The sequence below is a fragment of the Lampetra fluviatilis genome, chromosome 5, assembly GCF_964198595.1.
Source record: "Lampetra fluviatilis chromosome 5, kcLamFluv1.1, whole genome shotgun sequence".
NCBI classification, from domain to species: domain Eukaryota; kingdom Metazoa; phylum Chordata; class Hyperoartia; order Petromyzontiformes; family Petromyzontidae; genus Lampetra; species Lampetra fluviatilis.
Window position 1 is genome coordinate 8,545,354 of NC_136279.1, and position 128,907 is coordinate 8,674,260.

General features: G+C 50.0%; 2 protein-coding genes and 1 non-coding gene across 3 annotated transcripts; all 3 read left to right on the top strand.

Moving 5' to 3' along the window:
* Positions 1–14,932: 14,932 nt before the first annotated feature.
* On the top strand, positions 14,933–80,760 carry PINX1 (PIN2 (TERF1) interacting telomerase inhibitor 1). Its single transcript, XM_078856658.1, has 7 exons — positions 14,933–15,098; positions 17,661–17,770; positions 19,279–19,371; positions 20,141–20,213; positions 22,029–22,121; positions 28,288–28,397; positions 78,646–80,760. The coding sequence occupies exons 1-7, from the start codon at positions 15,080–15,082 to the stop codon at positions 79,198–79,200; spliced, it is 1,053 nt and encodes a 350-aa protein (XP_078712784.1). The 5' UTR covers positions 14,933–15,079; the 3' UTR covers positions 79,201–80,760.
* Positions 80,761–90,975: 10,215 nt separating this feature from the next.
* Positions 90,976–94,688, top strand: LOC144932209 (transcription factor Sox-18-like). The gene is made up of 2 exons (XM_078856158.1): positions 90,976–91,568; positions 93,604–94,688. The coding sequence occupies exons 1-2, from the start codon at positions 91,205–91,207 to the stop codon at positions 94,686–94,688; spliced, it is 1,449 nt and encodes a 482-aa protein (XP_078712284.1). The 5' UTR covers positions 90,976–91,204.
* A 24,252-nt stretch (positions 94,689–118,940) lies between these two features.
* On the top strand, positions 118,941–119,023 carry TRNAL-CAG (transfer RNA leucine (anticodon CAG)). Its single transcript has one exon. It is a non-coding gene; the product is annotated as a tRNA-Leu (tRNA).
* Positions 119,024–128,907: the final 9,884 nt, after the last annotated feature.

Here is a 128,907-nt window from a genome sequence, read left to right on the forward strand (position 1 = left end):
AACGGCGTCTTCCGTGTGTCCTGCCTCAGGCTTGGACTGGCTCGACCTTTGATGTCACCGTGGCACCTCCGTTTCCTAAATACCCACGCGGGTGAGGAGACACTTTCAAAAAGTGGCCCAGTTTCAACTCCGCCTCTGTGTGTCTCTCTCTCTCTCGTCGCACGGACACAAACCACACGCAACCACCCCCAGTCAGTCTCCGGACACTTTAAACAACCGGCCAATTCCAAGTCTGTCTCTCTCTCGTCGCAAAGACACAGAAGACACGCAGCCACCCCCAGTCAGTCTCCAGACACTTTAAACAACCGGCCAATTCCAAGTCTGTGTCTCTCGTCTCACGGACACAGACCACACGCAACCACCCCCAGTCAGTCTCTCTGCAGACACTTTCAACAACACACCAATTCCAAGTCTCTGTGTCTATCTCGTCTCACGGACACAGAACACACGGCACCACCCCCAGTCAGTCTCTCTCCAGCCGCCCTAAAAGTGGTCACCAGCGCCGGCGAGTCGGATTACAGCTCAAAACGAGAGCGACTTCCCAAGACGGGAAAGCTTCTCTCTCTCTCTCTTCCCTCTCTCCCTGTCTCTCTCCCTGTCTCTGTTCTCTCCCCGGCACGCTCGCTCGCTCTCTCTCTCTCCCGGTCTATGCTTGGCGTGCTTTTATTGATGGATTCGATATCGTGTGCCGATCCACCCTCGGCTGGTTTAAACCAGCCGAGGGTGGAGCGAGTACACGGGGGGCAGCCTGCGTGTGTATGTGTCTGTCTGTGCGTGTACAGTATGTGTGTGTTTACAATCGACACGTATGCAGACACACACACACAAGGACAAAGATCCACTCATCAGAGCCTTTGGCAGGCTGTTGGGGAGCGAGCGCTGTTTGGGTCGCTACGTGACGAGTGGCGTGTCTAGTGGCAGCACCACGCCCGGCCGCCTTTGTCTCCCTAGTGCGGATGTGTTATTGTTAAAACACGCAGCACCAGGGGGACCCATTGCAGTCTCGGAGGGTTACCCAGGAACCGGTCTCTGATGTTTTCCATGAGCGGGAATCGAACTTAGGTGTGGCCGGGTTCGTCGCGCAGCGCACCGCTTACGACTCACTGCACCAGCGCGTTTGCACACAGACACAATCACACACAGACACACTCACACACTCAGACACACTCACACACAGACATACTCACAGACACACACACACAGACACACTCACAGACACACACATACACACTCACACAGACACACTCACAGACACACACACAGACACACTCACACAGACACACTCACACACAGACACACTCACACACAGACACACTCACACACAGACACACAGACACACACACAGACACACTCACACACAGACACACTCACACACACAGACACAGACACACTCACACACAGACACACACAGACACACGGACACACTCACACACAGACACACTCACACACAGACACACTCACACACAGACACACGGACACACACACAGACACACTCACACACTCACACACAGACACACATACACACGGACACACTCACACACACAGACACACTCACACACAGACACACGGACACACTCACACACACAGACACACTCACACACGGACACACTCACACACACAGACACACAGACACACTCACACACAGACACACGCAGACACACGGACACACACAGACACACGGACACACTCACACACAGACACACTCACACACAGACACACACACACCTAGACACACTCACACACACAGACACACTCACACAGACACACAGACACACTCACACACAGACACACTCACACACAGACACACTCACACACACAGACACACTCACACACAGACACACACAGACACACGGACACACTCACACACACAGACACACTCACACACGGACACACTCACACACACAGACACACAGACATACTCACACACAGACACACACACACACAGACACACACAGACACACGGACACACTCACACACACAGACACACTCACACACAGATACACACACACACACGGACACACACACAGACACACTCACACACAGACACACACTCACACACACAGACACACTCACACACTCACACACAGACACACATACACACGGACACACTCACACACACAGACACACTCACACACAGACACACGGACACACTCACACACACAGACACACTCACACACAGACACACACACATACACACTCACACACAGACACGCCTCACACACACAGACACACAGACACGCCTCACACACACAGACACACTCACGCACAGACACACCGACACACAGACACGCCTCACACACAGACACGCCTCACACACAGACAAACACACACGCACAGATACACACACACAGACACACTCACGCACAGACACACACGCGCTGGCTTGCACGGTAACAGCAGCTGCGGTGAGGCAAAGGTCGCGTGTCTTGGACGAGGTGCCCCTCGACTCTTCCCCAGAAGAGGAGCCCCTCGACTCTTCCCCCTCGACTCTTCCCCTATAAGAGGTGCCCCTCGACTCTTCCCCTACAAGAGGTGCCTCTCGATTCTTCCCCTATAAGAGGAGCCCCTCGACTCTTCCCCTACAAGAGGTGCCCCTCGACTCTTCCCCTATAAGAAGTGTCTCTCGACTCTTCCCCTACAAGAGGTGCCTCTCGACTCTTCCCCTAGAAGAGGTGCCTCTCGACTCTTCCCCTACAAGAGGTGCCCCTCGACTCTTCCCCTACAAGAGGTGCCCCTCGACTCTTCCCCTACAAGAGGTGCCCCTCGACTCTTCCCCTAGAAGAGGTGCCTCTCGACTCTTCCCCTACAAGAGGTGCCCCTCGACTCTTCCCCTACAAGAGGTGCCCCTCGACTCTTCCCCTACAAGAGGTGCCTCTCGACTCTTCCCCTGTAAGAGGTGCCTCTCGATTATTCCCCTATAAGAGGAGCCCCTCGACTCTTCCCCTACAAGAGGTGCCCCTCGACTCTTCCCCTACAAGAGGTGCCCCTCGACTCTTCCCCTACAAGAGGTGCCCCTCGACTCTTCCCCTACAAGAAGAGCCTCTCGGCTCTTCCCCTACAAGAGGTGCCTCTCGATTCTTCCCCTATAAGAGGAGCCCCTCGACTCTTCCCCTACAAGAGGTGCCCCTCGACTCTTCCCCTACAAGAGGTGCCCCTCGACTCTTCCCCTACAAGAGGTGCCTCTCGACTCTTCCCCTATAAGAGGTGCCCCTCGACTCTTCCCCTACAAGAGGTGCCCCTCGACTCTTCCCCTACAAGAGGTGCCCCTCGACTCTTCCCCTACAAGAGGTGCCCCTCGACTCTTTCCCTATAAGAGGTGCCTCTCGACTCTTCCTCTAGAAGAGGTGCCCCTCGACTCTTCCCTTAGAAGAGGAGCCCCTCGACTCTTCCCCTACAAGAGGTGCCCCTCGACTCTTTCCCTATAACAGGTGCCTCTCGACTCTTCCTCTAGAAGAGGTGCCCCTCGACTCTTCCCTTAGAAGAGGAGCCCCTCGACTCTTCCCCTACAAGAGGTGCCCCTCGACTCTTTCCCTAGAAGAGGTGCCCCTCGACTCTTCCCTTAGAAGAGGAGCCCCTCGACTCTTCCCCTACAAGAGGTGCCCCTCGACTCTTCCCCTATAAGAGGTGCCTCTCGACTCTTCCTCTAGAAGAGGTGCCCCTCGACTCTTCCCTTAGAAGAGGAGCCCCTCGACTCTTCCCCTACAAGAGGAGCCCCTCGACTCTTCCCTTGACGCGGCACTCAACGAGAGCGTCCCTCCGGCCTCTGTTGTGGTCGGCGTGGCCCGAGTGCTCGTGGTCACACTGGGACACGCACGGACCGCATCGTGCCAACACTGCCGCGACTGCTTGCTGCTGCACGTGTTGCGAACGCGGTAGAATTTGGGCGTAGCGTAGAGGAGTAGCAGCTGCAGCAGAAGCAGATTTTTGGGACGAACGCTATGATAGCAACGACGTCTGGCTGTCATTTGCGCGTGTACTGTGTGTGTCTGTGTGTGTGTGTCTGTGTGTGTGGGGAGCGGTAGTGTAGCGGTTAGCGCGCTGCGCTATGAACCCGGCGACCCGGGTTCGGTTCCCGCTCACGGCCAACATCAGTGACGATTATCTGAACCGGTCCCGGGCATCCACTAGGTCAACTCAGCCTCAAATGAGTACCTGGTGCGGTGTGTAAACATTGCCACTAGGGAGACAAAGGCGGTCGGGCGTGGTGCTGGCCACCCACCCCCTCGTGTACCGTTCCGGCCTTCATAGGTGCTCGCTAACAGCACTTGCCCCTACAGTCTGATAAGGCTATATGGGGGATCTTTGTCTTTATCTTTGGCTTTGTGTGTGCTGGGCGTGGTGTCGACCACCCGCCCAGTCGTGTGCCGTGCCGGCCTTCAAAGATGCTGCTCGCGAACAGCACTTGACCCCAGCGTTCTGTTAAAGGCTACGCGGGGGATCTTTGTATCTATTTCATGCGCCAGTGTATCTGACTGGGTATATGGATGCGTATGCTTTGTGTGTGTGTGGCGGATTGTATCTGCCTGTGTATATGTGTCGAACTGGGTGTAAGTGTGTCTGCCTGAAAATATGTATGTTTGAGTGTATGTACAGCATGTTGAACTTTTTTCGCACCGTACGTAGCCAACCGTGCTAATCAGAGGTGCGGGGGGGGGCTTGTGGGGACCGATCGTGTAGCGGTTATTGCCCTACCAAGGCCGTAGCTATGGAGTCAACATTGGGGGGGGGGGGGGGCAAATCTTCCTAAAATATAAAAAAAATTCACTGCGCTACGAACCCAGCTACCCGAGTTCTTATATATTTAATCTATGTTATTTATTTAACTTATACACTTTATATATTTTATTAATATTTAGTAAATGTGTCTCACCTTTCCTATACTTTGCACAGCTATCGTTTTTTTTATTGTTTGCTGTTGTAACTTTCTGACCCGCTCCCTCTGGCCATCCGTTAAAAACAAGCTTCATAGCTCATCGGATTTCTCCAGGATAAATAAAGAATCTGATTCCCGCTCTGACTCATAATATAATTTTTATATATTTAATGGGCCGTACCACCGAAACAAATGGGTTTACTCAGTGTTCTGTTTCGCACAACTGTTGCGGAAAGGTGTTCATCACTGAGTAAAGACAATTCTGAAAATCCCTTTGTTACAGATGTCATTGGGCGACCCAGGTCACTCATGCAAATGGAACTACATGAACTCCTCTACTTACGAGCATTCGACTTACAAAAATTCAGAGATACAAACAAACCTGCCCATATGTCATGTAGCTGTTGCACGAAGACCTAGTGGCGTCTACATCTGCAGAACATGAAGAACCAGTGGCATCTACATCTGCAGAGCGTGAAGAATCAGTGGCATCTACATCTGCAAAATGTGAAGAACCAGTGGCATCTACATTTGCAGAACGTGAAGAACCAGTGGCATCTACATCTGCAGAGCATGAAGAACCAGTGGCATCTACATCTGCAGAGCGTGAAGAACCAGTGGCATCTACATTTGCAGAACGTGAAGAACCAGTGGCATCTACATCTGCAGAGCATGAAGAACCAGTGGCATCTACATCTGCAGAGCGTGAAGAACCAGTGGCATCTACATCTGCAGAATGTGAAGAACCAGTGGCATCTGCAGAACGTGAAGAACCAGTGGCATCTACATCTGCAGAGCGTGAAGAACCAGTGGCATCTACATCTGCAGAATGTGAAGAACCAGTGGCATCTGCAGAACGTGAAGAACCAGTGGAATCTACATCTGCAGAACATGAAGAACCAGAGGCATCTACATCTGCAGAACATGAAGAACCAGTGGCATCTACATCTGCAGAACATGAAGAACCAGTGGCATCTACATCTGCAGAACATGAAGAACCAGTGGCATCTACATCTACAGAGCATGAAGAACCAGTGGCATCTACATCTACAGAACACGAAGAACCAGTGGCATCTACATCTGCAGAGCATGAAGAACCAGTGGTATCTACATCTGCAGAACACGAAGAACCAGTGGCATCTACATCTGCAGAACGTGAAGAACCAGTGGCATCTACATCTGCAGAGCGTGAAGAACCAGTTGCATCTACATCTGCAGAATGTAAAGAACCAGTGGCATCTACATCTGCAGAACGTGAAGAACCAGTGGCATTTACATCTGCAGAGCATGAAGAACCAGTGGCATCTACATCTGCAGAACATGAAGAACCAGTGGCATCTACATCTACAGAACACGAAGAACCAGTGGCATCTACATCTGCAGAACATGAAGAACCAGTGGCATCTACATCTGCAGAACATGAAGAACCAGTGGCATCTACATCTGCAGAGCATGAAGAACCAGTGGCATCTACATCTACAGAACACGAAGAACCAGTGGCATCTACATCTGCAGAACATGAAGAACCAGTGGCATCTACATATGCAGAACATGAAGAACCAGTGGCATCTACATTTGCAGAACGTGAAGAACCAGTGGCATCTACATCTGCAGAGCATGAAGAACCAGTGGCATCTACATCTGCAGAGCGTGAAGAACCAGTGGCATCTACATCTGCAGAATGTGAAGAACCAGTGGCATCTGCAGAACGTGAAGAACCAGTGGCATCTACATCTGCAGAGCATGAAGAACCAGTGGCGTCTACATCTGCAGAACATGAAGAACCAGAGGCATCTACATCTGCAGAACATGAAGAACCAGTGGCATCTACATCTGCAGAACATGAAGAACCAGTGGCATCTACATCTACAGAACACGAAGAACCAGTGGCATCTACATCTGCAGAGCATGAAGAACCAGTGGCATCTACATCTGCAGAACACGAAGAACCAGTGGCATCTACATCTGCAGAACGTGAAGAACCAGTGGCATCTACATCTGCAGAGCGTGAAGAACCAGTTGCATCTACATCTGCGGAATGTAAAGAACCAGTGGCATCTACATCTGCAGAACGTGAAGAACCAGTGGCATTTACATCTGCAGAGCATGAAGAACCAGTGGCATCTACATCTACAGAACACGAAGAACCAGTGGCATCTACATCTGCAGAACATGAAGAACCAGTGGCATCTACATCTGCAGAACATGAAGAACCAGTGGCATCTACATCTGCAGAACATGAAGAACCAGTGGCATCTACATCTGCAGAACATGAAGAACCAGTGGCATCTACATCTGCAGAGCATGAAGAACCAGTGGCATCTACAGAACACGAAGAACCAGTGGCATCTACATCTGCAGAGCATGAAGAACCAGTGGCATCTACATATGCAGAACATGAAGAACCAGTGGCATCTACATATGCAGAACATGAAGAACCAGTGGCATCTACAGGAAATTGTGCAACTTGTGAAGCCATTCCCCGTGTTTAGTGTACATGCCGTACAACATGTTTGAAATCGACAAAAGTCAATTGGACTTACGAACAAATCGACTTACGAACATACTCCTGGAACCTAACTCGTTCGTAAATAGAGGAGCCCCTGTATCCGTGTCTCTTGAGTTATCACCTTGGAAGGGTTACGTGGTGGTGATATTTTTGGAGTGGGTGGGGCTTTCTAATGGGCGTGGCTGCCAATAGCCAATCGCATCCAAGTGGGCGAGGCCGTAGTGTGATCACACAATAAAACGGCCTTCCGACATCTTGGTTCTTTAGGTAAAGTCACGAAGAATGGAAATAATAAAATAAAACATAATAAAATAATTCTCACGACGTTTCGGCCACAACGCAAGCAGCCGTCCTCAGGTGAAGACCAGGTCTGTCGGGGAGACAGCGTCTGAATGAAACGGCACCATGCTTGGAGCGTATATTTAAGCTGGGTTGGAAGGGGGGGAAGGGCGCCTTGACAAAAGCATTTGCATATCAAGATGAATTTAGCATATTTATGGGAAATGCAGGTATGTGATTAGTACTACTTATGCCCGTGCATTATGCAGGACCAGCAGCATCAAAGGGAGGGGATAGGGGTATCATTAATAAAGGGAAGGAGTGTTAATAGTATGTAGCTGCAGTAACTTAAACCACCACGTAAACAACTAAAGTATAAACTACATAGTATCATCAGTATACTAAATATACTCTACAATAAGCTGAGTTACTAACAGTAAGTAATACATTACAGTTCTACGTCGCAAAAAATATAATATGCTTCCATCTAAACTTTATTCTCTTCCGACAGTGAATCATTTCATCAGCATTGATTCAGTGCAAATAAACTCTGGACCGGCTTTGACACCGAGTGTCTCATCAGTAGAGTCAGGCTTGCTTGAATCAATGCTGTTGAACTGCCAGATGTTAAAGGCGAGGGCCCTCTTGAAGATATGGGGTCAAAGTTCGACGCAAAATGGTCTAATACACAACATAATAATCAACGTCGTTTTGGAGCATATAAATAACAATAGATATGCAGACACTATGTCTTATGTCGCTCGACTGAGCTGGGAACGCCTGGGAATTCACCAGGAAGAGCTAGAGTATGTGTATAGTAGTGTATAGTGTAGTGTATAGTGTAGTAGTGTTTAGTAATGTAGTGCTAGAGTCTGTCGCCAGGGAAAGGGAGGTCCGGACCGCCCTACTCAACACGCTGTCACCGCGACCCCCACCAGGACAAGCGGACTGGGAAACGAACGAACGCACAATATGTCAACTTCATATATATTTTTACTGTACATATAAAATATTGAAGTATTTTCGCAACCCATCGGCCCCACGCTCTTCTGGGAGCTAATGATTATTTTGAGTTGTGCGATATAATAATTAATTCTGTGGCTTCTTGCTTGGCTCCGCACCATTCATTCCAACACTGTTTGACGGAGTTAAAGCCGATGCAATTCATTACAAAAAAGGTGATTAGCATACGTTTTAACATCTAAATTCATGTACACCGTTTTTGAATCAACTTTTTGTCAAACGAATCGCCCGATTTTCAGATAAATGTGTGATATTTATGCATATTTATGATTGGGGGAGCTGTGGTGCAATGGTTAGCACACCTGTTTTTTTTCATGTAAGTTCGACTCTCATCCACGATTGACCACCAGCGGCGAGTGACAGCTGAACCAGTTTTGGGTGCCTGCCCTTGCCCTACCGGCAATAAAAAAATAACTTAGTGAAGTATGGTCAAAACAATCCCCATGACCGACACAACAGACAACAACAGTCATTTGAGATGCGCCCAAAAATATAACAGTAATAACACACATCTTAACCACGTCACCCCAGAATGTGCCTGATTTCGTCAGATCCCGAACGCTAAGGTGGCTTATGCCTGTATAAACCATCCACGAATCAGCGCTGACAGGAATATTAAATATCGTCAAACAAACCCCTCGACCCGCACAACATGGAGAGGCCCTCATTCATCCAACAGTGGCTGCACAAAGCGATCAAAAGTGAAGTAATGGATTATTTTACATGTGATACCGCATTATAATTGATAGTTGCTGGCAAAGAGTGGATGGTTTTTGTAAGTTTTCATGTATTTTTGTGTGTGTTAATTGCGTTCGAAGGAACCTCGTTACGTAATATTGCATAATATTGGATATAAATGCGTGTAGTACTCAAGTCCATACCGCGGGAAGCCAGGTCTGTCAGCAGGGCAGGAACATCTTTCATGAGGGCACTGCTGGTATGGGGCATTCATATCTTCTTATTGATCACACACAAGCACAAATAACAAAAATTCCACTCAGCCGATTACAATTAAAGGTGGCAAACGCTGTTAGCAAGCACTTATTAAGGCTCTGCAATGGCACACGAGGGGGTAGTGTGGCCAGCTAAGGTGCCCGGCCACCTTTGTCTCCCCAGTGCTGAAGATCACACACTCTGCCGGGTTGTATTTTTAATATTGTATTGCAGCATACACATTTTAGGCTGAGTCCACTTACAGAGGAGGTCCAGGTCAGGTGCATATGAACATGCCACTCGTGTTTGTCCGCGGTTGAGAATCGATCGAATACACAGCTTGCAGGGATTTTAGCGTAGTGCACCAACCACTTTGAAATGAGTATGCTTGTGGCTTTGGAATTTGCAGCTTTCTATTGCAACACTCTAGCTCTCGGTATCATGACGCCCCCAGGTAATTTTGCATTGTCTTCCGTGTGTCTCCACTCTGTGTTAAAGGTGGACATTGGAACGAACCAACCAGACACTCATACACTATCCCTCCCACCGAGCATAAGTTTAACCCTTGACTGCACTTCTGACACTTTGCCAAGGGCACCCTCCTCATTTGTTGTTTGTATTTTATGTTTTGGTGTTCACGTCGCTCAACGTGGCTTGATGTTGAAACCTACAAATGACAAAACAGCACTACTAGTCCGAGAATCGATATGAAATGTCATTTTTTTTGTAATCTCGTAAAAGCCACTTCAAGAACACAAAATGTTGCAAAAGGATCTACACAGCCCTTTTAAACATCTAATACAGGATGAGGACCTCCTTGCAGAGGTGGGACAAAGTCATTGTTATGCAAGTCCAAGTCGAGTCGCAAGTCATCAAATTCATGACTCGAGTCTGACTCGAGTCCAAGTCACATGACTCGAGTCCACATCTCATAGGTGGGACAAAGTCATTGTTATGCAAGTCCAAGTCGAGTCGCAAGTCATCAAATTCATGACTCGAGTCTGACTCGAGTCCAAGTCACATGACTCGAGTCCACACCTCTGCCTCCTTGTGCTGTGCGGGTCAACGGGGTTGTGTGACCATACTTCACAATACTGATCAGTTGCGGGTCGGTGTAGACCTATACAGACTTAAACCTGCTTAGCTTCCAATATATCACGAGTTCGGGTACATTCTGGGTGATTTAATCAATGACTTGCATGCTAGAACGATTATTAACCTTCATTTAAACCGTGTGAAAGTGAATTTATACTCAGTCTCTTTGTCAAAGGAGACCTGGGCGGAAGGCCAATTTTTGTTATGTTTTTGGTGTGTACAGGGCTGCAAAGAAACTTGCTGCCAAATGCAAAAAGCAGCGTTCTGAGGCGTAGAGACAGAGAGACTGGCAAAGACCGGGGAAAACTGCCTGGGGCCAGTGGGAGGAGCATGGGGTGGGGGGGAGACGGGCGGGCTTGTCACCTTGAATATATTCAGCAGCATCATTGTCACTATCAGCATTATGACTAACACCATCATTGCCATTGTCGTCGTTTTTTGTCTTTTGTTTAACACAATTACCGTCATTGTCATCCTTGTCACCGTAATCATCACTCTGGTCATTGTCGCTGTCATGGTGTTTGTATGCCATCTTGATCGTCATCATTATCGTCATCAGCAGCAGTATTATGTTATCTTAAGCATTATTATTAATACTATGTATCTTAAACCATTATTATGACCATTGTTACCATCACCATTATCACTATCTCCATCATTATCACACGTCATAGAGTATTTATTATTTCCATAATAATTGTAATTATCGTCATAATAAAATGTCATAATCTTTATCATTGTCATCGCTATAATTGCCATTCACCCTCATAATTGTATTCGACATCATAACCATCAGCACAGTCACCATAATTTTATAAATTGTTACCGTCATCGTTAAGTATACCCCATCATAATCGTCATCACCATCTCCTTCAGGACCATCATCGTTATCATGATTACTGTATCATCACGATCGTCAGTTCACTATCATCATCAATCCCATACTGGCAGATGTATTTGGGCTGAATATGTTTTTACTCATGACACAGTCAATCTTAAATCAACGTTTCATACATTTTTACCTCCTGGAGAGAATGAATAACGATATGATCTGCTGTTGTCCATCATGCATTCTGCTACAGCTCTCACCCGATTTATCTGAGGAAATGCTGCAATCCCCATCTCTTAATTGTCAATGGTATTAAATATTTGGCCAGCAATGTTTGGCTCAACTAAAACAATTTAAATGGGGGCTGAGTCAGTAGGAAGGGGCAGGAGGGGTCGGCAACCTTTCAAATAAGAAGACGTTTTTTTTGTCTTTGACCAAAATAGTTCGAGAGCCGCATCACACGCAGAGAGAGAGAGCCACTTGGATACAAACACGGCAGGTATACAGCAGATGACGAAAACATTCTGACTTAAACACAATAGGTGATGGAATAAACTTTTTCTTTTTTTCGATTTAAAGCTTTCGTCACTGCAGGGATTCATCTTCTTGGTTCTTTCGGTAAAGTCACGTAGAAGGGAAATAATAGCCCTGTTCTTCACCTGAGGAATAAACTTTGTCTGTTTAGTTGTTGTCCCCCTTCGTTACGCTTTATCAATATAGTTGGACTGTGCATCTTGTTGTCACCAAGACATTCAAGTGACCCATTGTCATATTTAATACATTGCTTATGACCTTTACGTTAAGTTACGTTTAAGATTTGAGGTTTTTTTTCTTTCTTCAAGCCGAAGAGCCACCACATGCGGCTCTGGAGCCGCAGGTTTGCCTTCCCCTGGGCTATGGGGTGATGTTACAGTGCACAGGGCACGCTCTCATATCTCATGCCGCAATGTTCCAGTGTAAAGATGCGTGATTAAACGAAAATCGCAGTATGTTCCTGCTCAAGTGAGCATCAAGGCAGCGCGCAACCCCTGGCCACGTACAGCACTGGTGACACGATTCTCTCTCCACTGGGTCTTCATTAGATAATGTACAAATGCAAGATTACAAGATTACAATCATTTGAAATTACTTGATTGCCTTGAAACGCCACCTGAATGGAAAGGTAACCAAATGTGTTATTTTTACGAGCACCAATTCTGCTCCATCTCAGAACCATTGCACTTTGTCCAGAACTACTCTAAGCAGAATCACAATTGAAAATGTTTCCTCATAAACGTATATTGGCATCTGGCTGGATTGCCATCTCAACTTCAAACCTCGGGGAATTCATTATATTATTGACATTGATTCACGTCTGTGCAACATTTTCGATTGCTCATGTGACAGTTGTCACTGCTTTGATTTCTATTTGATTCCATTGCTGAACTTTATTGTAATTTTTAGTTTTTTGCACTCTGGTGACACAGGTCACTCTTGCAAATGAGATGATCTGGTCTGTCTAGTTATCGTCCTGTTAAACAGATGCACTTGCAACTTGAGAGGTGTAAATTCCACGTCCCTATGTCGGGGGACAGGTTTCTCTAATGGAAAGCCATCGATTATTTTATGAAAACTCATCTTATCGATTCCGGAGGGAGTGATCGGCTGTGTCAACCATGCCAGACGGTGTGGCATGGTGACCAAGGTTAAAGTGCTTGTCTGCTGTTGATGTGGTTTCTATCCACAAGGGGGCAGCATCGCTCTGTTAGGCCGAGGTGAAACGCTTTAAATTCCCAGCACCTTGACACATCCAAGTAGTCTTAGTTAATAACTGAAATAGAGACATCCATGAGCTTCTCAAAATTCAAAGTGCTGTACATGTGCCAATGTCTGGAGCAAATGCACACTTCATATTTTGGGTGAAATTAATTCAGCCCAGGACTCTCCTGCCTCAATTGACTTTTATTAGAATAATTATCGTCTGCTTGTCTTGCTCTGGGCAAGCCACAGCCGCAGCAGCAGCAGCAGTGTGGAGCTGGTAAGGCCCTGAGACCAACATGAAGTCCAGCCAGGGGGCACTGTTCGACGTCGTGTGCGATTGACAAGACTCATCACTATTAATCCCGCGATGACAGTCCAAACACCGTTCAGCAAAGATAACACACTCCTCTGACATGAAGAAGGGCCATCACCCGAAACGTCGCCAATTGTTTCCTCTTAAGGCCACACCGGTATCGACGGAGGTGTCGAGTCAGTGTGTGTTAGGGGCCGTCCATAAATGACGTCACGCACCTAGGGGGGGGTCAGATATTTGTGACGATGTGTGACGAGGGGGGGGGGGTTGAGAAATGTGACGTCACTTTTATTAATTTAGATTTTTTACCTACGTGACTTTACCGAAAAAACCTAAGAGTATGAATCCTTGCAGTCACGAAAGCTTCAAATCTAGAATTTAAATATAGAGTTGTTATAACACTAATTGGTATAACACTCCTACAACATCAGAATGCAGCGCCACATTAAATACGCACTACAATGACAATAGTTTAAAGCGATTTGAAGCATGTTTTATTTTCAAAATGAAAATATTGTTTTTGGGGGGGGGGGCAGAGCTTTGTGACGTCATATTTGAAGGGGGGTCTGACTTTTAGTGACGCCGTGTGACGAGGGGGGGGGGTCAAAAATCGTCCAAAATCGCGTGACGTCATTTATGGACGGCCCCTGTTGGTCGCGAAAGCCTCCGTGTTAACCTATTGATGCTTGTTGCACCACATGCCCACGCCACCCCCCCCTCCCCGCATCGCACAACACAGACGATTGCTTGTGTTGCGATCGAAACGTCGTGATCTATTATTTTCTATTTAGGGGCCGTCCATAAATGACGTCACGCGATTTCGGACGATTTTTGACCCCCCCCCCCCTCGTCACACGGCGTCACTAAAAGTCAGACCCCCCTTCAAATATGACGTCACAAAGCTCTGCCCCCCCCCCCCCCAAAAAAAACATGCTTCAAATCTCTTTAAACTATTGTCATTGTAGTGCGTATTTAATGTGCCGCTGCACTCTCATGTTGTAGGAGAAAACATTTATTAAAAAGTCTATTTAATTAAGTAGAACGTGTTTATATTAATTTAAAGTTACGCATTTTGATGTGACGTCACATTTCTCAATCCCCCCTCCTCGTCACAAATGTCTGACCCCCCCCCCTAGGTGCGTGACGTCATTTATGGACGGCCCCATAGATTTACATGACTTGACCGAAAGACCCAAGGAGTTAGGCGACCATCGTCGACTCCGCGACGCAACCACGCGGTTTGCCAACAGGGCCGCCCGTCGTTGCCGTGACGACGCAACGCGCTTCCGGTTTACACGGGAAGTGACGTCACGTCGCCCCACCCCCTTCCACCCATTGCCCCGCCTTAGTCCGCCGGCTGCTCTGTGACCAACACGCCGCTTGCCTTCGCCTTCGCCCGGATTCGAACTCGGCGCTTCGTGGTGCCGCCCGTTGGATTCCGGCAGCTGCGGGAGAAAGCCGCCGCCGCGGGTGACGAAGGCAAAGATGTCAATGCTCGCCGAGCGTAAGTTGTGGGGTGGGTGGTGGGCGTTTGTCGTGGTGGCAAGCGAGGAGTGCAACGTGCTGCACGTGCTCGCGGCCCTCCTCCCCCCCCCCCCCCAAAAAGAAGGCCTCGGCTGGGCCCTCGTTGCTGGAGGCCACAGACGGTGGGGTCAGATCGGTGGTTGTTGACGCGTTGGTGGAGGTGGGGGGGGGCGAGAGACTTGAGACAACTTTCCTGTTGCTTGAACTGCCGCACCGGAAGATCGGACCGGCGACCTCTGGGTTACAAGTGCAGTGTGATAACCGTGAAAACTAAACTTTTATTTATGTTACCAGGTAAGGCCCACTGAGTTATACAGCTCTTTGTCAGAAGCGACGTGGCCACAAATAATAGTTCAACTTAGTGGCTAAGGGACCGTCCATAAATTGCGTCACGCACCTAGGGGGGGGGGGGGTCAGACATGTGTGACGAGGGGGGGGGTGAGAAATGTGACGTCTCATCAAAATGAGCAACTTTAACTAAATATAGACAACACGTTCTACTTAATGAAACAGACTTTTTAATAAATGTTTTCTTCTACAACATCAGAGTGCAGCGCCACATTAAATACGCACTACAATGACAATAGTTTAAAGCGATTTCAAGCACGTGTTACTTTCAAAATGGAAATATGGTTTTGTGGGGGGGGCAGAGCTTTGTGACGTCATATTTGAGGGGGGGTCTGACTTTTTGTGACGCCGTGTGATGAGGGGGGGGGGTCAAAAATCGTCCAAAATCGCGTGACGTCATTTATGGACGGCCCATTATGTGGAAATGTATAGCAGCCAAATACTCTAAACGCATGCTTATTAAGTGTGGAGGGAAAAACTGGAGGACCCGGAGAAGAATCCACACTGCCACGAAGAGCGACACTGCAAACTCCAACTATACAGCTGACGTCAGGGTCGGGATCGAACCCATGACTTGTATACCAGGCGAAATAGCTAATATCTCGCCACCGCGGCACCGTTACAGCAAGGGGGCATCGGTCATATGGTGGAAGTACTTTCCAGGCAATGGGAAGGTGGAATGTTTTACCTCTGGCTCCGGGATGCAGAGAAATAGATAAAGCTGATGCCTCCTCGTCTCGCTTCTGAGCGGTGCCCTTTAACGCTGAAGCCGAAGAATGATAAGGGTTCATCTTCTTGGTTCTTTCGGTAAAAGTCACGTAGAAGGGAAATAATATTATTATGTTTTATTTGTATTATTTTATTATTTCCCTTCTACGTGACTTTACCGAAAGAACCAAGAAGATGAATCCCAGCAGTCACGAAAGCTTTAAATCGAAAAATGATAAGGGTGCCAAGTGTGTCGGTTGTTAACGATGAACCCCAAGAGTTCTTAGTGTTTGTGACCACGAGTCGTGCGTCAACATTCAACAACAACCGTAGTCCTAAAGAGTCCTAAGGGTGTCTTAGTCTGGCCCAATGTATCTCGAACATTAACACTGTACTATTAACATTCCTAAGGGTGCCTTTGGCTGTGAACTTTTGGCATTAACATTGAACCCAATAACATAACGGTGCCTTAATCTGTCACTTAGCCTCGGGCATTAAAACTGATCCCAAAAGATAACCTAGAAATTATCTCTTAATCTCTAGCAATTAACCCCAAGGATCCTAAAGGTGTCCAGCTATATTTGCGATTTCGAGCATGCACATTGAACACGGATTCTAAATGTACCCTTGTCTTGGACTCTGGTATTTAACATTTAATCCTGAGAATCGTATCGCAAGCACACCGAGTTTGCGCTCTCGGAGTTATGTAACGTGATGAAGTTTCCATTTGGAACCCGCAGCAGTGCACTACCCCGTGTCGGACAACTTCTCAAAAAGATGTCAAAGCCTGAACTCTGAAATCCCTTCAAGTGACCACTGGTCCACTCTGTAAAGGGCAGCAGGTATCCACCTACCCAGCTCGAGAGAGTAATGCTGGTCGCATGCAAGTAAAACCAATATTTGTAATTCTCAGACCTGAAATGTAGCCAAATTTAACTGCAGACCTTAATTTAATGGCATGTTTTTTTGTATGCAGACATTGGTAACCTAGCTTGCACCAGCAACTTCATGCTACACTTGAGAATCTGGTTAATAACGGGCCGTTGTTTGGATTGAACCCCAGGATCTCAGTGCTACCAACTCAGCACGCTGACCTCTGAACCAGCTGGCCCCCTCCAGTGGCACACATTTAAATGCCCTGTTCATTTTTGGGTTTTACTCCTTCATGCTGTAAATAAAAAAAACGGGGGGGGGGGGGGGGTGTTCCATTGCTGTGCGAGAGTTCCGAATGGATTCTTTGTCTCGTGACATGATGCCTGTAGCTAAAACCGGAATAAATCGATTCTTGAATTAAATGAGCAGCCTGAATTGCAACAAATCTAATCGCTAGGTCCGGGTGAGGGTGTGACATGTAACGCCATGCCTACTGGTCTGTGCTTACCCACTATGGAATTGTTATTTCCCCACCTTACTCATGCATTGACCTAGAGCAGAGTCATTGACGTTTGTAATTGTTGTTGTCGTCCTTGTCATTGTACCTGTGCAGCACGCAGGAAGCAGAAGTGGTCGGTGGACCCCAGGAACACCGCGTGGGTCAATGACAACAGCAAATTCGGGAAGAAGATGCTGGAGAAGATGGGATGGAGTTCAGGCAAGGCAAGTGGGGTTTTGTGGGCTGGAAGGGGCATGGAGGCTCAGGGGTACCTTGGTGGTGAGATGAATACTACCTCTCCTGGTATACAGCGGGTCGTCGGTCCGATCTCGACGTCGACACCTGTATACAGGTAGTCCCCGACTTACGATGGTCCGACTTACGATATTTCGATTTTACGATGGCGATAGCGATATGACAAAATTGTAAAATATTTTACATTTCGCGCGGCAGGCAAACGCAGCAGCGTACGAGGCACGATACTGTATGTTGGGACGCTGCCGGGATGTACTGTACGCATATAGTTTATACAGTACGGGACTGTAATTTGCTCTGTTTTGCTAAATTATCACCATTCTTTAAGACTCCTGGGTAGGCTAGGCCATTTTCGACTCACGATATTTTCGACTTACGATGGGGTCATCGTAAAGCATCTCCATCGTAAGTCTGTGACTACCTGTATTTGGAGTTTGCATGATCTCCCAGTGGTCATGTGGATTTTTCTCCGGGCCCTCCCGATTTTTCTCTCCACATTTAGAAACATGCGTTTAGAATATTTGGCTGCTATAAATTTCCGCATGATGAGCTATAATTTGTAGTCGGGTCACTTCTGAAAAATAGCTGTATAGCACAATAGGCCATATCTGGTAAATAAAAAAATCGTTAGGGGCAAAGTTTCCCAACCATCGGCGATTGTTACATGTAGAGTCTGGACTCACCGGTTATTCATGTAATCAGTTAATCCACCTTTTATCGGTTCGATTACTGGACTAATCGGAGGACACGGCAGTCGGAAATAAAAAGTCTCGCGTCTGTTCCTGTGTGTGCCGCTAATCGGGAGGTTAGGCTTGATGAAGCCTTTGTTATCATTATTCTTATAGGGGCCCGACTTATTGACCACGAAAAAAGTAGTGGATTAAAAAAATATAGCCAAAAAATAAACTCTATTTCAGCATATTCTTAGGTTTTTTCGGTAAAGTCACGTAGGTAAAAACATTAAAAAGTAAAATAAAATAAAAATCACGACGTTTCGGAGGCAACACAAGCTTCCGTCTTCAGGTGGTACCGTCACAGCCACGACAGCTGTATCAAGTAAATGAGAGATTGCAGGAGCTACCACTCCGTTTATATAATGGTTGGAGTGTTAGCTCCTGCAATCTCTCATTTACTTGATACAGCTGTCGTGGCTGTGACGGTACCACCTGAAGACAGAAGCTTGTGTTGCCTCCGAAACGTCGTGATTTTTATTTTATTTTATTTTACTTTTTAATGTTTTTACCTACGTGATTTTACCGAAAAAACCTAAGAATATGAATCATTGCAGTCACGAAAGCTTCAAATCTAGAATCTATTTCAGCAATTGTCCCAGCTACAGTTACTTACGAACTTCCTCCAGTGCGTTGTGGTTGTGCGCTTTTGCCTAAATGTCAGCAGATGGCGCTGATGTCACTTGGTAGTGGAAGACCAGTTGCTCAGTGTTGTGTCTCTCTGTCTCTCATTGATGTTCATAAAGGGCCTTGGGGCAAATGAGCAAGGTTCCACCAACCACATCAAAGTGAACGTGAAGAACAACAACCTAGGGGTGGGAGCCGCCGTTAACCAAGAGGTGGGTGGGAACACAAGAGGTAACCACACAACTCGGTAGTACTAGTGCCATGTCATCACCAGCCATGATCCATCCACTGCTAGATGAAGGCCTCCGCAAGGTGTTGCCATCTCAAACGTTCTCGTGATACAGCAATCCATCTAGCCGCTTGTAAGACGTCCACTCGGGCATGTTCCCTCCTTTGTTTGTCACTCCGTCGTTCGTCTTGACCCCCGCCATCATCCCTTGCAATGACATCTCTTGGCCAACCCCAATTTTCTTAACAGTCACTGCGATGCCTCTAACTTGCGTATATTATAATGCACTAGTTCCTCTTCCTGTCTCGGTGTAATTCCTATTTTTGTTTGCTCATTAGCATGGTCATCAATTGCATAATCATTGTGATCATCACTGTCATCACCGTCATTTTTAACATCATGATTATATTGTCATTACTAATCGGCGACGTCATCAACATCGCTTTGAAAGTCATTGGTACAGTCACTGTCATCATCATATTCATCATCAGGGTCACCAACATGAACATTGCCATCACAGTCGTATTGTCCTCTCCAGCCTGGATCATGATCATCATCATCCATGATCAGTCCGATGCTGAATGAAGGCCTCCCCAAGCCATCATCTCTCATGGCCCTGTGATATCACAATCTAGTGCCTACACACAAGCTGATTTCATCACTCTATCTCTGTAGTGGACGTACTTGGGCTACCACATCCAACTGTCTATGCGGTTAAAAGGGAGGTGGTGTTTGTGTCCATGCTTTTGCAGGACAAGTGGATCGCGCACCAGGACGACTTCAATCAGCTTCTGGCCGATCTCAATGACCAGCACGGGCAGCAAGGTAAAGTTGCATCACCAAGTCACCCGCTCCACCCCTAACACTCACTTCCTGGGGGAAGTGCTGTCACTATGAGAAATGAAAGGCCTCCAGAATCGGAATGATGGGCGAGCAGTTTGTGGGTGAAGCACATTTGCTAAATAGTTACTAACCCTAACTAACCATTGAGCCAAACATTCACTCCCGCGAAAGAAGTTCAACATTCATACAATTAGCCCTAGTCCTGACAAACTAGCCACCCAAACACTTGTACTAGCTTTACTCCCTAGTCTTAATCAATTAACCAACCGGCCATTACTACTCGCCCTGCTAATTCTAACTAACTCGCCAAACAGCCACTACTACTAGCCATCCCAATGTTCCTATCCTTACCCCTAAGCTGCCACAAATATTATATATTTACCCATAACTAGCCACAATACGACCTCTGTAGTATTTTATCAAGCTCCCTTTTCACTTTCGTGTTCGCTTTTCAGCTTTGGTGTCCAATACGTCTTGTGATGTCGTGCTGCCTCCTATAGCATTGACCTGGCAGATTTGTAGGTGATGGAGATGTTGGAACTCTTTCGCAAAAGGAGCACTTGTCAAAGATCCAAATTTGAACCATCATGACTTAAAGCTTTCGTGACTGCAGGAATTCATATTCTTGGGTCTTGCGGTAAAGTCACATACAATAGGTTCAAAGAAAAGAACAAAAAAATACAAAAAAGACAACCGCTTGTGTTGCGATTGAAACGTCGAAGTTTTTTGCTATTTTTGGTTATTTTCCTTGAACCTAACTACGTGACTTTAACGAAAGACCCAAGAATATTTGACCCATCATACTATACATCATACTATATGATTTTATAATAAGTTTTGCTGCCTGGCTGGCGTGCGGGCAAGATGGTGATGTCACCGTGCACATCTGCGTGATAACGTCACCCATATCTCGCAGTGTTAAGCCGTTCGTGTTGTCCCGCTGACGTCCGCCGCTCCCCCACCCACCATCCACCCCTGATGTATATCCCGAGCAAATGCGTGGACAGTGCTAGTTATCCTTTAAACAAATGTAAAGGCAGCTGGGCAGTTCAGGTGCTAATACTGTGTCAGAGGCACTGAGCAAGCAGCTTTGAAATCCTGGTTTCGAATCCGTGTATCAGCCATCCGTGATTCAACCACGTTCTCAAGTGTAGTTCGTTAATGTTGGCTGTGGCTGGGAATCAAACTCTTGATCGGTTGGATCTGTAGCGCAGGACACTAACCACTGCCCTGCCGCTCAACCTGTCAGGTCCCAAAGTGGAGAGATTTCCTTTCGGAACGATTGAAGCGAGCTGTGCATCACCTCCTGTCAGGGAGCAGCTTCAGACTATGACATTGGATATCTACTTCTGAGGTTACGTCACCAGCCTCTTGTCCACACAAGGTGGTGCACTCTGTTACCGCACATGCCCTGCAAAAGAAGCGCTCGCCCCCACGTCAATCACGCAGAGCTTTTCTGCGAGACGCGGATCGTACGCGCTGCGAGCAAGCCCACTTATTGAGTAAGCGGACTTAGTTTTGTCACGAAAACAATTACGCAACCTTTATTATTATTTTTCTTAGCACGTTATATTTTTGTTTTGCTCAAATTAACCAGCTTGTGAAGCCACGTTTGGGCACAGCCATTAACGGGCATTTTTTTTCCTCCACCGTCCATTGTATGCGGTGCCCCCACAAACCGCGCGGCACGGCCACCGATTGTTGCGGGACCGAGCTAGCCTTCGCCCGGCTGCACAATGGCCCATTGTGTCGCAGCCATTAAATTGAGCCACGTCTCGGGGACGTGTTTCATTTCAGAGGCCACGGAACAAGTGCAGAAAGCCGCCTTCAGCCTGGAGGAGAAGTCAAAGCGATCCCGAAAGCGCGTGCATTACGTGAAGTTTGCGAAAGGTGGGTTTGTCTCTCGCTCGCTGTCTCACTCGCTCGCTGTCGGCACACCTGTGGCGGAGATGTATTCAATAGAGGATTTGCTTTTTTTTTTGCGTGTTGCCCGTTGACTTCCTGTTGTGCTGACTGTGTCCATGAAGGAGACTTTGCAGTGGGCTTAGCTTCGATTTCCACTTCAGCGAGGCAGGCGTGGTCCCTGGGGGGGTGGGCAGGGGGCGTCGAGGATTCTTGCCTGAACCGCCGAATGCACGCGCGTACAACACGCACGCACAACACGTACGCATATGTACAAGTATACATTCTGACACATACGTTCGTGCGCGGACGAGTACATTCACGTCTACGTTCATACGCGTATACATTCATTCGCAAATATATTATTACACGTATGTATTCATACATTTTAAAGGTACGTAAGCCTACTCCTGCTTTGTCCCATACGAAGCCAAACATTCACTTGTTAAATTTGTCAACATCCCAGTCTTGAAACTCAGAGCCTTTCATCAATGAACACAGGATATTATCACGATTTAAAAGTGTAAGGGTAATAAATTAATAAAGGCGTTTAATGCATGTGACCACCGAGTGACAGGAAGATGAAATCGCGACAATTTCCAAGTATACAACTTATTAATATGTTATCGCTAACAAATATGAACTACTTTAGGGTATAAAAGGAGTGAAGGGGTGGTCAGGGCAGGGGAACACGGCAGAGAAGAGAGCGACACTGCGGCACAGCCAGGGATGAAGCAACCGGGCCAAGCACCACCACCAACAACAATTACGACAACAACCACAACAATTATTACAACAACAACCACAACGAGTCCGGGAATGCACCGTGTGCAGCTGAAAACATGACTGCAGTGAAATACGCCTGCTGTTAGTGTGCTAATGACAGCTGCATAATAGCACGATTCTAGTTTTTGTTCAATTAACATTTGTTACGAATGAAGCTAATTATGTCAGTGTTTGGAAGTCACGCTCCTTAAATAATAATTTTCCAAACATTGCAATGTAAGTCCCTCCTGAAAGATAATCTTGGGACTCTGAAAATAAGGCTTTCATGGATAGATAAATAAATGGTTGTTCGTTATTTTGTATAGTTGTGTAAATATATAATAAATATTTCAAACCTATAACATGCCGTAGAGTTTTGATCGAGGGAAAATGACTCATAGGCGTGTGGAACCACAGACAAGCAGGAAGGCAGCCACGCGATGAGCCGGCGCCAACAATCGCCCAAACTCTGCGGTCCTCTATATATTAAGATGTGATCAGCCAATGAATGTTTACATGTGGGAGGAGACCGGAGCAATTGGTATTTGTCATAATTTGCAATGTCTTGTATATATCATTATCATGCTTGGGTGGGAGTGTGACACATTGATAACACTTGTGCCTCTCACAGCCGGCAACTCGGTCGCCTTTCTATGTGGAGGTTGTGTGTCCTCCTTCTGTTCTGCATGGCTTTCCTCGGGGTTCTCCAGTTTCCTCCCATTGCTTAACAAATATAAAACCGTCCAATGTAATTGGTATTGACAAAAACATCCAATGCTAATTTCACTGCACATTACTCAATTGAGATTGCACATAGTAACATCCCCCACTACTGCTGGCAGGGCTCTCCTGAAACAGTCTTGAGACTCGACGAGGCTTTTCCTTGGTTAACGAGCATAATAATGTATGAGGTTGACAATATATGAAGAGACAATCTTCTGCCCCACGACAATTTGTAAACATGTAACGCCTTGACATTTTTAAGTCCGCGAATATGCAATGGATTTGTATTCTGTGCCGTAATCTTTCCAACTACAATGTGGGTGGAGGGGCAGGGAGGGGGCAATTCGCCACCATGGACAGAATTAAATTTGGCTGAATAAGCTCTTATCAGCCCTGCGCCCACCACTGCCGCCAAACGCCCTGGCTTGTCTCTCCCATCACCCTCCCCCTCCAGAATCGCTGAAGTCATCCTATGTAAAGGATCGTTTCCTTGACCTGTCATGGCTTTTGTAAATCCACATTGGAGTTTCCCACTCCAAAGCGCTATAAAAAGGGCCGGGCGTCAGCCTCTTGGCAGCGGTGGCGGCGGCCCGCTTCACAAATGGCGGGGGGGGGGGCGTGGAGGTTTGGGACAAGAGAAACGATCGTTCGCCTGCCTTGGCTGGTGATGATGGAATATGTATATTTGTGGTGTGTGAGGTGGTTACCGGTAGTGCAACGGTTAGCTCGCCACGCCACGAACACGCGGACCGGAGTTCCATTGCCGTTCAAGGCCAATACCAGTGACGATTAGCTAAAATGGGCCTGGGCCTCACCTAGGTCTAGGTCGACTCGGCCTCAACTGAATACTTTGTGTGGTGTCTAAACATTTCCACTAGGGATACAAAGGCGGCCGGGTGTGGTGCTAGCCACCCCACCCCCCTCATGTGCCGGGCCGGCCTTCATTGGTGCTTGCGAACGGCACTTGCCCCAACAGCTTGTGAAGGCTATATGGGGGATCTTTGTCTTTTGTGAGGTGCTTACTAACAGCAGTTGCGTAAAAAGTCTGTTAAGGATAGCAGGGTAGCTTTGTGTTGTGTATGTGGCGTCTATGGGCAAAGTGCTGGTGTAGAGATTAGCGCACTGCTACAAACACGAGTTCGATTCCCAGCCATGTCTGACGTTAATAGTAATAATGCGAACCCATACTGGGCCTCTCGTCAGCCAAGACAGCCTTAAATTAATTTCCTGGTTTCGATTTGTAACATCAGCACTGGCCAGGCATGGTGCTGTTGCCACAGGAACCTCCCTTTCGCCGTGTCAACCTTAATAGGCGCTCGCTGACCGCACTTGCATCAACTGTCTGTTAAAGGCTTTATGTTAAAGGCTTTATGTGGTGAGGGAGGCAGGTGGCAGGAGCCAGGAAAGAGCCGCAGTGGTCTTGGATCGGGGCAGAGGTCTGATTGTAGTATCGCTACGATCAGGGTGGCCTGGGCTGGGCAGGCATGTGGTCGTGTAGTACATTTACAAACTCGCCTATAAAAGCATGCGCAGTGACTTGAGAAAGTGAACCGCGTGGCGCTCCCTCCCTCCGGTACTCGCCCCACCGCTCCTCTCTCCCCCACCACCTCCGCTCCAACCGCTCCCAGTCGCTGAGCGCTGACAATGGGAGTGGCGCCGAAAGTTACTAATTCTGGGAAGCGGCAGAGACGGCGGTGGGTGTGTTGTGCTTGGCGGCGCTTGCCTCGGGTAGCTCTCCTCCCCTCGTCCCCCCCCCTCCCTCCCACGGGGCCACTGGCGCGACACTCAACTCCCAGCGGGGGGGGACCGCTATACAGAAACAATTAATTAACAAATTACGAGCGTGTGCCATGGCTGTCACCGAATCGTCCCGTGGGTCTTTTTTTTTGCTGAAGTGACCTTTATGATTTTAAAACCAGTTAAGAGTCCACTGAGCGGTATGGATTAATGCAGTGAATGGCTCGTTTAGCAAATTAGAGGCCTCATTTACTGAAAAGTCAGTGAGGCTTGGGGAGTACAAATTTATAGAAGGGAGGTTGGTGCTCAGTACTAACGAGTGTCAGCCAATTTGTACTTAATTTTTATTTCGTGACTAGCTTAGATTCCCTATGCTTTGCACTCCTGTGAGGTTTTGCGTTGTCTGTTGTTTTAACTTTCTGACCCACCCCTACTGGACTTGTGAAAAAGAGCCTCAAAGCTCACCAGATTTTTCCGGTCTAAATAAATATTCTGATTCGGACTAATGAGTGGCAGCGAAAGGAGGAGGGTACATTCCCGAGGAGCGGACGTACACCGTGGAGATGGAGCGTTGAAATCTGTTCTTGTAGGAGCTACATGGTTATTGCAACGCTTGAGTGAAAGGCTCGTCGACAACTCGGGGAGGGAGGCCTAAATCCAGCAGCGCATTAGCGGTGGCACTTCCCGTGGTGCAGTTTTGTGGCGACATTGTTTTGCCTGTTAATGTAAATGGATGACTTTGAATGCATGGTTTGTTTGATGCACAAAACTGCTCACATGTCAATTCAAAATGTGTTCATTCACCAACCTTTTCCAAATGGCCTCGTTTTCTCAGGGCCCCACAGTGTAAAGTGCAGTCTCCAGCGATGAGACGAAAGTCAATCTCGCCACTGCCACGAACCTACATCATCCACCAACCCTTGCCTCCAAAGCAATGGAACACCAACTTTCTGTTTAACATTGTTGCCGTAGTGTAAAAACTATTTTTTGTTTATTGTTAATTCTAAATAATATTTGACTAACTGTACCAGACTCTAACCATTTTATGTAAACATATATTCCAGCCATCGTGAGTCCACCAATGGGTAAAGGCCTTCCCAGACTATGGGGGGTGGGGGTTTGACTTGTCTTTATCATGCTAGCCAGTGCAGGTTGGTTGAAGATGTAGATTGCAGGGACGGTTCTCATATTATTCACCACTGATGTTGGTTAGCCATGAATAGGAGTCGAACTCGGTTCACTGGGTCGTAGTGGAGTGAGAAAATGCCTGTTCCACCGCCTCCACCCTCCTCGCCCTTTTTACCACCTGTAAAATTACCTTCAGATCTCACAACCAGTCGGCTCTGGCTTGCAGCGTGGCTGATAAGACACTTCAAAGTTTGAATATCAAACTAAGGGCAATTCCCTTCACCCCCCTCTCTGGCACCGCCTCCTGTGATGTCCCATTACACCCATTAAAACCCGAGGCTCTTGTTTGCAGAGCCGAGGCTATGGTTGGTTGCTGATTAAACCAAAAGCTAGTTCAGTGTTTTAATTAATCCAGAGCTAATTCAAACAGACCCTATAATTTGGTGTCCTGTGTGTGCACAGTATACACCCTTTGAAAGGCTTAGCACTTTAGGATAAGTTATATTCTAAAAGAAACATTACCATTACGTAATGTTTGTATTTTGTGATGGCCAATGTGATTTGAGCCAGATTCAAATCTTGCCAAAATGGCCGAAAACGAAATCACCAGGAGAGAGACGCACTGGCTGATCGATCTTCTGCAGGGTTGGTGATGAAGACATTGCCACGTTATGGTGCTTGCAATGGTAAAGGCGTAGCTTTCCCACCAGTTTCAATGAGTCGGGTACTTTATTCACTGCCAGGTGAGAGCCATTTTGACGCGGTGGTGCGGTGGTTATTCGCGCGCTGCATTACAAACCCGGTGACCGGCCTGGTGAAGTATGGTCAAACACTCTCAATCACTCGAAACGGTGCGAGGGAGGTCTTTGTCCAGCAGTGGATTGTTAGAGGGCTGTAAAAAGAAAACCAAGAGAGCCCTTTAATAAAAGTGTTTTTTTTTGTACAAGAGAAACATTTCAATATATTAAATACTTATTTTGTATCCAGGAAAAACATCACTCAATCTTTAGACCCACATGTATACCCAGATGTCGGTTATTGTGCCACCACCAGTGAGGCTAGCTTTGTGTTATATTGAGACGTAGCTGCATTGTAATGTGTTATAATACGACAGTATATTGCAACAAGGTTTGTTAAACTAGGCTTGTTTGTGCATTGCCGGTAGTCACGTGAAATAAACGCATAGATAAATGTCTCGAGCAACATGTGTAAAATGTTCATCTTAACTGAGACTCGACAGGAGCTGCCACAGTGGTGTCACGGTCAGCACACTGGACTTCTCCTGGTGTGGCAGTAGAAACGATGGTGACATTTCTTAAATCCTTCCCAGTGCCACTGTCCACCCAGCAGTATAAGCGGGTCCACCACAGTTAGCCGGTTGGTAGGTTGCGTGTGGTGCGGAAAAGTGTGGGAGTACATCTTTCAAGATGTCTGGACAGCGTGGAAGAATAGGCCAACTACTTCCTGGAGGGACCTCCCTAGAGCTCCCTCTAGTGAAGGCCCTTCTGCCGAAAGCGGCGCTAGTAAGATATTGCAGGGCTACACCTTTACCTTATAATATTTACCCACAATAGGGTCATTGACAGAAAAACAAGTTCACAACCCCATTACTTACATCTCCTGGCCACTTCGTTGCGCACAAGTTCGGGTTATGGGAGTTTCCCAAATCTCTACGTGATCCACCAACCCTCCCTTCTGCAGTGCTGTATCATGGGCGTTTGCCACCACCGCGACACCCGCATGACTCGGCATTCACCTCCCTTTCCCCCACCACCCCCCACGCCCCCATTCATTTTGCCAGGCAAGGACCTGTCCACGCGCAGCGCTGACGACCTGGCATGCGTCTTCGGAAAGCGAGCGAAGAAATCCCACGGGGAGACAGAGCGGGACGCCCCGGCCTCCGTGCAGGAGGTGAGGCTAACCCCACGTTAACCCTTCTCCTCCTCCTTCCGCTGTTGCTGGTGGAGGAGGAGGTGGCAGGAGGAGCAACTGGCAGCGATTTTCATTCCGTTTCCACTCTGTAGCGGGTTGCCTGTGCTATTTAGCGCGGCGGACGTCGACTGAATGAATGTTTGAGTGGATAAATGATTAAATGAGTCCTGCGGTTGCAGCGCTTGAGCTGGCGCGGCCAATCTATGTCTCTGTCGGTCTTACTCTGTATGTTCCTCGTCACGGTACATGGGCGGGTGGGCAGTCGCGTACGTGAATTTGTTGTGCGCTCTGCGTGAGCCGTGGATTTTAAGCTGTGGCTTGAGAGGGGAACTCTCGGTCGCCACTACCTCCCCCAGTGTTAGAACGGAATGGTGCACGCTGGTCAAGCCCCGGGGAGCCCTGACAGGCATGCGCGTGTACGTGCGCGTCTCCTTTAGCGAAACATGACCGATGGAGTGATGTGATTGTCGCGGTTTAATTGGACGAGCGCGGCGGTGGCCCCAGGAGACTGGGAGAGGGTTAAACCGCGATGGGTGACGGCACATGTCGTTTGCAAGGAAAATCCGATTAATTTGCATAATTGTGCCGAGCATTCCTACACACGGCCCTCGTTAACGTCGGCGGATTGGGGCCACGTTCCCGGGGATTAAAACGCGCGGCGGTCACGTTGCTCGTATTCGTAACTAATGACATCGCCTGGCGACCTTGTGGTTCGTTGGCCCGTGCGTGTGTGTGTGTGAGGTCAGAAAGGTCCGTGTCAGGTTGCTACGGAGGCGGCTGAACAGCTCAGGAGTGTCGGAGACACTGAGCCAGTAATCATCACTTGAGGTCCTTGGTTCAAGCCTTAGGTCTGCGTGTCCCTCTTGCTCTCTCATCGTCATCACCAACATCAGGCATTATCTATCCATTGTTGGACGGAGTCCTCCCCAAGCTGTTGCGCCAGCTCTCACGGTCTCGCCATGCAGCAATCCCTTCACTTCCTGCACACGAGCTAATTCCGTCGCCCCTTCTTTGCGGCGGTGACCATCCTCTCAGGGGTGTTTCCTACTTTGGCTTGAACTTTGGTCGTGAGTCCTTCAGAACCACATGTCCTGCCAGTGCTTTCAGGGACATCATAATGGCCATGTCGGAGGCACTGAACTGGCAACGCTGTGAGGCCTGGGTTTGAATCCAACTTCCCACCTCGTGTGATAAAACCGGGTTCTCAAGTGTAGCGTGTATATGGTCTCGGCCCAATCACAAATGACTGGGAAAAAGAAAGTCATTTTATAAAAAAAATTCATGGATTAATTCCTGCCTTACCTTGATGGATTATTCTATTTTTGTTTGTATGGCATGGTGGAAAACAATGAACTACGAGTTAAAATATAATGTAGTAGTTCTCTTTAGTGTTTGGGTAGAAATGGCCTTAGTCAAGGACAGATCTTCATCACTCAACAACTTATCGGGGTACCATATAAAAGGCTTGCCTTTCTGAAACCAACTCCTAACCTTGCGAGCATCCTTGTCTAAACTCGTAAGCGTACCCAAACTGGCGCATCGTGGTGGAAATGTCCTGGTGCAAGAATTTATTTTGGCACCCTCTGTCTTCATAGTCGGCATCTAGGCCTCTCTCCCTGCTATGGGCCCTCGTGTAGTTGCACCTCCTGCTTACTCAGTAGTTACGCCACTGCTTCAACTGAAACTCATAATCGCTAACCGTAAACCCTAACCATTAACCAGGTACACTCCCTCCTAACCCTCAACCCCAATCCCGGGGTTGATGGTTTCTTTGTACGTTGGAACCATCAATCAATCGATCTTTATTTTACGTTGCAATATGACCCTCGATAAAGTGCGCATTGGTGCACGTTGCCGCAGACCGGGAGCGGTGCAGAGGCAACGTTGTGCGAGAGCGGTGCCGTCCCGCCTTTCGGGTCGGGTTTATTTTTTTTTGCCGTCACTCGTCCAAACCTCCCTGCCGCCTGCCCACCCCCAGCCGCTGCCAAGGCCCCCACCCCCCAAGCTTTCCTCGGTGACTTCCTATGGCAGAATGACAGGGCATCGTGACTGGGCCTGGCCCACCCAACTCGTGCTGGGCCACGACCCGGGGGCTTTGCTTCTGCGTGCCTTAAGCAGCGTGCTTGTTTGCATTTTCGGGCAGACTGTGCACGTTTCATTCCCGTTTGCCAAGTTGGAGCGAGCGATGGGCGAAGTTAAAATCTGATCTGCAGTCGACGTGGCACGTAGTTATACATTGTGCATACATTATTCATAATCGTCATTCTACATCATCCTACAAGCTCATCATTGATCTATATCCATTGTCATTTTCCGTGCCCGTCCATTCATTATCATCATCCATAATCATCAATAATCTGTCATTATCGGTTATCAATCGCTCATGAATTATCATTCATGCGTCGATCCTTCGTTGATACAAGCATTGAATCACGCGCATGAGAATCAATTATTCATGATGTAAGAAAACTACATACAAATTTTATGATAATGCTTCATTTTGGCTCCTGGAGCAGAACAAAAACTAAACAGGGAAAGCGGGACAGTGCAAACAAGAATCTGTACAAAACAAGATGGCAAAAATACAAAAACAAAACTTGATTCTGGAGTCGAATCATGTTCTGCCATCGTCCTGGTCAGAGACAACTTGATCATCATCGTTGTCACCGTCCGTCACTCGGCAACAGCAGATATAATGTTCAACAATCTTCTTCACAACTTGGCCCTTTTCCATCTTCCCCTTCGTGGGAAGTTGACCAGTTTTAATATGCAAACATATTCCCCCCCTCACCCTTCATAGGAATGTGGAATTTCCTCCTCTGACTTAGGGCCACCAACAGAGATGCCCCCTACCCATCACCACTCATTGCCTTGGTTTTCTAAATTCCTTTCGTTGACTAATATAATTTTTTTTATATTTACATGTCAATATGTAACTAGGCGTGTGTGTATTGTACATTTTTTGTGCTCTTTTTAAATTAGGATTATCTATTCCCAACACGGATAACAAAGTTATTATGTATACAGAACCTACAGCTGAATGTTTAGGCTGTGGTTTGTAGGCATTTGTTGATGTTGCCAAAAAAGCCAGTGTGGATGTGTTTAATTACCACTGTGTAATATTTGTTATTTCATCAAGTTTCATACCTTGCTGAGATTTTTTGGGGTTTTTGTAGGGTTGGGCATGTCACCGTTTAATGAGGGTGCGGGTTTATAATCCCTATCACGTATTGGCATCTTGGATTAAGTAGATAATTGTTTATAGCCCTGCCATGTGCTCTCTAATCAAAAGTGCAGTGTTTAAAATGTACCCGCTTGTAACCAACGGCAACAGTGTGAGTGTAGAGTGTGTTTCATGTGGGGATGCATTACAGTCGTAAAATACTCAAAGTAATTATGCAGGGGGGGAGTGGCACAGGGGTTAGTCCTGCCCGGTGGCCTGAGTTCGATTCCCGTCCTTGGTGACTATCTTCTCATTCTTCCTGTCGTTGATGTTGACATAGAGAAACGATTATACATTTTTTTGCATTGAGATGGCGAAGCCAGATTATTGCATCAGGAGTAGTGGAGTCTCGCCTAGTATGTAGGAGGTTGTGGGTTCGATCCCGATGCCTGTATATTTGGAGTTTGCATGTCTCTTTCCCCATGGTCACGTGGATTTTTCTCTGGGACCTCCGGGTTTTTCCTCCACCTTTATAATCATGCATTAAGAGTTTTTGGCTGCTACTATAAATTTCCACATGCTAAACCATTTCGTTGAGCTCTCATTTGTGGCTAGGTCGCTTCTGAAAAAGAGCTTTATAGTGCAGTGGGCCTAAAAAAATTGCTTAGTATTTGTGAATCAGACATTGAGTCGTTATATGTTCCAAGGTCTGTTCCCTGATGACCTTTAATGAAAATACATTACAACCCCTTGTCAATTCACTGCTGGATGAAAGGCCTCCCCCGTGCCGTCGGTCATAGATGTTGTTTAACCATGCTGCACCACGCTGGTCAACAGTGTGGGATGATGAAGGGGATGGAGTTGGTGGGGTCAGAACCAGTTCGGATATCACTCCGCCACTGATAATGTTTGTGCCCGGGATTCGAACTCGGGTCCACCGGGTTCATAGCACAGTCCGTTAACCACTGTTCCACCACTCCCCCCACCTACCTGTATATCTGTCTATATATCTTAACCCCGATTAGTACTCTGCCTGACCTCCCTGAGTAAACGGTCGTCACAAAGGTGCCATGCTTGAGCAATCTTGCCTTGCAAGGTGCCATGCTTGAGCAATCTTGCATTTGTCCATTTTTTGTGACCCTTGTGTTTGCTGTGTTTATGGGGAGGCCTGTTTTTAGGAGCTTGTGTGTGCGCGTGCGTGATGATGGTGGCGAATCCTGTTATCTCTCACTTGGCATCACTGCCACCCTGTTAAATTCACTCCACGTGGGCTCCACTGCAGTTCCGGACCCAGCAGTTTAGTTTCAAATCCATTTGTTGTTGTTTGTGCAAATCCTACTGCTTGTTTTGGATGTGTCGCAATGTGGGGGGGAGCTCCACGTCTATATCATTATAATCATCAGCAGCCACGATCAATCCACTGTTAGATCAAGGACCCACCCTGCCGTCGCAAACTCTCACAGTTTTGTGATGAAGCAATCCACCTAGCCACCTAAACACGAGGTGTGATATCGTTCCGACATTTCGGTGGATATCCTCTCGGATGCATTTCCCCCTCTGGCTGCCACCTTGCCATTAGTCTCGATAGCCAGTCATCATCCCTTCTAGCGACGACGTGTTCTCCCTAAGGCCACCGACTTTTCATGATTGCCAAAACGATACCCTTCGACGAGGTTTTCTTTGGGACCTCAGAAAGCAGTGGAAAATCCCCCGTGTTAGAAAAAAACTGCATAGAAATGAATTGTAATCGATGCGTCGCTACGTGTCTTGCGGTTAGCGTTGGCCTGCACCGCACGAGTCCGTCGTGCGTCTGCGTGCCCCCTTGTGACCTCAGTCGTGACCCAGGGACTCTGGGTGTTTGCGGGATAACACGATTCTATCTCCACTCCACAACCGCCCCCTCCCCATGGCAAACGGGCACGCGTCTGTTTATGTTTACGTTTGGTGGGACTGGCTCAGGCTTTCCTTTCCATTCCCGCAGTGCGGTCCCTTTCTTTTCATGCGCTCGCTCCCTGGTCTCCCGCTCTCACCTACCCAGCCACCCACCGACCCACCCAGCCAACAAAGCGAAACTCCCCACTTTATTTACATAGCAGCCCGTGGGTAGGTGCGGTACACAGGGGTGCGCCCTGCCTGGCATGAAAGCCTCTCTAAACACGGCTGCTGTTGTTGTCGTGTGGACGTGTGACCCTCCTGCATCGTTGAAGTGAACCCAGAACCCAACTGTTGTGCTGAGATGTCGTAATTCGATCGGAAATTGTAGCCGAGGCAGCTCAGGGGGCTTGTAATTGTAGTGTCGGAGACAGCTGAATTTCTGCATTTGAATCCAGGTTCCCGCCACCCGTAATGATATTAATGTACCTCCTTTTCCCTTGTGATGCATGTCCTACGGTTTTTTTTACAGTGTCTTCAGATGCAGTTTCATTCAGACGATCTGTGATAATGGTCTGTCTCTGGTAGAAAAATATACTCCTCAGAAACATCTTACTTTGCTTGACTTTTCACTTAGCGTATTCTATCCCTGAGACGTATACATTGTTCGTTTTAATTGACAGACACTCTTTGCATTGCATGTCAACATCGTGAAATTACTTTTAGAGATATTTTGCAATGTTGTCCTCTGACACAGGGTGATGCACAGCGCACTGCAAGAGCGTCAAGTAAGTCGACTTCCTTCATCTCATCACAATAGCACACTTCGAATGAAGTTCTGGGAGTGGGGGGGGGTGTGGAAGGAGAGAATAGAAACTATTTTGAAACTATAAACGCAGATGAGCGTGTTGTGTTTGGCTTTGGAGTGTGGTTACAATGCCAGTCTCATTGTCTTTCCTGTAACCCATCGCACGGATTCGTCGCCTGAGTCAGCCCCCAATTATCCCAGCGCTGCTGTACAGTGATTGGGAAATTGATTCGTTATCTTGGGTGGAGTAAAAAAAAAGTGTTAATTTAGTGACTTATATTCACCACTGAGCGGAGAGGCCGAACTTGATTCTGTCGTCATCTCTCCGTTCCTGCCACGGCGCGAGATCTTGAAACTAAAACTAAACTGTTTTGATTTAAAGCTTTCGTGACTGCAGGGATTCATATTCTTGGTTCTTTCAGTAAAGTCACGTAGAAGGGAAATAATAAAATAATAAAAAGTCTTATGTTAAACAATTTTTATTTTATTATTTCCCTTCTACGTGACTTTACCGAAAGAACCAAGAAAATAAAACTAGACTGTTTTTATTTTACCAGGTAAGGCCCACAAAGTTATACAGCTCTTTTTCAGAAGAGACCCGGCCACAAATGATAGCTCATCGAAGTGGCTTATCACGTGCACATTAATAGCAGCCAATTACTCTTAACGCATGTTTCTAAAGGTGGAAGGAGAAACTTGAGGACCCGGAGGATAATCCACATGACGACAGGGAGAGAGACATGCGAATTCCAAATATACAGGTGTGAAAGGTCAGGATCAAAACCACAACCTCCTGCATACCAGGCGAGGTAGTTAACATCTTGCCACCATGGCGCCCCCTCCCTGCCACCCTCGTGCACACCCCTTGCCAATCACATCGCCCACCGGGATATTTTCAATTGTCCAGTGGCTAAAGAGTGCCTGTGCTCGCCTATAGGCCGAATTTGTCAAATTAGCCAAATTATCAGGTCAATATACAAATTAAATTATTACTTTTTACCTCGTTGGCATAAAGCACACATAGGCATTCAAACAACAACAACAATTGGCAGACTGTTGGAGCATTCTAGTTTCATACCCAGGATTTTAACAGCACTGGTTGAGATCTCAGACACTCATCCAGTGTCGGTGCTGATGTGGCATTATTCTTTGCTATGCTACTCAATCAATTTTTGCCACCGGCCTCCGCAATTCAGTGTTTCTTTATGATCTTCCCCTTGACCCCACCAACGTTTGCGCCATTTAAAACCTCCCAGTTTCTCTCCCGGCCACTAGGAATGCAACGTTCACCCCCCCCTCCGTAGGAATACCGTTGAATTGTCACTTTTCCATCTTGTCGTTTGTATTGTTTCCCCTTTGCTGCATCTCATTTTTACAATTGTGTTCACTCCGTTGTCCTACGTGCAACATTCGCACATCGTTTGCATGCGCACGCTGCATCAATCTGAAATAAGAAACTATTCTCACAGGCGTCGAACGAGCGTAAGGATTGATTGTAATAATTTAGTCGATTCTTCGTTCGCACGCCTGCTCTTCACTGTCGGCCTCCTACTCGGCACGTATTGACCTGACCCCTCACCTCCTATGCTCCCTGTTACTGTCGCCTTACCGTCTTGCTCCTCTCCCTCCCTCCATCCTCACCACTCCACTCACCCCCACACCCCCAAGGGGTTCCCATCCGCCCCCTCCCCCCCTCTCATCTTGGCGCCCTTCAACCCCCGCTCGCCACCCCCCCTCCCTCCTCCACCACGACTGCCTTGGCCTCATCTTCCTCCTCTTCGCCGCGTGAGCCTTGAAATAGCCGAGGCACGACCCCTCCTTCCTATGCGAGGTCTCCGGTGCCGTTCTCATGGCCTGCCTCCCCGAGCAGGAAGCCGGGTCATGGCTGCGCTTGTTTGTGGCGTGTGATAAGGGGGGGGAGCGCATGTGGGGTGGGGGGGTGGAAGGAGGAACGTGCCGCGGTGGTTGTTTGTTGGTGGTTGTTGGTGGTTGGTGGAGGTGGTGGGGGCATGACCCTGCCGCGTGACCTTGTTTAAAGGGAAAGCGTACAAAAGCTCGGGGAGAACACGACACAGTCAATGTTAAATTTTGTTTCAGCATTTTTTGTTACTTTTTTGACTTGAGCATTCGGCACGTGAGTGATGGTGCAATGGCGAGATGTTATCTCTCTCGCCTGGTATACAGGTGGTCGTTTGTTCGATCCCGACCCTGATGACCCCTGTATATTTGGAGTTTGTGTGTTCTCTCTCCCCGCGATGTTCGCGTGGATTTTCTCCAGGTCCTCTAATTGTTCCTTCCCCAACTAGAAACATGCATTTAGAATATTTGGATGTTACAATAAATTCCCACATGTGTGACATAAGCCGCCTCGATGAGCTATCATGTACGTATATATGTGGAACTTTTTTCGCACCGTATATGTAGCCAACTGTGTGAAACGAAGTCGAGCCAATAGCTCAGTGGGCTTTGCCCGGTGAAATAAAATAGCAGGAGTGATTTTTTTTATTCAACTTTCTACCAACCCAGCGACCTGGGTTTTATTCTCAAGCCACGGTCAGCATCGGTGGCAAGCAGTAACAGAACCTGTCTTGAGCCTGCTCTCTGGGTTGACTCTTCTGCAACCACGGCTAGCCGTGGTGGTGGTGTTGATAGGGAGCGGTAGTGTATCTGGTTAACATGCTGCGCTACAAACTCGGCAACCCGGGTTCGATTCCTGCTCATGGCCAACACCAGTGACAATTATCTGAACTGGTCTTGGGCCTCCCATAGATCGACTCAACCTCAAATGAGTACCTGGTGCGGTGTGTAAACATCCCTACTAGGGAGACAAAGGCGGTCCGGTGTGGTGCTGGCCACCCACCCCCTCGTGTGCCGTGTCTGCTTCATAGGTGCTCGCTAACAGCACTTGCCCCAACAGTCTTGTTAATGAGGCTATACGGGGGATCTTTGTCTTTGATGTAGTGGAAGCAGTGGTGATGGTGGTTTTCAGAGGAGGTTTTGGGAATGGTAGAATATTTTGAAATGAAATTGATGGGGTGTTTCAGATTCGTGGCAGTGTGCTGTTTCCTGCGTAAAAGGTCAATCACAAAGTCGTACACACATTCATACAGAGGCATATGCAGTATGCATTGCATTCGATTGAGTTGTGATCCTTCGGTTCATGTCTACCGATTGCAATCTGAAAATCATCAAATCAACTAACATTTGAAGTGGGAGGTTGTGCTGGTGACATAGGGGTTATGTTGGTTGCTTATTGAGACTGAAATACACACACACATACTACTGCCGTTTAAATGTCTAGTCTTTCTCAATTCTGCCGAAGAACCATTGCCCAAAATGTTATGAAGAATCGTTAATATCACCAGCCATGATCCAGCCATTGCTGGATGAATACCTTTCCCAGTCGTTGCAAGCTCTCACTATCTAACTCCTGCCCACGAGCTGATTTCATCACTCCATCGCTACAGTGGACGTAGTGTCCCCGTGTTTCGACAGGACTGCAGAGGGATAGGCTCGCGAGCCCGCTTGCTGGACTGCCGCTCGGCGGCCCAGCGGGGTTTGCGGGTCTCACGAGCGGCTGGGAACGACGGGCCGTCGGCGCGCCGCCACGCCCGGCTCGTCCCCGAGTCGCTCGGTCTGAGCACCGCCGACTTCCCAGGGGGACACGAGGGCCACTCGTTCCCAGATGTCCCCATGGGACAGCGGTGAATTCAAGAGGAAAATAATAATCATAATAAAACTTGCGGGTGGGCTGTGGGGAGGTGAAGAGAGGAGGAGGAGGAGGAGAAGTGGGGGGGGGTGTAGGAACAAAATAATAAATAATGAAACCATATTTCCGCAAGCATTCCCTCTACAAAAAAAAATGGGGCGACGGTGCTAGGGGAACGGGGCTGCCGGGCTAGCCAAGCTGCTTGCTGCTGCTGCTGCTTCATCCCCGTGTAACACGACTGCCAGCCCAGCCTCACCGGTCCTCGCTCTCCCCCGCCCGCCCGCTCTCTCGCTCGCTCCCACTGAAGCCAAGCGTGCGCTGCGCGAGAGCCGGCCATCTGTTTGCAGCCCGCGCTCGGCTTCCTTCCTGTGTCCCTCGGCGCTTCCTGCCCGGCGCTTATCGCGGCCGAAAACTCGGCAACTGGGCGCCGCTTCCCAGCGCCGGCTTCGCGGGCGCTCCCGGCCTCGCGCCGCACGGCTCCGACGCCGAAAAGGTAAATCGTCGCCTGCCCGCCTACGCCGCCGCCAACGCCGCTGCCTCTGTCGCCGCAGCCTCGCTCCCCGGAGGGAATCGGCTGCTCGCTCGTGTTGGGTGGGTTGGGTTACATGGATTTGGGGGTGGAGCGTGGGGGTGTAGGTGGAAGTGGTGGGCAAAGGGGGAGGTTGAATGAGCGCACTTTCTCACAAAAGCACGACATGCACGTGGGGTGTTTATATAGAGCGATACAATGGATTAGGGCTCGAAGGATCGTTCGTTTGGCCTGGTAAATCGCTGGGGATTCGTTGGCGATTCTCACGCGAAGTGTCTTGGAAAGCCTGGAGAAGCGTCATGCGATGACAGGGCGATGAGACCCGACTTCCTGTGATGCCACTTCCTGATGAAAAGGAATGCATGGCTGCGAGGCAGGGCGTCGAACATGTTTCCTTACGTTTGTCACCGATTGGCCCATCGTGGACGTTCGGAGTAGCCATATGAGATGAAACGCCATGTAACAACATGGAACCAGCTGCCGTGTTCTTCCACTGAGTAAAAAACTGCCGATGGATAGAGGTGCCCAGGTATCTCGGTGGGATCATAATGACCATGTCAAAGATGCTGACCTGGCACAGCTGTGAAGCTGGGTTCGAATCGTAGTCTAAGCCATCTATGATTAAACTGGGTTCTCAAACTTAGCGTGTAGATGGTCTAAAACCCCATCAGCAGTGAATGCAATCTTTACGTACAGCCCTTGTGTGTGGTTCATTGGGCTTATTTACCTGAACACCACAAGGATGGGCAGCGCGGTTTGATGAAGGCAGTGAGCGTATATCCGAGAGCACAGGAGTGCAATACAACGATGTGTTTTTGCTGCACTGCCGTCTGCTGCCGACGACGTAGGCCCACAGCACCCTGTAATACCTGCCGTGCACGGTCGTCATCCAAGCGTTAGACAGGCACACAACAAAAAAGCCTTCTTAGCTTCCGGGATGTGACAAGATCGGGCGCATTCGGGGCGATTTGGTCATAGGCTGAATTGAATCACAACCTCCATATTGTGACAGTTGATCAAATCATGACAGTGGGGGGAGGGGTATGGGATCGGAGGGGGGAGAAGTGGTGAATTGTTGAACGGGGTATTTATCAGGCGAGCGCAGATTACGAGTCCGCGAGGGGGAGGGAGTGCGTGAGCGAGAGCTGCCACTGAGCTGTGCAGCCGAAGGTTCGTGTTTGGAAAATGCCCTCTCACCGACCTTTCAAACTGCCCCACCTCCCCCCCCCCACAGCGATCTGATTTTTTTCCTCTCTCGTGCTGCGCGGGAAGATTTGTTTCAGGAAAGGCAGCGTGGGTGGTGTTGTGTATTTCGTTTTTGTTGTGATTTCAACGGCCGCTTGCCCGCTGTATAAATCAGATAAGGTGGATTTATGGCGGCTTTTAAAAAATATTAGTGTTTTTTATTGTTACAATTGATGATAGTAATTATAACAGCAACAGAAAATGGAAATAAAACAATCGAGGCAACGACATCAACGATGTAGCCTCCCCTCGTGCGACGAGCGGGGACATTCACCACGGGTGTTTTCGGAAAATGATCGCATGAGTCCGTGTCCGTAGTTGTGCCAATATTTTTGACCAAGTACAGCCTCGCTGAGTCGCAAGATTATTGTTCAGGAGGGTCCTGCTACATTGGGATGTTTGGCCAATTCCACGAATGAGAGCTTTGGCTTTGTGTGGGATGAAACCGGAGAACCTGGAGAAAACCCACCCACACCTACGAGGGCATAACGCACTGCCATCTCCTGGCCACCACGCACCCCACGCCCACCTACAACACCTGGCACCCCAGTCACCTCGTTTACCAGCAAGGGCCATCTCAGCCTCATCATCTTCATCTCCTTGAGCCCCTGATCTCTGCAGCGTTCTACTTGCGTTAATCTCCTGGGCCGACACATCTTACGGTTTCAATCTTTTCATCCTTTCTAGATTTGAAGCTTTCGTGACTGCAAGGATTCATATTCTTAGGTTTTTTTCGGTAAAGTCATGTAGGTAAAAAATTAAAATTAATAAATGTAAAATAAAAAAATCAAAAAAATCACGACGTTTCGGAGGCAACACAAGCTTCCGTCGGAGGCAACACAAGCTTCCGTCTTCAGGTGGAACCATCACAGCACGTACGGAAGCTTGTGTTGCCTCCGAAACGTCGTGATTTTAATTTTAATTTTACTTTCATTAATTTTAATTTTTTACCTACGTGACTTTACCGGAAAAAACCTAAGAATATCTCCTCATCCTATCAGTCTCCAGATATATTCAACCTGCTCACCTCATCAACTGATTGGTCCCATCGACCTCCTTGTGTTGTCAGTAGTTTCCTGGTCTCGATGGCCTCCTAATATCAACCTCCCGGTCCCCTCCACCATTGCCTCCTCAACCAACTGGCGCCATCAGCCTCTTTGGTGCCATCAGCCTCCTAGTCCTGTCAATCTCACGGTCTCTTTATCCTTACCTCTCGCTCCGTGATATTCTCGTCCCATCGACCTCGTCGGTTCTTCCACCTGTCTTCTCGGTCTCCCGGTCTGCCCGACATGTTCCACCAAATTCCTGGTCTCCTTGTCTACCTTGTCCCAACCTCTGTTGACCTTTTGCTCCCTTAAGTTTTTGTTGGCTCCTCATCCTCTGAACCTTTGAGTCCCAGGAGCCTGGTCATCTTCACCACCTCAGTTTCACCACTCTCGCACTCTCCCTCTCTCCCTCTCTCCCTGTCTGTCATCTGTGCTCCTCACGTTTCAGCAGTGACATATCATCAATGTTCTTCCCCGAGTTGATGTTCTTGTTATTGTTGTTGTTGTTACCGCTGTTGTTTCCATTAGGCTACCACTATTAATAGCTAGTGACGGTATTGGGCAGCGATGGCAGTGAAGATGTACTTGCGTGTAATAGAAGGGTAGGAATGCGTGTACGTTTGTACGACGCAAAGGTCAACCGCGCACATTGCACGCGTGCTGTAGTGCGCGGAGGCCCACCCCTTCCATTTAGAGATTTAAATACACACACGCGCACACACACACGAAATGTGCACCCGGTTATTATAGCCATGTGGCATCTCACTAAAAACTGCCAGTTTCGGACAAGAGAATTAAACTTTGCGTGATAGTCATCTCAGTCAGTCAACCCATAACACCTGCGTCTGTCCTGTGTACTCCTTTCCAGCGAGCCTTCGACACTTCACGAGGGGGTGCACATAGCCTGGTACAAGGGCCGTGGTGAGGTCACCGCCTCTTTGTGGCGAACGGCGGCTGTTGTTTGTTGTGTGCTACAAACCCGTCAACCTAGGTTCGATTCCCGGTCTCGGCTAGCATCAGTGGTGAGTTATGTGAAAACCTGTCTTAGGCTTTCTTTAGGTTGACTGAACCTTAAATATGTATCGGATATGGTGTGTGAACAACAGCACTGGAGAGATAAAGACGGCTGGGCGTGGTCTCAGCCACACCACTCCCTTGTGAACAACGCCAGCTTCATGGCGTGCGCTCCGACAGTCTGTAAAAAAGGCTACACAGGGATCTGGGGAGACAAAGGCGGCCAGGCGTTAGTGCTGTTTACCCAACATCAGTCGGTGCTCGCTAATGGTGCTTGCCCCAAAATGTTAGCGTTGTAAGTGATATCGTTTACTGGCCACGTATGCTGATATTTTTGTAGAGTAGTGTGCTCATTATAACTGTCTGTGACTGGATGGAATCTTGTCTCATGTACGGAAATCCAACGTAAACCTTGTTCACCGAGTCAAAATACACGAAGGTTAAATGTTTATCCTTTTCTCAATTAGGATACGCGATTTGAAATGACGTACACGCTTTTATCCGTCCTATCAATTTTCCAGACAAGATTAAATCAGTTAATGGCGCTCGTTAGAACAAAAACATTAATTTTAAACCCTGTGACTCGGACTTATCCACACTCTGAGCCACTCGCGACCAAGTTGATGGTAAAATCTGCGGCCGAGCACAAGCCATTGAACGCAGGCCGTGCGGCAACCACGCACTCACAATGTCAGTGTCGCTGATTCACGCAGGAGTCCCGAGACTTCTTCAGGAGCATCCTGCAACATTGGGACGTTCGACCAGTTCCTTTTAAACGAGAATTTTACTCCCTGGGGGAGAACTCTAGACGGCCAGGGAGAAAAACCCACCGTGCATATGCGAGGGGGAAAACACTCCTAAGTCTGCACAGGTGGGTTTAGAACCTACTTGCTGTACTGCCATGTTATTGACTCCCCCTGACCAGTCTGCTTGGATTTGTGAACCGCCTAAACCCGTCTGTTTTAGAGTTTCTATTTGATCCACCAACCCTCGCCTCCAAATTGCTGGATTATAGGAGTCCATATCCAAGGAGCCCGTGTTCAAATTTCTCACGTGCTGTCTGCGGAGATTTAGTCAAGGTCTCTTGGAGTTACGGGCTTATAACACAGCAACTAGCATCGCCTCTGTGAGCAGGTCTTTATGTTTCTCGGTAAAAAAAATAATGATACGTAGAGAAAGAGTGAGGGTGGAGGAAGGGAAGGCAAAAGATTATTTTGTACACATTAGAGTCCTCTAACCGCCACTTACCACTGAATTATCTACACTCTGCTCCTCACGGTTGCCAGAGGGCACAAGACTAGCGTGCGACGAATGGGGGGGTGGGCGGCTGTACCACAGAGCGTCATCATCGCTGGGGGGAAAGATCGCGCGCCGATTCTTCGTCGGCAACACGCTCCGTGTCAACCGTTCGAGAGTGTGGGAAGCAATCGGTCAGCGTGCGCCCGCCTTTATACCACACCATGGCAATTTCCGGCGATGCCGGGCATCTTCACTCACGACCTGACGTGCCAGGCAGGCTGCCGGGCAAGCGGGCGGGCGAGCGGGTGAGCGGGCGAGCGGGCGGGTGAGCGGGCGGGCGGGCGAGTGGGTGAGCGGGCAGACGAGCCGGTGGGCGGGAGAGAGTGGGGGGGGGGTGGGCGAGACTGCGTGGGGACCGCAGGTTTCACACGGGGCAGGGCGCTGGCACCGGCCGTTCCCCACCACCGCCGCCGCCGCGGTGGCGACGCTGCTACCGCCAGGTGTGGTGGGAACCGGCAGGTGAGCGCCGCACTGCGTCCGCGCGACGCCGCCGGGCCAGATTCCAGGAGCGACGCGCGCCCAGGCCCCGGGGGACATCACGTCGACAGCGGCCGTCTCCGCCGATGTTTTCATCACTCGTCTGCGTGTCCACCCCTCTGTCTTTCCGTTCGTCTGGGTGTCTGCTGTCCCTCTGTATATCCGCTTGTCGATCTGGCTGTCCTTCTGACCATTCCATGTGTTTGTCCATCTGTCGGTTCGTCCATCCATCACTTCTACAGGGTTGATAAAAACGAATACCATTTTGTGAGAAGTCAGCAATGGGTGTGCAATGGATATACTGGCCCCTGTCACAAGAATGTGGAATTTCAACCACTGGCCGAGGTCAGCTAGTGGAGACCGGTGCCGTCTATGCTCCTTTGAGCATAGACACAGTCAAACTTGCTTGCTACGCGCTCACAAACATTCCCGTCAGTTTATTGGAAAAGTTCAGCAACTGACAGTGGTAATGATGATTGATGATGCAAATTGACGTTGATGGGTCACAACAGTGTTGCAAAGTCATAGTCGCAGAGGAAACTTGCTCCAGGTTACACGAAGCCACGTTTTAAAGATGACTTGTTTGTCCCCTGTCATCAATTCACTGTCGGAACCTGAAGTAAACACAAGTCTTCTATAATTATAATAATTTATCTCGATGATAATGCATTTACTGTCTACTGGCATGAGTTATGGATAATTATGGTATCATGGTACAAACCGTGGTTGCTGTATTGATAAACTGGTACCTGCCTTAGGAATGTGGAATTTCCACCACGAGCATTGGGTTACCCATTGGGGATATGAGACTACCACCACCCTGTACTTGTTGGAGCAAGAAGACAGCTTTGACTTCAGTTGTCGATTTGCAACAGAAATCTCAATAATGAGCAGCCATGCACCCAGAGCAGGACCCTCCTGAAAAGAATCTTGAGACTCGGTGGGACATTTCCCTGATACATTATAATTAGTATTTCGTGTAGGCCAAGTGGCACACACGGGTTCAAGGGCTTGACTCGCAATCAGAAGGTCGTCGTGAGTTCAAACTCTGGTCGTGGCTCGATTCAGTCCATCGTCCCTCCAGGGTGGACAACATGAAAATCTAACTCGTAACATGAGAATAGCGGCAACTCAGTGAATAGACTGCTGTCCTGTCCAATACATTCACTGCAACAAACATACAAACAAAATGATTGGCACTAGAGTTGATTCGCGACCCTGAATCGTGACATTTCTTGGGAGGGTGAATCCTCACACCTAGAGCTCCATCACGTTTGAATCATCTTGGAGTTTGGAGGTGATGGATGTGGTGACACGGTCGAGAAGAGCGTTGGACAACGAGCGTAGGCAAGACGTAAAAAAAGTTTATTACGACGAATGAAGCATATATATAAATATATCCAGTGTTAATTCCTGAATCACACAAGCTTTGTCTGACTCATCCAATTATAACTATTCCTATTTCTGGCTCATCCAGATATTTTCGAAGAAACGACACAGATGAAATTGGACAGAGCTATGGACATGCCACCGGTGCAGGGCAGAAGTAGGAGAGCGTCGAGACGGAGGGTGAGATGAGAGGATGCGATGGAAAGAGATGCTAAGGACAGTGGATGTGACTGGAGAAGAGGCACCGACATGCAGTCGTGGAAATTCTGGCTTAGAAGGATATGATTGAGGTTTTTCTAACAGGCCTATCCTATAACTGCCTGGGACGACGACTCCTCGCCCCGTGGGGAGCAGCAGAGGTGTTCGTTACCTTTTCCCCACGATCAATTAGCGTTCGCACGCCTCTGAGCAGCGCTCCGTTCACACGATTGTGAAGTCTTGCCCGTCAGTGTACGTGTGCTTGCATGTGCACGTTGTTGGCCTGTGTATAAATTAGGTTTTCTCTTTGTGCTAATATTTTTAAGGGAACGTGCCCCCAAGTGAACACTCGCATGACGTTTGTAAGTAATTGTCGTGCAAAATTAAAAATGGGCGTGCGTGTGAGCGCTTGTGGGTACACTGTAACTTGAGACGTCCTGCGCAGAACCGAGCTCGCCAACCAATGAGCCGACCAACCCACCAACCTTTCAATAAACATCACCTTAACTCCTAACCTCTGCTGCCATAAAAACAACTTGGGGGAAATAACTTGAAAAAGATTTGGGGGTTTTTTTTTGGTTTAAAACACGCTGCGCCACGACCGCCACCACCTGCGCGCGGCCGTCGTCACCGAAATGAGTGCCGCGTCGCTGCGTCGTTAAGCCAAATTATTGTTTTGCGAGTGTGGTACGCAGGACAAGGCAGACCTCAAAAACGCGGCTTGCCCCGTCACTTGGCGCGGTTTAGAAGTTGCGCGGCTGCAAAGGCGACTGTAGCTGCAGGAGGCGGAGAAGGAAGCACAGCTGCCGCTGTCGATGCTGATGATACTGCTGCTCCTGCTTCTGCTGCTGCCACAGAATGAACGCCTGCGGTTGCTGTTGTGTAAACACCGACGTAGAGATGGAGTCAGAAAACTTTTTTTTTTTACGCAAGTCACAGCCCAATCTTAAATCCATCTGCGGCAGATGTTTAAAAAAAATAACAAAAATTCAGTCGGGCGAGAGAGTCGACCTTCAGCTCCCGTGAGACGGGACACAATGTCGTGCGTGGATTTCAGATCTCAGTGGCGCCTCTCAACTTATCCTTATCAACCGTAATGTGTTGTGTTCTCCACTCCTGTACCTTCTTCCCCGTCGCTCAAATCACAGCGACGGCGTCAGCCTGATTGCTCCCGTTTTGTTTGGATCTTGGAAGCTAAGCTGGCTTCGAACCTGGGTAGTTAGTCCTTGAATGAGACACTGTGATTTCGATCACTTAAACTTCCTGTCCGTGTTTGTTTTTAAAATAAACACGTGGAAGATGATCATAAACAAATATATTCTAACCTCAATTCGTCTTAGCTGGCTGAGTAGATCAGGTGTCCGGGACTCAGAGCTGCTGCCACTGAAGTCCTGAGTCCGAGTCCAGGTTTTATTTGCCCGCGATTAAACTCGGTGACTGGATGGTCACGGATTGAAGAGAAAAAAAAAACGATTGTCACGTTGTTTCGCATTTTCCAGCTCTGAGAATTCAATATTTTAGTTTGTGTGATGATCCCCGTGCGGATGAAGTCTCCGTTCAAGTGACTTCGCCAGTCGTTCTGTGGCATCCTCATCCGAGGGGATGTTTTCTGTCACAGTGTGATACTTTGCTAGCCATGAGAGTTCCACCGATAGCAAAATTTGTGTTCATTTTTACAGATGTGTAAATTGCCGATTTTTGGCAAAAAATGTGCCAGTGGCCATGAAAAGAGTGGAAATTTGCCACAGTGATGCCTGTTACTTTGGGGCATGCATCTGACTTTTTTCTACTTTTAATTTTGGCAGTTGTAAAAAACTTTCTACTAAACTATAAACTATTTTTTATTTTACCAGATAAGGCCCACTAAGCTATAGAACTTTTTTTCAGAAGGAACCTGGCCACAAATCATAGCTCAACAAAGTGTTTTTGTGAAAATGTATAGCAAGCAACCAACTACTCTAAATGCATGTTTCTAAATGTGGAGAGAAAAATTGGAGTACCTGGAGAAAATTCCACGTGACCACGGGGAGAAAATTCAAACTCCAAATATACAGCAGGCATCAGGGTCGGGATCGAACACACGGTCTCCTGCATACCAGGCGAGGTAGTTAACATCTCGCCACCCTGGCACCCCCATGGTGACGAATTGTGATCAGGTGTATAGCGACTCACACCCGTCGCCCACCGTCACACACCTCCCCTTCCCTGTCCTGCAATTCGACGGATGAGATTTGATTCCAGATTTCAGTTTTTCCATCAAATTCCACTTCCGCTGATTCCATACTGATTGAACCTATCACTGTCTCATCCACTGAGACGCTCAAAAATAACTTTTTGTTAAGTCTAAGATAATTCTTTTTGCTGTCTTCTCTTTAACAAACTTTGAATTTTACTAACTTTGTCCTCTTCTATTACGGTCCGCCGATCTTAATATAACACGAGCGTCTCATTTATATCTTACAATTACTTCTTGTGCTCGTGATTCCATATGTGTATGCATGTATGATGAACTTCTTTTGCACCGTACGTAGCGAACCATGCTAATCGGAGGTTCGGGGGGGAAGGACAAAAGACTAAACAATAAAAGCAGTTCTAAAGAAATTCATTTTAAATGTAGAGAGATGAGTTTTTAATTTGCAAAAATTCGTTTCCAATTCAGGGTATCTTGAGCATGGGAATCAATTTGAATCACACATGTCCCGCACCTCCGTTTAGCACGACTGGCTACGTACGGTGCGAAAGAAGTTCAAGTTACATACATACACCCCTCAACGCTAACGAGCTGATCTCGGATGAGTCGCCTTCGAGTCCCTAACGCCGCTTTTCCCCCCCGACCACTGCGGTCAAGCGCATTATCTCCTCTCCATCACAGCTGCTCAAACAGCTCTTCGGCAAGACGCTCGGAACGAGCACCGCCACCGCTTGCAGGCGCTTCGCCCGCTGCCGCCTCCTTTATCCTCCGCCACACTCCCCCCCCCCCGGGGGCCACTTTTCTCGGCGACGGAGCGTTTGCGAGTGGACACGCGAGCCTCGGGGGGGGGGGGGGGGGGGCAGCTATTAGCGAGGGGTGCTGTTCGGTGACGGCAGTGACGGGATGGGGGGTGGAGGGCGTATCATCTCGACCGCCGCTGTGTGCGTGTTAGGCAAGCAAAATGTTCCAGGCCTCGGCCGCGTTGGCGTGAGTGATGGGCAGGTGTGGGGTTCTAAGCCGAAACGACGGTCACTCTCTGGGGGGGGACCGTGTTTTTCTCGTTCTCACCTGGCCTCATCGTGCTGCCCTCCTCGCTCGCTCCTCGCACCCGTCCGCCGCCACCCACCCCCACCAGGCTCCCCGCCCACTCGCTTGCGCCAGAGGACACCTGGCGTGGCGTTCGTGCCGGGCTGCCGTGCCACCGTTGCTGTAAAGTCCGTCGCGCGACGTCTCGGGTTACCCTGACGTCGGCAGCGCTGCTTTTTGGCTGGCCCCACCTACGGAGGAGGCACTGTGACAGACAGAATATACGCACGAACGGACAGACGTACGTGCGTAGGAAACGTGCGCAAGCACAGAGATCGAGTTAAAAGTCGGAGCGTCTCGTTGCAGAGATGAGAAATGGGGTGGCAGTAATTGCATTTGCAGCACTGAGCCAGCGCTGGAAAATCCACATTTCTATGGCCAGAGGCTAGTTTATCTATCACTAACTACTATTGATAGCTGATGAAATATCACTTGTTTTATTGACTCCCCAAAACAATTTCTGAGCCGAGTTGACCCCCGGCAAACGAATTGACCTCTCGCAACCTTCCTGATGGTGAGTGGATGGAGAGATGGACTCTTACCGAGGGAGGGAGAGATCATTGAGACACGCGTCTTTTGCAAGAGAGACGTTGGAAGAAGTTTAGAAAAAAACAACAACCAGGCGCAAAGCACAGCAAGTGACAAAAAAGAACAGCAAACAAGTCACAGCGTAAAACAAGCACGGAGTGGGATTCATCTCCCTTTGACTGCGTTGAGCCCGTGGTGGAAATTCCACATCCCTGCGACATTGGCCAGTTCGTCCACTTGAAAACCGCTGTTGGGTCTCTGTGCGGGTGAAACGCATCTATGCCTCTCATGCGTCAGACTCCTTGATGTCTTTCTGAAGGGCCTTTTGAATTATTCTCTTGAGTTGAATCTGTTCGTTTTTCTTTGTCGTTGCATTTTTGTGCGTGTTCGAGTAAATTAAAGGGCACCAATGAAATGACTGCATGTGATACAGCTCTGTGACATAATCTCCTGGGCCCGTTCTCCGAGTGGTGCACTGCTCGCTGTCCACGGTTTCCGAAGGGTAAATAATGAATCTCGCGACATTCCGCCGATTGCGCGATTGCACAAGAAATTTTGAACAAAAATATAAAATTAAGCGGAACATCATTGATATATAAATAAACACTCCGTTGTTTTTGGTACACACAGAAGAACAGACACAATCACGACGCATTTGACACATTCGCTTATCTAAACTCAGCCACTCGTGTGTGTGGTGTCTATGTGTACCTTGCCGAAGTGTAGCCTAGAAGCAGGATTGACCCTCACTTTAATTTGCCTTCAATTTACACTCATGTCACGCTTCGCCGGTGGACGTCGCATTGTTTTATCAGCTTTGCCCAAGAGCCGTCTCGAGGGTTCGACGACAACGACCACGACGGTGACGACGGCGACAACATGTGTCGTCCACCCCCTTGCTTGTTGAAACAGTAAAAACAGTTGCTGCCGGATCGCGTTTCTTTACACAGCCCCTCCGCCACCACCGGCTCGACAAATTGAACGTCGGTGGGAGACGAAAATTGCCGGTTAAATAAACAATTTGCTAATTTATTTTCACAAACCGTGCCCCGTTTGTTTGCAATTGCTGTAAATTTGCCGTAAAGCGCAAACATTGGACGCGGCACGACATGCCGGCCGCCCCTCGAGCCCAGCCCGCCCGCTTTTAAAGTTGACGTCGACGGCGCGTTTCGGGCGGCTTGCGTTGTTCCATTTCTCTCTTTCTTTTACTTCTAGGTATGTTATTTTTATTTATTTTATAAACGCTTCTCGCGCGTGGTCATTTTAGGTGGCGGGGGTTGGGGGGGGGTAGCAGGCCGGTTGAAGACGGCCGCTAAAGCCGGTGTAGTGTTTCAGGCCTGCCCGCCGCAGTATCACTCGTACATCATCCTCTGCATTGTTGTGCGACCAAATGTCTCAAGTGAAGATTATTTATTTGCCCTTTCCGTCTTATTTAGAGCATCGCTCTCCCGCCGCTTGCCCAAACACAGAGATCCCCACCCCCTCCCCCCTATCAGCCCCAGATACATTTCTGGAGCGAGTGCTGTCAGCGAGCGCCTATTAAGGCCGGTGCAGCGCACACGGTGGTGGTGGGGGCGGTGTATGGATGGAAGGAGGAGAGTGCACGGCAACACAAACCTACGGGTCGTACTGCGTCTCACCGCTGCTGATGTCGGTTGTAACCACCGCACCTGATGATGTTCATTTTAGAGCCGAGTCGACGTAGGGGATGCTCACGGGAGTCCACGGCTGAGCAAATGTGAGATTATGAAACATTTGGTGGTGATATTCCTTCATCAACCCGTGCTGACCAGCGTGGTGAAGTGTGGTCAGATAACCCTCGCTACCGACACGGCGTGGAGAGGCCCTCATCCAGCTGAGTTGTCGCGTTGTCGGCAATGGAGAAATTGCCGCGTTTTTAGCGAAAATCAGACAGTTTAAAAAAAACTTTTTAAAAAAGTTTTTTTTAAACAACGGTTTTAGTAACAACTTCGTTTAACTCTCGGTCGAGAAGTACGTCAATGACGCCTGAGACGCGCGGCGCCTGCTTTTTGTGCGAGCCAATTCCACAGTTTAGGGACTGCGGCGTTTTTGACCTACACAAATATATATAAATAATAAGGCGTCCATACAAAATGTTAAATGCTTTAAAGTAGCGATTCACTGTATTTCTTGATACAGGCATGCTTTGTCACCGGATCTGAGTACGTGTGCAAAATGTGGAATGGATTGGACAACGGGAAGTGGACGAAATTTTGATTACAAGATTTGACCACGACAAACAGAGGAATCAAGTTAATTAAAACTTGCAAAACACGTGCATCGGAGCCTAATCGTACCTATATGTTACTAACATGTACGTATGTGCATGTGTGTGGGGAGCAGTGGTGCAGTGGTTAGCCCACTGTGCTGCAAACCAGACGACTTGAGTTCTATTCCGGGCCACGGCTAACAGCAGTGGCGAGTATAACTGGACTGGTGCTGGGCGTTTGCTATGTTGTCGGAGCCTTAAATGAGTACCTGGTGCAGGATGTAAACATCAGCACAGGGGATACAAACGTGGCCAGGCATAGTATTGGTTCTCCCTAACAGCACTTACCTCCCCAAAAGTCTATACATCTGTATGGGTTATCTTTGTTATTTTTTCTGTGTGTTTAACATGTTTAGCTTTCTGTCCCCTGCCTTCTCTCTACCCCCCCCCCACCTCAACTTCTTCCTCGCGATTGTCCCAAGCTTAACGCAGTCACTCCTCACAATATCGCTCTCGCTCCTCATTTTGAGACGTTAATTGTGGCCTTGTCACTGCGCCTCCACTAATGCCGGCCCCGGCAGCGCACGCAGCTCTCCGCGAGTGACCGTGAACATGACACCGGCGAGCGGACGAGCGAGCGAGTGAGTTGGTGAGCGGGTGAGCGAGTGAGTGACGGTGATAGGGGGCTGCGGCGGTGGCGCTCGTGTTGGGTGATGGGCCGGATTATCCGCTGACGGAACGAGGCAGGAGAGGCTCTAAGCCGACTCGGGCGGGACAACTTTTGGCACGTTGAGCCGTGCGGTGCTCACTTGTGCCGGCACCGCCGCTTACTGTGTGCAGCAGTGTCAAAATAATGTCCCTCGTGCGTGCGTGCTTTTGCGTGTGTGTCTATGTACAATCGGAGATAGCGGTGGCCCGCTTTGTAGCACACTACACGACCCGAGTTCAATTCCCACTCGTGGCCAACATCGGTGACAAATATCTAAACCGTTCCTTGGTCTCCCCGAGGTCGACTCGCCCTTAATTGAGTACCTGGTTGCGGTGTGTTAGCGTCACCCCCAGGGAGACAAAGGTGGCTCCAGCATCCACCTCATGTGCCGTGTTGGATTTATTGGAGCTCGCTAACTTCTCTTCGCTATCGGGGTGTCTTTGTATAGCTGTGGAAAGCAAAAACGTAGTGGTTGGTGCACTGCACGACCAACCTCGCCACCCGAGTTCGATTGTCAGCCACGGCTAACATCAGTGGCGAGCGATAATTATCCAAACAGGACCTGTGTTGGCACAAGCCCTAAATACGCGCCTGGTGCGATGTATGAACATCTGACCTGGGGAAACAAAGGCGGCTGGGTATGGGGTGCCACGGTGGCAAGATGTTAACCACCTCGCCTGGTATACAGGGAGATTGTCGGTTCAATACCAACCCTGACGCCTGCTGCATATTTGGAGTTTCCATGTTCTCCCCATTGTCGCGTGGATTTTTCTCCGGATCCTCCGGATTTTCCGTCCACATTTAGAAACTGGTGTTTGGAGTATTTGGCTGCTGCTATACATTTCCACGTGACAATCCTCGTCGTTGAGCTATCATTTGTGGCCAGGTCGCTTCTGAAAAAGAGCTATATAGCTCAGTGGGCCTTACCTGGTAAAATAGAAAGTTTAGTTTAGCACCGGCTGCATCACCTTGTGTGCCATGCTAGCGTTAATAGGAGCTCGCTTAACACCATTTGCTACTCTGGGTTACCAAGCCTGGGTGGAATCTTTGGATGGGTGTGCACACAAGTGATTGTCACAGTGAGAAATGTAGCATCTCTTCGTGTCAGAGAGCGGCTCTGGAAGATGTCACGCAGGGAGGAAGTCGCTCCAATTGACCTGTTATCCGCACTCTACGGCGAGCCCTTTCATGTCCCTCACTGCATGTCAATCAAATGAAAACATATTGCTCCCAGTGCAATAGAGTTTACATTCATGTAGCAGCGTCCAAATGTTTAAATAAATAAATAACCTTCAGCTCTACGCAGGCCTCGACAAGGTAAGGTAATTTACTCTTTTTACCGGGTAAAAGGGTAAAGGTGTGGACATGCCAAGGGGTAAGGGTAAAGGGTAGGGTAAAGGTAGGCTCGTTGCTTTTTACCTTTTACCTTACCTGCTAAAGGGTAATAGGTAGGGTAGAGTGATTGTATTATGGTAAGGTAAAAGGTAGGGTAAAGGTAGGCTCGTTGTTTTTACACTTTTACCTTGCCGAGGCCTAGCTCTACACACGTCAAAAGAAATGGGGTCTTAAGTTAATTTTGCACGTACGGCCTTTGCGACCAATATTATTCGTGCTACAGTTTCTTGCGTTGGATCGCGTCAACGTGAATGTGTCTTAAACCCAACACGTTGACTTGAACATAGAGTATTGAACAAGAACAGCACAGTCTCAACTGCACAAAGTTCAAGGGAAAGGTGATTGCAGACAACAGGAGCAGAAGCCGAGAAGGAGCGACCATGAAATGAAGGACGGCATTGGGCTTTGAAGGGAGGCCCTTTATACCTGGAGCGGAGATATTGTGCCGGAGAGGGAAGTGAGATGAGAGATGAATGGTCGGCATTCACCATATACCCGTCTGTCTCTCTCTCCTAGAATATGCGTAATGAAGTAATCAGACATGTGTTTAGTTTTGCTGTCTGCATCGCGTCAGACGTATCCTTTCCAAATTCTCGCAGAGCAGTGCATCGCCCTGTTTAGTCGGGAACAGCCCATGGAAGGAGATATCACAGAACTACTTCTGAGCTCTCTTGAAGCGACCTCTGATTCACATTCGGGGCGTTGCACTTTTTTTCCACGTCCCGTGAAGCAGATAAATGTCTGTTGCATAGGAGTCATTACTGATATTTATTTTAATACCCAAAAAGAGTTGAAATGTAGCCAAATAAAAATTTTGAGCCACTATTTCATGTAGTGGGTTTTCTTTTGCAGTGTGGAGCAGGCTGAGACCATCAGCTTGCTACACTTAACAACTCGCTAAATTGTACAACTCAGTGTTGAGTCTGTGCATCTTAATGTAGACCTGCGTTTCTCTGCAAGTATATGGGCTTCTATGTGAGTCTTTATGTTAAGCCATGAGTCTCTATGTAAGTATGTGAGTGTCTTAAGTTTATGCGTCTCTCTGTAAGTCATTGGTAAATTGGTGGAAACTATCAGCTCTCGTTGTACATTACATTATGCTTTAATCATGGTCGGATGAGACCCGGTTTCAAACCTGGGATCTCAGCTGCACTTGCTCCGTGAATCTGGCATGCAAGGACACCACCACTAGCCCCCCGAGCTATTGCGGCACCTCTCCTCCCTCCTCAATTCCCATCACAATAAAGAGACACCAAACTTGCCACGGTTCTCACGGTCACCGCAGTCATATGGGGGGGAGAGAGAGAGACGGGGCGATGATGTAAGGGCGCTGATGCCCCCCCCCCCACCACCGCCGACCGTTTCTCCCCGAGCCCTCGCTACGTTTCCCCACAGGGGTCGAGTGGCTCTTGACAGTCACAGGAGCGAAGGCAACTCAAGCGAGCAAGCTCCGGGGGTAATTCCCCCCTCGAGGGAGATATTCTCAAGGTGAATCTCACTCCTCCGCCGCCGCCGCGAGCCGCTGGAGCCGGTGCTGTGACTCATGCTCCCAGAAATAGCCGGCGCTGGACGACGACGAGGTTGGAGGGGAGGGTGGGTGGAACCCCCACCCCCCTCGCCTGGCTAACACTGACCCATGCCCCCCCCACCAACCCCATGTGCAGCCAGCCCCGCGCCGAACGGCTGGCGCTAGCGTTCAGACTCGTTTCCTCCCCAGGGTTGGCGGTGGCTCCTGCATTCTTTGCGACGACGGGTCCCCTCCTTGTCCCATAAAATAAATGTTTAGAAGCAGGGTGGGGTGATGCTTCTTGTGTGTGGGGGGGGGGGTGGAGGGGGGGGCAGCTGGGGGAGTTTGAGGGGGGTGAGGAGAGGTGATGTGTGCGGCTAGGACGAGAGCGTGGTTGAGCTTAGTTGGCAACGCCGGCTCTGATTGTCCCTCCTATTTCATGCGAACAAATCGCCCCCAACGCGCCCAACGCCCTCGAATCTCGGCAGCTGAGCGAGGCTACATCTGGTTAATGCTTAAGTATGCACACTATTGCGCCAGTAGTTTAGGGTTAGGTTAGTTTTTTATGGTTATTACTCTAGTTCGTGTTGAGGGTAGGGTTATAGTTATTCTTGTTGCTAGGGTTAGTGTTTGGGTTAGGATGAGTGCACGTTTATGGGTGAGGTTTGGGTTATTGCTTTCACTCGGGTTAACATCAGCTTGTGTTAAGGATGGCGTTCATATGTAGGTCAGGGCTATAGTGATATCTAGGGTTAATATCAGTGTTCGCGATATCATTTAAGTTCAGTTTTGTATCGGGGTTAGCGTTAGGGTATGGTTGCAGCTAGCTTCAGTATCAGTGTTGGTGTTACGGGGGCTATTGTTGTAGCCGGTGTCATTATCGGCGCGAGGATCAGGTATCGGTGTGAGCGTGCAGGCGAGCGTGTTCAGGCGGGCGCGTGCTGCACACGTGTCACCCCCCCTGCGACACACTCCTCGTGACATAATGCAGAACACAAAGGCGCACGCACGGGCATGGGTGACTCACGCGCGGCCGGCCCGGGGAGGACTTCCTCGCCATGCCGCTTCCTTCCACCGATTGGGCTACGATTTGCTCACGGGCCATTGAGAGAGCGAGGTCGCCAGCGCAAGGACCAGCGAGCCAGGTGCGGGGCTCCACTCTTAATGGGGGAACCCCCCCCCCCCTCCTCCTCCACAACCCCCACCAATCTCCCTCTCCAGCCTTTCCTTCCGGAGGTGTTTGTGTTGGTGAACAACACCTGTGGGGCTGTTCACCAGCGAAAGGGCTTTTCCTGGGTTTCTTCAAACTTAATGCAAACGGTACTTCGACAAAGCCCGCGTCCAAATCTCCCTAGAACGCAGCGAATCTCATCAGAAGCTAAGAAAATTTGGGCCTGGATAGTGCCTGCATGGGAAATGAAGACGGACGCCAGGCTCTATCATGGGTGGCTGAGGGGCTGTCATTTGTTGGGCAGCAGAGGGCAGTGCAGCAGACTCCACAGTCGTGTACTCTACCTTTATCCTCCCATGCTACCTTCTTCAACCTGCACTGTGACCGGCATGGTGAAGAATGGCCAGATAACCACCCTGTGTGGGGAGGCCCTCATCCAGTAGTCGATCGACGAAAGGGCTGTACATGTATGGCAGAAGGGCGACTCCGCTCATGGCTGACTCGGAGCCGGCACGTTCAAGAGTGTGGCGGTCGCCCTGGCCGGGTCACCTACGCCAGTGGACGGCGACGTAGATGACGAACGACTTGACGCTTGGCTGTCACCGCTGAGATTCTGGGTTCGAATCTGGGTGATTAAAGCAGGTTGTCAATGTATGTTGCGGGTAAGGACAACCGAGTACAGAGGCTTGATGATCGTTTTATCCTGGTCACTGATTAACGCACAAATACACATAATTAAGCATATTTATTTATTAATTTTCTAGCTGCAAGAAACAAAAATGTATATTTGGAATGTCATGTGACGAACACTATTTGCGAGGCATGCAATGCAGTGCTTTTTAATTGGAAATAGAAAAGGAAACATCGAAAAAGCAAAGAATGTGGGCTCATGGTGCTGTATAATCGTGTCCTTAGCCTATACAACATGAGGTAATCCAGCAGCATTTGTTTAACAGCCGCAGCCTGCTGATGAGACTCGGAGAAGTGAAAACTATTCCGGTGTTTTCGGCATAGACAAATGCTGCTGGAAAGCATTCGTTCGTAAAGTTTATAGGTTGATGGACTTAATTGTCACGTTACTTTATTTTACGCTGGCGTGAAAAATTACCCCCCCCCCCCCCCCCCGTTTGTTTTAATGCTTTGTCATCCACAAATCCGCCACAGCAGCGCGTGATGAAAAATATCGCAAAAGCCGGGTCGTCCGGCTCACCTCACCGTTTCTCGTGCGCGACTTCCCCAAATCAGCCTTTGCGGTGGCATCGAATTCTCACTAAATTCGTGCCAAGTTCACCAGAAACTCGGCGGCACGATGCCTGGAAGAAGCGTCATTTCATTTTCAACGGAAGAATAGCAATTCAATTTTTTAGAAACGAAGTCAGTCGGTGGGTGGGGTGGTAGGGAGGGGTTGTGCCGCGGCGATGGTGAGGAATTCAGTTGCTTGTCGTGGGGGTGGGTAGAGTAGTAGCGGCACAGGGTCACAGGAAAACCCCAGGAAATTTGCGGTGTCGTGGCTTCACCCGCTAATGACTTCTGGTCAGCGTGCGGAAGTGTTTTGAAGTGTCGCCCTTAATGGGGCCTGTCATCATTTTTATGTTTGCCCAAGATCCCCGGCCGCCACCCCCCCCACCCACCACCGTCGCCAGGCCGGGTTGGCTGGGTAGATAGAGGATGGGGCTAGCGCTGGGCGCAGGGGCATCCTGTGTTTTGCTTGCTCAGGTCCGTGTCGATGCCGCGCCAGACTCCGCGGACGGCATCGCGCCCAGCGGCGAGGACAGCGCGCGTGCCTCCACCGCCGCCCCTCTTGTCTGTCATCACGCGGCGGCCCGCGCAGTGTTATTCTATGTCGCTCGGGTCGCCCGGTCTCCTACCTCGCATGCACTCGCGCCGCTTTTCCTCTGCTGGTTGGAAGTGTTTAATGTGAGCGAGTCGTGACACATGCCTTTGTGTTATTTTACATTCGCGTCTGTCTGTCACGAGCCTTTTTTTGGTTGATGGGCCTCCGTCGTGTCCGCGGTAGTCATCCGTTCGCCGCGGTGGATGGATAATGAGGCGTGCAATCTCCACTCTCACTTTTTGCCTTGTCCGAACGCGCAGTGTTGTGCGGTCTCTGCTATTTGCACCAAGCACCTGTTGCTTTGCAACTCGCTTTTGGCAGTGAGGCGGTGGTTGCCGAGCTGTTGGTTGTCTCCGTAAAAAAGTGTCTTCCTCTCACGGTCAAACTACTTACATTTTAAAAAACGGGAATTGTTTTCTGTTTTCGTGTACTGTTCATTCTCGCACTACTTTTGGTTCCCGGGTTCTACAGGGAATGATGGACACACAAACAATAGGAATCTAATTTTTATTTTGCTACCTTGACCCAAGCTGCCCTGCGTGGGCAGAGAAACGTCTCCTTTATCCCCACTTTGTGGTGGAGGGCGTGTGGGTGGGTGGATGGGTGTGTTGTTGCCGGTCTACGTATTTGCGTGTGAGCTTTTGGGTGGCTACTCGGCAAGGCGGCGCACCGAGATGCACGCTGACATGACGTAGCCAACAATGCCCGCGCGCGTCAGACTCGACAATCATCGCTGCGGAGCGCTTTTAGCGCTGGCGCACGTGCGCGCACTCAACGACGGCGACGCGAGCATCGGGGAGGGGGGGCGCGGGGCGTTGGCGGGTGCGCGACGCACTCCGCTAAAGCGAGCCAGGGTCGGTGGATCGCGCACGGATGCGCAAAGGATTGGAGTCGTCATTGTGCATGTGCGTGGCATCTGCCTGCAGGGCTACTAGGTCAGCTGAAGGTGGCAGGACAGCAAGTAGGTTGTGACCCACCTGCACGGAATGTTCAAGTGTGGGGTTCTACCCTGGGCACTCTCCCACACGCAAAATTGTAATTGAAAGTAAATCAAATAAAAGTCACGGAGGTAGACTGCGTACGTGCCAACGAGCGCCGTCGTGCGCTCGCCATATCTCTGAAGCCATCGGCTGAGCGGTTTCTCCTTTCCGATTCACGATCACCGCTGCTCGCCAAGTCTGGGACGTTGTTGTTGTATCGGCCGTGGGGCAGAGAAAGTAGTTTTTGTAGTGGCTACACAAACTTGGCTCCTGTCCTCCCGCCTTGGCTGTATTATTATTGTTCTCGTGCGACAGTCTAAACACGGGGCCGACCCGGCCTGTTAATGATTTGGTTTCCGGGCGGCTGTTCCCCCATCAGAGTGGGCATGATGTGACCGCCTCTTCTGGGGTCGCCTGGATGCCTGCCCAATGCTACCTGTCGTCAGGCCTGCCCTCCCGCGATCCTCGCTGACCCTGGGTCAAAGGTGACGAGGTGACGGTCGTGCAACGCTGAGGTGGCCAGGTGGCCAGGTTGCTCGGATGATTGAGACGGCAGCGATGAGCTGTGGGACCACGGGGAGGTTCTGAGGATGGGCGTGTCTGTCAAGAGCTTCAAACGGCAGTATCGGACGTAATCGAGGCAGCAACCGATGAGATCTTTGGTTTGAGTTCTGGGGCTGGGTTTGTCTCGCTCTTTTCAAGAGGGTCCTCATGGCCGTGGCAGCAACATCGTACAAGCACTGCTGACATGCTAAGTTATTAAGGTGTGTGTGTCTTTCAGAGGCTTTTAGTGACGATATCAGTCACTGACCCTGGCTTTCAGCCACCGGGCTGGTAAAAAGCCAAGTTAATGTGGAGTGACGAGAATCTTGGACACGATGTCGATTATGGCGTGACAATTATCATTGCGATTGATGACAACGATGATGAAGATGTTGATGATTATTGATAACAGCTCTCCCTAGGGTTATCTGAATCGTGTTCAAGTCACTCATGTGTCTTCTGCAGCGCTACTCTGGCTGAATCTAGTGTCCTGTTGACAGCCTCGGCCCTGCCACAGGAATGTGTAATTTCCGGCACTGGCTCAGAGCAATACACCGAAGATAAGCACCACCTCAATGCTCATTTGAGCGACGTCTCTTTTACTTGAGTGGATACTCAACTCAAATGTTTACTGTTCACCACAACGTTTCAGCGTGTGAACTTTGAAGTTCTGCCTTTTCAAGTGTGGTTTGAATGTGGGGTGGGTGCCTTCTCTCGTGTACATTTTTGTGGGTACCTGTGGTTGTGTTGTCTGCTTTTAAGTGTATGTGTGTTTGTGCATGTTAGTGTGTGAATTTACGTGTGAATCACTGTCTTTGCTAGTGTCTGTGTGTGTTTGTCTATAGACGTGTCTGTGTGCCTGTGCATTGTTGCGTGTGCGCGAATGTGTTCATGTGTAGTGTGTCCATATCCTTGTGTGTGCCCGTCTGTTTTGTGTGAATGTCGGCGTGGTGGTGGCCACCCACCCCCCTCGTGTGCTGTGTCGGCCTTCGTAGCTGCTGCTCGCGAATGGCACTTGCCCTAACAGTCTGGTAAAACATGTGTGTGCTCGTGTGTGCCTGTGCATTTGTGTGTTGGTGGAGGACAGTGGCTCAGCGGTTCACGCACTCACCACAAACCCAGTGACCTGCTTTCGATTTCCCCACCATGGATACCATGAGTGGAATACGATATCGGAACCGGTCCTGAGCCTCTAGTCGATGAACTTGGCCTCGAATGAGCACTCTGCAGAGCAGAAACGTCAGAACTTGGTGGGGGAGACAAAGGCGGCTGGGCGCAGTGCAGGCTGCACCACCACCCGCTCGAACCCCCCCATGCCAAATTTAACAGATGCTCGCGAACTGCATCAACCCCAACGGCTTATCCGACTTCACGGCTGGTGCGTGTGTTTATTTACGTGTGAGTATGTTTACGTGTGTGTGTGTGCGCTCGTGTCTGTGCTTGGTATTGAGCTGAACATTTGTCAGGGCAAGACGCCCTTGCGCTGAGCCCGAGATGAATTCTTCTCGGCTCAGATGTAGAAACGCAATACTTGACATGCAGATGACCGTGGTGGTTTTAAGTCCAGTGTTTATCCTTTATATAAACCCCCCCCCCCCCCCCCCCGAGAAATCAGGTTGCGCTGGTGTCAGCGCGCCCGGCTCGCAGTCGCGAATTCCAAGTCCCGATGCTGCTGGGGTCCGACTTAACCCATCAATGCCGTCATCGTCATCGCCGTGATCATCGTTGTTATCGTAGTCAGTCAATCACTGTCGTTGGCAGCAGGGTGGCACGTGATGAAGGGCCCCTGGGTTCGTTCGATTCTAAACCCGTGTGCACCTTTTCTCAGTGGAGTTTGTACTTTCTCCCCTTTTTCTGCATGAGTTTCTTCTGGGTTCTCCAGTGTTCTCCCATAGCTAATACAAACACACACACACATGCGGCGTAACTGGTGTTGACCATACATCCCCAATGTTGAGAGAAAAAAAGTGAAAATTACTCAAGGGGGATTAGCACGGTTGGCAGGAACCTGAAATAAGAGACTTGAGAGTTAGTGACGCTTTCCTGGGTAAACAATTTTATATAACGCGTTAAATTGCTTTTTATAATAATTATAACTGCCTTGGTTATCATGTATTGTCATCCCCATAAATGATTAATTTTATTGTTGTCATCAGCATCATCATCTATCCACCCATCTTTAATATGATTTGTTTATTGTCATCATCATGATCGTCATAATTGTGGTCGTCATCATTATTAATCATCATCAGTGTTATAATTTTCATTTCATCATCCATCCATCCATCTCATAAGTGTCATCATTGTATTTGGCATCGTTACCACCCATCATCATAGTTTTAGTTATTTTCTTCGCTAACATCATCTTCATGACCACCATCACCACAATTAACTATTCATCCCTCACCACGTCCAGGTCATGCTTTGTCCGTGAATCATCATCATCATCATCTTGAGTCGTCATTCCTCCGTGGTCAAGAAAATGAGTGCCGCTCAGTAGGAGATTAACCGATGAGCCTACTCTGGAGAAAACCCTGCCCTACCCTGGAGAAAACCCTGCCCTACCCTGGAGAAAAGCCTGCCCTACCCGTTGCAATGTGGAACTTCCATCATTATCTTAGGGGATAGACACTGACCAATGCTTTTTTGGGTCAAATATTTTTTTGTCTATTTAGGGGCCGTCCATAAATGACGTCACGCGATTTTGGACGATTTTTGACCCCCCCCCCCCTCGTCACACGGGCGTCAGAAAAAGTCAGACCCCCCCCTCAAATATGACGTCACAAAGCTCTGCCCCCCCCCCAAAAACCATATTTCCAATTTGTAAATAAAACATGCTTCAAATCGCTTTAAACTATTGTCATTGTAGTGCGTATTTAATGTGGCCCTGCACTATGATGTTGTGGGAGAAAACACGTATTAAAAAGGAGGCGTTGGAAAGCTTAAATTTAGCATAAAATTCACTTGAAAATATTCAATGTCTAACTAAAACTGCAGATGTTCAGAATATTATATTGAAATTATAACTATCAAAAAAATACTTGAAACTTTGTAGTAGAATGAAGCAAAATGGAGAGTACAATTATAACAATCATATATTCATTCCACAGAATGAAAAGCCCTGGTAGAATCATTAGAATCAAAATGTTTAATAAGAATCATTAAAAAAAAATTCTAAATGTATGCTTCTACATTCTCCCATGGAGAAGCAAAATGCTCCTTCATGGAATAAATAAAAGGTGACCTTAGTAAATTTAAATAATCAAATAGTTAATAATGAACATTAATCAAAATTTGTGTTGTTATAACAATTCTATATTTATTTAAAGTCGCGCATTTTGATGTGACGTCACATTTCTCAACCCCCCCCCTCGTCACACATCGTCACAAATGTCTGACCCCCCCCCCTAGGTGCGTGACGTCATTTATGGACGGCCCCCTATCCCATTTGTTGGTGGCAATTCATTGGCTCCCGTCTAAAAAAAATCCGATGAAACTCAAAGTCCGTCAGGACGAGTATCCGGCGAATCTGTGCTTTTGACTTTGACCTTTGACCTCGGAAGCTCTCTGCGCAGTTGTCGCGCCCACCAAGTGAATTTCTCGCGGGAACAACGGCGGCACATTTACGATTCGATCTGACGCCAGGGTAGACAGATCGATGGATCTGATAGATCGTACTCAATCGTCATGATAGCACATTGATAGATCAGTGCGCTATCCGCTGTGCCACCGCTCCACCCCCAAGAAAGACTCGGAAAGATTTGGGCTTTACGTGCACAGGGGTGAAGCACGCAGCCACAAGCTCGCACTTGACGCGCCGCCACTTGACATCACAACAACAAGGAAGATCTGAAAAGTGCCGACGATCGATACTTAAGGCTGTCGGAATGAGTGGAAATGATGTCACCCAGATCTCCTGATCCCGAGTGTCCTAATGTCTCTTAATGCGGTGGATAATTACACGGTCTGTGCCCGCCGTCTTCCCCCCCCCCCGCCCCCATCAGGGAGGGAGAAGCTTTCCAAGTAAGAGGCCAGGTTGGTGGCTAGGGCTGGGTGCTGGCGGGGGGGGGGGTGCGGTGACAGGGCCGGTGGCAGTGCCGTGCCCTAACTCGCTTGTTTGTTGCCTAAATAGTGCACGTGGCCGACATGCTCGACACGACATTTGCAGAGCCGTGTCCCATCAGAGAGGGCATGCATGCACGCACGCGCGTGCTCACCCATTACGCACCCACAAAACACAAAGATCCCGCGTGTGTAGCCTACACAGACTGTTGGGGCGAGCGCTGTTCACAAGCAACTATGAAGGTCGGCTCGGCGCATGGGGGCGTGGGTGGGCGGTGTAGCCAACACCATGCCCATCCGCCTTTATCTTCCCAGTGCTGATATTTACTGTACACACCGTACCAGGTTCTCATTTTAGCGTAGATTAGAAACACAGTGACAAACTGCTGATGTTATCCATGGCTGGGTATCAGTCAAACTCAGGTTTCAGCGTTTTTGGTTCATTGAGTGAATCGCTTGGCCCGGCGACGGTGCCTACGCACATGGCCTGGGGTGCATCTGGGGTGGTGTTGCCAACACCACGGCCGACCGCCTTCATCTTCCAAGTACTCTGCCACCAGCACTGTGGAGGCAACGAGGATTAGTGGATCATCGCAACAAAAGTTGTGAAACTCCCTTGAGGGCCATGCCTTAACCTGACTCGCCAGTAGAAGGCAGTACAGCAAATGTGACTGATCACCATCAGTTTCCGTCTGTACGGGGACGGTGTGTAGCACCCTCGCGCAAGGCGTGGGTTTTCTCCCAGTGCTCCGGTTTCCTCCGACATCTTAAAAATATCTTAAAATAAAAACCCGGTGTAGCACGACTCTCCTGAAAAAGCGCCCGAGGACTCGGCGTGGCTTTCCTGGAGAAATAAGTAAATTGTTACGATGATTATTATTACTCTGCCCACCGCTCCGTACACGCGTGACATCAAACACAAAACCAAGCGCACGCGCACGTCGGCCCGTACGTCGTGCACACGCACACCTCGGCGCGTCACGTCATGCATTTGCGCACGACGGCGCGTCCTGTCGTGCGCATGCACACGTGTGTGTGCAGCGTCACGTTGCGCGCGTGCGCGTGTCGGCAGCGTCGTGGCTGCGGCACGGCTCGGCACGGCTCGGCACAGCGCTCACTGTGACAGCTCCCACCACCTCCGCTGCCGCCGACTCCGCCACGGCCCACGGGTGGTAACGTGCGACTCGCCCACGAGCGTGCTCGGGTTCAGAGCCCCCCCAGGCTTCTTCCTAGCGTTGGTTAATGCTGTTGTGGAGCAGGAGAGTGGCTTGCGCCAGGCTTTCACACAACTCGAAATTGCGACGACCTTCTGGTTGGGCTCGCATAGAGGAGGGTGGCGTGGCCAACACCACGCCCGGCTGTATTTATCTCCCAAGCGCCGATGTTTACATCCCCGTACCAGGTACTCATTTGAGGCTTAGTCGACCTAGGGGCGGCCCAGTGCCAGGTTAAGATACTTCGTCAGTGATGTTGGTTGTAAGCGGGAATCGAACTCGGACGGCCCGGTTTGTAGCGCAGTACACTTTAACAGCTGCGCCACCGTTCACTAAGCATACAAGACAAAGATCTCCCGTGTCGCCTTAACAGACTTTTGATACACACACACACTCAGGCAGCAAGCTTTTATCCATCTTAGATTATCATCAGAACTGTCCAAACACGGGTGAGATCACTCTTCCCCCCCCCCCCCCAGTGTTTACCCTTTTCCTTAACGCGAGAGAGCACACCTGATTGGCCAGTCAGTCTTTGGCGACGGGACTTTTGAAACTAGTTGCCTGTTGACGACAGTTGATCGTCGTCTTCACGGCCATCGTGAGCGTTCACATTCCCAGCCGCCGAACTAGCGTGTGCTCACAGGTGCCATTCCCAGCCGCCGAACTAGCGTGTGCTCACAGGTGCCATCGTAGCGCAAGTGTACTACAGCTCTCCGATGTGCTTTCGGGTCGGGCCGTGCGCTTCGGTTGGGCATGTTGGTCCGGCGTTGCCGTCGGCACGTGTTGGAAGCTTCTTCAGCCACTGAAGAAGCGAGTCAGTTGCTGAAGAAGCCTCCAAGCACGTGGAGCAAAACCGCCGTAGGACAACGCGGGCACGACCCGCAAACACGGCGTGCCCGCCCCAAAAAAAAACCGACGCGGCAGTAATTGATGTGGTCGGCCCGAACTTGAGTTGTGCGGCGACGCGTCGATTAACGTTGATCTTTATTGTGACGACGATCGCAGAGAGTCGTGCGTGTCAACGAGCAGCGATTGCTCGCAGAACATTCACATCACTTGAGGACGACATGCTTACACACAATACAAGAGAGACAGGGTTGAATTGTTAATTGGCTCCTAAATATGCTAAGCAGGCGTGGGGGTGGACCTGGGTTGGGTTTTTTTAAAATAAATAACCACTGATTTTATTGCCTTTCTCCTTTCATCCCACCGCTGACTGTGCCCACCAAACATTAACTAATGTGTCCCTGCCTCCACTCTGGGGGTCACTCACCCGACAATAGTAAGGTCGTCAGTTCGGATCCTCTGGATGCTGCGTGAATGAGTACCGCGTCCTGCCAAGTGGATAGCGGGGGTTGTTCTATAGAGAGACTAGGACAGGGATGTGAAATTTCCACTGCTGGTTTGAGGCTTTTTGGCAAAGTTGAGTGCTCTGTCGATTGTGGAGATGCACGCACACTCGCTGCGCAATGATGCATTCACTCCTCAATAAAAAAAAATTGAATTGTTACGTTAACAATAATTGCGCATTTCAGAATTGATTCATCATCGGCCCTTTGTAAGTCCACTGCTGGCTGAATGCATTCCCCGCACCTCCGCTTAGCACGGTTGGCTACGTGCAGTGCAAAAGAAGTTCATACATCGACTGTGTCAATCAGGAGGGTTGTTTGTCCATACTTCAACACACTGTGTCTCTGAGCCAGTTGGTGAAGTGGGGTGGGGGGTCGGGGGGGGGGCTCCCAGGACCGGTTTAGCTCACCGTATCGCTCACCGCCAATGTTAACCCTGGCCGGGAATCAAACTGTGAGGTCACCTCATTCGAAACACAGCGCTAACCACTGCGCCACCACTCCGCTGTTTTCTCCGCCGAGTGTATAGCCCGGAGGCAGACCGCAGCTCCGGATGACAATCACGCTGCACCTGACATGCGTAAAAGCCTGCGCTGGAGGTGAGGTGAGGGTGGGACAGGTGATGGGAGGGGGGGACAGGTGATGGGGTGATGGGAGGTTGAAATTTGCGTATTTGTACAGGTGGATAAGAGGTCTCCATTTCAAACAGCGCACCCTTGATGCACGAGGAGGCCTCCTGACCCAGAGCTCGGATTCCGTATTGGGAGTTGTTATTAAAATAGATTTTTATTTTCAAGTGGTAGATGCTACGGTTGTCAAAAATTGTTGTTTTGTGTTTACGATTACCGCGTGCGCAAAACCGTTTAAATCCTGGTTTAGCCGCATGGAAAGAGATGTTTAGCGATAAATGTACATTTATTTTGCGGAGAAACGGGAAACTGCCACGGCGTTACGGTTGGCACTCTGCGCTTGCCACCGAGAAGTCGCCGTTTGGGGGGGGGGGGCATGGTGGTGAGTTGTTACCTACCTCGCCTGGTATGGAGGAGATCGTGGGTTCAATCCCGACCCTGCTGTGTATTTTGGAGTTTGCATGTTCTCCCCGTGGTTGCGTGGATTTTTCTCTGGTTTTTCCCGCCACATTTAGAATCAACATGCGTTTAGAGTATTCGGCTGCTGCAGGGTCAGCCACTTGGTTGAGCTGTCGCTTCTGAAAAAGAGCTACATAGCTCAGTGGGCCTTACCTGATAACATAAAAATAGTTTTTAGTTTAGTTTAGACTGCATCTCCGGTCGCTGCATTTTAAACTATGAGGTAAAGTTCCTGAAATTCACCTCAGATCCCCCTCGCCACCACCGCCTCTGTCCACCCAGTAGTGTAAATATGTTCACCGCAGTGCGTCAATCGGCCGGTCACGTGTGGTGGGGTAAAGTGTGGGTACGCTCGCCTCTGTCCAACACATCTGGTCAGTGTGCAAGAATAAACCAATAGAGCTCCCTCGAGTTTAGGCCCTTTCGCCAGCAGTGGCATGAGTGAGAAATTGCAGCGCTGCACCTTAATTTTATTTTAAGGTTGTTGCAGTGGTAACACTTGCGCCTCAGAAACATATGTAATTATAATTTACCCAAATGTTATTTACCTGTAGGCCTGCCACCGTGCTGTTTGTCCTTTTGCATTTCACGAGAATCGATTACCGGTCCCTGTCTTTCAGAATTGATGATCGATGTTGAAGATTAGGCAAAGAAACAGAGAAATAGGCAACAAGAAGTTTGTAGCGACCTATATCTTTGGCCTGTGTGAGCGTGCGCGTATTTGTTTCAGGCGTGCGTGTGTGCGTGCACGATGTGCGAGGGTGATTGTGTAGCAGCGAGCGCGTCGCGCTACGACCCCGGCGATCCGAATGCGATTCTCGCTCGCCACCAATAACAGTGGTGAAGATTTCAACCGGTACTGGACTTCCCCGAGGTCAGGGGGCCGCCATCCTGCGGCTCTGGAGCGGCATGCGGCTCTTTAAGGACTAGTTCGTGACGTTATTCACGTGCATTGGCAGCTCTTGAAATATCGCGTTTTTTACTGAATTCCAAAAAATTGTCTCTTCGTGTTATTGTGGCTGTCGACCCTTGCCCGGGGTCAACTCAGCCTCAAATGAGTACCTGGTGCAGTGGGTAAACATCGCCACTGGGGAGACAAAGGCGTGTTGCTGGCCACCCACCCCCTCGTGTGCCGTGCCGGCCTTTATAGTTGCTCACTCATAGCGCATTCTTATCGCCACATCTCTAGATCTGAGCGGCGGCCTCTGTGTGTGTGTGTGCGTGGCGAGTGGGCACACTGACGCAGTCGCACCTGCCGAGGAGGGCACTCTTGAGTCTGCCCGAGTCTGCACCCCTGCAGGCAGCGCGTGTTCACCTGCGCCAACGCTCTCCGAATGTTCTTGATTAAATGTGTGCGTTGAACGAGCATGCCGCGAGGCTTCGAGCTCAAGAATCGATTCGGTTTGACGCTTCCCAACGAAGGTTGAAAGCATTTATGCGTTAGCTCTTTCCAGCCGCCTATCCGTAACGAGGGTTGGGGGAGCGGGGGGCGTTCGGGGGCGGGGGAGGTCAGGGCAGCACTATAACTTCCGTAAAGTTGACCCAATGTAGTAACAGTTTGGTGTGACCATAATTCACCCTCCTGGTTAGTGAAGGTGGGGGGGGGGGCCACGCTGCTGCTTCAGATTTCACTCGCCACTGATGTTGGCCGTGCTCCAACGGCCACTCTCTATCTGTGAGGTTATTATTGCGTCGGAAACTTGACATGCTCACTTTGTTCCATGCTGAAATTTGCCTTGCGTTGTACATCATCGCTTTGACGGCTCTTTCTCAAGAAAGCTACTCTCGCGTTCCCCACTTATTTGACAATTTTCGTCGCACATCGTTAAGGGAACCGGGGGGGGGGGGCGGGGGGGGGTCGTATGTAATTGCAAAGATGTTTGAAATCGGGCGAATTAGCCGGACTATTTTTATTATTTCTTCTTATCGTAGTTTTGTTGAAGAGTTTGTTTATTTTATTTTTTTGTGTGAGCGGAGGGGGGAGGGGAGAGGTGAGAGGGCGGTAGTTAAGCTTTTGGGTTTAGGCTTCAGGTTCTGCTCTTGCCTTAAAGTCTTGTAGCCTAAATCCAGTCACGTCTCCCGGTTAAGCCCCTCTGCAAATGCCCTCGGGCCACTTTACAGGGGATTTCAACTCATGCATTTTGTTAGGGGGTGGGGGGGGGGTAGAAGCAGTGTGCGGGTGGAGAGGTAGGGCAGGGGGGGTGGTAGGGGAGGGGGGGTGGTAGGGGGGGGTACAGGTGGAGGGAGAGGTGGGAGGAACGATGTTTCGTTACCGCTGCCGTGAGATGAAGAAGCCACCTCGCTAATTCCGGTGCACGGAATCCCGCACCCCCCCCGCCCCCCCCCCCCCCACGTACCGCCACCTCCGCTCGCAGCAAAGAAATAAAGTTACCTCTTTATTCACCGTTGCGCATGTGTGGCGGTCCGATCACGTGGGGGCGAAACGTCGGACATCGTGCCTAACAGCAGAAGTCACAACCTGAATACGTGCCGGAAGCCCCCTTTTTGTTTATCGAGGAAAGCCTCCTGAGTCGCAAGATTCTCTTCTGGAAGGGTCCTGCGCACGGATTATTTGGCCAATTCCGTGACGAGCAATCAAACATCTGCACGGACAGACCAGGAACCTATTTGCTCTGCTGCAGTTTATTTGCCGCCTCACAGAGCTGAAGGGTGGGAGTTTCAGACCGGGCAGTGATCTCTGCGTAATCCACAAACCCTGCCTCCAATACCACGGAATCGCACGCGTGCACCTCCTCGCCTGGCTCACTCGCGTCAAAAAAACTCTTCCTCGCGCTCTCCCTGTCCCTCTCACACGTCTCTCATCTGCTCTCTCTCGCTCTCTCTTGCTGTCGCTCATTCGCTGTCTCTCACGCTATCTCTCTCTTACTCACCACCTCTCGCACGCTCGCACGCACACATGACTCCATCGCCGCCGTGCCGTGGCTTCTTTGGGAGTCACCGTTGCCCTTTTCGTGGTCATCGAGGATTAGCGCTCGGCGTTTTGCGCGGCGACACGGAAAGGAGCACGCTGGCCGTCGCTAATCGCCGCATCGTCATTGCTACCGCCGCCGCATTGTTAACTCCCTCGCCTCGTATACAGGAGGGCGTGGGTTCGATCCCGACCCTGACGAATGTATATTTGGAGTTTGCGTGTTCTCCCCGTGGTCGTGTGGATTTTTCTCCGGGTCCTCCGGTTTTTCCCTCCACATTTAGAAAAGTTCATTTGGAGTATTTGGCTGTGATTTGTGATCAATTCGCTTCTGAAAAAGAGCTGTATAGCTCAGTGGGCCTTACCGCGTAACATTAAATGGTTTAGGCGGACGCGCGCGGGTCGCGGCGTAGCGCTGGCGGACGAGCCTGTGCCCGCTTTGTAATGTGACGAAGGTCGCAAGCGTGTGGAATGTTTATTTGAGAGCTGTGATTTTCCACCGTAAGTCCCCCCAGACGTCTCTCTTTCGACGGAGACCTGGGGTTCAATAGCAACAACAACAATAACAAATTATAATTTACAGCCTTTTGCCAATTCACTACCTGATTGAGGGCCTTCCCATGCCATGTCAGTCATGGGGGGTTGTTTGACCATACTTCACTACAGTCTTTGCGGGTCGGTGAAGGCGAGCGGGCGGGCGGGCGTTGACCCAGGACGTTGACCCAGGACTGGTTCTAAATATCGCTCGCCACTGATGGTAACCCTTGGCCGGGAATCTAACTCAAGCTGCGGCTGGATTCATGATCTCGCCTCCGATTAGCACGGTCGGTTACGTACGGTGCGAAAAAAGTTCAGCATCTCTAAACACTGTGTGGAGCACAAACCACTGCACCCACCGCTCTGCCCCCCTGCGGTTAAAGGTAATTTCAATAAATATGCGGGCTGGTTGGTAGCGCGACGGGGCAGGGTAGACAAGGGCAGTTGGATCTGAGGCTCGTGAGTCACCAGCCCTACTGGTTTCCCACCTCGCCGCTGTCTTAACGTGAAGCCTCCTGTCATGCAAGAGGTGCGAGGGGTGGGGGGTGGTTTCAGGCACTCCGATTTCCTCCCACATGAAACGAAACGCACTTCAAAAGGGAATTGGCCAAACATCCCAAGCAAGGTCCCTTGCGGGTAAAAAAAAAAATTGAAACACTTGCTTACACTTTCCTACTTGAGAAGGTCAAAAGTAAGTGTCGTTTCACGTTCAAATATAAGAAAAATAATACTTTTATGACGCCATTTATTTACCCCGAAAAAAAGCCTTATCAAGCCTTAAGGCCCTAGTCCTGTGCACGTGCTCGAAAACCGCTTTTACGAAGGCAGAACTGCACCGAGCCTCAAGACACGCTTTACAGGAGGGTTTCTGCGTTGGGATGTTTTGGCCATTGTTACTTTATTGGAGAACCCAGGGATAACCCACCACTCGCACGAGGGGAGTTTACAGTGATGAGCTGCAGCTGCGCACAGACGGGTTCAATCAAAATCCCCAGTCCGTAGTGTCCGACTGCTCGATGAGTTAACACTGCCGGAGAGATGAGCACTCTGCCACCAGCAGCACCCTCAAGCAAAGAACATCGGAGTGATTTCTTACTCAATTGAGCATTGATTCGCTGCTCGTTTCTCATTTACAGCCCTGACTCTGTGGCGGAAATTCCACATTCCTACGTTGAAGGGGGGCGAGTCTGTCCATAGGGCAACCACTTTTTACTTTATCCGCCCGAGAGGTATGATAGGCTGAGTCAACCCTCCGGCCCTCCCCCAAACCGGGATGTGAACTCGCAACCTCCCAATTGCGAGCCGCCCTCTCTGCAGTGCCACCCTGACGGATATCAAGATCGGCCACCTGTACACGATAAGAAAGACCGATGCTTTGATAGCTGTCAAACGGGAGCCTCCCCGAAACTTTTTGACCTTCTGTCCCGCGCACCTCAAGACGCGTACACACGCACAGGTAAACGGAGAGGGCTGTTAAAGTGCAAAAAAAAAGGAAGCTGCAAACCGTCGATATCGTGAACGCCGATCGAGTGTCGTACAGAAGCGTTGGGCCGGCGTGCGCGTGTCGAGTTACCGCAGCAGGTGTCGGCATTCCAGCGGAGACGTGGCGTGCATTAAATAAAAACTCAATCCGCCCCCTTCAAGTGAGGACTATTTGATATAAAAAAAAAAATCGCCAAACGACGTTCTACAGCGTCGTCTGCATTGCCCGGCGAGCACTTTGATAGTGCTCAGTTCTATCGGCTTCCCTAAGGCAGTGGTGGAAATTCCACGTTACTGTGGCAGTGCTCGGTCGCACCTGACTCTCGCCTGTCAAGTGTACGTGTGCATGTTGAACTTCTTTCGCACCGTACATAGCCAACCGTGTTCACCGGAGGTGCCGGTGGAAGGACGACAAACGAGACGCAAAAATAAGTTGCAAAGAAATGAGTTCTCAATCTCGATTTAAAGTGCAAAGCTCCAGTGGCTTCCTATCCTATTGGAAGGAAGTGGTGAACATCCCACACATGTTGGGGAGTGTCCTCTCGCTCTCCGTCTTTTCTTTTTCACGACAGCCGACGTTGACTGTACCGGCATCACATGGTGCTGCATCGCACGGTGGTGAACATGATACAGAACGTAGAGTGATGGCGACGATGATCACCATGATGATGATGAAAATGATGAGGACAGTGATGATGATTTTCCAACTGTGCGAAATTCAGATTTACTCTAAATGCGGAAAATAAAAGACGTATACTGTACGAGCAGCCGTACCCCTCATTGCCCGATTATCTGTCGGCTTCGACCACAGCCACCTTCTTACTGCTGGATCATGCACAGTATTCATCATCAGCCACGATCTAGTCACCGCTGGATGAAGGCCTCCCAGCACATTGTCTCTCACTGCCTCACGATGGCAGCCTTCACGCGGCCCACTCCGTGAAGTGAGAAATCATGACGAATGCCTTCAACGTGGCGACCGCCTTTCTCGTGACGATGATGCAATGGTGCAACGATGCATCCTTCTCCTGCGCACCAGCTGTTTTGATCTGAACTGGTCCTGGCCACCCGCTTCGCCAACCCACGCTGACGGGCATGCGGTGAGGTACGGTCAAGCAACCTAGCAACATCGATCAGTCGTGGGGCAGACGTTCATCCAGCAGTGGATTCACAAAGGGCTGTTTCCACCAAGTGCACAACATGGAGTAAAACAAGAAGCAAAAAACGAGACACACAGAATCGGTTTTGAAATGGAATGGAGGTCCCACCCCGCCCCGCTCGGTGACAGTCCGTCACGTGGCTGCAGGTGTGAGCGAAACACTGTGGCGTCTAATTTACATCTCCCTTTAGAGACCATCCTTTGATATCTAAAACAAATACTCCCCCCCCCCCCCTCCTTTTTTTGTCCATTTTTGTTCATCGTATTTTTTTTTTCCATGGAGATCGAATCTCAGCGACTGCATCCGCCGATCATTGCAGAATGTCCCATTTCAACTACAAAACACCACGGTTATAAAAAGCTTGTGCAGTTTCTCCAGAGGCACGCCAACCACGCCAGATATGCGGCTCGCACGCCCACGCAATACCGGCGTCGGGCGCGCAGCGCCGCAGATCGTGTCGCAACACCTTTATTGATGGTGCCCTTTATTTTTCTCTTGCCTGACTTCGCGACCTGTGTGTTGGTGCCCCATTCGGTGGAGCGCTGGGCCCGCTCGTAGCAAGAGCGCCGCCCCCACCGGCTCTCAATCTTGGCCATCGCTGGTGTCGAATGCATTCATCAGAATGAATACTATGGCGATCGTTGGATGTGGCGATCGTTGTCGGCATCATCAGCGCAATTATAATCGCCGTCACGATTATCTTCGTCGTGGTCACAATCACTGCCCTCACCATTGTAACCATCGGCGTCATCATCATTCATCGTCATGATACATTGTCATCCTCATTGCCGTCGTTATCAACATCATCGTTATCTTACATCCTCCCCCTCGAGGCGCAGGTGGAATGAGCACCGCGCACAGAGTGTGGCCGCGTGGCTCGGAGGTCGGAGTGCCGAGCCAGCGCCACGGCGGGGCACGGTTCCCATCCCCGTGTCAGCGGTCCGTGACGAAGCTCGGCTCTCAAGTGCTGCAGCGAGTCGATGGACTTGTTCCGGTCACCGGCCACCGCACAGAAACAAAATATATTCTCGTTCAAATTTAGTTCTGCACCGCCTTGACTCGTGGTGAAACACTTTGACCTTTGACTTCAGTCCAACCACAATAGAATCTCAAAATCCTTGTAATGAGATAATGAACCTCGCTTATTACCGAACGCTTTTTTTTCCAACCCCCGATTAGCTCGTTTACTCACAACCCCCTTCCCCTACCTCTGTTCCTCCTCGAACCGTACCCATTTTGAAAATTACACACTCACCACTGTAATTGTGTTAAAGCCTGCGGTCTTTGTGACATTGTCGACCGGTGGGCGTGGAGCGTGCGTGTGTGCGTGCCCACACGACGCAGTCTTTTCTGAATTAATCTTCCGCAGCTGCCACGAGACACGCGTACGGCGCTTGCATCACAGACGCTGCTCATTGCAGGGGGGGGGTGGGGGCTGGGTAAGTGGGGGGGTGGGGGGGGTGTTGGGATCGAGGCGGGGAGCGGTGCAACCCCGTGTTGCATTCGTGGCAGAAAGGTTGCGTGGATCGGCTTAAGAGCCGTCACTCAGCGAGCGCGTGTAAGCGTGTAATTTGCCGTTCCCGAAGTGGCAGGAGGGGGGACTGCTCCACTTCTACGCTTGGCATTCGGAGATAGCTTCCATTTCCCCCCCCCCCCGCCGCCTCACCCCCCCTCCTCCCGTCGCTCCGTGCACTTGACTCCTCTGCCCCCGCACGGTAGCGAGGGATTTGCCGACACGGTTCCAGTTGAGTTGGGAGGGGGGGGGGGATCGCGTAGGCCAAAGTGCGGTGGCATGCAAAGACCACGTGGCTGCTACGCGCGCCGCGGTGGCGCTGGTTTGCGCGACGCTGCTGAGCGGTGTCCCCGTTGGCCCACCGGCACCAACGAGGGGGCACGTGCGATCGGAACCCAGCTGCTGGATCGCTCGCTCCATCGCTCACTCGCTCGAAAACCTCGCCTCTGCACAGAGCCCCAGCGAGGATTATGTTTTGTTTTAAGCAAGAATTTGCTTAAAACGCCGCAACGCCCTCCGTTCCGCGTGTTTCGTGCCGCGATCCGGTCACCGCTGCACCTGCTTCTCTTAGCGAATGCCAAACAGGGCCAAGTTTAAAGGCCGAAGTGGGGGAGGAGGGGGGGGCTAACCAAATAAAACCACAAGAATATCTGAAATGTTTCACCCGTTGCCAACGCGACATTGATCCACGGAAGAGTCGCGGTTTAAATATCTCCTCCTGTGAAGATAAAACTGCCGATTCACCTCAAAAACCCCGTCTAATCTCCGCTCGCGCCGAACGCCAACTCTCATGCACCACAACACCGTTTGCCTTTCATGGCCAACTCCCACAATGCACCATATGTGGTAACCTATTTGCAGTGCCTGCGCTCCCCTAATGCACCCTGATGTAGTTGTTGTTCCGGCTCCCACAGTGCGTCATATTACGTGCTAACGTAACGATAGTGCAGGCTGCCAACGTGTACCGCGCATGCCATGCTGCACCTTATAAATGTGCAGCGGTTACTGCCACGGTGACATTTCTCGAGCGTGCTACGGTGGCGCTCTTGAGCTCGACGTTCCATCGTTTAGGATTCAAACTCGTTCCTCTGGGACATACAGCCTCGTGGAACGTAGCTGCACGATCAGAGCTGTGTGTAGCGTTTTGTTGGGATCTTCATTTGGTCAGCCACGTTGTCTGGACACACTGTGGGTGTGTGTGTGAGATCAGCAGCTACGGTGTACCAGCGTTAGATCCTAAACTTTGCTCCCTGCTGGGCTGGTTATCGGCCAGCCTATTAAAGCCGCCTGTCAACTGTCATTTCTTCTCCTTGGGCGCAGGCCAACAGCCAATCATCCCCACTCACAACCTCTCCTGTAACGACCGCTGCTGCCACAAACTTCACGATTGTCACCCGCATGTGGGCCCTGGCACAAACCTCGACGGTTTTAGTCGTTTTCAGGTCGCCGCTTGCAAAAGAGGCTATTGCGTCTTGTGTTTCAATGGGCCGGTATTTCATCAAATAAAGGATACTTACAAGAGCGGTCTGTCAAGGGTGCCAAGCCAGGCGCCTGATAAGCGTTGATTGCGGAATGTTGTCACGCTTCGAGCTCGTAACTCTATATTCCTCTCTCGCTCCGAAGTGGCGTTATCAGGGAGAAATCTTAAGACACCTCCGCAGGGCCAAGCCAACCCTGTAGGCTGCAGTGAAACGGCCCTAATGATATTTGTTTACTCGCTTTGAGCAGTAAACAACCTCTGCAACTGTGTTTTTTTATTTATTTAACATGTAAACGCACCAGGCAGGCAGGCACGCAGCGGCAGGTGAGCAGTGATGTGGGTCAGTGGGGGTTAGCGGGGCCTGGCAGGGGTCCCCGCGCGAGCCAGGGTCCAGCGCAACCCCGCGGGCTACGAGAAGGGCACCTGGACGCGTGCCTCGCCTCCCGCCGCCCGCAATTAGCTCTGTCAGGTGCTGCCCTCCCGACTCCCCACCCCAATCTCCCCACCGCGATCTCCCCACCCCCATCTCCCCACCCCCATCTCCCCACCCCCATCTCCCCACCCCCATCTCCCTACCCCCATCTCCCCCCCCCTCCTCCTCGCCTTGGGGCTCTCTGACAATCAGCTGCCATTGAACTGTCGCGCGGAAGACTGTTAGGCATGGAGTTTGAAGGGCCTCGCTTTTGCGGCACCATCGCCACCATCGTACGCACGGAGATGACTCCCTGCGATCCGTTTGGTCCACGGCGCGAAAGTGGCGCGACGGATAAATAGTGGGAGCATCGTGACGAACATAAACATCTTTCAATAAATCAATGGTCAAATGATGATGATTATGACGATGCCCATGTATGATAAAACATTCCCGCTGTGTACGTATTTTCGCGGTCATGCCATGAAACTCTCCTCCGATGCGCTTTCAGGTCGTGCCGCTCGTCGTACGGCATGCTGTCCGACGTTTCCCATCTCGAGAGAATCCCGCGGCGCGAAACGTTTCGCGCCGCGCCCAACAACGCGCGGTGCAGCCCAAAAACGGCGGCGGAGAGATCGCGACGGTTGTTTGCCGTTGAGGGCGCTGGCTGACATCACGGGAAGCAGTAAAGGTTCATCCTTGGCACCGAAGTCTCGAGCGAAGGGGTTTAACCTTTAACCGAGACGATCGCTGTGTAGCACGGTCTGCGATTAGGGTCGGGTGGGGGTGAGGACAGAGAGGATGATTTACGGTGGGAGGTGCTGAGTCTCTAGGAAACATTAAACGCGTGAAGACTCCGCAGATTGCAGTCGTACGTTGATCATGATTGTATATATTCCCACCGCTGTGGATTCTGTAGATTCCCACCGCTGTTGCGTCTTTAGATGTACCCCTCTGGATTTTACAGATTCATGAAACTATAGATTGTCTACGTGTGGATTCTATAATATTCACAACTCCTGTCGAGTCTGCAGATTCATACTATTGTGTATTCTACTCACCTTTATGAATGTACACCATGATCGATTGTCCACCTGCAGCAATCAAATAACGAAAGATAACCAAGGACTCAGACTCCTCGTGACGATTCGTTGCATCTTTGGGAGTGGGGGGGGGTGTGATTTGTTCCTTACTAGTGGGCACCATGGTGGCGAGATGTTATACCTACCTTGGCTGTTATACAGGAGGTTGTGGGTTCGATCCCGACCCTGACGCCTGTATATTTGGAGTTTGCGTGTCTCTCTCCCCGTGGTCGCGTGAATTTTTCTCCGGGTCCTCCGGTTTTTCCCTTCCCATTTAGAAACGTGCGTTTAGAGTATTTGGCTGCAATAAGTTCCCCCGTTATGATAAACCAATTTGTTGGGCTATCATTTGTGGCCAGGTCGCTTCTGATAAAAAGTTATTAGCTCAGTTGGCCTTACTTGGTAAAATTTAAAAATAGTTTGTAAAATAAATAAATCATTGTTTTACTTGTGCCTGGTTTCCCCAGATTGCAGTTTCCATGTTCCGATCCGTGGCCATCTGTAAGCGTTCTTTCTGTGTGGCCGTATGCACGTGAGCGAGATGTACATTTTATTGGCCCGAGTAAGGGTTGATCGTGATGCGAGGAAAAGGTGAAAATCACGCGGAGAACTTTCTGACTTCCACACTGTATTTCGTTTAAAAAAAAATGTAAACTCCTCCTCCACTCGAGGATGCTCAGGTGACAGAGTCGGCACTACTTGAGCTCCTAGGTTTGAATCCAGGCTGCAGCTACCTCGCACGTGTGAGTGTGTGTGTGCATGCGTGTACGTGAAATTGTTTCTCCTCGCTTTGTCCATGCCGCCCTTTGGTGCTCGCGAACGGAGCCTTGCCCCAATAGTCGTTTTAGGCTACACTGGGGATCTTTGCTTTTTTGCACTTGAATGTGCATATGTCCACGTGTTCACACGTGTGTGTGTGTGTCTTCACTCGTGTGTGTTCTCACCCATGTGCTGCGCGTGTGTTCAACTGGTGTGTGTGTGTGTGTGTGCGTTCAGCCATGTGCGCAGAGCGAGGAAAAGCAGTGCGTCTCGGAGTCTCCGTCGCCACCGCCCGTGGAGCCGGAGGCGGACGACGGGCTGCGCACGACCACCAGCGCGCTCTCCGTGCAGGAGTACTTCGCCAGGAAGATGGCGGACGCCCGGCGCGGCGCTGCGGCGGCGGCGGCTTCGGCGTCGGCCGTGGAGGACGGGCACAGCAGAGCGACGAAGGGCAGGACGAGCCGGGCCGGGAGGAAGAGGGTGACGGCGGATGACGAGCCGGGCGGGGAGGAAGGCGATCCGCGGGCCCTGCAGCCGCCCGAGGGCGAGGACGATGGCCCCGAGTTAGGGGAGGATGCCGCGGTTAGCGTGCGCGAGAAGAAAAAGAGGAAGAAGGACAAGAAGAGACGGAGGAGGGAGGAGGTGGAGGAGGTGGAGAGAGAAAACCCCGTAGAAAACGACGAGGAGAGCGCAGAGCATGACGTGCCGAGCGGAGACGTCGAGCAGCCGAGGAAGAAGAAGAAGAAGGAAAAGAAGCAGAAAAATAAAAATAAATCGAGGGACAGCGATTGACGATTGACGGGAGTCTCGCTCGTCTCTGATAGGGTGAAGAGTTTGGCGTTCTGTGAGAGGTCACGTCAAACCATTGTCCAAATCAACACGGCTCCTAGACCTTACTGCCTCTTGGGATGGGATGGCCTTCACGAGGCATGTAACGAAACGTCGGTCCATTGATTAAACCCGCTTCTTCTGCCCACGCTGCGAACACACATTTAGCGTGCAGTCACATTTAGAGGTTTGTGAAACTTTAATTCCGATAATTTTGCTCACGTAAAAAAACAAAAATGTATGAATGAGACGGGGGGGGGGGGACAAAACGGAAACAATGCGAATAAAACGATAAATATGAATATGTTCTTAATTTGAAACGCGACCCCAAAATTGCGAGGGTTCACCGGATCTCCAGCGGGTGGAGTCGCTATGCACCCTGCCCTCGGGGGGGGGGGGGGGGGGGCTGGCGGTTACCGTGACCGTTCTGTTGATGCTGCCGACTCGGCTGACAATTGTGACCTCTGATCTCACTTTTTTAGCCCTTTGACCACAACACCACAGCAGAGAGAAGGTGCAGCATGATGATGGGAGTAACCACCAGTCACCACCAACATCATCATCAGCCATGGTCTCTCCACTGCAGGATGAAGGCCTCTCCACACTGTATCGGTCGTAGCGGTTGTTTGAGTATACTTCACCACGCCGATCATCGAGTTGGTTGAAGGGGCAGCAGGCCCAGCAAACGTTCAGATTTCACTCGCCACTGCTCGTAGCCGTGGCTGGAAATCAACATGAGGTCACCAAGTCCATAGCACACTGCCGCTACCCACCGCACAACTCATGACATGGTAACGGCGTCGTCGTGTTAGCTTGTCACTATTTATTTGCTTTTGGTAGGATTTGTATTTTGACTTAAACAGCTCACTTTTGCCATCTCACATTGGCGTACCGGTAGTTGAGGTTGGTATCTGACCCCCCCCCTCTCCCAGGTGGACCATCACTGAATGTCGATCGTGGGAAGCTCTCGAGCTGAGCAAATAACGGACGTGCATTTCTGACATTTTAAATACGCAGGCAGTCGTTGGCGTGATCGCGGAGCAGCTTTTTGTTTGTTACTTGCGTGTCGCATACCAACCATTGAGGACTAACTCGGATGTAAATAACAACTTGTGCCGTCCCCCTCGGGTAGGGGGAGAGTTGGCTCGTAAAATACCGCGATGACGGACCTACCAGTTTGGTGTTCGCCTCGTCCAGTTGACTCATCCCATTAATGAGCCGTATTCGCGATGGTTACCTACGGGGTCGATTGTTATTAAATTTCTTTCACGACGAGGTCACCTACTGCTTTGTGGAACGTGCGCAGCCACGGCTGCGGTGTCTTCGGTGCGCAATGGGCAGCGAAGGTGAGGGGGGGAGAGAGGCGTCCCACCCGTGGGTGTGCGTGTCACTGACCAGAGCAAGGCCACCTCTGAGAATGTTTTCAATAAATCAACTTGTTTCGCGTCAACTCTTGCGTGCAGATTTGTTTTTTGTTTGCTTTTCAGTTGCTCGATTAGACTGGCCTCTTGATGAATCTGAAAGTTGCCGGATTTCACTGTCACTAAAATACTTTTAAGGTCATCGTCATCATCGTCACCTGTTCACTGCTGGATGTGGAGCTCCCCAAGCCGCCGACATTTCTTGTCGATGCATCAATCCACCTTGTGTGTGCACGAGCTGGTGTAATCACTCCGTCTCCGTGGGGGACGTGCCCTGGGCTGTGTTCCCTCTGCCTTGGCTGGCACTCCATCGCTTATCTCGACCACCGATCATCATCAGTGACATATCTTGCTCAAGATCTCCGGTCTTAATAGTTCAACGTGATGTCTATAACTTGTTTATAGTTTCTGTTTCGTTTGTTCCTCACCGTGTTTCTTTATGAATTGATCAGCTTTTAGATTGGTGTTTGTTTAGTATCCACCTCTCCGATTCACATATCGTAGCACGTAATGTTCACTGGTATAGGATGACTCAACCTTGTATCTGCTGTGCTTTTATAAGCATTTAATTCAACGCCACTAAAAGGAAACGTGCGTGCCCCACATCAATGGCCACGCCGCATGTGCGCCTCCGCAGATTTCTAAGTGGCCCGAACTGACAGGGCAGCCATCAATCTCTGGTCGCAAAAACAACAACAACATTCTGACAATTTAGGGTCCTCGGGGATTAGGGCGTCCACGCTTACGTGGCTGCTGCTGCAACTGCTGCTGCTGCAACAGGGGCTTGGGGTTAGGGTTGGACTCAGGATTGAGGCTCCTCCAGGATGGCTCAAGGGGCTCGTCACGGTTGCCGTGAAGGGAACAGCTGACACCGCCGAGGTCCAGGATTCAAATCGGGCTTTCGGCCACTCGTGGTAAAACCAGGTGCTCAAGTGTAACGAGTTGATGTCTCAACCCGGTCATCAATGGCTACGCGTAAAAAAAAAGCTACGGTATTAAACTTGATTTGATAAAATTCCAGTTCTGAAAATGACACTTCGGTTTGATTGACATGCGACGAACGCTCGGTGAAGGGCATGTAGATTGACGAAAAGGCGATTAAAGTTGACCAAGAGGCGATTCGCAAGGTCGTGTGACTTGCGTCATCTCTTGGGGGGGGGGGGACACCCAATCCTGTGACGCTCGCCGGTGTGCACAGCTCACGGCGGAGATGCCCCAATTGGAAACTTGTCACCGTCTCGTGTCAACGCGACACAGGCGACGGTACAACGTGAAATATTATTCTCCGCGTAAAAACAAGAAAACATTACGAGCGGGTTCAAATGAATAAATGTCCCACCACATACCAGGGGAGGAGACACGAACAAGAACATTTGTTTGACAAACACACGACAACAACAACAACAATACAAAAATAAGAACCTGAAAAAGCGACGGGGCTTGATCCGACAAACGTTGTGACGCACGATCTGCAGCGTTTGCGACCTTTCGTGAGCCGCGCGTGCCTCAATTAGCCGTGGCTCAAGCCCCCCTCGCCCCCCCCTGCCCCCAGGTGTGCTGCGTTAGGCTCCCCGAGGTGGTGGGAGCGGGGGGAGCTGAGGGGTGGGTGGCACGACGGTCTGGGACCTGGACCCACAGCGACTCGTGGCCCGTGGGGGGGGTGTGAGCAGGAGGACGAGGAGGAGGAGGAGGGGTGTCGTGGTGATTTCCCCGTTTCTTCTCAGCCTGAGGGCTACCACCTGGAAGCGGCAGAATGTGTTTCCCTGTGTGCGCGTGCGCGTGTGTGCGTGCGTGTGCGTGTGTGTGCTCGTGTGTATATATGTGTGTGTGCGTGTGTGTGCTCGTGTGTGCGTGTGTGTGCGTGTGTGTGTGCTCGTGTGTGTGCGTGTGTGTGCACGTGTGTGCACGTGTGTGCGCGTGTGTGTGTGTGCGTGCGTGTGTGTGTGCACGTGTGTGCGCGTGTGTGCGTGTGTGCGCATGTGTGTGCGTGTGTACGTGCGTGTGTGTGCGTGTGTGTGCACGTGTGTGTGTGTGCGTGCGTGTGTGTGTGTGCGTGCGCGTGTGTGTGTGCTCGTGTGTGTGCGTATGTGTGTGCTCGTGTGTGTGTGTGCTCGTGTGTGTGCGTGTGTGTGCGCGTGCGTGTGTGCGTGCGTGTGTGTGCGTGTGTGTGTGCGTGTGTGTGTGTGTGCGTGTGTGTGTGTGTGCGTGTGTGCGTGTGCGCGTGTGCGCGTGCGTGTGTGTGCGCGTGTGTGCGCGTGTGCTCGTGTGTGTGTGCGTGTGTGTGCGTGTGTGTGTGCGCGTGTGTGTATGTGCTCGTGTGTGTGTGTGTGTGCTCGTGTGTGTGCGTGTGTGTGCTCGTGTGTGTGTGTGTGCTCGTGTGCACGTGTGTGTGTGTGTATGTGTGTGCGTGTGTGTGCACGTGTGTGTGCGTGTGTGTGCGTGTGCGTGCGTGTGTGTGTGTTTGTGTGTGTGTGCGTGCGTGCGTGTGTGTGGTTTTGCGAAGGCAAAGGCGCAGCCCTGCGTCTGCTTGCTCGCGGCCACTGCTGGCGGAAGGACCTCCCGACTTGAGGGAGCTCCACAAGGGCTTGGAGTGTATGTTAGCCTACTCTTCCACTCGTGCGGTGTTCTGTACCTCTGTGTGTGTGTGCGAGAGTATGCACCTGTGTGGTTGTGTGTCGACTCGGCGTCAAATGAGTACCTAGTGCGGTGTGCAAACATCGCCACGAGGGAGACAAAGGCGGCCGGGCGTGGTGTTGGCCACACACCCCCTCGTGTGCCGTGCCGGCCTTCATAGGCGCTCCCTAACAGCCCTTGCCCCAACAGTCTGTTGAGGCTATACGGGGCGACTGTCCATGCACAAGCGGCGTCTCGCTCACACAGCACGTGCCCCAACAGTCAATCCACGTGTGTGCGTGTCTGTATATGTATATGTATTGCAAGTGGCGGGCGGGGGGGGATGTTTCTGAAGGTTGTGGGGTCACGTGGGAAGGGGGGTGGTAGAGGTCTTCAGACCGATACAATTGTCCCTGCGCACGCGTTTAGGAGGAGGTGGGGTGGGGGTGGTGGGCGCTATTGCTCGCCGTGTGCGTGTGTCCCGCGGCTTAGCGTTGTCAAAATACGGAGGCGACAGGGGTCTGACGGCAGAGTGAGTGAGTCACACGTGGGCGGTGGGTCGTCGTCGTGTCTGTGCGTGTGCGCCTCTCCAGAAGGGGTTTCACTGCTCCAACGGGGCTGTCGCGTGGCTATTTCATAAATGTTCGCCAACTATTGAGCTACCTGTCTGAATGCGTGGCTACCCAGATGCCTTCTTCCTTCGCTCACCTCAATATAGGTCTACCACCTTACCTGTTTGCCTACCAGCCTGTCTCTGTGCATACCTACACAACGGATTGTCTGTCAGTTGACATTTATACCCCATCTACCTTACTGCCTATTTGCCAGTGTGCCTACCTCCTGCCTGTCTTACCTGCCAAACTGGTGGCCTATATTTATACATGCCTGCCTACCTTCTATATTCATACCAACCTCCCTGCCCGCCTACTCACCTAACTACCCGCCTACCTGTCTCCCTACCTACCTGCTAACCTAACTATGCAATGTACACGAACCCATCTGGTGATGCAGCAGCACTTGCCAGCAGGCCTCGACTGCTGATGAGACCCAGAGGGGTTAAACCAATCCAGAGTTTGTTCGCTTAAACAATTGCTGCTGGTCCATAACAGAGGGGGGTTTTTTGGGTTAGATCGCGTAAATATATAAATGTGTCGTTAAAACCCGCCACCACCCGACGCAGTAAACTAGTAAGGGGTGTCACGTAAACAGAACGTGGCCAATTCGTCACTAGTACAGCACACCGGTGTAGTGTAGTGTATAGTGTAGTGTATAGTAGTGTAGTATATAGTGTAGGAGAGCCAAGCCACAACATTTACAATCTGAGTACGACGTTTCGCCAGTAATTACAACCAGCTTCATCAGGCGACAGCCAGATTTGTGCAGAAGTCCACCTGTTTCGTTCCTTATCTAGAGGCGTAGATGTGGTGACCACGCTTCTGCGCTCTTGCTGCTGGGTAATCATTCTCTGGAAAGGCCAATAAACAATTCGCCGGTGGACTGAGATCTTTGAAATTCTGCGCGAAGACTCAGAATGGAGTTCGGCTCGATAGATTTGATCCGATTTTAGTAACGGACGTCGCTGTTCTGATGCAATTGGCCAGACGTCGCAAGCAGGACGCTCCTTCACAACGAGCCTTGGGACTCGGCGGCACGGAACGGAATTGTGTTGTGGTCATGGGAGGACGATACTCGTCTCACGCTGCACGCGAAGGGTGATGAAACCCATACGCTTTGGTTCTTTCGGTTAAGTCACGTAGGTGAAAAAAATATATATAACAAAATAAAAATTGATAAAAAATTATAAAATAAAAATAACTAATTTAGTTTTTTTTTATGTTTATTATTTTATTTTATTTACCTACGTGACTTTACCGAAAGAACCAAAGAGTATGGATCCTTGCAGTCACGAAAACTTCAAATCTAGAAGTGATGAAAACCCACCTGACGTCAGCGTTCCCAACAGCGTTGACCAGTACGTGGCACGTGCGTGTGTGTCACGGCCTAAATTCTGCTCTAAAATACATAAATAACCACAACAAGAAGCCATCGCCTCGGTGTTGCTGCCTGTTTGTCTCTCCACTGCTGGATGAAGGCTTCACCCCACTCCGCGTCCATCGCGGGAGTTATTTGACCATCCTTCGCCACACAGGTCAGTGCGGGTTGGTGGACGGGGCGCAAGTCAGGACGGGTGGAAACATCACTTGGCTTGACACTAGCCGTGAGCGGGAGCCTCACTTCACTCGGGAGCAGCCAACCATCGCACGAACCGCAGCGTGCACACTACCGTCGTAACAGTGGCAGTGATCATTAGACCGGCATGTATTTGTTTGGAACGCCTCACTGAGTCGCAAGAGTATTTGTCAAGAGGGTCCTGCGTTTGAGCGTTTAGGGAATACCCCGTGAGAATTCAGGCGCGTGAGATGAGGAATCGGAATCAAACATTTAGCAGAATATTTCATTTATACTGGAGGATTCCGATGAGCTATGAAGCGCTTTTTCACAAATGTCCGGTAGTCGCAGATGTCCTGGAGAAATCCCACTCATCAGAACGAGGGAACAACAGCGGGTGAAGGTAAAGGCGCAAGCCTGCAATTGCTCGCCGCTCACGTCACTGCAGGCGGAAGGGACTGCACAAGAGGCAGCTCTATAAGAGACACTGTCTAGTGCACCGTGGTAATTGGCCTACTCTTCCACGCTGGCTCTACACGTGAAGGAGTAGCCATACTTTACACCCCCCCCCCCTCAAACCACCTGCGGAGTATTCTTACTGCTGAGCGGTCAGGGGCGGAGGGATGAGATTTAAGAAACATGCACCTTTGTTTTCCACTGCTGGACGAAGGCTTCAACGTTGGTGACATTGTTTAGCGTGGGGGCGTGTGGGAGCGGGTTTCTGAGAGTTGGAACTCGCAGAATTCGCTGCTGTGCTGCTGCTGCTGCTGGTTGGATCATCGTGGGTGGGGGAGGGGGTATTGACGGGGGCGGCGTTGTGAACGCTGAATCTAAACTAAAAAAACAAACTTGTTAAAATATTTTACCAGGTAAGGCCCACTGAGCCATATAGCTCGTTTTCTGAAGCGACCTGCCTACAAATGACAGCTCAACGAAGTGAGTGGCTTCATCGTGTCGGCATTTACAGCAGCAGCAGCCACATACTCTAAACGCGTGATGTCGATTATAAATGTCGAGGGGGGGGGGGGACCCTGAGAGAGAGAAAAACTCGGAGACACCCCAAACTCCAAATATACAGCAGCAGGCGTCAGGGTCGGGATGGAACCCACGACCTCCTGTATGAGGTAGTTCTATATCGCCACCGCTGCGTCCCGAATCCATTGCCTCCCTCACCCCAAAAGCCGCATTGATTCATTGGTTTTGCCCCACTGGTCTCTGCAAATGAATACGCTGGGATTTAGAGGTCCCCCGAAATCACCGAGTCATAGTGTCGCGATTCTAGATTTGAAGCTTTCGTGACTGCAAGGATGCATACTCTTAGTTCTTTCGGTAAAGTCACGTAGGTAAAAAAAATTAAATTAAAATTAATAAAAAATAAAAACAATAAAATCACGACGTTTCGGAGGCAACACAAGCTTCCGTATTCAGGTGAAACATAGTGTAGCGGTTTGTGCGCTGCGCTACGAACCCGGCTACCCGGGTTCGATTCCCGCTACACGGCCAACACCACCGGTGACGATTATCTGAAACCCTCCTGGGCCTCCCCTAAGTCGACTCAGTCTCAAATTAAAACCTGGTTCGGTGTGTAAACATTGCCATTGGGGAGACAAAGGCGGCCCGGCGTGTTGCTGGATACCCGCCCCCTCGTGTGCCGTGCCGGCCTTCATAGGTGCTCGCTAACAGCACTTGCCCCAACAGTCTGTTAAGGCTACACGGGGGATCTTTGTCTTTGTTCGCTGTGTTGTGTGTGTCGTGGTCACCGCACTGCCCTGCGGGACCCGGCACCCCGAGTTCGATTCCAACTCACGACCAATAAGTGGTCAATATTTGAACCGGTCCTGGGTCTCCCCTAGGTCAACTCAACCTTAAACGATGCGATGTGTAAACTCCACTGTGTATTTTAACCGCTATCATCTTATGCACACTTTAATAATTGTCGTAAAGCGCCTTGGATTAAGGCGATATATACATCTATAGAAGATAAGATGCGTACGTACTGGGAAGACAAAGGCGACCGGGAGTACGTTTGGTTAACCCACCCACCTCGTATGCCGTGCCGACTTTCATACGTGCTACCTGCTATCAGCACTTGCCCCAACAGTCAGCTCAAGACTACACGGGAGATCTTTGTCTTAGTTTTGAGTCTTAATAAACACCCTTTACTGCCTCTCCTGGCCTCGCTCTCTGCAGTCTCTCGCCTCCCCGCGGTGTCAGATTAGAGCTGACATCATCGCCACCACTGTCGTCATCATCATCACGATGGTTGGGGCAAGTGCTGTGAGCGAGCACCTATGTTGGCCGGCACGGCACACGAGGGTTTGGTGACCAGCACCACGCCCGACCGCCTCTGTCTCACCATTAGCGATGTTTTTTTACACATCACACCAGGTACTCATTTGAGGCTGAGTCAACCTAGGGGAGACCCAGCACCGGTTCAGATAATCGTCACTTGGTGTTGGTGCCCGTGAGCGGGAATGGAACTCGGGTCGCCGGGTTCGTAGCGCACCGTAGCGCTAACCACTTCCAACATCATCATCATCACGACCACCATCATCATCACGACGACGACCACCACCATCATCGCCAACATCACCGTCGCCACCCCCCGCGACAGTGGCAGCCATCGCGACTCCTGTCCCTAACTTGACTGACGCCTCTCGCCCAGCCGCGCGCCTCTACAATGGTTCATCCATTCGGCGGTGGAGGGAGACACGGAGTGGGGGGTGGGGGGGGGGTTGAGACATCGATACAACAGGGAGTCCCGCAGAGACGCTAATCCCTGGAGGAGTCCCTAATCCTCCAGAAAGCCCAGGGGAGACACTGCAACTGCGGGGAGTCTAAAATCCCATAGGGGAGTCTTGGGGGGGGGGGGGGGCGCTGATTCTGCAGGGAGTCCCTAATGCTGCAGTTACTCTTATCGCGGGGGGGGGGGGGGACTTCCTCTGCAGGGAGTCCCTAAAGCTGCATGTCGTCTTGGAGATATACTTAAACTTCAGGGAGTTCTAGCATGCTGCAGGGAGTATTGTGGAGATGCTGAAACTGTGGGGAATATCTGGTGAGACGCGACTCACACTTTACCCCTCCACGCCCAATGAAAAAACAAACCCCGTCCCGTTGTTTCAACTGCCGCGCTCGGAGATCGAACCCGAGTGGAGCTCTGCATTGCAAAGTCCAGCGTGCTTGCGAACTGTCCCACGACAGCAGCAGTAGCCTTACATGCGCGCGCGCGCGTGTGTTTTGAAGCATCTTGGAACGGTCCTGAGCTTCCACCTAAGTCGACTCAGCCTCGAATGAGTTCCTGCCGCGGTGTGTTAAGCATCATCAGTGCCGGTGTTGACCGCGCCGCCCCGGGTCCTGGTCCCCCTAACCCCCCCCCCCCTAAGTCGACTCAGCCTCGGCTAGAGGCGTCAGTCAAGTTAGTGGCAGGGGTCGCGATGGCTGGGGCTGTCGCGGGGGGTGGCGACGGTGATGTTGATGATGATGGTGGTGGTCGTCGTCGTGATGATGATGGTGGTCGTGATGATGATGATGGTGGTCGTGATGACGATGATGATGGTGGTGGTCGTCGTCGTGATGATGACGGTGGTCGTGATGATGATGGTGGTCGTGATGACGATGATGATGGTGGTGGTGGTCGTCGTGATGATGACGGTGGTCGTGATGATGATGGTGGTGGTGGTAGCGTGGGACGGTGGTGTAGCGGTCAGCGCGCTGCGCTACGAGCCTGGCGACGCGAGTTCGATTCCCGCTCACGGCCAATACCCAGTGACGATTATCGGAACCGGTCCTGAGCCTCCCCTGGGTCGACTCAACCTCAAATAAGTACCTGGTGCGGTGTGTACAAATCGGCACTAGGGAGACAAAGGCGGCCGGGCGTGGTGCTGGACGCACGCGTGCCGTGCCGGCCCTCTCCTGGGGTCGCTGCTCGCTAACAGCACTTGCTCCAACAGTCTGTTCAGGCTATACGGGGTACGGTTGTCTTTGCATGTATTTCTGTGCGCGTTGCTCTTTGACGAGATACGAAAGTGGTCAAAAGTTGCCCGCGACTTACTCCTCGTCCCCCTAGAGAGTTACTAAGTCACCGCTGTCGACTCAACAGTGAATCCCGCATCTATTCAACAAACATCACCGCCCTGAAGGAGACCGATCAGCCAAAACGTCAACGACTACATGTTTGTATTATTACTCACAAAAACAATCATCCTATTAATGTCGCTCATTTCCACTCATTTGCCAATCCACTGCTGGATGAAGGTGTGCCCACGCCGTGCCGGTTGTTGGGGGTCATTTGACCATACTTCACCACGTTCGTTAGTTGATGATGTTTGATTGGGGGAGGGGGGCAAGCCCGGTTCAGATGCCACTCCTCGCCACTGATGTCAGCCGTGGTCGGGAATAGAACTCAGGGCGCCGAGATCACAGCGCAGTGCGCGAACCACAGCGCCACCGCTCCCTCCCCCACCCCCTCCATCGCTTATTGACACTCTGAGTGCAGCTAGTAACTCAAACTGTTGACATTCCAACTTGTCCCCGCCACAGGAATGTGGAATTCCCCCCCCCCCCCCTACTACCACGGCGACTGCTCCCACCAGTGTTCACGACTCGGCTCACCAAACTGACCGTCTCGCTCTCATCCGCACCGCGTTCAACCACCACCACTGCAGGTAACGACAACTCACTCGCTCGCTCGATCGCACAAAGTCCCCCCTCCCCTCCCCTCTTCCCGCAAAGCCTTAACACGCAGTCGGGGCCAGTGATATTTGCGGAGTAGCACCTCTTGAAAGTGGCCAGCACCATGTCTCCCCGGTGGCGATGTATACTACAAACCGCACCAGGTACTCGTTTGAGGCTGAGTCCACCCTAGGGGAGCCCCAGCACCGGTCCAGATTATCGTCACTGGTTGTTGGCCGTGAGCGGGAATCGAACTCGGGTAGCAGGGTTCGCAGCGCAGCTCATTGTTTGTGCCACCTTGGGACTCCCCTCCCCAGAGTCTACCCCCCCCAACTCCTTAAAAACTTTCATCTAAGGACCCCCGATGGCGCTGTTTGTTGCTGGCTCCTTGGCGTTTTGATTCTGTGCTCGACGGGCAACTGAGATTTTGTTTTGTTCGTGGAACTGTTTTGAAACCCGAAGCGCGCGGTGGATATTCCGTGCAGTGCGCAGTCCGCGCGATGGTTTGTGTTTGAGTGTGGGAGGCACTGGGGGTGGATGGATTTGGGTGTCCGTGTGGGTGGGGTGAGGACGAGGGGGTGCAGGGAGGTCCGAGAGAGAGAGAGAGAGGGGGGGAGGGTCTAGGGAGGTGCACTTGTAAGAACTCACCAATCAACACGCATACTTGCCGACTCGACCCACAACCACACCCCAACACAACCTCCCCATCATCACCACCACCTCCCTCCTTCCATGCGCAGCCCTACCCCACCGCATTGGGGGGGGTGGTTGAGTTAACTTCCCGACTTGTATACACACACACAGACACACACACAGACACACACACGCGTGGACACACGGAGATGCATAAATACGGCCGAGACCCCCTCGTGAACGCCATCAGTCACTCGAGCTGTGACCGCTGCGCACGCGCGCGCACCTGAGACGCACGTGGCCCAATAACCTTTTTTTCCAATCCGTCTACCCGCCTAAGCTACACCTAAGCGCTTCGCTACCCACTCGCCTACAACTCTCGCCGCCGCTCGCCTGCGTAGCCCGTGGTCGGGCCGCCGTCACACGCGGAGAGACGCGAGGGGAGAGGCGACATCGCGAAGATGTGCGCACTGTCGGTGTCGCTCAACTCTCGATTCGGCGCAACCATGCAGGGCGCTCATTCCGCCAGTCCTCCTCAACCCAGACTCGGGGCCGTGTACCCGTGGGGCGAGCAGAGCGCTCCAGTAGCTCATCAGCATGACCACCACCACCATCAACATCAGCATCATCACCAGCAGCAGCAGAATCATATTCATCAGCAGCAGCACCAGCAGCAGCAGCAGCAACAGCCGTGCGGGAAACTGAAGAGCGAGTCGAGAATACGCAGACCCATGAACGCCTTCATGGTCTGGGCTAAAGACGAGAGGAAGAGACTCGCTCAGCAGAACCCGGACCTTCACAACGCCGAGCTGAGCAAGATGCTTGGTGAGTCATTCGGGGGTGGGCGGTGGGAGAGAGAACGGCGGGGTCGTGCGACTCCTCGCCGTCACCGACGCGCTCGCACTCAGCTGCAATCCGAACACGCGTGCAATGTTTCTCCGATGTGTCTTCGGTGCGGCGCGCGCGCGCGCATTGCTCGGCGTGTTGTCCGACGTTTCGCGCGACGTGTTGGGAGCTTACATTTGGTAGCCTAAGGAGCGAAACGTCGGACATCAAGCCGAACAAAGCGCGGTAGGAGCCGACACGTACAGCGGAGAGCTGTGCGGCACCAAGAAGTTGCGCCGGTAGGAGATGGGATATCGTTGGGGTTTTGTTGTTGTATGTTGTGTGATTAGAGTTCCAATAACACAACAGCACTTAGCCGTGGCAGAAGGCCGATGAGTCGATCGAGTAAAGAGTTTTAAAGGTTTCATCTCCACACGGAGAGACGGACAGAAGTCTGGCTCATTTACCTTGTTCTTGTTATTCTTAAATAACCACCGCGGGTGACTGGAGTTGAGAATTAAGTTGAACTCGTTCCATCATCGCTGCGGGGGGTCTGTAAAACGAGTACCGTTTTGTGGAAAGTCCCTAATGGTTGTGGGGTTGTTTGTTTTGTTTTTTTACGCCTTGTTTCTGTCGTAAAAATGTGGAATTTCCACAATTGCTAAAAAGGTGAAAATGATGAGCGCCGGCTACTTTGAGCAGCAGTGAGACTTCGCCTATAAATTTAGTTTAATCTTAAACGCACGAGATTTTTTCGTTTGTTTTTCGTTCATAAATGTTTTCGGAGCCATATTTGTTATTGGACGCGAGCGCGCGCGCGTTGTTGTTGCGCGCCTTCTTCTACAAACGCGAGAGCGCGAGAGAGAGAGAAGGTCCAATCAAGTTCAGAAAAGTTTTTAAACTTGAGAGTTTGTTTTGTTATTTTACGAAAAGAGACTTAGGATATGTAGTCATGGGCTCTCATCTTGGTTACAAGATGCAATTGCTTAATTACAAAAAAAAAAGCTTGCTTGTGCCGACAGGTCGAGACCTAAAGTATCTCATTTCAAGGGAAGGTTCTGTATCAAATGCATTCATCTCGCCAGCACAGGCGGGTCTCGGGACTCGAGTTAGAGAGCGATACGTTGAAATGCAGAAAGAGGTAAAGATCGTAAAAGACAAAGTCGTGATAGGAAAACAATTATAATGCGACAATATTCAAACTTTTTATTAAATAATCGTAACGGCACATTTCAGCAGAAGAAGAAAATCGGATAAGTTAAGCCGCAGATTTAAGTATCACAAGTTAATGTTTAGTTGTAATTAGAATATTGACCCATATTTGCCAAAACTCTTTTTGGGATGTTTCGTTAATTCCCGTCAATTAGTGTTTAGTATTAATCTGGTTAGAAGACAGCGCCACGAACCCGATCATTGTGAGTTCGATTTCCAATCGGGGCTAAACATCAGTGGGGAGTGATTTCTGAAGCAGTCTCCCCCTCCATGTCACCAACCAACCCGCGCCGGTCAGCGTGGTGAAGTATGGTCAGGAAAGCCACCATGACCGACGCGGGCGTGGAGAGCATTTTTAATCCGCCGGGAGATTGACACATGCCCGTAAAAGGTGATGCTGACGATGACGATACTACGTGTATTAATAAACACACACGCGCGTGTGCGTACAAGCAGCCCGTATACGAACACACAAAACACACACACACACACATCTAGAATGCACACAGCCTGCTTGTCTGCCTGTGGTGCGTCGTGGTTTGGCGGATGGTTGCGCGAGTCGTGGTCCCTCCTCCTCCACCTCTTCCCTTCTTCTGCACCGCCGATTAGCACGGTTGGCTTACGTGCGGTGCGAAAGAAGTCCATCACCCACACACACATAAATACTCCTCCTCCATCTTCACCCCCTCTCACCTCTCACCTACCTGCTCTCATCTCTCCTCCTCCTATTATTGCTGTTGCCCCTCACCTGTCCCCTTCTCATCATCCCTCTCCTAACCTCTCACCTCCTCGCCCTCCTCCCCCCCCGCCCCCGCGTGTACAGGAAGGTCGTGGCGCTCCCTGAGCGCGGATGAGAAGCGCCCGTTTGTGGACGAGGCGGAGCGGCTGAGAATCCAGCACATGCAGGAGCACCCCAACTACAAGTACCGTCCCCGGCGCAAGAAGCAGGCCAAGAGGCTGGCGGCCAAGCGCCTCGAGGGCGGAGAAGTCCTCCAGGGGGAGCCTGCCCTCGGCAAGAGGGTCGGACTCATCGGAGCGGGAGGAGGAGGCGGAAGCGTTGGCGCCCTGTCTCCACCTCTGCCATCGATGAGCCACTTCAGAGAGCATCAACAACAGCCGCATCATCAGCAGCAGCATCAGCAGCAGCAGCAGCATCACCCGCATCAGTTTGCCATGGCCGAGAGCTACGGTTTGCCCACGCCCGAGATGTCACCCCTGGACGTGGTGGAGAACGAGCCGGCATTCTTCCCCCCAGACGACGGAGCTCTTCTGATGCAGGGCTACGGAGACTGCGGGGCGCAGTCGTCCTCTGCTGCTCATCATCATCATCTTCCTCCTCCTCCTCCGCATCATCATCATCATCATCAAGCCGGTGGGCTGAATGCACTAATGCACCCTTCACCCCTGAGTTCCAACATTTATTTCAGTGAATACAACTTTGATCATCATCATCATCAGCAGCAGCAGCATCAGCAGCAGCAAAGCCAGCAGCAGCACCATCATCATCACCAGCAGCAGCAGCAGCACCTTCATCATCACCAGCAGCAGCAGCAGCAGCATCACGTCTATCCAGGATCGCCCGTCAGCATGGGACAGCTGTCTCCACCGCCGGAGCCCATCCCGACCACCCTGCCCGACTCCCTGGAGCACCTGAACCACAGCGACCTCCTGGAGGACGTGGACAGAGACGAGTTCGATCAGTACCTGGACAGCGCCGCGGTCTCCGTGCCGGCCGCCTCGTTCGGCCACTGCGTGGACGCGATGTCGACGTCGTCGCAGCTCTCGTCGTCCTCGTCCTCGTCGTCGTCATCGTCAACCTCCTCCTCCTCCGTCGGCGGTGACTCCAACCTCATCTCCATCTTCGCGGACGCCACCGCTCTTTACTACAGCTCGCTGAGCTTCCACTGATGGGGGGGGGGGGGGGGTGGAGAGGGCAGAGGGCGGAGGGCAGAGGCTGGGGCTTGGAGGCAACGGGGAGGACTCAGATTCACTGCACCGTCGCAAACTGACAATCCGCGTCACCCTCCTCGCTCTCATGGACAAGTTACATCCAAATCGCAATGAAGATACTGGCCAGAGAGAGAGAGAGAGATTTACATACACTGCGTATGCAATTACACACGTGCACACAAGACAAAGATCCCCCGTATAGCCTTAACAGACTGTTGGGGCAAGTGCTGTTAGCGAACACCTATGAAGGCCGGCACGGCACACGAGGCAGTGGGTGGCCAACACCACGCCCGGCCGCCTTTGTCTCCCCAGTGGCGATGTTTTACACACCGCACCAGGTACTGATTTGAGGCTGAGTCGACTTAGGGGAAGCCCAGGACCGGTTCAGATAATCGTCACTGGGTGTTGGCCGTGGACGGGAATCGAACCCTGGTCGCCGGGTTCGTAGCACAGCGCGCTAACTGCTGCACTACCGCTCCCCAAACGCGCACACACACACACGCGTACGCACACATGCCAGGCCCAAATCAAACCGTACAGGGAAGTCGGAGAAATACAACAACGCTACCCTCCAAAGTCTCAACGCGTCTCGCGGCGCCGTCGCTTGCACGACATCGCAAGTTGGCCGTAGGAGGAGGAGAGAATGAGGGAGCGGTTCGTTCTAAATCGGTGGGGTATCTACACACGGATCGCGCTGCGTTATCCCGCACACGTTTAACCTCTCTCGATGTACATTGTTTAACCCCGAATGATGTCTTCGTTTTAATGTTGAATCTCGTCAAAAGTTTAAACATCATCCCTCCCCCCACCTTACCCAACGCCCCCCCGCCCCCCCACGATAAAACACGTGAAAATCATAAACCGGCGCGCTAACGCTGTTACATGCTCTGCCTTTAATGTTATTCGTGCGATGAGCGTGTGGGTTATGGTTCAAGGGCAGCAGGATTCGAGATAATCGTGGGTGAAACGGGACATTAATTATTAGTAATCGTGATAATGTGTGTGTGTGTGAGAAAATAATGGTTCCAGCATGCTCTGCATGTCAAGTTGACATCGCCACACCTTGTCATCATTGTACGATTGAAGGATCTCCTGTCAATCAACGATGAGTCACGGTTAAAAAAGAAAAACTTTTCAGGAATATTTCAATGCATTTAGTTTCTTGAAACGTGGGTACCCCCACCTCTATCAAAAACGTTTGGGCAGCGTGGAAGAGTAGGCCAAATATTTACCCTCTCGAGAAGGTCGTTTCTGCTTTCTCTACCCCTCCCACCCCCCACGAGCAGTGGATTGACAAAGCGAGCTGTACTTGATGTACATTCGTGCATCACGAGTTTACTTGTCAGCAGTACACTACACTGGCATGTTTAAATACCCCGAGATGGTCGTAGCCTCTGCCTGCCACAGCGTCGTGGAATGTCCCACTGCCGATATAAAACTGTGCACAACGGTAGCACGATCATCTCTGTGCGACAAGCCATCGTACGGCGGCGGTGGTGGTGGTGATGGTAGTGGAGCGTTATGCATGGGAAGGGAAAATTCACCGAACGGAGGCTCTATTTATTTATTTAATTGTCCATCGTTTTAAATTTGTCCACCAAAAAAAACACGACAGTAACATACAACACAATAAATGAGTGTTCTTCGATTTTGACTCGAAGCTTTCGTGGCATGCGGGAATTCATAGTCATTGATTCTTTGGGTAAAGTCACGTAGATAGAAAAAATAAAAGTAAATACAAAAGTAAAAAGTAACAACGACGTTTCGATTTCGATCACAACACAAGCGATCATCATCAGGAGGAAAAAGGGGGAAGGATCGTGAGAACAGCGTTGCCTTCAGGAGCCTTTTCCCTCCTGATGACGATCGCTTGTGTTGTGATCGAAACGTCGTCGGGTTTTTTTTACTTTAGTTTTTTCTATCTACGTGACTTTACCGAAAGAACCAAAGAATATTTGTCCTTCAGTTACAATCACCTCCCCCGCCCCTTCCACATGTCTCGAGACATAACACGAGTTATACACGCATTATATATTATGTATATATTTATATTCGTTCGTTCAATGTAACGTGGCAACGAACCGAGGAGCGAACCTGTGTCTCGTTGGGTCTAAAGGGCACCTCGCCGCTCGCGAGAGGCCGCCAGACAGCGATTTCCCGGGCAGATATATCCACCCGTCACGCGGACCTCAAAGTGTGTCTTTGTCGTGATGATCGATGCGATGTTGTGTAACCCGGGCAACGCGCCAATGCTGAACCAACGCTGTTTGTCATTTTTGGTTGGGACCATCGGATCATCGTTGTGGCCCAAAAAACGTTGCTGGCACGTACTTGGAACGTTTGGGACCAACTTTGGCCCGAACGTCTAAATGGGTATGTTGTCTATTTGTGTGTCGTGCAACCATTACTGTATTAATAGGTGCTCGCTAACAGCAATTGCCCCTAAGCAGACTATGTATCCCATAAGGGAGGGGGGGGTCATAGGTTTGTGTTGAGTGTCGAGCTTTGAGCGACATTTCACGTGCCCACCACGTGCACCTCGCTTGGTGGCGACACAATGGTAATAATTGTCGTGTGTACGTTGATGTGTATCATCGCCGTCATCGTGAGTGACTGTCTATCCACTGCGACTGTGTGTGTGTGTCTGTGCGTGATTATGGGGAGCGGTGGTGTAGCGGTTAGCGCGCTGCGCTACGAACCTGGCGACCCGAAGTTCGATTCCCGCTCACGGCCAACACCCAGTGACGATTATCTGAACCGGTAATGGGCCTCCCCTAGGTCGACTCAGCCTCAAATGAGTACCTGGCGCGGTGTGTACAACATCGCCACTGGGGAGACAAAAGCAGCCGGGCGTGGTGCTGGCCACCCACCCCCTCGTGTGCCGTGCTGGCCTTTATAGGTTCTCGCTAACAGCACTTGTCCCAACAGTCTGTTCAGGCTATACGGGGGATCTTTGTCTTCTTTGTATGTTATATACTCTACGCGAGTGTGGGGGGGGGGGGGGTATGATGCATTGTGAATAGTGAAGACACCGTGCTACACAGAACCCGAGCGAACCCACTTCGAGCCCTGACTTCGTGGTGGCCAACTGGAATCTCAACCTGAGTGTGTGAGTGTGTGAGTGAGTGTGTGTGTGAGTGTGTGAGTGAGTGTGTGAGTGTGTGAGTGAGTGTGTGAGTGTGTGAGTGAGTGTGTGAGTGAGTGTGTGAGTGAGTGTGTGAGTGAGTGTGTGTGACCCGGTGTGACAATGATGGCACCAAGATGTTTAAAAATTAATATTTTACTCGGGGGGGGGGGCGGGCGTGTGGGGGGGGGGGGGAGATGGTGTTTATTTTATAACGAGTGACAACTACTGAGAAGGAGCGGGCCTGCAGGAGTATCGATGTTAAATAACGTTTCTCTTGTAAACGTGTTACATAGCGATATATTTTTTTCTTAAGCATTTTTGTACAAAAGTTTATTTCATCCAATATCGCGGGAAGTGGGGGGGGGGTATTATTTGATAAATATAATGATGATGTTAACAATAATAATGTATCATTTACTGTGTTTTAATTATTCTGTTAGATATTCCTTAACAAGAGCTCTCGGTTGGAGCTCAATGTTTGAGATGGGGTTTTTGTTGTTCTTTGTGTTTCATTAAAATGACATTACTGATACCGTGAGTGAAATGTGGATTATTTTGTAAAATAATTCTTACAATATCAATAACAATAATTGTTCAAATAACCTACACGAATCTTCCAAATCCACTGCTGGATGAAGGCCCTCCCTCCACGCCGCGTTGCCTCGTGTGTGGCGGGTTGTGTGGCCAAACTTTGGGGAGCGGTGGCGCAGTGGTTAGCGCGTTGCGCTCCGACCCTTGCAAACCCGAGTTCCATTCCCGCTCACGATGCCTCCAATGAGGACCTGGTGCGGTGTGTAAACATTGCCAGTGGGTAGGCAACGGCGACCGGGCGTGGTGCTGGCCACACCACCGCTTCCACTCGGACGGCCCGGCCTGCACTGAGCACCTTGGAGTTCTGAATTAATTAGCATTGGTAGACAAAGGCGGCCGGGCGCGTGGTGGTTTCCGACCACACCGACTCACCACCACCACCACCGCCACCACTGCCCCCTCGTCGTGTCCGGGTTAAGCGCGCTGCGCTACGAACCCGGCGGCCCGAGATCGAGTCCCGCTCACGGCCAACACCAGTGACGATTATCTGAACCGGTTCTGGGCCACCCCTGGGTCGACTCGGCCTCAAATGAGTGCCTGCTGGTCGTAAAGATCGCCGCTGGGGAGACAAAGGCTGCCGGGCGTGGTGTTGGCCACCGACCCCCTCGTGTGCCGTGCCGGCCATCATAGGTTCACGCTAACAGCACTTGCCCCAACAGTCTGTTGAGGCTATACGGGGAACCTTTGTCTTGACGCTGCTAAGTGCGTGTTGGTGGTGAACGCGGGAAGCATAAACGCTGGAGCATGGATATAGTTAAGCCTGCTCCACCGACTGTTCACCACCTAGCCCCCCCCCCCCTCTCTCATCCTGTGCGATCTGTTATGTATGTGCGTATGTATGTTGAACTTCGTTCGCACCTTACATAGCCAACCGTGCTCATCGGCGGTGCGGAGGTAAGAGACAACAAACTTAACACAAAAAGCAGTTCTAAAGAAGTGAATTTCGATTTAAAGCTTTCGTGACTGCAGGGATTCATCTTCTTGGTTCTTTCGGTAAAGTCACGTAGAAGGAAAATAATAAAATAATAAATGAGCCATTCAGACTCTGTCTTTTCGACAGACCTGTTCTTCACCTGAGGACGTTGTGGCCGAAACGTCGTGAGAATTATTTTATTATGTTTTATTTTTATTATTTTATTATTTACATTCTACATGACTCTAAAGAAGTGAGCTTGTCAATCTAGATGATGTAAAAGTGCTCAGCTCCCAGTGGCTTCATCATGTCGGGAGGAGGAAGAGCGTTCCAGACGGCCCGCGGAAACGTTTCTGAAATCGCGCGGCGACTCGGTGACCGGCGTCTTTGTAGGGGTGGTCGCTCATCGCTGCGCATTGCAGATCATCTCGAGCACGGTTCAAATGTCGTCTGCGCTGCACTGAACGTGTTCGACTCCGTTCGTGGGGTGTTCTCGTGCCGATAAACACCGGGGCCAAATCAGCGGCATTTGTTGAGCAGGCCCAAAACAAAGTCTGCTGATGAGACTCGGAGACGTTAAGAGTCGGGTTTTAAGGGCGATATCGGCTGATGAGCCCAAATGTTAAGTTTCAAATTTCGACGCTAAAACAGAAACATTGTACTACTATTATTGCACCGCTTGATTAGCCAGATCGGTGCGTGTATAAATACTGCAGGTTACAATTACAAACGCGTTAGTGCTAACGATTAAAAAATAAGCAGAGCGTGCCCATTAACACACACACACGCTCACATACACACCGGTTAGTGTTTAACGAGTTTAACAAGCAGTAACTGGGGTGGAGTGGTGGTGCAGTGATTAGCATACCGCGATACGAACCCACGGACCCGTGCTCCATTCCGAACGTGGGTTTTGCGAGTGATAAACGTCGATGGCTTTCGAGGCCTCCTCTTTCACCGCCCCGATACTGACCAACGTGGTGAAGTATGGTCAAACGACCCTCGCGACCGGGGGGGGGGGGGGGGGGGGGTCGGCAACCCGCTGCTCCGGTGCCACATGAGGCCCTTTACGCACTCCTCTGTGACGTGATGTACCCACGTGATGTACCCACGTGCTGTACCCACGTGTGTACAGCACGTGCTGTGCCCACGTGCTGTACCCACGTGTGTACAGCACGTGCTGTACCCACGTGTGTACAGCACGTGCTGTACCCACGTGTGTACGCACGCATTGCAGTGCCGGATTATCCTCGTAGCAAAAGTAGCTACATACACGTAGGCATAAAATAAATCACGACGTTTCGGGCGCAACACAAGCATCCATCATCAGATGTGAAAGCATGTGATTTATTTCATTTTTATACCTACGTGACTTTATCGAAAAAAACAAAGAGTATGGATTCCTGCAGTCACGAAAGCTTCAAATCAAGATTAAAAGTAGCTACATTTGAACCTCATGGCGGTACCCCGGGGTACCACAGTAGTCCCCCCGGCTCTCGCATCATGTCCGTGATGCAGTCGTTTTTAGTCTGTTGATGGTCGACGATGCGACAATCGACTCATCTCGACGAGCTGTACACGATGCACCACTACGGTGCGTACCGCGCGCGTTCGACATCGCGGAGTGGCACCGATTTCGGATTGAGTGGTACCCCAGTCGCGGAGTTGAGTACACCACAGAAATAAAATATTTAATTGCCAAAATGCTTTCAAGGCTATCAATTCCGGTTCGAGTGATTCTGCACTTGCTCTATTACTATAGTACTATACCGCCTTTCATTTTATGAACGACTGGGTGTTTAAGGTGAGCGATTTGTCGTATTATCTGGCCGTATAGCAAATTAAAAAATACAATTACTTTACTATGCAAGTTAAACATTTGTGTTTTAATATTTAAGTGTTTTTTTTTTATTTAGGGCCCCTTTATAACATATGCTACAGGCCCCGCGCTAGCTTAATCCGCAACTGACGTATTGACGTGCACTGCGGCTCTTGACACGTTGAGTTTTGTGCGGAATTCCCAAGAAAAAAAACGTCTCTTCTTGTTTTTTTTTGCTGCCGACGCCAGCTCAGGACCGACATGGCCTTCATCCAGCAGTGGAGTTTCCACATGCAAGACACACAGCCAAGATCTCGTCCCGAGTATGACTGGCCAATCCATCTAGGGTTGACGGATCACATTGAGACGTCGCGTGTGTGTGTGGAGAGAGAGACTCCAATCTACGGGACTCGTTGGCCTGTCTGCGAAGGCAGTGCAGCAAGTAGGTTTCTGTTTTGTCCTGCGCGGATATTGTTGTTGTTGCGCATCGCTTCATCGCAAACTCTTGTCTGCTTGGCCTCAAGAGTCCTGGCACTTTCTCTTAATGAGCCCACATTCAAGACGAGCCGCAGTCGTGCGATTGTGGCCATGCGACCCAAACAATCTGGACCATACAGTAAGTAAACCCATAGATACACATGGAGACACGTAGAGACGTTATATGGTTACATTAGAGCAGTGTTTCAAAACCTTTACCGCAGCCCTTCACCCCATTGGTTCTCAATCGTAAAAATGTTGATAATGTTACTAAATTTCGATTTAAAGCTTTCGTGACTGCAGGGATTCATCTTCTTGGTTCTTTCGGTAAAGTAACGTAGAAGGGAAATAATAAAATAATAATACAATTTTAATAAAAATAAAAAATAATAAAATACAATTCTCACGACGTGTCGGCCACAACGCAAGCAGCCGTCCTCAGGTGAAGAACAGGTCTGTCATTCAGACGCTGTCTTTCCGACAGACCTGTTCTTCACCTTCCACCCTGCACCTCCAATTAGCACGGTTTGCTCCGCACGGCGCCAAAGAAGTTCAACATACATGCAGTGCCATACAAAACCACGAAAGCATCATCGCCGCCTGCTGGCAGACTTCACTCCGTCTGAAGTCACGGCCCCCGACTTCGTGGCAGCCTCGCGCGGCGAGCATGGCGCGAGTAGCAGAAGGGCGAGATTATTATTTCCGTATTCTCCGGATTTCAGACGCACCCCGCCCCCGCATCCCCGTGATTGCAAACACAAGTTGGTGGTGCGCCTTATAATCCGGTAGGTGTGTGTGTGTGTGTGCGCGCGAGAGAGACCCGATTTGTACCACTGTCACAGATGTCCACTGACTGGACACAGATGTCCACTGACTGGACATCTGTGACACGACTGGGCATTTGTAAAAACCAAAAAAAGAAGGGCTTCATAGCCAATCGGATTCCTCCAGTGGATATCAAAAAAAACATATTCTGGTTTTGACACTGACCCCTGACCTCGTCCGCCTGGTAGGAAGTGGCGCGCGGTGCTCCTCTGTTAAGCAGCCAGGCGAATTCGCGGGCCCCATCGCCTGCCCGCAGCGCAGCGGTGCGCAGGATATGCCACGTCCGGCCGTGTCGCGTGACGGTCCATCCGTCCAAAGGCACCGCGCTCGGTGGTTTTTCTTTTCTTTTCGCGTGAAGCCCCGTGGCCAATAAATGTGGAGTGCGCGATAGCGTACTTATTAAACGAGCTGATTGCACGTAAGTTCGTTTTGGATTGTTTGGGTACAACTGAAGTTATTGCCATGTCAGGGTGTTACCACACAGGTCACAGATTTGGTTCCAGCCCACGAATTACATCCAGGTCTGTGTTGTGTGTGTGGTTTTTTTTTTTGGGGGGGGGGGGGGATGGGTGGACTTGCGATGAAATATAGAGTACTTTAAAGCATTGTAAAAATGTTTACGTATCCTAAAGGTACCCAGCTGGATGAAAGCGTGTGTCTCTGAACGTGTCAGGGTTTCTGCGTGTCTATGTATGTTTACTTTTACTATGTTTACTTTTACTATGTTTATCTTACCAGGTAAGGCCCACTGAGCTACGTAGCTCTTTTTCAAAAGCGACCTGCCCATCACAAATGATAGCTCAACGAAGTGGCTTATCGCCGTGTGGAAATTCATAGCAGCCAAATACTCTGAATGTACGTTTCTCAATGTGGAGGGGAAAACCAGATGACTCGGAGAAAAATCCACGCGACCATGGGGAGAGACACGCAAACTCCAAATATACAGACGTGAGTGCTGGGATCGAACCCACCACCTCCTGTATACCAGGCGAGGTAGTTAACATCTCACCAGGCAATCGCCACGTGCATACATAAGAGAACACATACTACGTGAGGGGTTTCCTCTGTAAGTTCTGTCATTCCGTGGTTTCTACGCAAGTCTCTTTGTAAGTCTATGTGTCTCTGTGTAAAATGTATGGGTCTCTATGAAAGTCTATGTGTGGTTCCGTAAGTGTGTCGGTGTCTATGTAAGTCTTTGGGGTGTCTATGCAAGTTTTATGGATCTGTATGTCAGTCTACCGCCGTCTATGTAATGATACAGTCGATACAGACTGCCTCGGGCAGGTGTTGCTTCTGTAACGCCTGCGAACACCCCCCCCCTCCTCATCCGCCCACCCTCCCCGAATGGGGGGGGGGCTGTATTCTATCGCCGTCCATCAGCCCCCCCGCCACACATGTGAGTTAGAGACACTCACTTCCAGGCACCGGTCAACAATTCAACAACCCCGCTCTCTCACTCCCAGCTGCACGTTTCCTGTTTTTCAATCATTCCGCTGTTATTTTAATGCCTTTGGGCTTCTTGGTGTTTGTGCTCCTTTTGGCGTCATCTGGTCCAACACCATGTGAGACTAGGCTCTAAGCAAAGCTGTCTCGGGTGTGGACCAATCAACTTTGAGGACAGTGCATACATTATCAGAGTTATATTTTTTGTTTGCATTATGACTGCAAGTATTGTAGTCTATGCAAACATGCCTCCTTGTAAAAAAAAGGTGTCAGTTTTGTTGCCAGATAAAAGGGTAAAAAAGAACAATTATCTTCTTGGTGTTGTTTTTAATGCTCTCCTCAAAAAAATTGTTCACGGTTAAAAAGCAGCGGTGGCACTGAGACATCGGCGGCCCTAAGAGCAGCAAATATTTATTGTCAACCCGCTCCCGCCTCTTCAATTGGTGAAATCATCGCGAGGTGGTGGAAGAGACGCGGACAAGGAGACAGTGACATATCCGACGGGATGAACGCAGACAAACTTCAAAGCTTTCATGAGACGCGGACGAGATCGAGGCGATGGATATTACGTTGGCGCTTTGATGTCGATAGGCTTTGTCATGGTTATTAGGATTTGCATGTGAGCTGATATTTCACGTTCCCCGTGTTGTTTCGTCCACTGAGCCTTTTTGGGCTACCCTAAGCTCTAGCTTGGTCTGTGCTCACGCGAGCGCTGCTACCTGTTGATAGCGATCACGCCGCGTTAGCTATGCCCGTCTTGTCTGGCCGTGGCTGTAACGGGGACGACGTGCTGCTGTCAGGGTCTTTGCCCTGTAGAAAACCAGGCAAAGTGGTCAAAGCGTCACTTTATTAGTGATCGTTCAATACTGCCGAGGACAAACGTCTGTTTGAAAGCATTCACGGAAGCCGTGCACATGTATTGGTTGTGCTGCGTGGTTCTTATTCAAGCTCAAGTTCATTTATTAGGTATAGCCCTGTGAGCCATTCGGCTCTTGAATCGGGTGCAACCGCAACAAACAAAAACATGAACAAAAAACATCTTAAAGTGAATATGTGACTGAGTGCAAACAGCAAATCCAAGAAAAGACAGCAAAACATTGCAGAAAAAAATCACTGTACACCAACGCTGTGTGCAAAAATCCCAGTGGGATGCAAGTCAAACAACCAACAACAACCACAAGACACTGGGAGCGGGATGTGTCAATTCTCTTCTGGCACCAGTGTCACATTCAACCGGAAGCAAACTACCTGGTTCACAGATGACGGTGGTGGTGGTGGGAATCGGAAATCTGCACGTGTTCATGGCGAGACTTGAAGCCATGAATAACTTTAGGCTAATCCTACCCAATCTTGCGGCCCATATTAAATGTGTTTTTTTTTCCAATGCCTATCTATCTTGTCTATTCGATAACAAGTTCATCCATTAACACCTCACTATTTTCCCTTGCTTGAGCAAGTCAGCGGGTGTAATAGATGGTGGAGATAATTGTTTTGAGCACCTAGGGGTGGAGCAAATGGTGGAAATGTCACATTCCTACGACAAGGCGCCGTCTGTCCATAGGTAAACCATTGCTTCACGTATATATATATACATATATACACCTGTTTATCAATAAATGCGAATGGCCCAATTATATTTCAACGGTGTGATTGGCACAATGCCATGAGATATTGAGGTGGCTGACACCTGGAGTTGAACCCAGGTTTTTAGTGGTTGGTGGCTCAGTGCTTCTGACCTGGTATTCACCCCAGAAGCTACCCAACCACGTCGACCTTGACATGCTATTTCTTCCTCTTTCCCCATCAGTTCCACTGGGAACACTCGGGTACCCTTAGAGTGTCGCTTCGGTGTTTTGACAGCGGGGTCATGTACATTGCATTGCTCTGATGGCGAGCGAGGGGGTGATAGACGCCACGGACACACACTCGCACGTGTACACAAACGGATGCACGCGCACGCAGACACACACGTGTACACACAGACACAAAAGACAGAGATTCCCCGTGTAGCCTTAACAGACTTTTGGAGCAACTGCTATAAGCGAGCACATGTGAAGACCGGTACAGCACGCGAGGGGGTGGGTGGCCAGTACCACGCCTCTGTCTCCCCCCAGTGCTGATTATTTACACACTACACTAGGTACTGATTTGAGGCTGAGTCGACCTAGGAGATGGCCATGGCCAGTTCAGATATTCCTCACTGGTGCTGGCCGTGAACGGGAATCGAACTCGGGTCACACAAACACACACACAGTTTCAAGATGCACACAGACACACACACACAATTTCAAGATGCACACAGACACACACAGTTTCAAGATGCACACAGACACACACACGCGCGCGCGCGTAGAGACAGGGGCATTGTGAGAGGCCTCGTGCTGTCGGTCCACCCATCCCCATCGCTGTGCGCTACTCAGTCGAGATGTGACGCGTTGGTTATGCGCAGTTGTGCTGTCATGCAGCGTGTCGTTCGGCACGACGCCCGACGTTTCGCTCGACGGCGCTGGGAGCCCCTTCGGGAACCGAGTTCCATGCTTCAGTTCCTGCGCATTTCTTCTTCTGAATCACAGTTCCTGAAGAAGCTCCCACCGGCACGTGGATCGAAACGTTGGACATCGCGCGGAACAAACGCTGCTACGTGGCGTCGACATTTAAAAAAACATACGAGAGTCGCTGCGCGAGTCGCAACCACCCGTCACGGCGGATGTCTGACCTCCCCTCTGCCTCGCCGCCACAGAGCTCTCTCACAAAACATCACTGCATGGGGGGGGGGGGCAGGGGGGGGGCAGACGCGGAGAGCGAGGGCAGAGAGAGAAAGGGGGGGGGGTGGAGAGAAATTCCCATGGTGGATTGTGCCAGCGAAAAATGAGGTGATTCGAAAGAAGTGAGGCCAACGTTTTCAATAATAATAACAAGAAGCGTTGCGTAACGCTGGCCACCCCCTGCTAACATTAAGACGATTCGGTGAAATCGATCTGGTTCATGGCTCATGTTTTGTCTGCTTCGCCAGGATCTCACCCCCCACCTGCCCCCCCCCCCCCTGCTTTCCCTTGTTTTATTTTTGTTTTATTTCCTCGCTGCTTGTTTGTTTATTTACTCTCAGTCTAAGATGTCGGGTACTGGACTTTTCCTCCGGTGTTTTGTGATCGGCAGTGCGATGGTGCCAGAACAGAAGCCATTAGCGCCACTCTCTCCACCCTCTGCGCCAAAGACAAATATCCCCTGGATAGCCTTAACAGACTGTTGGGGCAAGTGCTGTTAGCGAGCACCTTTGAAGGCCGCCGGAACTGCACACGAGGGGGTGGCCAGCACCACGCCCGACTGCCTTTGTCTCCCGAGCAGCGATATTTACGACACACCGCACCAGGTACTCATTTTAGGCTGAGTCGACCTAGGGGAGGGCCAGAACGGGTTCAGATAATCGTCACCGGTGGTGGCCATGAGCGGGACTTGAACTCGGGTCACCGGGTTCGTATCTCAGCGCTAACCACTACACTACCATTACCACCTAACCAACACACTACCATTACCACCTAACCACTACACTACCATTACCACCTAACCACCACACTACCATTACCATCTGACCACCACAACCATTAGCACCGTCGTCACCATCGTCATAGAATTGTCAACTCTCCTCGGTTTTCCTAGGATTGTCCTCTTTTTTGAGACAGCTGCTGTCCTGGGAAATCTGTGAGTTGTGTAGTTCTAATGCACCACTCAAGACGACGCGTTTACATGTCTCTCTCCCCTCTCCCGATATCGTGAGAGATTCTTCTTGCTGGGATATATCCTGGGTTGTTGTTGTTTTTTTTGTACCTCAGAGGTGGCAGGTCTACGACCGGCACACCAACATAAGCAGTACCAGCACCATCACCATCAAATCCGCCAACATCACCAGAACCAGAATGCGTTACGGTGATACAGTCCTTTCGTATGTACTATTGGTGAGTGACCATACTTTAGCACACTACCTGGCCTTATCCATAATAACGTGAAACTTATTTAGGGCTCATCTTTACAGGTGACCTAACGCACTGACGTTACAAACACAGTGTTGTTTCCAGGTCGAAAACATTGCCCTCTAGGAGCCGATTAGTGCGGCTAAGATGCTGGAGTGGGAGGGATAAATATTGTTTGCGGTGCCGTTTCCAAGTGGTACGCATCATGCGACTGTGGGTCGTATGAAATGTTAAACATTTTTGTGCCATTTGTTCCTGTGCTCAAACTGGAGGGGGAAAAAAATCTGCCCAAGTCGATTTGTGCCGCGGAGAAATATGTTTGCAATGTTTTCAATTCCTCATATGTCACGCAGTTGTTTTTATTCAGATTTTTTGGTAATTAGCTTTTCTTCTTGTCGTTTTTAGTGAGCCAGGTTGACCTTGCAAATTAGACTCATCTTGGGTCCTCTTGAGTTTTCACCTCCTGGGGTTAAACAAAAAATAAACTTGAAAGTTGAAACTTGAAATTCCATTTCTGGGGCGAACCTCGCCCCTTTGGGGTCCATGGGACTTCCATCCCCTGCTCTAAATCAGATCAATGAAACACAGGTATCACTTCCCTTTTGCCATCTTATTACCATTATTTAGCCACGCGCTGGCTGGTTACTTTTAATGATGATTTCATTTCATGCGTTGTTTAATATATAGTTAAAAACTATTCTTAGGAGGAAGTTATGGAGTCAGTAGTTGGGGTCAATGTGAGGACAGCAGCAGCAGAAGCAGTCAATGCGTCCAGATCACAACACACAACTACACTCACAGCATAGTGTAAATAAGCCTTACTACTTTGTACAACTTGTCGGTAATAATTATCGTGTACTCAGACATCAATGTTGTGTAAAAATATGAGGCTTGCGATTTCCTTATGTTCATTCTGAAACCTCAAGCAATCAGTAGTTGCAAACTGCTTACCTTCAAAATGTAATCATTAAAACACTACCTAACAGCATTTGGCTATCACAAATGATAGCTCAACGAAGTGGCTTATCATAACATGGACATTTATAGCAGTCAACTACTCTAAACGCACGTTGATTCTAAATGTGGAGGGGAAAACCAGAGAACCCGAATAAAAAAAATCCACGCGACCACGGGGAGAACATGCAAACTCAAAATATTGGCATGAGTGTGCGAGCGGGTGGGCGATGCTAGCTAGCCCTTGTCTGGTAGGTATATGTGGGTACGTTGGGGTGGTAGGCGGGAGAGGTGAATGGGCGAGTGGTGGTTATCGGTCGGACCCTGTTGGGGGTGCCACGTCGCAATCGACGAGAGAGGTAGGAGTTGGGAATTTTGTGCTGGTGGCGCGTGGAAACGCGTGGTGACAGAGCCTCTGTTTACGCAGTGTCCCCTGCACGCCCGCAGATAACGCTGCAGCAGGAAGCCGTTTATTACGGATTCTGCGATCCTGAGTCTCATGCAGAGAACGCGGGGCCTTGGCTGTGTGGGGTAAGAAGACGGGAGGGGGGGGGTTCTCATCCCTGCGTGCCTGCCAACCCCGGCCCCCCACGAGCCCCATCTCTTCCTAAACCCGGTGACCCCCCCGCACCACCCCCCCCCCTCCTCTGTAGTGGCTCTGCTTCCTTCCAGATTCCAATCGGCGGGGACTGAGTGCGCAGAAGAAAAAAAACCCCACACGTGATAGTTTGGAAATGTCCCTGTTTGTTCCGCACGTTTGGGGCAGTCCGACCGAGTTCAGTTGTGAGTTACTGTTGCAGATTTGAGTGCTGAATTTGATCCAAGTTTGAGTTCTTAATCAACCGGAACTAACCAGTGAAGTGAAGTATGGTCACATAACTCAATACATGGGGGGGGGGGCGCTTCATCCAGCAGTGGATTGACAAGGGCTGAACATTGTTCGTTAATTGGTTTAGTCATGATTGTGGGCCAGCTTTAGGCCTGATGCTGGCCTCGAGTTTTTGTCTTATTTCTGGTACCAGTTTGAGTCCTGATTATAGATTTGGTCTTTATTCCACCACCACCATCACCACCACCATCATCCACACCGCTACCATCACTGCCACCAACACGACTATAACCACCACCAACATCATCATTGTCAACATCACCATTACCATGGCCACCACGACCAACACCGCCGCCATCATCTTCACCCCTATCACCACAAATATTGCCAACAGCATCACCCGCCAACGCCGCCACACCCTGCACGAGCACGGGCTTGGTCGCCAGGAAAGAGAACTCGAGTTACCGCAAGGGAAACGAGTCCTCCTCCTGTGATTTAGGAGCTCGATAAGACTCTGCTGGGGGGTGACGTGGGGTGATGGAGACCGAGCGGACCGAGCGAGCAGGGGAAGGGTGTGGAGAGGGGAAACGAACACCCAATCATGACCCCGCTCGTGACCCCACTCCCCTATAATACCGGACCCCATAATGGCCCACCGCAACTCCGCCCAGCCACAAGCACCACATCCAACACTTGGGTAGGGGCGGGGAAGCTTTCCCTTCGTCGGGGCCGAATCGGACTTTCAAATACCCTTTCAGGCAACAAAGACAAAGATCCCCCCCCCCCGTATAGGCTTAACAGGCGTTTGGGGCAAGTGCTGTGAGCGAGCACCTATGAAGGCCGGAACACGAAGGGGTGGTGTGGTCAGGACCACGTCCGGCCGCCTTTGTCTCCCTAGTGGCGATGTTTACACACCGCTCCATGTTACTCATTTGAGGCGGAGTCGACCTAGGAGAGGCCCAGGACAGGTTCACTGGTGTCGGGGCGTGAGCGGGAATGGGACTCGGGTCGCCGGGTTCGTAGCGCAGCGCGCTAACCGCTACGCCACCACTCCCCACTTTTCAGGCTTCCACACATGAATAAACTCACAAACTCAAACACGCACCTCAGCCACTTCTACCACCACAACGGGGGCCTTGCGTGGACAGTAGGTACCACCTCGCAGTCCAGCGGGTTTTGAGAATTTTACAAATCTCAAGGTGATCCACCAACCTTTGCTTCCAGGGCCAGCCTCCCCACGTCTCCGATGTAGAGCGACAGCTGTAATTTTACATTGAGGTCGTCGTGCCAGATAATTGTTTCAGGAGTGACGGAGTGGTGCATTGCTGCTTTGACGATGACTCTTTCGTCTGTGTGAATCAGGTAATGAGTTGTTATATGTTCCACAGTCTGTTGTGGGTGGTGGGGAAATCAGGCCGGATGGTGGAGTGGCTAAAGCGCCCGACGAGCAGATCCGAAGGTTACGATCTCAACTGTTGGTAGGGTCTACCATTGTCAATAAAATGAGTATCCCATTCATGAAATACCCAACAGTGGGAATGTGGTATTTCCACCACCGGCTCACGGATACGACTTGGTCGTGCAAGGAGTGTTTGATGCACACAAAGTGCTTGACGCAAATGAACCACAACAACTTACTGATCTCGTCTGGGAGCATCGAGCCTCACGCGATCTCCGGTCATCCTCGCAGTGGCTTTTGGCGAGGCCATCGAACGAAGACGGCCACCGCATCGCGCGGTTTCAGATGCGCTCCTGCGGCCGTCTGGAACGCTCTTCCTTGCGATTTTAGGAAACCAATGGGGCTACGCACCTTTAAATCTAGATATAAAACTAATTTCTTTAGAGCTGCTTTTTGTGTTTAGTTTGTTCTCCTTCCCTCGCGCCTCCGATTAGCACGGTTGGCTACGTACGGTGCGAAAGAAATTCAACATACGCACATACATAACAGATTGCACAGGATGAGAGAGGGGGGGGGCTAGGTGGTGAACAGTCAGTGGAGCAGGCTTAACTATATCCATGCTCCAGCGTTTACGCTTCCCGCGTTCACCACCAACACGCACTTAGCAGCGTCAAGACAAAGATTCCCCATATAGCCTCAACATACTGTTGGGGCAAGTGCTGTTAGCGTGCACCTAGCGTTAGCATTGGGAGATCGTTGTCCTTAGCCGTTTCACGAGACGCCACACACACCACTGGCGGCCAATTCAATCTCTCTGAAGTTTGTGGTTTAGCCACCAAATCTCCATCCTCAATGCACCCCGCACCCTGCACCTCCAACCGCAAGTTTGACCCCGCGACAATGCATACATGGACTGCCTGCACTCCTCACTCACTCATCACACCTGGTTAACTAGAGAAATAACGATTTATAACTATGTAGACAGCAGTTAACCAGGTCGAACACTGAATGAATTATGTAGGTCCACACTTGTATTCAATCGGCTTTGCAGGTGGGGGGGTCAGTGTTGTTAATTCTGAATCAATTAATGAAGATGACACTTGAAAAAAATATGATGATGATGAAGTTGATGCAATACAACTCAAGTTGGATTCGATGATGATGGGCGATGATGGCAAATAATTAAATGATAATGATGGTGAATGTATAATGATGATGATGACACTGTGATAATGATTGATACAATATCATTACAATCATGATGATCATGATCATGATGACGATTATGCAATAGAGTTCAAATTATATTTGATGATGAGGATGGTGATGATGATACAACTCAGCGTAATTTGTATTTGGGGATGATGGTGGTGATAATGATTACGATGGAAATTAATGATGAAGTTTTCTCCTATGTGATGTATGGACGTGGCGATTGTCTGGTGAGATGTTAACTACCTTTCCTGGTTTACAGGAGGTTCTGGGTTCGATCCCGATGCTGATTCCTGTATATTTTGAGTCGGCAAGTTCTCCCCGTCGTCGTGTGGATCTTTCCACATGTCCCCCGGTTTTTCCTTCTACATTTAAAATATTCGTTTAAAGTATTTGGCTGCAATACATTTCTACGTGATAAGCCACTTCGTTGAGCTAGCATTCGTGGCCAGGTCGCTTCTGAAAAAGAGCTTTATATAGCTCAGTGGTCCATACCTGGTAAAATAAAAAAAAAACAATCGTTTAATTTAAATTTCGATTTAAAGCTTTCGTGACTGCAGGGATTCATATTCTTGGTTCTTTCCATAAAGTCACGTAGAAGGGAAATAATAAAATAATAATAATAAAACATAATAAAATGACATTCTCACGACGTTTCGGCCACAACGCAATTAGGACGCTGTCTTTCCGACAACTCTGTTTCTTCACCTGAGGACGGCTGCTTGTGTTGTGGCCGAAACGTCGTGAGAATTTTATTTTATTATGTTTATTTTATTTTATTATTTCCCTTCTACGTGACTTTACCGAAAAAACCAAAAATATATAGTTTAATTTAGTTTCGTCTGGCCGTTAGCGTTGCACGATTGGGACGTTGCAGCAGAAGCATCCACCGCAGTTGTGGTTAGCTGTGGGTTTACCGATCCCCTGTGCTCTCTGTGCTTTATTTAATTCCCCCCCCAGGTGCAAAATCTTCCACCGCCACGTGTCAGCATGCCTCGCAGATGGTCGTGGTAACCGCTCGCGTTCATTAGGAACGATCGTTCATTATTCAATTATAAGTGTGTGTGTGTGTGCGTCTATTAATGGTAGGGAGCGGTGGCACAGTGGTTAGACCACTGCGCTACGAACCCGGCGACCCGAATTCGATTCCCCCGCTCACGGCCAACATCAGTGAATTATTATCTGAACCGGTCCTGGGCCTCGCCTAGGTCGACTTGGTGCGATGTGTAAACATAACAACTGGGGAGACAAAGGCGGCCGGGCTTGGTTCTGGCTATACACCGCCTCCTCGTGTCCCTTCCTTAATAGGCGCTCGCTAACAGCACTTTCCCCAACAGTCTGTTAAGGCTTATTGGATGATCTTTGTCTTTGCACATGAATATATGTTTGAACTGTTATGTGTGTTAGAGCACTGCAATACGAACCCGGCGACCCGAGTTCAACTCCCGCTCACGGCCAACATCAGTTAGGAATATCTGCACCCTCCTGGGTGTCCTCCCCCTAGGTCGACTCAGTCTTAAATGAGTGCGTGGTGCGGCGTCTAAACATCACGTCACCACTGAGAGACAAAGGCGGCCGAGCGGGGTGCTTTGCCTCACCAAACCCTCGTGCGCCGAGTTGGCCTTCATAGGGGCTCGCGATGAACACTTGCCCCAATCGTCCTGGGGTCTAGCGGCGGATCGGTGGCTTATGTTGCATATGGCGCTGTGACCCTATACACGTTGCCACTGTTTTGCAATACCATTCACGTTTCCCGTTCACAAACGTTGGGGCAGGGCAGCACTCACCCTACCACTGCGCGGGTTCTCGCGTTTGTCCTCTTATCATATTTTCGGGTTGTGCGGCGCGCGTTGTTCGGCATGATGTCCGACGTTTCGTTACATCTACTAGACGCTTCTTGAGGAACCGAAATTAATTCAGTTTAGTCGCTGAACTGAATTCAGTTCCTGATGAGACTCACAAGGTCGGGAGAGCGTAACTTTATTATCTTATTTCACCACCATGTAAAGCCCCGCTGAGCGATTTTGTTTTCAGAGCCGACCTGGCCACACATGAAAGCTCATCGAAGGGGCTTATATCATCACCACACGTGGGAATTCAGAGTAATAGGCAAACAATCTAAACACGTGTCTCTAGATGTGGAGGGCAATACCGGAGGACCGGGAGAGAATTCCACGCGACCACGGGGAGAAGGAGAACAGGCGTTCATGGGCCAGGATAGAACCCACGACCTCCTGCATAGCAGGCGAGGGAGATAACATTCCGCCGCGACTCGCCCAACAGTCGATAAAGCTGCACGTGGGATCCTTGCGACTGTTTTGCGACCGACCCGTAGCGACGTTGAGGCACGCAGGCGAGGAGGATGTGATGATGCGGGGGGGGGGTACGTGCGGGGGAACTCATGATTTATGATGAGAAACTGCTAATTCTGAGCAAAGACTCCTCTTGCAGGAAGGCGGAAGGAGGAGGAAGACCGGGAATTGGGCTGAGTCAGACCCAGGGCACAGGAAAAGACACGCTCACCCTTCTACCTCCTCTACGACAAAAAACGTATCACGCTTTATTAATCGCCTGTTATTCCCTTGCAGTGGCCGCTTACCTCTCATCTCCCTTATCTACGCCCCCTCCACGTGCCGTCTAGCAACAAAGGCCATCATCCCCTTGTCGAAAAGCGTCCCGCCATCCTCGATTCGATGGGAGGTACAGAACTTTTTAGGACTGTGAAATTGCATCGCAATTCATAAATGCTGTGATTTTTCGCAGGTGTTTCAATTGAGCGTGTGTGCCATATGAACCGTTTTGAAATCGGGGGGAAGAAATCTGGAGAAAGATTTCCGATGTCCAGACGAATTAGAAAACGAGGTAAAATCGAAAGATATATCGGGGGGGGGGGGAATCGGAAGACGTTTATAAATCTACATCATGGGACCTCCTTTGCCAGAACCAAAATGTGAGAATAGTTTTTCCCATTTTTTCTGGCAACAAAACAGGTGTTAAGATGTTAAAACACCAAACTGAAACCCTTTTACAAGGAATCATGTTTGCATTAACCACAATACTTGTGGTCAGAATGCAAACAAAAAACATACTCTGATAATAGACACATTGTCTTTTAAACTGATTGGTCCACACCAGAGACAGCTTTCTTTTGAACCTCGTCTCAAACGGTGTTAGACCAGAGGACGCCAAAAGGCGTACAGCACAAAGACAATGCACTATCAGAGTAATGAGAACTTGGGGTTAGCATCTACATCATGGTACCTCCTTTGCCGGTACCAAAATATGCATTCTGACCACAAGTATTGTGGTTAATGCAGACATGATTCCTTGTAAGAAGGTTTCAGTTTGGTGTCTTAACAACTTAACACAGCTGTTTTGTTGCCAGAAAAAACAGGAAGCCCCTATTCTCACGTTTAGAAATATCTGAAAAATTAGGTAAATCCACATGGAGCTGGAGAAATCTAATGCCAGACATGACTCCCAGCGCCGTCCACGTGCCCCCACGGTTACTGAACCAGTCGTGGATGGAAAAGCGAGTTCATGGTTAGAAGATTGAAACAAAACATTCCACTTGTCGGGGGGAATGAACGGCCTGCGGGATATGGATGATGATAATCATGATCACGGACCAAGTGCGATGCACTTCACTGGAGCTGTGCTTGAGAAATAACCCAGCGTCAACCATGTACAGGCATCCTGACACTTCCATCGGCCCATGCTGCACCGTCCCACAGTCCCGGTCCACACCGGCCTCTTGGGCCACGCCAGGGAGGGAAGTTCACGCCCTGATCTTTTTTGGGGTCGGGGCCCCCCCACAGGACTCTACCCCCCCCCCCCCGCTTCTTCCAACCCGGGTGGGTCCCCCGGGACGGGACCTACAGATTCCAGGAACCAGAGTTCAGTTGTTTCAAGCCTTTGCTTGATGTCGCGTTCAACTTTCCATTGTTTTTATTGTTATTAATGAGCGCAATAATTGTTTTTCCTGTCTGTGTTTGTGCATGCTGCGTTGTACCCTTGAAATAATACTGACGATTTAAAAAGGGATTTTTTTGTTTCCATTTCATACTTAAAAATACTTTGTAAATCAATTGAAGAGCCAGACGGTTTATAGGATTCTCAAAACATCTGCCTAAAATAAGTGTGGACAGTTTTTTTTTAACAACCACAAGAGGTCACTTTCCTTAGGTGGGACGTTCGTGTCGTGATGGTTTAATGACATACATTTGACTTTTTTTACTTGAAAAGCGTTTGTCCTTTTTATGGGGGGTGGGGGGGGACATCACAATCATATTTTATTGATAGTCCCTTGTGAACCTTGTGTCTCTTTCACGGTGGAACATCAACTGAAACAAAGGCTATATTGTACTCACTATCCTGTGTGTTCCCTTTGCATCTTATTGTGAAGAATTATCTTCTAGATCGTATACTGTATATATATACATTGTATAGTATTCTCTATCGTCAAGCGATTCATCTTGAATCCCTTAGAGGCCTTGTGCCTTATTCTTTTAACTACTTTTATTTTAGCAGGTAAGGTCCACTTGCTATGAAGCTCTTTTTCAGAAGCAACCTCGCCACAAATGAGAGCTCAACGAAGTGGCTTAACACCTAGAAATGTATAGCAGCCAAAAGCTCTAAACGGGAGGTGTTTATTCTAAATATGGAGAGGAAAACCGGAGGACCCGGAGAAAAATCCACGCGACGACGAGGAGAGAGACATACTAACTCTAAATATACAGCAGGCGTTAGGGTTGGGATCGAACCCACGACCTCCTGTATACCAGACGAGGTAGTTAACATCTCGCCACCGTGGGGTTTATGGAACATGAGCTTATAGTTTACATTGCGGATATCCACAATCCTTTGGAGGGCTTTGAGCCATTTCCATGAGGTGTTAACTTGGCGAATATATACTGTATACATAAAAACGAATGATTCCGTGAGACAGTGTTGGCAGTGTTCAGTTTGTGCGCGTGGGACAGAGTTCAGAAGAATATAGAGAACATATTGCAATGTCAGACAGTTTTGACGTGAGACTCAAGATGTCCAAAACACAGTCATAGCCCGGTTAACGTCGGGGACGCGTTCCTGAAAGGTGCGATGGGGGAAGGTCAACAAACTTCAACAACAACAACAACTACTACAACTACGACAACAAGAAGCCGTGTGGCTGAGTTTGGAGGCGGCTCGTTGAACCGAGTGGGGTGGTGGCTTTGGGTGAGTCGAGTTTGACGGTCACCACCGGTGATGATGATGATGAGGAGGAGAATGTCAAAGCCAGGAGTTTGCGGTTCAACGATGCGCTTGGGTCTCGAAATGAGGAGTTTGTTCGTGGACGCCCGCGTTGTTTCCACTGTTGACCAGGGAGAGTTCATCCGGAGCCGCGTGTGTGTCTCGTGAGGCTCGCACCTAAGTTCGAATCGTGGCCAGGCTGCTGTGCCCCTTCACAAACTCGCACTGCAGAAAACCGTGGGGCCGTCCATAAATGACGTCACGCACCTAGGGGGGGGGGGTCATACATTTGTGACGATGTGTGACGAGGGGGGGGGGGGTTTGAGAAATGTGACGTCACATCAAAATGCGCAACTTTAAGTAAATATAGACAACAGGTTCTACTTAATTAAAGACGTTTTAATAAATGCTTTCTCCTACAACATCAGAGTGCAGCGCCACATTAAATACGCACTACAATGAGGATAGTTTAAAGCGATTTGAAGCATGTTTTATTTTGGGGGGGGGCAGAGCTTTGTGACGTCATATTTGAGGGGGGGGGCTGACTTTTTGTGACACGGTGTGACGAGGGGGGGGGGGTCAAAAATCGTCAAAAATCGCGTGACGTCATTTATGGACGGCCCCTTATACGAGGAAATTGAGTTTTCAGGTCCATACGGGCGGCGTACAGCCGTTTTAATAAGGGCTAAAAAAATGTGTCTCTTTGTGTTTCTTCTCCCTTGTGATGGCACTTTGTAGGATGAACGTTGAGATATCCAATAATGTCTGAATTGGTATGTGGCTAGGTAAGGGGTTGACAGGTTTGTTATTATTATTAAGCGGTAGTCGTCTCGTTTCGTGTCTCAATGTTATCGCCGAACAAGAATGATCCCTTTTTGGGTTCTCGTTAACCGATTGCAAAAATTAGCAATCGGTCATTTGCCTCAAGCCCCGTCGCCGTGACAACGCCACGACCACAGATTTCGGTGAGATTGAGCTTATTGGTGATAGCTGCTTAAGCGTTAAAGCGAGTGGGTATCGTCAATATCGGGGATATCGAGATCTGGCGATACCACGATATACCACCAACGATAATCGTATGGCACGCTTCCCTCGTTATTGTTATATCGCGATTATTGTAGCTCTAAACTCTGTGTATGAAATAAACTCAAGAAATAAAAGTTCTAAATAAATACTGCAGCTATTATGGTACATTGAAGGAATGCTTTGTAAACAATGTTTACATTTGTTTCTGAATGGTTTATTTTTTTTTGCGTTCAGTCGGGGGCGCTCCGCTCTCTAGACCTGATGTTAACGAAGCGTAATAATAACAATTGTGCGTTTATTGATTATTCAGTCCTCTAATTGTATCAATACACGTTCGCGTTAAACCGACAGAAGCGTTGTAGTTTTAAGTGAAAATGCTGGCCTCGAGATTCAGAGTCAGGATGGCCGAGCGGTCTAAGGCGCTGCGTTCAGGTCGCAGTCTCCCCTGGAGGCGTGGGTTCGAATCCCACTTCTGACAAATTATTTTCGTGCCCAAAATTAACAATGTTTTATTGTTTGCATTTTCTGTTGTTATAGTCAATTACCAGTTGCTTACATAGAGTGAGAGAAAAATATGTATTAAAGTACTTTTGTTTCACTTCCAGCCACGTGAAATGTTAATACATTCTGATTCTGATAAGATTTTTGTGCTGTTGGGTTCGTGGACGAGGGCATCAATGCATGGACGCGTCACAGCGCAGTGCTCTACTGCCACCTGCTGATCGTCGATTGCAATCACAACGAAGCGTTTGACACCGGGGTCTCCTATCAACCATATAACTCGACTGTTCATGAAAACATCTGGACTAAAAAAAACTGGTCAGAGACATCTACATTTTTTAAGTTTCGTGTTAAATACGCATCATCAGTGACTCAAGTAATTCGCACCGCGTGTAGAGTTTGACGCTCAAACCGCTACCAGCTCCTACAACCAAACAGGAAATTGACCGTTGTTTCATCACCACAATAAACACTGTATGACACTTCAGTTAATTTAGCAAATGACCTTTGGGACCATGTTTCAAGTGGCATTTGTTAACGGGCCACATCCTGCTGATGATAAGCAGACGCATTGACTACCGGTCCATAGTTTGTCCGACTAAACACCTGAACAAATATTGTTACAGAAAGAAGGCTCCACATATTCTTAGGTTTTTTCGGTAAAGTCACGTAGGTAAAACATTAAAATTAATAAAAAATAAAATAAAAATCACGACGTTTCGGAGGCCGCTTCCCCCCCCCCTCTCCAACCATTATATAAACGGAGTGGTAGCTCCTGCAATCTCTCATTTACTTGATACAGCTGTCGTGGCTGTGACGGTTCCACCTGAAGACGGAAGCTTGTGTTGCCTCCGAAACGTCGTGATTTTTATTTTATTTTACTTTTATTTATTTTAATGTTTTACCTACGTGACTTTACCGAAAAAACCTAAGAATATGAATCCTTGCAGTCACGAAAGCTTCAAATCTAGAATTAAGGCTCCACATGCTGCTTCATTTTATTCATGGGAAATGTAAATTTGTATTCACTGAAATCTGCAATAATGATGCTTATGAATGTGAAGAATATAACTTGATTGATCATAGCTGATGGTAGTGATCAGGTTGCGAAGGCACCGATTCTTCTTCCATATGGATTGATGTCAATGCACAAAGCTCACATTGAGGTGCTCCAGCCAGATAACCGCGCCAGGAGCAGTGCACAGATGTCGCTTTAATGTCTCCTTTGTGTTTGTGGATCGGACATGGTGTCGTGGTATGTTGTATGGTTTGTTCTGGATGGTCACAGTCGCACACTGGAGAGTTGTTGTTATACTGGTAGGAACCTCCTGGTTTCACCAGCCCACAGGGGATTATTGTGTCCGTCCGTCCGTCGTGCATCCAAAAATGGGAGGGGTGGGGCTGGGTGGAGAGGGGAGGGTGGGGAGGGGCTGGGTGGGGAGGGGCTGGGTGGGGAAGGTGGGGCTGGGTGGGGAGTGGGAGGGGTGGGGCTGGGTGGGGAGGGGCTAGTCACCCCGTGGTGCCCTTATAAAACTCAACGTTTAACCTACTCACGCCGGCATGTGCCCACCCTCACAGTCGGCATATTTGCGGAATATACCACGCCGCCGTTGACCCTGGCCATTGACCGAGCAACCCAACGTTCCTACCAGCTCCCTCCGCAAGAATGTGTTTTATTTTCCAGCTGTGCATCAGGTATCCGCACCTACCATGGTTTGTGTGGTCGCGATTTAGGGTGGACAATGAGCTTCGTGGAAAATAAAACCCAGGGATCTTCTGTGTTTGGTCTTTCACAAGGTACCGATGATATCCCAACATGGCGATGACGATATTGCTGCACAGTTGCCACGTATACTGACAGGATCACATAGCAATTACAGCACTGTATTATAATAGTACCAACGATTGTGAAACTGGTACACATTTGTCAAAGTATGGTTGTACACTGAGAGTTCTTCATCATCAACGTCTCGTTTGCAAACCGCGCCTCTCACGCTGTGCATCTCGAGGCATCCGAACAAAGGGTTGTTTTTTTAGGAGAAAGTGACTGCAAGACCAAACACGTTTCTGATTCCTCGTAAAATGTTGAAACCAGTCGGAGGGGGAATACGCCGGAGGGCCGTAGTTTATTGCCAGGGGCTTACGCCCAACTTCTGAAACATCTGCACAGCAGTGCACGGACGGTCTGTGCGATGTCGGGAGAGGCCAATCCTGCATCGTTAAATTACCAGCTTACACGGAGAGCACCGAGGATCACCATAACACCGTGATGTGGATTTTCCAGGTTGGATCCGGTTGGATGCAAATTGCACTGTCACATAGGAAGATGAACACGAGGCTTAGAAAACAAATGGGCTGTGATTCTTAAATATGCTGGTAGTTTTAATGTTATGTCTGAAACACTTAGTCTGTGCTCTCCATTCATAACGTGACACATTTGTTTACTGATTGGCCGTGTCGGGTGGAGGGTTGCGACACATTTATATATAACGCGATCTAACCCAAAAACCTGTATTATGAATAATTCTGGTCGCGAATGCCTACGTGTTCAACTGTGCTCTCAAGTTGCCTGGGTAAAAGGTGCACTAAGTTTTGCCGCAATCCTGGCCAGCTGGTTCAGAAACTTAAGAAACAAAGAAAACGCGCCCATGAGGACATACACCGTGGAGATGGAGTTATGAATGTTGTCGGTGTGCAGGCGCTCGATGGATTGTTGCATTGTGCGACCGTGAGAGATGGCGATTGCTTAGGGAGGCCTTCATCCAGCAGTGGATATGTCGTGACATCGGGGACGTCACTGTATGGTGCCGGCCCTGGAGGGCCGTGGTACGTGCGATGTTCCTACGCCGTGGACAGCACCGGGTGGGTTGCTGTGTGATGCCGGCTCTCGCACAGCACGGCGTGCGATGCACCGTCATCGCGTACACCCCGTAGGCGGGTGTAGTACCAGCCCGAGCGGGCCCTGGTGAGCGCTGGGATAGCGCGGGCACCACGCACGGCGTGCAGTGCGGGCTCCCACAAGGGGGAGCGGGAGAGTGTCAGTCCAGAGGCAGGGTTGCCCCGGCACTCTGGTTGACCCCGTAGACACGTGATCCGGAGTGTCCACAGAGAAGGCCCCAGGTGGGGGGGCTAGGGGGTGATCACGTGTCCGGGGAGAGCTCTCGAGAGGGATCGAGAGGGAGCTCGAACGCTCGAGAAGGTGGGCGGGGCCAAGGGCGGAGCCGGCCCCGACCCGGGAGGATATAAGGTGGGTCCCTGAGAGGGACCGGGGTCGCTTCGTTCTACAAGCTGGAAGCTCCACGTCTACAAGCTCTACACTCTACGTCTTAAGAGGCATCAACACGTGGCCGGGGACCCGAGTGAGGGTCCGACCCTTCGTAGCTATAACCCCTACGTGTAGTGTAGTTAGCTGGGTGGTCACCAACCGAGGGCTTTATCTGGTAAAGGGGCAGTTACCCCTTTGTATATACGTGTTACAATAAATGTGTTGCCTTTGAAGAATAACGTCTGTGACTCATTTGGACTCACTACAGATGTACCATGGTTGAAAATGGTGACGATTGGTGGTGCATAACTTATATCTCGTGAATCGGGAGGCTGGGTTGTTCGAATCATTCATGTACCTGTACTCAAAGGTCAGAAGATTATCTTCTAGTTGCTTTGTTAAAGCCCAGCTCTTAAAACCCTCATGGCCACATACAGTTATTACTTCGAATATGATCATGATCTTGGAAGCTCAGCAGGTTTCTGTCTGGCAAGCGCCTGGATGAGTACTCGGGTTTCCCACCACAAGCCAACACACATTAATGAAACTGCCAAAACATCCCAATGTAAGAGCCTTCTAAAAAAAAGTGTTAAGACTCAGTGAGACTCTCCTAGGTAATTTAAATACGTATGTAATGGAATAGGGTGAATTCTACAATACAAATTCTGCCTCCGGTATATGTTCTTACTGTAATGAGTGGTCTCCGACACGGTAAGTAACTTTGTAGTTTTATTCAATAAAGCTTGGTACAGCCACAAGTCTCCGTCTATTTTCTTTCTTGCGCACTCCACCCTTCGGGTGGCTACGCTGCCCCGCGCCACGTGGCGCTCACCCCGACACACCGCTGACTGAGCGGCTGGAGGACGAGCCGCCACGTGGTCGATGGAGATGACGGATGACGGGGCAGCAGCGGGCGGGGAGCTCCTCTTCAGTCTTCAATCACCGACCCCTCGCGTTGCTCTGTGTCCCGCTTATATCCCCCTCCCGGGACTAAGCCCCGCCTCTGACCACGCCCCTCCTGGAACCTTCCAGAACGTTCCAGAGGCTTCCCTGGTGGAACCGCCTCTCACCATTTCCCCCAGATGTAAACCCTACGATGGATAAGCCTGGGCTGTAGAATGAATGTATGCCCCCCTGATAATCCAGGCGATGGCGCTCTCATTACATTACAAACACGATATTGCTGCTATGTGAACTGCAATGCACCAGTTGGAAATGCGGATGAAATTGAAAATCCTTTGTTCAGCAAATGTGCCCAGGATTCAATAGAATGTCACAAAAACATGGGCAAAGTTCCTTTCATGAATCAATATGCAGTACTCTATATATATGCCCAGCTATTGTACATCTATAGTAGTATGTATCTATAGATTCTGCAGGTGTGTGAATAAAAACAACAGATGTGTAAATACATACAAACTCGTCGTGTGAATCAACATAAGCCACAGTGATGTGAATCTATAGAATATGTAATGTCATGAGTGCGATATCGAATCTACATCGACGCAAACAATATAATTAATGACGTGGTATTATCAACCAAAACTTCCCAATTCCAAATATACCAATAGATTCTTACATGCGCAGTATTGATTAATTGTAACAAAATCGTTAATTGTTGGCAAACCCTCATTTACCCAAAAGACGAAGATGCCCCGAACAGACTGTAGGGGCAAGTGCTGTTAGCGAGCACCTCTGAAGGCCGGAACGGCACACGAGAGGGTGGGTGGCCAACACCACGCCCAGCCGCCTTTGTCTCCCCCCAGTGGCGATGTTAACGCACCAGGTACTCATTTGAGGCTGTGTCGACCTAGGGGAGGCCCAGGACAGGTTAAAATATTCGTCACCGACGTTGGAGGTGAGCGGGAATCGAACCCAGGTGACCGGTGTTTGTAACGCAGCGCTCCCCATCCAATTAACACCGCACACACACACACGCCTCCTTAGCAAGGCTAGGGACTTGGCAATTCAGTAGCGGCAGCAGCAGCGTATATTTGAAGGTTCTGCCGAGTTTATTTGCGACCTGTAATTACTGCACTACATTAACGCGAGCGCTAATAAGGCTTATGGCAAAGCAGAACCCCCCCCGCCGGTCAAGTAATCCTAATTAATCCCAAATGCATCGTATTACTTAAGACAGTGCCTTGGCAATCCGGCGTTAAGACTCGCGCACACACGAGACTTCTTCACGGCGATCGGGTAATAACAAGGCGGCTTGACCAGGTCGCAAAGGTGCAACAGGTGCTTTTAACATTCTTGCTTGCTTAGGACCGTGCAAATCTTTCGCTCATTTTTAACCCACTTCCCGTGATCCAATCGAGCTGACATTTTCCACACAGACTCGTTGTGACAGACAATTAATGTTCGTGAAAAAATTGTACACTTTTTAGGCAAAACAAAATATTTTACATATATTCAAATAGAACTCATTCATCGCTTTGGCTGAACGTCAGAGTATAAGAGCCCAGAGCGTAACCCCTCCACAGGCCGTGGCGGAGTAGCGCAGTTGGTAGCGCCCTCGCTTCCCATGCCAAAGGTTGCGGGATCGATCCCCGCGTCCTCCACAGGCGAATATATTTTTCAATCCTTTATATTAAGTTCGCTTGCTTAGGACCGTGCAAATCTTTCGCTCGTGTTTTAACCCACATCCCGTGATCCAATCGAGCTGACATTTTCCACACAGGCTCGTTGTGTGTGACGATTAATTTTCGTGAAAAAACTGTTAAGGGAAAACAAATTAAATATTTAATTACCAATTGCTTAATGGTGGCAGACAATCATCTGACCCATAGGTGGCAGCCATCTCAAGCCAGGGGACGAGAGGACTCTAGCCGCCACGCATATAAAGGATTTATAGTGAAAAACTTTGTTTTTACGGGTTTACTTGTTGTGGGGTCATTCCTCGCGTTGTCTGGCGTACGCTGCGCGACGCTTCGCTCCACGCGCCCGCTGCTGACAGCTTTGTCAGGCACTCACATCATCATGCCCAACACCACCACCACCACCACGCGTTGCAGCCTGAAAACACACCAGCGGCCTACGCAGCACAACCGTGAAAACCCCAACGCAGATCTTAGAGCATTGCCCAGAAATCACGAGCACGCAAATGGGTAACAACAACAACCGCCATTCGCCACTAAGTGGCGGTGACGCTTGTGCCAGGTCATGTGCCAGGCCATGTGCACCTTGAGGCCACGTGAAGTGTCGAACGCCCGCTGGCAGGAGGTCACGGGGCAGACCCAGCAGGTGCCACGGGTCGACTGACTGAGACGACTGGCTGATGCACCACCTGTGCCCCGTACTGTGCCAACTTGCTGTGCTTTATCCGCCCGGCGTAACACACACACAAGCAACATGACGGACAGCGCATGTATTTATTGAGACTTCGAGTCTATTTTTCAGGTTCCTCTACCTCATGTGCCCCTTTCTTTTCTTGTTGCCAGATTTCTAAAGCCAAGCAGGTTGGGAGTCTGGACAGTGCTTTGATGGGCGACCAATCATGCACAGCAGGTTGCTCCGGAGATGCGTTGTGGACAGAGACAGCGAATATCATTGTTGTACTGTACTTAAATGCTCCCGCCCATTTGCCCCCCCCCCCCCTCTAACCCCGTCTGTACAAGTCCATCGACACACGAGCCACACGGAGCGGCGTTTTCTCGTGACCTTGATCACAAAGGTTTTGTTTCGCTCGTATTTCACATTAAGTGCAGCGGCGTAGCCATCTCATCTTACATAGACACACATAGCGCCTTAATCCACGGCGCTTTACAACACTCGCAATAGATGACAGTGGTTAAAATAAAGAGTGGGGCTTGTCTTGTGCGTAGGCGGTGCAACTGCACCTGGGGCCCCACATGCCAGAGGGGTGCAGGAGCCGGGGGGTGGGGGTCGGAGAGAAATTGGCTATGGGGGGGGGTGGCTATGGGTTTGGGGGGGGGGCATTTCACTCCTCGCTCAACGGTCCATGCCAAACCGCACCATGCCATTAATTTTATTGAGCCTCCTGAAAGGGGCCGTCCATAAATGACGTCACGCACCTGGGGGGGGGGTCAGACATTTGTGACGATGTGTGACGAGGGGGGGGGGTTGAGAAATGTGACGTCACATCAAAATGCGCAATTTTAAATAAATATAGACAACACGTTCTACTTAATTAAATAGACTTGTTAATAAATGTTTTCTCCTACAACATCACAGTGCAGCGCCACATTAAATACGCACTACAATGACAATAGTTTAAAGCGATTTGAAGCATGTTTTATTTTTTTTGGGGGGTGGGGGCAGAGCTTTGTGACGTCATATTTGAGGGGGGGTGGTCTGACTTTTTGTGACGCCGTGTGACGAGGGGCGGGGGGGAGAGTCAAAAATCGTCCAAAATCGCGTGACGTCATTTATGGACGGCCCCAAAGGCGCTGTTGCTGCCCCCTACGCCGCTGGTGCAGGGCAATCGCGGTTTCGAGAACCACCCTGCGATTAAGATCTCATCTCGGAAAGTCATCCGCTTAGCGCGCAAGATCACGTGGTGGGCAAGGGGAGGAGACGGCGGCCAGTGTCTTCGCTGACAGCTGCTTCGCCGGCAGCAAAGGAGGGAGAGCTCTGATGTAAGTTACCCCGCGTAGAACAACATGTGCTGCGTTTACGTGGTGGGAATTCGACGTTCCCGTGCCGGGGGCCAGTTTACACATACGACGACCACTGCCGACTGTCCCTAAAGTGGGTATTTGTTGTATGCTCCCTCAAGGGGATGATGTGCTGAGCACTCTGACCACAGTGAATGAATGCAGGCTGCGTGTTATTGTGTGCCGGTGTCGTCGTCGTCGTCGTCGCAATGTAATGTCCTAGTTTACGATTTCCGAGGACGTTTAAGTCGTCGCTTAACGCGTGTTCACGCAATGCGTTTTCGCAACAACAACAACACAAAATGCGGCTCTCCTATCGGGGAGGGCTTTTCACACAACGCGCGGAACGCGCACCGTTATAACGCGGGGGGCGCGCTCGTTACAACGCGGTTCGTGAGCGGTCGACGACGCACTACTTTCTCGAGCTGAGCGGCACGATGCAAGTTCGCGGAACGATACGGCGAGGTGGGAGTTAATTGTCCCGCCGACTTGCTGTGTGTGTGTGTCTGGGCGTTACTGCGACGTCGTAAGGGGCCATCCATTGAGTACGTACGCATGGATGGGGGAGGTAACCCAAATGCGTACGCTTGCGTATGTTGGGTCTATTGACAATGTGCGTACGCATAGGAAACGGAGGGGGGGGGGGGTGAAGCCTCGATAATAATTTGTCTACATTGGCCTTTAAATGAGCCACAGTTCAGTGTCTTCAGATGTCGGACAACAAGTGCTACCGGGAGAAGTGGGGCTATGGGAGAGATACTACTCACTCGTGTGCCACCGTGCCCCTGACTGCAGCTATCACGCAGCTCAGCAACATCAGTGGCCAAGGTACGCGACTGAATTATTTAATGCAGCCGGCGGTGGACTGTCTGTTTGCTTAAACACGTGAATATTATTAATCCTTGATCCGTTTCTGCGTGGATTAAATATCGGGCGTTCTATAGGATTCGGGGGGGGGGGGTGCGTCAGGCGAACGTACGCAGGTGGTGGGGGGGGGTCAAAAGTTCACGTGCGTACATGGAGGGGGGAGGGGTCAAGGTTTGACAGATTTTTGCGGACCTACTCAATGGATGGCCCCTTATCTCGTCAAACTTTATCGTTACATTATTAATAACGGGGAAATTGTTTTCGCTTCACAAGGCACATTCCAGGAAGGCATCTACCGCGTTTGACGGGGATTTACTGTTACAAAAAAGTAATCAAACAAACATCTGTATTCGTGCAATGAAAATATTAATGTAGAATTTTAAATATCTAAGTGTAATAAACACCGTTAGATGTTATAAAGGTGATTATGGCAATCATCGTATTGAACTACAACTGTATTGACATGCTTTATAATTACAAAGTGTATTTATTACGCTGGTTATGATTATAGTGAAATGTGATTCATAATTCGTTTCCTTTGTGCGAGATAACCTCAACGTTTTAAACTATAAGCCTCCACCATCTGTCGGCGAATCAAATCCAATTTGCCGCGTGAGGCAAATGTGCCCCCATTGATTTGGTTTTCAAGCAAAACCCAGAGGAGTGTTGAACAGCAAGCGACCTTGTCTTGACGACTGCGTTGCCGCTTGACGTTTTTCGCTGGAGATTTCATGGGACGTTGACACGCAGAAATCTCAGAAGGTCTCGCGTGAACGTTTTCCCGATCACCCGGGTGGGGGGGGGGTCCTGAATTCACGACGACAGCCAGGCAGGAGAACGGCCAGTTCAAATCATTCGGGTTGATTGCTGGTTTTGTTGGTTGCGATTGGCAGCAGTTATTATGATGTGAATTTATTTAGTGGCTGGTGAAAAACGACTTGATTGAATTATCCCCTCCCCACCCCACATGTATCGTGTTCGTTATAACGCTGCAGTTGTAATGATAATTGTGATTTAGTTAAGCGTTAGCTGGTTAGCATGGGTTAATTAATTTTGCATTGTGGGAATGAGCACCATGAGTAATTATTGATACAGGTGGATTAAAATGTG

What these genes read in the sequence shown, in the direction of transcription:
- PINX1 (XM_078856658.1), top strand. An exon ending in GAGCCGCCGTTAACCAAGAG is followed by an intron (nt 19,372 to 20,140) that starts GTGGGTGGGAAC and finishes ATGCTTTTGCAG; the next exon opens with GACAAGTGGATCGCGCACCA. An exon ending in CCCCGGCCTCCGTGCAGGAG is followed by an intron (nt 28,398 to 78,645) that starts GTGAGGCTAACC and finishes GTGTGCGTTCAG; the next exon opens with CCATGTGCGCAGAGCGAGGA.
- LOC144932209 (XM_078856158.1), top strand. Translation starts at nt 91,205, where the DNA reads ATGTGCGCACTGTCGGTGTCGCTCAACTCTCGATTCGGCGCAACCATG. An exon ending in CGAGCTGAGCAAGATGCTTG is followed by an intron (nt 91,569 to 93,603) that starts GTGAGTCATTCG and finishes CCGCGTGTACAG; the next exon opens with GAAGGTCGTGGCGCTCCCTG.